This window comes from Pinus tabuliformis, chromosome 2_2 (assembly GCF_031772625.1).
Source record: "Pinus tabuliformis cultivar Carrire ecotype Pingquan chromosome 2_2, CPIR1, whole genome shotgun sequence".
In the NCBI taxonomy this organism is placed as follows: domain Eukaryota; kingdom Viridiplantae; phylum Streptophyta; class Pinopsida; order Pinales; family Pinaceae; genus Pinus; species Pinus tabuliformis.
In genome coordinates, this window is record NC_142300.1 from 152,198,249 (window position 1) to 152,342,427 (window position 144,179).

Consider the following 144,179-nt stretch of genomic DNA (forward strand, 5'->3'; position numbering starts at 1 on the left):
AGTTTTTTATATCCAGGAGGAAGTCGTAACGGTGAAACCGGACGATGATCCAAAACTCTTTTAGCTTCGTCTAAGAAGGGACAACGGTGGATGGCGTGATCGCCTTCGCACAGTTTACAAGGAGATCTAGCTCTCCCTTTTTGTCCTGGGACTTCAATTTCGCTAGTTGATGTTGTGCTTTCAACATGGCTATCAGAGGTTGACGCCACCGTATTGTGCAACTGGGGAGACCAGTCCCTTAGTATCCGAGGGATGCAGGGACAATCTCTGTGAAAGTGGTCTCCCTTGCAAATGACATATGGCGATTTAAGCCTGGTCAGTGCAGTGTGTGGATTTTTGTTAGATGACACTCGTTTGCCCCCAGTCGCTTTTGGCTCCTTCTTCTTCTTCTCTTTCTTCTTCTTTTCCTTCTTCTCCTTAGGAACTTGGTTTTTAGTTTTACCAGTTCCGTCAAGCGAAGAGGAAGGGAGAGAGGAAGAATTAGAGGAAGTAGAGGGTTGGTGGGTAACTCTGGACTGGTCTAACTGCTGATTCGACTGTTCAGGAATAGTGGTGTTCTTAACGACATTGGTTGAGAAGAGCTAGAACGGCAAACCAATTTTCAGTCCTGGAAGCGACAATGTGGCCATATGGGGCGCACCAACATCTCCCAAGAGGAGAAGGGACTAGGATTTCCACCAAGGGGAATTCCTTGGTTGGTAGGCTCCATTTTCTCAACCTAAAGATCAACGCAAGAAAAAGGGTATGAATATTCCGTTTAAAATAAATTTTAACGACGCTTGGACACAACTTGCTTTTTCAATTTTAAAGAGTCGAGAAAAAGCAAAAGATGACTCTAGTCTCCTTCGATTTTTAATGAGCCTGAAGTGACAAGTGCTCAGATGGACCTTTTCCGTTAAGGAGTCTGAAAAGGAACGAAAGGGACTGCTCTGGAGTTCTAGGTAGAGGGTGTGCCAAACCAATCGCAAAACCGCAGAATACTTTTTAAGGTACGGGCGGTCAATCTTCCCGAATGTTGTGTTCAGTGCATTGCGATCAGTAGGGTGGCCGACACGGCTTCCTATGGATAAAAGGTTTTATGCCTATAGGGGTCTCCCAATATATACTCGACGGTACGTGGGAGCACAATCCGTACTGGCACTTATCGTCTCTCAGGAGGAATCACCCAACCATCAGTGAGGCCGACAGTAACCAGGTTTTACGACCCCGGAACACGTCTCTAGCCTAGACCTCTATGTTGTGCGTTAAGTTACAAAGCGTTGTTAAGTTCATTCAATTTATTTTAGGTTGATCTTTCTTAGAAGTTTGCCTTTTTGGATCACCACGAGATGTAGATACAATTCCTAAATGCAGTCTAAAGATGATAAGCAAGCTTTTATCTCTTTTCAACAATGAAAATCCTAGCTACAAGGGGAAATGAAAGACACAATATTTTCTCAAAGAGCAAAGAGCACACTGTAAATGCACTTTTCCTAAATCAAACCATACAAACTATCAATATGCAAATGCACAAATGCATGTATTTGTTTTCACTTTCTTAATATTGATGCCTAAAAAGAAAGCTGTTGTACAAATTTGAATTCGATTTCAAGTGAAAACACAAACAAGTTTCTTTTTGAAATCAAAAAGATGATTACGACACTTTATGATTTTGAAGTAAACACTTGTTTCGACACTAGAAATTCACAAATTCAAACCAAAAGACAAAAGTAAAAGCGCAATCAACTGTCAACAGCAAACAAACTTACTCCTAAGATCAAAACGACACTTACGACAGTTCTAGATCTAAGGGCGACAGTATGACTAGTTTACTTTTGTAATGGGAAACTGCAAATGATGTAACAAATATACAAAAACAAATACAATTTCTTTTATACAACTGAGGCGGAATTAAGGCAGAGAAAAGGGGTTTTCAGATAGGTACACACACTGATAACAGGCTGCAAAAAACAGAGATAAAACTGAACACAAGGATGCAAAGAACCACAGCTGCACAGGGCAAAGGCTGATCAGCGCACTTGTTGCATAGAGAAACTGAATTGCAGCGCAGGTAGCCCTCTCGGGACCTGCGTTGAAATGCAGAGTCTCTTCACAGAGCCTGCGCTGAAGCAGAAACGAGAATTGTCTCTGGGTTCTGGGTCACGGTTTGCAGTTTGATCTGAGGTTTTTGGCCGGATAAAAGCTATCAATAATGTACAATTAGAAGGATGATTTAAAGGAGGACTAAGAGCTATCACAAAGGGTAGTTAGAGCATTTGTGGATCAGCTTGTTCAGATCATAAAAAGGCCCAGTGAGTGGACTAGAGTGGCAGATCTCTACTTTGCATTTGTAAATGGCAAATGCAGTTCGATTCGCCACTCCTAAGTTTATGAGAAGAACAACAATAGAAACACAAATAAACTAACTAGATACGATCCCCAGCGGAGTCGCCAATTTGTTGTTGGGAAAAGTATCTATTCAGAACGCCCCTATCCCACTCTAAGGTGTGATAGTGCCTTAGCAACAAACAAGGAAAACTACTTGAGTATTCTTCTTTACGAAATGTAAATGAGGAGAAAGGATGTAACTAACCTGTGTCTTTCGCTAGTTTGTTGATCCAATCGCTCCTCTCTTCAATAGCTCCCAGCTCCTTGCTCCCTTACCAGCCCAGCTTCATCGAATTCCTGCAAGATCACAAGAGAGAGAAACTACACGAAGATATAGATATACATTCATAAAAAGCTCAGGATCAGATTAAGCTAAACATGCAAATATAACAAAACATCATTGATACACAACATGTAGGAGAAACTCAAATAATTTTATTGATATGATAAGAAAGTCCAAGAGGAGATACAACCAAGTGAATCCCGATCCAGCATCTACCTCCCAGCAAAGGAATCCATTCCTCTCCTCCAACAAAGCATAAATCACCCAATGTACTAATCTCAATCTCAAACCAACAACAATTCTATGCAAAGTACAAAATTCCAGCCTCTGGATCTCTGGGATGAGGGATCCATATATAGATGTAAGTAGAGAGGATGAGTCAGCTTATGTTTTGACTTGTGGCTTCTCTCTGTCAGTTCTTGCTTCCACTTGGAGACTGAGAGCCTCTTACTCATCACTTGGTCGAATTCAGTGAGGCAAGTGTCATTGGAGAAGATTCTGGAAGCTTCCATGGTCTTTCCACCTCGTTGAATGACTCTGCCACTTGTCATTTCCCGCTCAACGCACCTAGGTAGTGCATTCAAGTGCGTTGCAACGCACCTAGCCAGTGTATTTGGGTGCTTTGCAACGCAGGCAGCTAGTGGAGCTTCTGAATTGATCCTGATTTGACTAGTTCTGAGTAGTTTCTGGTGGAGAACTTCTGGGAGAAGCTGTCATTGGTTGACCTTGTTCCTTTAGGAGCTGTAAAAACATCTTTAGGGACTTTGGATCCCTTGAATTATGGACATTTCATGCTCATAGCTGTAAGGCACAAAAATGTCTATAACACTGACCTTTGTGATTTTGGTAGGTTAGGGTAGTTAGGTTATACATGGTGACTTGTACAGATTGATTTTTAGGGTAGAAAGGTCAAACACGCGGGTGACTGTAGACAATTGCGCGGTCCGTAGAGGAGATCGAGAATTAGGCGTAGGCTACCCGCATGTTTATGGGATGTAGCCGCACAGGTTGTGTTACTGCGGGTAAAAAAACTGTGGAGTCTTTGGATTGATGACCCTGTGACTTTTAGGGTGACAAACATGCAACTAGCATGACTGTTAATGGGACAGTCGCGCGTTCTACGCATCTTCACATAGAACAAACACATGGTCATAGGGCTGAATTCCCCGTGACATAAGGGATAACAAATACATTGGATACGCATCTAGATGGTGCCATTATGAGATACACCACATGTATGTTAGAGAAACAAGCGCAGGAGCTTGTAAAAAGAGCTATATTTTGAGCATATAAGGCTAATGTTCTTTTTTGCATCATTTTTGGCAGGATGGGTATGTTGTGGAGAGAATGTGACTGGGAGCCTCTCCGCATCTCGATTGCTAGCAACGCTATTGTGAGCACCACTTTAGCTAGATGGGGGTTACTGAAGTTTGCTCAGAATCCCTTACTGAGGTCGTAGGATGAGTTCCTGCATTTTTTGATATGTTGCTGGTACCTAGATCGAGAGGTGTTTTGGATCTGGGGTAGGGAGTTTCCATTTACTATTGTCATCGACATTTTTTGTCACAAGATTGGTGCCTCGTGGAGAGGTATTATGGGTGGTGCTTCTGACTAGGCGAGTGGACATTCATGTGTGGGCGAGGGTTCATTGCAGGCCCAACACTGTTGATTAGGGGTGCATCTGGGTCAGAACCATCGTGGATTTAGCTGTGCAAGTTGATTTGGCGATTATCGTGCACCTCGTTGAGTCAGTCGCCCCTCACCAAGTGTCCTGGCTGCATATTTCCATGCTTGAGAGTATTCAGGTGGGCCATGTCTTCAACTAGGCTAGTTTTGTGTACAAATGGATGACATTCCAGCTCATGTGGGTGCGTCGGGGTTAGTCTCAGATTTTTTTACATGCGAGCATCTTGTGTAGAATCCTATATGAAAGGGTTGTGATGCTACATCCCATACTAGTAGTGCCACTAGGGCCTGCGAGAGACCCAATTATATGACAGTGGGCTCCAGTGATGCCTTGAGCAGGTGGGGACGAGGTGGGGTGCTATTGGAACCCTATGGTGGAGGGTTAGTTTAGGTCCAACCCTTAGATGATTCTAGAGTACCCCTACCATTGTGTACACTTCAGGGGTGATCCAGACATGGGACTTCCTCCTGGCGATGATTGGGGGCTGACACATATGTGGTTTGTGTTTTCTTCATTTGTGCTTACTTTCATGTATTTATGATGATACTAATACCATGTATGTTTCCTTTCAGATGTGGAGCCCCATGGATGACCGTTTGCCTACCTAGTGGGAAACAATCTACTAATATTCGACATAGTTGGTGCAATAGATGTGTCGCAATGACAGAGAGATGATAGGGTTAAAGAGGACCCTGAGAGACTAGCTTAGTGCTGACATATGGAGATAGTTGATCCCTCTTGAGAGGGAGTTAGTTCTTCCCCCCATATGAGATGGCAAGATTATAGGAGTTTGGATGTGAAAATGGTGCAACTAAGGTAGGTAGAGTATGCTTGGGGTCGAGTGGACACCCTACTGAGGAGGATGCCCGAGGAGGGTTGGGCGAGGTTGAGGGGGGAGATAGTCTTGGGTCTAGATAGAGCGTGACATCCATCTCTTCGTCGTCTTGTGATGAGAGTGGCAACTGCTAATCCAATCCTAGCACCAGATGAGGCTAAGGGACCTCAGGCAGGGGGCGCTCGGGGTGGTGGGCCTCAACCCTAGATGTTTTTTGGATGTATGTACCAGGGCAAGCACCCATTATGAGGATGATCCCTTGGTTGATGACTTTTTTTTTCTTGTGCCAATAGATGTATATATTTTTTGTACACACAAATATATATAGATGTGTGTGTGTGTGCGCGTCTATACATGTGATTTATTTATGCATTTATTTGATGGATATGATTTCTATGATTTGTGTGTCTCAATGATGGTATATATGTGATACATGCCAGCCTAGGATTTCATAATTATGTGGTTAGCTATATGTTTGGATCCCTTGATATATGTGAAAATGTAATATGATCAAAATCACGAACTAATCCTCGTGCATGCAAGTATTTCCAAAAAATGCAAGGGTCACGTACTTTGAAGGTTATTCTCAATTGTGAGACAACAAGTTGGGAATCAAGAAACACATGTAGGTGGTTGATACCTAGAGTGGAGGTATCATCCAAAAGGCCTATGATGGCATCGTGTTTGGCTTGATTATTGGTGGTTGTCCCGATACATATCCCATTATGGTGAAAGGGTGTCAGTCCAGGAGATTATATGGCCTAGGTTGTTGCGGCGAGGTTTTGCGACCTTCGAGAAGCACTATCGATGAACCCGTGATGATAGGCTTGTTGGTGATCCATCTGAGACATATAATGAGAGAGTGATTTTAGTGTACATCCATGATGAGGTGGTCATCATAAAAAATAATTCATGGTGCATACATGTTTAGGGATATAATTTTTTGAGGTAGATCCTATTAACGAGGTTTTTAGGTAAGTCCCATCCAACTCTGATAAGATGTATGCCCCCTTCACGAGACAATGATTAATAATGTATGGGCCCTTCCATAATGCATCAAACTTCTTTGGTCCTAAAGATTCTTTGGAAACATTGTAGCGAAGGATTAACTCCCCTTCGATGAATGATCAAGGGGTGACAGTGCGGTCGAAAGAGGCTTGGTCTATTTTTTGTGTGCTCCATTATGCTAGAGGGACTCTCGCCGACTTTTGTCAACGTGTTCGAGCTACACCAACCTTTGCTCTAAAGGTGTGGTGTTGGAGAGAAGTTTTATGGCCGAGTGTAAGATAGGGAATGGCACTCGATGGGGAGAACAAATTCAACCTCGTAGACTAAATGGAAGGGTGCGAATCTCGTGGATGCCTTGACCGTGGTGCGATACACCCATAAGGGTGAAAACACCATGTGGTGCCAATTGGTTTTATGGTTGTTCACCATACGCTGCAAGATTGTTTTGAGGACTTCGTTGACAACTTCTATGTAGCCATTGGATTGAGGGTATTATGGAGAAGCAAACTCGTGAGATAAACCAAGGTGTTGGGATAACTCCTGAAATATCCCGTTTTTGAAGTGTTATGATCTAAGACCAACACTTTGGGAGCAACGAACCATGTTATGATATGGTTAAAGAAAAAAAGTGTAGTAGTGTCATCGATGTTATTATATGTGGGCATGGCCTCTACCCATTTGGTGAAGTAGTCGACGAAGACTGCAATGTACTTATGGTTGCCTGAAGATGGAGGGTTGCAATTCAAGAAGTCTATTCCACATTTACAGAATGGACCTGCGACAATGACCGGGTGAAGGGGAGCTAGTGGAGCTTGTGCCTTATGAGCGTATTTTTTGCACCACTCACATCTCTAGACTACTTGAATGCAGTCGTAGAACAAGGTGGGCCAGAAATAACCGACACAAAGGATTTTTTGAGTGGTTGCCATCCCAGATAGATGGTCGCCACAAGCTCCAGTGTGGCAATCATTTTAGACCTACTAAGCATGTTCAAGAGTAAGGCATGTACGAAAGATGGTGTCGACACCTCGATGATAAAGGACATCCCCCATAAGGAGGTATCGAGGGGGTTGGTGGTGAATGCGCCTCCAATCATCACAAGTGAGATGAGGTTTGGAATTTTAGGTTCATAGAAAGAGGAGGACGTCACCATACCAGGGGTCCTCTATTGATACAAATAACAAGTGTTCGTCAGGGAAATCATCATTAACGAGGACCTGGGGTCTCTGTATGGAGATCATTGATAAACTCGATAAGGATAAGTGCCTTCCTTCTCTTAGAGGAAGCAAATTGTAGGTCAGATTATTGCAGAATAACTACCCATCGAGTGTATTTGTGGTTCATCATACGACGAGTGAGAAAATATCTCATGGGATTGATATTTTCTATTATGGTGGTGGTCCATAAGATGATGTAATGTTGAAGCTTTTGTACGGAGTGTATTAGGGTGAAGACGATATTTTTGGCTAAGTCATACTTAAATGGAGGCCCGAAGAGGTTTTTGCTGATGTAATAGGTTACATGCTCTCTATTATTATGTCCTTCTTGAACTAATACCCCAGCAATTGTGACGTCAGATGCTGATAGGTAAAGAGTGTAGTCCTTATTGTGGTCAAGGGGGATAATCAATGGAGCTTGAGATAATGCATCTTTTAGGGCTTCAAACAATTTTTGTGCCTACTCATCCCAGTGGAGGGAATGTCTTGATGAAGGAGGCGCAAGAAGCCATGCACACAAGTGGCGTAGTCGGGTACAAAGTGGCGTAAGAAGTTGGCCTTACCCTGCAAGATTTGTAACTTCTTTAAAGTTTTTGGAGGGGAAACTTCCTGGATGGCCTGGACCTTGAGAGGGTCGACTCTAATCCCTTGCTAGGAAACAATGAATTCCAGTAGTCTGCTTGCATTGGCGCATAAGACACATTTGAGAAAATTCAAGCATAGGTTGTATTATCAACATCTCTGAAATACTAGGCAGAGATCCTACAAATAATTTGTGTTCTTTTTGGATCGTACGGTAAGGTCATCCAAATAGGCGAGGATGAGATGAGCCATATCGTGGAAGATATAATTCATGGCCTGTTGGAAGGTGGCGCTAACATTTTTAAGAGCAAAGGGCATGACTCGGTAAGTGAATGTGCCCCAAGGGGTTGTGAATGTTGTTTTATATTGATCCGTATGGCGAATCTGAATCCGATTATACCCAGAGAACCCGTCCATGAAAGATAATGCTTAATGACTGACACATGCATCAATAACTTGGTTGATGAATGGTGTAGGGTAATTGTCCTTGGGACATGCTTTGTTCAGATATTGAAAATCAGTGCAAACGCAAATGGTGCCATATTTTTCCATGACAGGTATAGGGTTGGAAACCTAAGAAGTGTAAGAGATAGGATAGATGAAACCAACTTTGTTGAGTTTATCAATTTCCTGCTTGATCACTTCGGCTTTAGAAGGGTGGAGATGACATTTCTTTTTCCAAATAGGGTGAGAACCAGGCCATGTGTTAATATGGTGCTCCATGATCGTGGGACTAATTCCTGACATCTTAGAGTAAGTCCATGCGAAGATATCCCTATATTGTTGAAATAGGGCTTTTTATGAGGTTACCTCTTATGGGGAGCACGCTGCCCCCAACAAGATCTTGTCGACAATTCTAGGTTTGTTTGAAATATCAACCTTAATGGTAGGTGAGATATTTGACATTTTCCCTTCCTCGAACGCTTACAGTGTTGGGATGAGATTTTTAAACCAATCTACCTGTCCTAGTGGCAGGAAATCCTTTAAATCTATTGTACAAATATCATGGGTTAGACCATCAATAGCTACAAAGGATTTTTAAGGAAAGAAGAAAGAATAGTGATGCATGGCATCTCATAGACACTCAAGCTCTATCATGGCCTCAAGAATATCTTCGTCTGAGTGAAAAAAATTATCTATTGTTGAACTGGGTTGCGTGAGATCGTGAGGGAGGAGCTTGAGCTTAGATGTGATGGAAGATGAGCAAGAAAATGATTCAGTGGTTGATTCAGTGGAACCTAGAAAATTTGACAATGCACAGATGGGATGGGTCTATACTGTTGGTGATGGTACCACCATTGTCGCGGGTTTAGCAGTCTTGACGCCAAAAAATGATGATAAGACAACACGAATCAGGGTTCCTACAGAAGAGGAAATGAATCGTATGTGATGTTGCGTGTTGTTAGCATTAGGTGGTGGTATAATCTCCATAATGGTGGATTGATAGTGAGTGGGAGTAGGTTACCATGATAACGTTGGCATCTAAGGAGCCAATGTATCTTCCTCCATGTGAGGTTGGTGCTGAATCTTAAACTATCTAAATGTTTTCATCATAGGAGATATCTAAGAACTGTGAGAGTTATTGGTGCAAATACTGCACGTAGGGCTGGTGCTAACATGATAAATGGTGTGGATGTTAGAATTTCCCATAGCGTGAGACGATGACACATGGTTAGTGTCATGAGATGGGGCATTTTCCATCTCAGGATCTTAGTATTAGAATGAGGTGTTTACTCAATGTTAGTTTGTCTCAATGCTGCTCTTGCCACTCGAAAACATGGAAGGTATTGGAAATTTCACATATGATGTGCTTGGGAGTAGATGTGACAATAATGGTGTGTGTGTTTAGTGTGGTTCCTGTGAGTAGGTCGTGGAATATTGACCAACAAGCGAAATATGACTCTAATCTTGCCCAATTCCCAACATTGATCTACCATATGGTTGGGTCTATCGCATAGGGTGCACATGTGGGGTGATTTTGAAAATACTTCCTGAGGTCATTTTGTCTTCCTTCTAGATTTTGACCAATGGTGGTGGGAGGTAACATGTTGATGGGTGCCTCGCTATATCAGAGGAGATGTTTTTTCCTCGAAAACACATAGGATGGTCTTGGATCCGTCGTCCCCCACTAGTGAGGTGTTATTCGGGGATTGGGTATCTATTTTTACTAATGTTGAGTTCTCAACAATGAATAAGTGCATAAAATCCAATGTTTCATGGAATCGGGGAAGGTGTGGGAAACACTGCGTATGATGGTTTCATGCACAAATGTGGAAACTATGAAGTCTGCACTTGAGTCTATTTCTAGGGACAATGTGAAGGGAAGGGTAATACCTCTTAAATGCTTGTAAATCATGAAATAGGTTAATAAAATGGTCTGTTTCATCACGTAAAGTGCAAAAGGAGGCATGTTGAGGTGTCATTGATTTTGATTGCCTCCTCGTATGGTGCGAGGTTGGGTGACTATGGGATTGAGAGGAATATGAGCATGAAGCTTCTTCCCCAGAAACATAAAAGATGGTTTTGGATCCATCATCCACCATTGGTGTGGATGGTATTAATGGAGCCATGATATTAGCTTGAACGAGTGCATTTAATGCATCTCGATATTGAGGGATTTCTGGGCAATGATGAGTGTAATGCCCGTACTCCATGCATATAACGTATGCATGGTTGGTACACAATGCTTTATTATGTACTAGTGTGGTCTTTTCTCCAGTAGATGCAGGTGGGTTCACTGGCGTTTTCGGGGCATGAGAAAGAGCTTTTAACTCGTCTAACTAGAGGCACATATTGGTAGAGTGCCCGAATAATTCACACAAAGCAGAGGGTGGAGGTACCCTAGAGGAGGAAGAGTTTGAAGCTTCCACATTCTTGAATTTTTGCTTATTTCTTTTGTTGGCATCGACTGGTGTTGATGTAGGTATTTCTCGTTGTGGGGTGGTATCCTGAGGAGGGGCTACAAGAATGATGCCTATCGAGGTGATACCTAAGGTTTACTACATGGCCTGAGGGGCTATATACCAAACTGGTACTGCGAGGGCCATATTTGGCAACGTAAGTGTTTCCATGACTTGGTGCGAGGAAAAACTAGGTGGAGGGTATAAGAAAGGTGTTTGGGTGACAACATATGGTAAGAACGTAGGATCAACAATTGCAGTGATGTTGGTATTTGGAACTGGTTCTTGAACTTGAGTGGTGTTTGATGAACTCATCATGCATAGTGGGGCTCCTCTGGCTATAAGAGTGTCCTCCAATAATGGTGGGTCTCCAGGGTATGTACCGAGGAGCATTGATGGTTTAAATTGTCTAGATTCTAATTCAGTGTAGGTTGTGATCAACTCAGGGGAAGATCCAACGAAAGGTGGCACGCCATAAGGGGAAATTAATGTCGTATTCTCATAGTATGTGAGTTGGTCTACTATAACAATTTTCCTATCATGAGGGAACATCATTATCCTGAATAGGGAGATGCTACTACAATCATTGCATACATGTAACTTAAACCAATAAGGATATTGTAATCCAATTGTGTGTCCATGAATTCTATGTCAATGAGCATCGTTTTACCGACAAGTTGTACTGGAACATATCGGTATAGGCCTACCGGAACAGAAGGGCTCCCGTCGTATGCTCTAAGAGTGATGTCAAATGGTTAGAGTTCGGAAGATCCAAGTCTTTGCCAAACTGTTTTGGACATAATACATGTGGATGCTCCCTCATCGAATATGCAATGATGGATGGTGATATTCCAGAATAAGATTGAAATTTGAAAGTGATGGCTGATGGAAGATGTGGGGTAGATTTATCCAAGTCAAAAGTCATTAGACGAGAATCGATAAGGTCGATTTCTCTTAATGTGAAAAGTAAGGCTTTCCGCTGGGTTTGGCATGTTTGCAAGACTTCTAATGTTGACATAGCTGAAGGAGATTGAGCTGTTAGGATATTCCAACACATAGGAAATAGTTAAGTATAACTTGGTCTAGTATAGAGTTAGGTAAAATGTGTTTCTTTACTATGTACTTTTGTAACTTACAATCCGACGGTCACGATATGTAGCGATCCGACGATTCATTCTCTCCTTGGCATTACCAACACTTGATTTGTGGCTTAGCACCTGATTGGTCCATGATCTCTAGTTAAAAAGCATGGAGGATCATTTGTAAGGTGACCGTTCATGAGAGAAGCTTATGTAAATTTTCATTATTTTATTTATTAATTTCTTGAAGTGGTCGCATTGGCTCCGACCATGGACTGTTTCCCTCTTTGAGGGTTTTAACCACGTCAAGAATATTGGTGTATTGATATGTGGTCTGTTTGTGAGCGATGTCCTTTGGTGTTCTATTTGAGGAACTTACCCTATAAATTCCTATATGGTATCAGAGCCAAGTTGAGGGCTGCATTCATTGGCGATCCAAATCGAAAGCTGGTACAACTGCATTCGATTGTCATTTCCTAGATTTACTGTTTCTGACCGCTTTTGGGCGAAAGCTAACTTCAAGCCATAAGGTTTGGCTTTTTTTGCATGTCCATTGGGTTATGTGGTTTTTTTTTTGTAGGAAAAAAAAAGATTTTTCAAGTAAGCACGCACCCCAAAGCTTTGGTGAAAAAAAAACCATTTCCTCTTTTCCAAAAATTACTAACCTTTTAAACTAGCTTACTTGGTCCAAAGTTACTTTATGAGAATAGAGGTCTTGGGTTCAAGTCTTATTTTTGTTGAGTAACTTTTTCAAAAAGCACATGTAACTTATGTTTTACAGTTACTTTATGTAAAAGTGTTCTCACCCATTATAAAAAGTGAGTCACTTATAATTCTAAAGTCTCTTTATCTTTTATTTAAGTTACAATTGAGTGAGTAGCTCATAAAGTACCATTGTAAAATTGACTTTTACTTATTTATAAAAGTGGGTCACATAAAATCTTTTCTTAAGTGAGCTAATTAGATTAAGTTTGAAGGGGGGGGGGGGGGAGATTTTTTTTTAAATATAACATTATCATGCACTTCTGCAGATTCAAGCACTTCATCGGCATCTTCAACAACTTTTCTTCAAAAAGTCATAACTTCTTCATCCAGAAGCCGTTTTCAGAGCCAATTTTTTTAATTGGCCTAATTTTCGAGATATTTCCATTGGAATGCTTAGTTTCAACATCTACACCTTCAGTTTTTGTTAAAATGGAAATTCCATGCCAAGTTATTCTTGACAACACCAACTAATTCCCACGGTGGTCCTACATTGTGGATTTACTTAGAAGCAAAGGTCTTTATATAATAACCTCAGGTCAAGAAACTAAACCTAAAGATGAAGATAAAGCAACCAAATGGGAAAATAGACCAGATGAAGCACGTGGGTTGATAGGGATATCTATTTCTCCAGGCCTTAGATTCCATATCACAGAACTTGATACCCCTAATGAAGCAATGAAACAACTCACTAAAGTTTTTGGAATTAAAAATAAAATTAGAGCCCATCAACTCGAAAATGAGTTGCTTACTTTAGACCCCAATAATTTTTCTTCCATTGAAGATTTTTTGTCTAAGTTCAAGACCCTTATACTTCTCTTGGAAGGTGTTAAGGTTAAGAAAGAAGATGGTAGCCTTATCTATTCCATTCTTACTAAGTTTGGACCAACCTTCTCTATGTTTGTTTCCACCTTCCATTCTACTAGAGAAGCCTTTATTTCTCAAGGACAAGACTACAAGTCCCCCTCTTTTGATGCCTTATGTGATTCTTTAATAAGAGAACAAAAAAAACTCTTACATCTTGGTCTTCTTAATCTTGGAAACTCTTCTAAGAAAGCCTTATTCACCCAACAACAACCAAGTTCAAAGAATCCTAAGAAGCAGTATCCTAAAAAGAAGAGTCCTAAACCAAACAAAGGTCCTAAGCACTTTTAGTCTCAACAAAATGAAAAATCAATTCAACAAAATGATAAGGCAAATAAAAACAAAGGGAAGAAGACTGATAGACATTGCAACTTTTGTAATCGAGATGGCCACTTAAAATCCAAATGCTTTAAGACGATGGAAGCCTTGGAAGCAACAATGAAGGAGCATAACATCCATTTGGATCATTCTTCAACTTCAACTTCATCTTCAGGAATAACACTTTCTGCATATGGTTGTCAAGCATCTCGGTCTGGTTATGCACTAAATATATCTTCTTCTTCTCATTCTCATGAGTGGCTCATTGATTCTAGAGATTCTTATCACATGGAAAAAAACAAAGCCATGTTTTATCGTTTAAATGATTATAACACCAAAAATATATATGTTGGTCATGATCTCTTAGTGTTGTAGGCACTAGAACTATTCATCTAGACAATGGTCAATATAATGATGTATTATGTGTTCCAACCTTATCTTGCAACCTTCTATTTGTATATCGGATAACTCAATGAGATGAAGGTAAAATCGTTGAATTTTCACCTCACAATGTTGTAATTAAGGACCTAAGAGATCCTAGACAGATTTTAGCTACTGGCACCGCTGATGATTCTACAAGGTTGTATAAGTTTAACAACTTTGGGTCATTAACTATTCCCTTGGTATTTGTTGCTCATAATGATGAAGTGAGAAAAATTTGGCATGAGAGATTTGGTCACTTAAACTATCACTCCCTTCAAAATCTATGTAAAGAAAATATGGTGACAGGTCTTCCTATGGTATCTTGCAGAGATGGTGTCTGTTTCGGATGTGTACTAGGAAAACATCATCGGGATAGTTTTGAAAAACATGCCCCTTGGCACGCCTCGACCCCTTTACAACTTGTGCATAGTGATTTATGTGGTCCACTTCCAGTTGTTTCATTCTTTGGCTGCAAGTATTTCTTAACTTTCATTGATGATTTCTCCAGACGCACTTGGGTATACTTCTTAAAACTCAAGAGTGAAGTATTTAACATGTTCTTGTACTTTAAGGCCTTTGTTGAGAAACAATCTGGACATCAAATTCTTAAGATAAGATTTGATAATGGCGGAGAATATGTTAATAACAAATTCATCAAATTTTGCACTAAGCATGGAATTCAAATGCAACATACTATTCCATATACTCCACCACAAAATGGTGTAGCTGTAAGGAAGAATCACACCTTAAAAGAAATGGCTAATTGTATGCTTCAATATAAAGGACTTAGTCTTAAGATTTGGGCAGAAGCAATTAATTGTGCAAATTGCATATTAAATCACACTTCTACTAAGGTTTTAAAGAATATCACTCCAGAAGAAGCATGGAGCTCAATTAAACTAGATGTAACTCACTTTCGTGTTTTTGGAATTGAAGCATGGGCCCATATTCCAGATGAGAAACATAAAGCTTTAGAACTTAAGAGTGAAAAATGTATTTTTGTTTGATATTCTGAAGATGTTAAAGGATATAGACTTATTCCACTTAAGTCCAAAAATGTTATCATTAGGAGAGATGTAAAGTTTGCTAAAAATATATCGGCCTACAAGCCTAGTTCAGTGGATGTGCCACCTCTCTCCATCCCTTCTACTTTTGAAAATATTTCTTCTTGAGATGATGATAGCGAGGATGAAAATCCTCCCCCACCTTCTTAGGATCCTCCTTCAGCTCCTCAACTTCCAAAATGGGTATGTGCTACTCGGGATACAACAGGTGCTCTTGCAGGTGATCCTATAGATCAGCGACGTACACGTTCTCAGTTTGATAGAGCCTCTTCTTTACTGGCTCAAGATCCAACAAATTATGATCCTGATACCTTTGCAGAAGCTTCAGGCCATCCAGATTGGGACATAGCTATGAATGAAGAATATCATTCTTTATTGGCAAATGATACATGGGTGTTCCTTTTCCAAAGGGATGAAAACTTGTTAGATTCAAATGGGTTTACAGAACCAAGTATGGACCAGATGGAAAAGTTGATAAACATAAAGCTTGTATTGTTGCTAAGGGTTTTTCACAAGTTGAAGGCATTGACTATACTGAAACCTTCTCCCCTATTGCCAAAATGAACTCTATCCGCCTTGTTCTTTCCCTTGCTGCCTCTTTCAAATGGGAAGTCCATTAGATGGATGGTAAATCTACCTTCTTGCATGGGGACTGACATGAAGAAATCTATATGGAACAACCTCATGGATTTATACAAAAAGACTCTAGCCTTGTATGTCGGCTTAAGAAATCCATTTATGTTCTCAAGCAAGCGCCTCGGGCTTGGTATGCCAAAATAGATAACTTTCTTTTAGATACTGGACTTTCTAGGTGTCATTTGACAATACTGTCTACACCAAGAAAGTGGGTAAGTCTCTTATCATTCTTGTTCTTTATGTTGATTATCTTATCCTTACTGGTAGTGATCCCAACCTTATACACCATGTGAAGTCCAACCTTAAAAAGCAATTTGAAATGAAAAACTTAGGACACTTGCATTATTTTCTTGGTCTTCAAGTCTTGCAATCCAAAGAAGGTATTTCCCTTTCCCAGTCCAAGTATGCCTGTGATCTTCTACGCCACTTTCACATGGAACACTATAATCCAGCCCCTTCTCCATTTCAGTTTGGACCCAAAGTTTTAGTCACTTTACTTCCCCCGAAGTTGATGCTACCTTATACCGTCAGCTTGTAGGAAAAAAATTGTATCTAACCCATACCTGTCCTGACCCCTCCTTTGTTGTTGGCCTTATTGATCAGTTTATGCAAAACCCACATGAAATTCATCGGAAAGAAGCTAAAAGAATACTTCGTTATGTTCAAGGTACAATTCAGTTTGGGATTCATTACAGTGCATAAGCATCTCCTCTATTGGTTGGTTTCACTGTTTCCGATTGGGTTGGTGACCCTGATGATCAGAAGTCTACTACAGGTTATGCCTTCACTCTTAGTTCTGGACCTATTACATGGGCTTGCAAGAAACAAAATGCCATTTATCTTTCTTTAGTAGAAGCAGAGTATCGTGGCACCGTAGAAGCTAGTAAGGAAGCCTTGTGGCTTCGTCAGATCCCGTCAGAGTTTGGCTTTCAGCAACAACATCTGACTACACTTTGGTGTGATAATAAAAATGTCATTCAACTATGCAAAGATCCAGTCCAACATTAGCGCAACAAAGGCATTGAACTACACATGCACTTCATCGGAAAGCTCATTCATGACCATGTTCTTGAAGTGCAATATTGTTCAACAGATGATCAAGTTGAAGACATCTTTACAAAGGCTCTCACAGAGGCGAAGTTTACTAAACTTCGATTTATGGTTGGAGCTTAGGAAGTTGTCACTAAGGGGGGATAGGTTCTAATGCCTCCTTTCTTTTCCTATTGTGTCATATTTATACATCCTTTAATCCTATCCCAAGTTGTTCTTAAGGGGGGATGTTAGGATATTCTTACACATAGGAAATAGTTAAGTATGACTTGGTCTAGTGTAGAGTTAGGTAAAGTGTGTTTCTTTACTATGTAATTTTGTAAGTTATAATCTGACGGTCACGATATGTAGTGATCTGACAGTTCATTCTCTCCTCGGTATTACCGACACTTGATCCGTGGCTTAACACCTGATTGGTCCATGATCTATATTTAAAGAACATGGAGGGTCATTTGTAAGGTGACCGTTCATGAGAGAAGCTTATGTAAATTTTCATTCTTTTATTAATAAATTTCCTGAAGTGGTTGCGTTGGCTCAGGCCGTGGATTATTTCCCTCTTTGAGGTTTTAACCACGTCAAGAATACTGGTGTATTGATTTGTGGTCTATTTGTGAGCGGTGTCCTTTGGTGTTCTATCTGAGGAACTTACCCTGCAAATTCCTACATGAGCTAAGTCATCAACTATGCTGTAGTTGTGAGCAACCTTTCAGTTATGCCCACTTTATTGTAAAGGTCCTTTGACCATCTTTGGGATGGGTTATATGAGGTATCGATGGATTTTCAAAGGTGTTATAGGCACTGCAGTGGTCGAGGTGGAAGGGTTGGTTTCTAGTGGAGTTTCGTAATCTTGATTGCATGTTTGTAGGAGAACCTCTTCCCCTGCCATGTAAATATCGCGACTTGAGGTATTCTAGGAACTTCCTCCTGGAGGATTTAGATAATGTTGTGGGGAGGGTTCCTGCTCGATATTTACCACTCCTTTATGGGGGAAATGATTATGCATAACTATATCTTGTTGGTTTTTTCCCCCTTGCCCCCAAATGTCTTTCATCCTCTTAAACTCAGGGAGTTGAGGGAAATGATGGGTGTAATGACCATATTCCCTAAAAATGGCACAAGAATGATTAGTTCGTAGACTAGGGTTATTGTTTTGTCTTTGTTGGTTATTATTGGTCTGTCTCTGGTTTGGGTTGTAGTCGGGGTTTCCCCCAGCTGGTGCTCACGAGGGATGTTGTTGATTGTTGTGCCCCCGTCCAAGCTCTACCTGTGGCTTTTTCTTTCCTTTTTTCTTAGCAACATTGGGTGGATTAGCCCTGATTAGTTGTTCAAATGATTGTTGCTATTGAGGGAGAGAAGGTTGCACAAAATTAAGCCCTGCATTATTTTATGTTGGTGGAAAAGAGAAATGTTGGTTCCCCTATCTTTGGTTAACATATGTGCTTTGGGAAGTGGAAACTGATTCCCTAGTCTTAGGGGGATATGTATTTCCTTGTGTGGGAGGATATAGGCTACCCTGCGTGGGAGGGTATAAGCCAACCTGCATAGCAGGGTTTTACAAAGGGGTGGGTTGACTGGGATAATATACTATGTTTTGTGGTGGAGGTGCTGCAAGCGTGGCACCAAATGGTTGGCCACTATATGTATTTCTAGAGTACTGAAAGGTGTTTCCTAGTTGATTTTGGGTTATGGTCCCAATCAACCCATTTGTAGCACTGGATGTGCCTAGTAACTCAGGTTTGAAAGTTTGTAGGCAGGGTGCATCTGGAAGGACATGGTAGAGGTATCCAGATTGCATGTATATGTGCTCTAATATTGAGCTTTGGTGATGGACTCTTCCTCGTTTTGTGGGGAGGAATTTGCCACATATTTTGAGATTTTTGATGTGAGAGATCTTAAAAATAAGTCAAGGAGGAGTTTGGCCTCCATATGAGCTTTGCACAAACTACGACATTTTTGCCACTCATGGATGTGGTATGATATGTGCATAGCAGATGTTTGTTTGAAATGGGTTAGGATTTCCAGTCCTGAGTCTTGGCAGACTGAGAGTTGGAAGAATGTAAGGAATACTGTGGCTAGGGAACTAAAGTTTCCATGTGACCCAGAGGGTTGGTCTATGTACTATTTTGTTGCGGGCCCTATGAGGGTACGTTGAAATAGTCGCAGGCGAATAATATCTTCTATGATACTGTTGGATGAAAACCAAAGGTAAAAGGTCATAACAGGGGTTCCTGGATCTTCTCCCCGTTTCCCTTCAACTTTTGGAACATTTGAAGGTAACTTGGTTGGCATGGGTGGCCAATTATGGCCATGTGCAATAGGGTAATTGATTAGCTGGATTAAATCTGGGAGATTTAAGGAAGCTAAAAATGGGACTTGCAAGTTGTTCGCCATCGAAAAACTGTTTTGAACAACTATATGTAAAGGGGTTCCCTGATGAGGATGGTTACCTTGTTGAGAACTGCGTGGACTCCCAGGAGGGGAGTTATGTGGGCTCCCCTCAAGGGTAGTGTGAGGGGTCCCCTGAGGGGTAGTGTGTGGAGTCCCTTAAGGGGTATTGAAAGGAGTGCTTTGATGAGGATGGGTACCAAACAAAGTTGCACCGATAAAGGATGATCATATAACGGTGGTTGTGTGGTGTCTTCTACGCCTAAATAGGGAGAGACCTGGCACACCTCCCGATAATGGAAGGAGGTTTTGGAAACTTCTAGAGCGACGGGGAGTCGTGGGGTCCCTTATGATGTCGAGTAGAGTGCGTGTCACTTCGTGTGATGAGGGAAGGAAATAAGTATCAAAGTAAGTAAATCACACACATAAAACAAAGAGAAAAATAAAACAATCACTTTCCCTTTAACTCATGCTATGTGATTAATGAAACAAAAAATGGTTTTCGTTTGTTTTTGCGTATGATAAAAGATCCTATGAAGACCTATTCGTCCTTACCACTCTCAAAGTAACTCGACCTTGAAGAGATATCTTCTAATGGGTACTGGGGCAATGTCTAGACAAAACATGAAACACTTTCCAGCAGCCGAAGAATCAACCAAGGTAACAAATGAGGATTTAGTGTTACCCGCACCTCCACCTATAGGGAAAGGATGCCCTAATTTTGGACACTGAGATACCTTCATCCCATGGGAGAAGTCAATTCTTTATCTTGTTGGTAGTTAGTTATCAGTACTAAGAACTAGACGGGTCAGTTAGCCCCATAGTACCGCACACACTATATGTAAGCCGAACTCCCTCTGAATTGGGTCTCTGACATGCTCGGGTAGTCTTTTCCATGGGATGATGAAGGATTTTAAGCACCCTAAAAGTCAAATTCTTTGTTTCAAAGATGTAACATGACCATGATGGCTTATGGGATGCCTACCCCCGATGGTCCTAACCTGAACTATAAATTATTTTGTGGCCCCTGTGTGGAAATTTAGTTGGTTCAAGTTATGGTTGATTTTAGGAGTCTTTCTTCACTTAGGGTGTGAGAATGTAAGCCAAAACAACCAAAGTACAAAAAGCTTCGTAAACTAGATGTCCTCTTGTACAAAGCTTATACAAGCTTAGTGTGTGATGTGTAATGTGTGTGCAAGTGGCAGAGTGAACATACAAAGTGTCATAAGATGTGGATATTTGATGATCCTTTACAATACCCATTAATTAAACTATGTTTGTATTGTTCCTTGGATGAAAAAGAAATAATGTGTGGATAGCGGTCCACTTACTCTTTTCTTATTACACTATGTGTGCCTAAAGGGAGATGGAAAACTCAAGTGCTTTAAGAAAGATTTCATATGCAAGCCCAAGTTCGCCTAAAAGACGCAAGGGAAACAAATATTAATTACTTTCTATAGTAACAATTGTTCATAGTCCCAAAAACTAATGAAATAAAAATTCTTCGGTCAGTAACAAGATTTGTGGATAATGGGCCACCTACTCCTTTACTAATTAAGCTATGTGAGTTGTGAAAAATAACAAAATAAGTTGAAAAAGATATGTGGAATGTGGCCAATTACGTTTCTCCTAGTTAAGCTATATGAAAAATGCAAATAAGAAACATATATAATCTAGTTAATCTACTAATAGTGATTAGTAAAGCAACTAGGAAATCTAAACTAACTGGAAAAAGATGTAGAGGTGAAGGTAATTCACTAAAGGCTGTCAATCACCCAGGAAAAGAAAATTACAATGGGTTTTTGTGCTCTTTGTAAACTGCAAGGGTTTTCCTATGCACATACACTTGTGTGCATCTGTATGAAAAAAGTCACGCGGATGACAAAAAAGATTTAACAGTCAAGCTTTTCAGCCAAGAAAAGGTCCAAAAGACCTTGTGAAAATTCCAGAGAGATGATGAACGCACCAAGGAGTGATAATGTAGAGAGGAGGTCCTGCGAAAAAAACAGTTAGAGTAAAAAAAAGACCAGTGGAGTTGCCCAATCTGCAGTAGTGTTTTTGTAGCAATGGGGTACCAAAAGACACCTTGTTAGTAGTTGGTTGTTCCCTACAAATAAATCACATATAGAATTGGTTGTTGTTAGTGGAAAAACATGAGTAAATAAAGAATTGTAAATGGTTAAGGCAATGCATATACAACATAAGCTAAAAACTAAGAAACAAACACATAAATAATGCTTAATGAAGTAAACAAGTCAACAAAGTAATGGAAAAGGGCTCCCTTTATTGAATGTTGAAAGTATAGGATGAATACAATAGATAAATACTAAACACTTGGGGATAATTACTTGATAAATGGTGCTCACAATCCTTAACAAAGAGGTTACTTTCTTCACTCCCTTTGCAAGCATCTTTTTCTCTCTCAAAGAAGTATCAAGGCTCTCTTAATGGTGAAATCCTTTCCACACTATAATGCTGAATTGTTGAGAAACAATTTGGCCAACATAATAATGCTCTACTTCTTCTTCAACAATGGAATGCATGATTTCTTGTGAACAATTTCTCTAGCATAACATTTCCTTATCTTTGGTAATTCCAATGACCTGTTCATTAGAATTTTGAATCTCTCTTCCCTCTCTTGGTCCATTAATGAGAAAATGATTCATGAGTAGGACAAGAGGATCCCTTGGGGGGTGCATGTGTTTAAGGAAACTCGAATTTGACTGTCATTGAATGGAACATGTTAGGGAATCTCATCTTCCAAGTGTGTGAAGTGGTCCCGAATTGTTGAGTCAAACTTTTCTTTGACCGCATGGCTATTGAAGAAAAAGTCGTGCGATCGTCAATTTTAACCTTTGGATAGGCTGCACGGTTCAATTTTATACTTGATACCTTTGGAAAACTTTATTTTTTATCTTTTATGATGTCTTCAGCTGGAAAATATTCACCAGTACGCTTTGCTGGATGACTTTGGGTGCCATCTAGATTGTACAAATGTTTCTACAATTTTTCCGTGTTAACACAGCGCGGCTGAACTTGCCAGCGACCTCTGCATGGTGCGAGCCCTTCAATTACAAGGTGAAAAACTTCCTCCAAATTGCTATTGATGGTTCCATCTTCATTTTCTATCCTTTTTTCAGAAACCTTAACGGGCCTAGCTTAGAAGCTGAGCGAGGTGTTGGCTTTGGATATTTATCTGCAACTTTTTGATATTGAGAAACTAGCTCTATAGTGATTAGAGCTCTATAGGTGCTTTGCTTTGGTTTAGGGCTTATGAGACTTTAAAACATTAATTACAAGTCTGATTTTGTGAACAATCATCACAATTAGGAAAACATTTTACTCATATCTATGTCGATTCGCCGAATACATGCTTCTGTTAATCGCAAAGGAAAATCACTAACGATTTACTTTTACAGATAAACGTTCAATGTTAAAAAGTTTGGAAAAGCTTTGATACTCTTCACAATTGGGCTATAGAATCTATTATAAACTATTATGCTTTCATCTATGTAAATTCATTTAGGAACGCGTGGTGTTGATTTTTTTTTAAAGGAAAGACGTTGAATTTAAATTTTCATAGTCCAACAATTTTTTTCTCCTATTATTATAATTATTACAATTTCTGCTATCTACTAGTCTAACTGTCTTAAGTGTCTACTACATATGTTTAATATCCATATGATAATGTCAAAATACCACTTACTAATTTTCATTGTGCTATTCGTAGAAGCATTCACTAAGTGTTCATCATGCAATGTTTTTAGCATACACGTTACAAACACAGGTTAGAAGAGTTGGTTACAAATATAATTCTCGTCTGATTTGCAAAATATTGTTCTTGCAATTGGAGACCATGAGTGACTATCATTTAGAATGAAATTACAAACATGTAACATTAGTGATAATTATCTGGTAATGATGCACAAAGTTTAAACACTATATGAAGTGATAATACTAAAAAACATTTGCACAAAATACAATACTATTGCATAGTTTTTATTTTTGAATTACTTTTGTGCTATGGAATTAGAAACTCTTATTTTACTTATTTATGTATATTTGATCTAACTCATATTGTTATAGCAACAAAAATGAATACAAGCATAATAGATACGGTTAAAAACAATCATAACCCTTCTAAGAGGCACATTTTTGTTTTATTTATTGTACCTCGATTATATTTAAATTACACAACACAAATGTTGTTGTTGTTTTTTTTTTATGTGCTCCCATTATTGTTGGGCCATATTTTTTCATGTACTATAAATAAAAGAAAGTGTTTTTTTTTTTTTTAGGAAACATATGATACTTAGGTATTCAGATTCAAGACAACAATTACAAAGAAAAAAGTACTGTGAACATTTATATAAGACTTTCGTATTTGTTAAAACTAAAATCCATATAGTATTTTTGTACATTACTAATGAATTTGCTTTATCTTATTATTTTTTCATTAGACAATTATTACTTAGATTCAATTATAATGTTCTTTTAACCAATGGTTTTAATGTGATATTTGCGAACATAAAAAAGTTATCGAATTTGAATGATGTCATAGTATACATGGACAACAATGTGGACATAGCAATGAGCACTACCACAAAAACATTTATTGCAATAAATAGAACATAATCGACGAAAACTATCGAAGAAATAAATACAAATAGGTATTTTTGCGCAAAAGCAATTAATTCTATATCAAAATTTTCCTTTTTTGCTCCCTTTTTTTTGCCTATTTTATTTTTTCTATTCTTCAATTTCTTTTTTCTTAAAAAATAAAATTATTTCAATTCAATGGTTATAATTAGGCAAAAAGACGCCGAGTCGATGCCATTATTGATTGTAGATATCAATATTAATATAATTGGAAAAAAATTCATGCCATTCTCTTGGTCACATATCGAAATTTTTTGACAAAACAAATATGTCAAAAGAAATACTCCGTGTAGACTTAACAAATAAAAACGTAGAAATGACAATAGCATTGCTTGTGCCAACATTATTAATCGAACAACATGAGTCAAAGCTTATTGCAAATGTTGGTGTTTGTATTAAAGTTTTCAAAATTATTCCAAAGCATAAATACAATTGTGGTGAGTATGAGAGAACTATTTGTCTAAAAAGTTTTAGTAGTGTAGAAAACATTTGTCGTGTTTGTGCAGAGTACCGATTTTTTTCCAAACACAACAATTGCAAATTTGTCACATAATGACAATAACAATGTAAACTTTGAAATGGGAACTATAAACTCAAAACGGGAACTCTAGCAAAAAACCCTGTAAAAACATCAAAAACAGTGCTAAAAATGAAAAGTGTTGATGCTAGAATAACATTATTATTATTATTTTTTTGTGTAAATTTTCAACATGTTTTAAAAATAGTAGTGAAAACCAATTTTTTGTGCAAAAATTGTCGAAAACATACCATCAAAACAAAAAGTGTTGATGTTCGAATAACATCAAAAAAAAGAAAAGTGTTGATGTTCGAATAACACCATTTTTTTTTTTTTTTTTTTTTTGCCCTGTAAATTTTTTGTGCAAAAAACATCCTCAAAACGAAAAGTATTGACGATGGAATAACATTTTTTTTTAAAATATTTTTTTTTGCTTTTTTCCCTGTAAATTTTGTGCAATTTTTTTTTTTTTTTTTGTTCGAGGACAAATTTTCAACATTTCAAAATAATGGCGTAAAATTTTTTAGCATGACTACGAAAAACATTAAAATTTCAAAAGAATAATGAAAAAAAGAAAATAACAAAACATAAATTAAAATAGATATTAAAAACAAAACATAAGGAAAAAAATAAAAAAATTCAAATATATAAAAGAAGACAAAAAAGAAATCAAACATAAAAAAAAATTAACAAAAAAAAATCAATCATAAGCTGTTAAAAAAAAAGCAAAATTAACCTATAACATATAAGAATTAAAAAACTAAAAAAAATATATAAAAATTATAAACAAATAAATAGTAATAAAAACATGTTTGTTTGTTTGTTTGTTTTTTTTGTTCTTTTTTAAGCCATTACAAAAAAAGGAAAAAAAAAAATTATATATGGGTTTTTTTTTTTTAAAGAAACTATTAAATTAAGTAAGTAAAAATAAAAAAATAAAAAATTTAAAAAAACATTAACAAAAAACTAAAAAAAAATGGAAATTAAAAACAAGCTAGATTTAAAAAAAATTAGAAAACTAAAAAAAAAACTACTAAAATTAAAATTAAAAATATTTAAAAACAAATAAAAAAAACAAAAATATACTCAAATTAAAAAACAAAAAAAATCAAAATCCAATTAAAAAGTAAAAAATATATATGTATTTTCAAATTAAAAAAAAACAAAATACATTTAAATTTAAAACTATATATATATATATATATATATATATATATATTTATTTATTTATTTATTAAAAAAATATTTTAAATTTTTATTAAAAAAAACAATTTAAAAACCATTTTAAAAACCAATATTTTTTTATTTAAAATAAAATAAAAATTTTATTAACCATTTTTATTAAATAAACTTTTATTTTTTTTAAACAAATATTTTTTTTAATTTAAAAAAATTTGATTTACGCCCGACTGCTCGTGGTGACAGTCGCGCCACCACGGGCGGCGGGGCAATTCCCGGAACCGCCCTGCTACCACCCGGCAGCCCATGGTGGCGTAGCCCTAGGCAGAGGAGGCTGCATGCAGCCCCTCTGCCCACGGCTGCGCCACCACAAGCGGTCGGGTGTGAATCAGTTTTTTTTTTAAATCACACACACACACACATATAAAAATATATGGTTTAAGAAAAACTTAAAAGTTTAGTTTTTTTTTTTAATAAAAAACAGATATTTCTTTTTAACTTTAACCTTTATATATATATATATATATAATTTTCATATTTTTTTGGTTTTTTTGTTTATAATTTGAGTTATTTTTGTTTATAATTTTTTTTTTTTTTTGGAGCAGTAGAGCCAGGCAAAAGAGAATACTCAATACACAAAGGAGGACCAAACACAAGAAAACGAAATGTACAGGGAACTGTATAGACAAAACAGGGTAGAGGAGGAAGAACAAAGGCAGAAATCGAGGTGTTTATGGCTAAAGGCCGGAGACAAAAACACCTCCTTTTTCCACAACAACGTCAAGCTCAGACGCGCCGGCAACCAAATCGACAAAATCGTGGTAGAAGGGAAAGAGATCAACGAGCAAGAAGCAATAAAAGAGGCAGCACTCAGGCATTTCCAATCCTTATTAACAGCAGGCCCCCAGTCTTCGGATAGCACGGAATTCCTCAGACCAATTGAGAGCAAAATCTCAGTCATGCAAAACAGCGAATTGGACAAGGATGTTTCAGAGGAGGAAATCAGGATGGCAGCCTTCAGCATGCAACAGGACAAGGCCCCAGGCCCAGATGGTTTCACTGTCGCCTTCTTCAGAAATCACTGGGACACTATAAAAAAAGACTTTGTAAGGATGGTAAAAAATGTTTTCAAAAACTGCAAGATGGGGGAAAACACCAAATCCTCACACCTCGCCCTCATTCCCAAAGACATCAATCCCCTCTCCTTCGATCGGTTCAGGCCCATCTCCCTTTGCAATGTCTCTTACAAGATTGTCACTAAAATTCTAGCCAACAGGCTTAAAAAGCTCCTCCCCACCCTCATTTCTGAGAACCAAGGGGGATTTGTACCTCAAAGACAAATCACGGATAACGTCATTCTGATTCAGGAGGCAATACACAGCAGTATCAACAAGAAAGAACGAGGTATGATCATCAAATTAGACATGGCTAATGCATTTGACAGGGTGGACCATCATTTCCTGATAGAAGTTCTTAGTAAATTCGGGATCTCCAACAAATTTATAAGCATTATTAAGGAATGCATCTCTAACCCCTGGACTGCCCCCCTGATCAACGGCAGACCGAGCAGCTATTTCAGAAGCACTAGGGGACTGAGGCAAGGCTGCCCCCTCTCTCCATTTTTATACATCATAATGGTGGAGACCTTGAGCATCCATCTAGAGAGACTACACAAGCAAAAGGAGATCACCGGGATCAGTATAGAAAGAGGGATCAAAGAAATCAATCATTCACTTTTTGCGGATGACACCTTATTAATCGGGGGAGCCTCAAGTTTGATGGCAAAAAGATTCAAGAAAATTTTGGATGCCTTCCTAGCAGCCTCAGGGGGAAAGCTAAACAACAAAAAATGCAAGATATACACCTGGAACACCTCTCTCCAAATCATGCAAAGAATTTCCCTGATCTTGGACATTCCAGTGCAAAGGAATTGGAGCCACTTTTCTTATCTGGGCCTGCCACTAGCAAAAGAAACAGTCAAGTCCGAAATTTGGGTAAAGCACATAGAAAAAATGAGGGGACTCCTCCAAAGCTGGGGGTTATCTTGGCTAAATTTGGCTGGTAGAACTACCCTCATCAAGGCCATCCTCTCCGCTCTACCCATATACCAATATGCAGTAACCTTGGCCCCTGCCAGCACTCATAAGCACATGGAACTAATTAAGAGAAGCTTCCTATGGCAAGGAGGGAAGCAAGACTCAAAAAAGTTCAGCCTTGTTAGATGGGACCAAGTTATCCTACCTTTCGAAAACGGAGGCCTAGCCATCAAAATCCCGAGTCTCTCCAATAGAGCTATGGGATTCAAACTGATCTGGAGAATGTTAATATGAAAAGGCTCCTGGTGGGTGGAAGCTTTGAAAAGAAAGTATCTCAATGGCCCGAACTCTAATATCCTCACTGAAACAATCAACTTCAAAGATAAAATTTTTCAACTGGACACTCAAGATACTCACAGCTGAGAATCTCAGGAAAAAAGGGATAATTGGCCCCTCAATCTGCTGCCACTGTCGTGCTGAGGAAGAAAGCAACCATCATCTCTTCTGGACTGCCCCTTCGCTCAAAGTTGTTGGACTCAGCTCATCAGCCCTCTGAAAATTAGCGAGACCTTTGACCAACTTCCCAATCTACAAAAAAATTGGGAGAAATGCTATCCTTTCCCCAAGAAATCCAAGAGCTCCATCATCCGCCTGTGGAAATGCATCCCAGCAACCCTCTGCTGGCAAATTTGGCTGTCCTGAAACAACTTCATCTTCAACAACCAGAAGCCTAATCCAGCTCGCATTTTAGCAAAAACAATGGCGATTATATCCGAAGCAATAAGTGTCAACTCTGTCTCCCTTCCAGATCAAATCAGTTGGCACAAGGATGAGAAGGATTGGCTCAACAAATTCTGTCTCAAGTATGCCAAGCATAAACAAATTCACTCCACAGCAGACAAGAGAGGCAATAATTGGAAGCTCAGAGGCACCAAGGAAGAAATAAGACAATGGATCCTTGACCAAAAACAAACCACTCTATATTTTGACGGGGCCTCCAAAAACAACCCGGGGAAAGCCAGGGCAGGGGGAGTCATAAAGGATCAGCATGGAAAAGTTCTTCTAACCTACGAATGGGGCCTGGGGAAAATGTCAAACAACATGGCCAAGGCCTACAACCTCCTCCTAGGCACTACCATTCTGAAATAGATGAGAATCCAGAACTCAATCATCCTGGGAGACTCAGCAATCATTATTGCAGCTATAGCTTCAGGGGTAGACTTCAAAAAAGCAGCACTAAACAATCTAAAACCTAGAATAATGGACAACGTCAGGCAGTTGGGAGACATAACATTCAAACATGTTCTAAGGGAACACAACTCAGAAGCTGATTCACTTGCCACAAGGGCATCCAACAGGCCTACTGGACAAGCCAGAGAAAATGATCACATCTATGACAAATCGATCCCGTAGCAGGTTCCATCACTTCCCCAAAACTCTGAAATCCAGTCATCTCAGCAATCATAACATCCCTCCTGCTCGATATTCTAAGCCTGCCAAGCCGCCTCCAGCCAGCATTCTCTCTGACACCGTGCCCCCCACCACCTTGAGCAGCGCAAACGAAATCGCGTTTGACAAGAAGATCAGGTACGAGTCCATGAATTCTCAGCTCTCCCGTGACATCTCTGAGCAGAAGGTAGGCCTCCGTCGCTTCACAATCTTCATCGACTGCAAAAACAATTTCAAATCTGATCCTAAGTTCAGCCAAATCTCTGAGGATCTCCCGGCAGATCAGTTGGCTCAGCCTCTCACTCAGCATTATAAGCACCAGAGTCCTTCCCTCTCAGCGCATCTCAGATCTCCATTCCCTCATTTGCATAAGCGCAAAGGATCGCCTCCCCTCACCCAGCTTGGGGACAGTTCTAGAGAACGCATTTCGTTCAGCTCAACCGGAAGGCCGCTCTCAATCGTTCTCAGGGGTAATTTCTGCAATTGTATTGTTCTGTTATTTCTATCAGCTAACCGCTCTGTCTCCTTGTTTCAGCGCCATCCTCCTCCAACTCCCTTCAGTCCTTCCACAACCTCCTTCAACACTGGGTCTGCTCTCTTCCCAATCTGCGCCCCCTTCTCCCCTTCATCCCGCCCTATTTCCTTTTGCTCCCCTGCTCTTTCTTCTCGTCCATAGCCTCTAAAGCTCTCTACTCCCGAGTCTCAGAAATGGCAGAGCTCCCAGAAGATCGTGACACAACTGCAAACCCTCTGGAGCGCATCATTACAAACAGTGAATGCACCTTATGTAAAGCCCACTGCTTTATGATTGCAAGATTCGTTAAGCACTTTAATGAGCTCAAGGAGGAATTCCATGTGGACAGAAACTCCAAGAGGAAAAAACTGGAGAAGCAAAAAGCGGAGATTGAAAATCTCAAGGAGAAGTGCAACCACATGGAAGAAGCAATTGCTCATATCAGTTCAATAACACAGAGCATGCAAGCGGAGACCTCGACTAAAATCAGCGCCAAAAAGGAACCTCAGCTTGATGACTCTGTTAATCAGCAACAGTAATCTGTTTAATGTCTTGTAAATTTTGTTTATTAGCAGGCTTGTTTGTACGACAGTATAGCCGTTATCTTTTTCAAACTATTTCTACCAAGTCCATCAACAAGGATCAAGAGTCTGCGCACCCATTTTGGATCCTTCGCTCTCAACTTTTCCTACAATATGTAATAGGCTTTGCCTTTTGAAGTTTTTTATAATACATAAGTATCCGATCTCGTTAAAAATATATATATTTAATCTAGTTTTTTTTTTTTTTTTTTTTTTTTTTTTTTTTTAGTCTTTTTAAATTTTGCTTTTCTTTTCCAAATTTATTTATGGTTTATGAGATTTTTTTTTGGGTACATTTTTTTATGTTTTTTTTTTTGGTCTTTTATATATATATTTAAGTAATCAACATTAAAAAAAAGAAAAATAAAACAACTTGAAAATTCGTTAAGTAATCATGATTTCAAAAAAATTGGACTTAATAAATTTTAAAGTGTGAAAAATAAGTCCTCTAAAAAAAAGGTATGTTGCATCAACACATTTCAAAATCAGCATGAAAATAACTAACATTTAAAAACAAATTTTTATATTTGATACATAAGAAAATTTAAAGTGTTAAAAATATGCTCTGAAAAAAAAGAAGTGTATTTTGCATCATCACTTTTCAAAATCGGGCACTTTTTTGCTACCTCTATGAAATGGGTAATCGTATCGGTTATTTAAAGTGCCAAAAGCTATGTTCTAAAAAAATATGTGTGTTCTGCATCGCTCCTTTTCAAAATTGGGTCACTTTTTTGCTATCTGTAAGAAACAGGTAACAATATTAGCTCCCGTTTCAAAGTTTATGTTGTTCAATGCCTTTCCAGTAGGCACAATCGTAGCTATTGTAATTTCAACAACACAAACAACAACACAATATGTTTTGGAAATCAAAGACGATAATGGAAAATAGGACAAAGCTACAATAAGCTTTGTTTTATTTAAAAAAATTATTGTTACGAAGTTCATTGAAATAAAAAACAAGTTATGTATACGTAGGTCTGTATATTTCAATGTTCACGGAAACAATTATTCATCATCTATTGTATGGTTTTCATGTATTGTTCTGCAAATGTTGCATATGTAACATGGTCAAGTACATGATCAACTTGTTTCAGCATGTGTTACAATTTAAAGAGAATTGCAACAAAACATTTCTCTGGTTATATTGCTAAAAAATATAGTTAAAAAACAAGAAATTTTTTTCCATACATCACAATCAACATTCATTTTTGCAGTGAACATAGGAAAAAAAGGTTGATAGTCTAAGAAAGTTGCTTTCCTTGCCAAGTGGAATATGCACAATAAGCTATATCATATTGTTTAAATATAAATGGATAAATAATAAAAAATAAAAAAAAACATTTGATTTCGTGTTACTAAATATCTGTTTTCTATATTAATTTTACAACGTTTTCAAGGATATTTGAAAGCAGTTAGCGTATAAACGATGCCATTTGAAACTGTATGCGCAAAATGTAGTGCTCCAATCACAACTGCTACTATAAACAATACTATGCTTTATTGCACTGCTGGCAAGAAACACTTTGAATTTCTTTATTTTCATCGTCTAAATTGCATCATACATGCAAGTAACAAGACTATAAAACAATGTATTCTGAGGGGCGTCAAACTAGAAAGAGCATTACCTCCACTTCGAGAAATTTCCTACGACCAATATTGTACAAAAAAATCAGATGTTGAAACCTAGAGCAAATTTGAAATACATGGCACATTTACAATAGACCATCAAGACATAATTGTGGGTATACACTGACATGTTTATTTGTTTATGTTGGTAAGCGATTCAAAATCAACACAGTGTTCGTTCATTGCATTGCCAAACATCCTAATAACTCTTTTGTTTTATTGGATATTTGTGATCTGATTTCGCATTATGAATCGGTATACTATACCCTTGTAAAAACAAGATTAACAATCTACTCATCACAACAACAAGGCAATTTTTTCTACCAATGCAAATGTTACTATGACATTATACATAAACGTAATCCAATGAACTATTTTTTTGTTTTGTTTCGACTCTATGTTTTGTATTATGCTATGTCATTTTTTTTGTTTTTTGTTTTGCCCTCATTATTGTTTTTTTGCATTGCTTTCTTGATTTATCAAATTTGCAAGTTCTATAACTACTCAAGCTCGGTGACATTACTTTACAATAATGGTGTTCTTTGTTTACAAATTCAATATTTTTTTCCTATTTAAATAACTATTCCATACAAGATTTAAAAAAAGATCCAAATAACTCGTCATACAAAGCTCAAACGATTTTATAAACCGATATAACTTATAAAACATATTGCATTTATACATAGATCTGTAATCTAGAATAGTTCGATATGTTTCTTTGCGTTAACTCTATTGACAATATTACAATACATAGCCTTTAGCATATACCGAATTTCAAAATCTATTAAGAAAATAGTAAAAAACTGATAACACCTTCTCTATTAATTAACCATTGTTTCTGGAATTAACGATTGTATTAATTAACTCTTCTAATACCTTTCTTACGATATCTAGTTCATCTTTGAGATTCCTAAGAATTAGTTGAAGTTCTAATATTTTATATGCTAACATTAAAATATCTTCGCTAAGCATTAAGATATCTTGGTTGAGCATTAAAATATCTTCACTTCCTGGATGTTCATCTTCCTTTGCACGGTTTCCATTGTTTCTTTGAGCCATTTCTTTGCTGTTAGTAATAAATGCAAAAAACAATAGACAAATTATAAAGCAATACCTTAAAACACTTATCAATTTCTAAGCAAAATGAACACTGACAAATTGTTTTTATAGGCAACAAGCTTATATATAACGCGTTAAAGGAAACAAGTCATCTAAATCACAAATCGACATTTAAGTTCTGAAACAACATTTAATTACTATCGATTTCAATGATAACCGTTAACTAAAAATCTGTAGAAATCACAAGACGTAAAATTACTCTACTGCTCTACAGACATTAATTCACACTTTAGAACAACAATTTCAGACATGTAATAAGAAATAACACACATGCAACAAGTATTTTCCTTTGGGGAAATCAATCTACTAAAAACCCGGTGCCTGCTTGCATTATTCAAATGAATAGAAATGTATTACAAGTTAGTTTCTCAACTGAGCACAACCTGCAAGTGCATAACCAATCTCTCTGCTCACTAAAAGGATTTGACCCAGACTTAGTCAATTTTTGCTTCTGCTTGAGCTCCTATTTCCTTGTGTTGTTCCTTGAAAAATTAGGCCTCTATTATTTAGGAATTTCTAAAAAATGGATTGTGCAATTCCTTAGTCTGATCATTTGATTCCATGCAACAACTGTACACTCAAGACTAGTCTACAACTAATGTTATACTGCCTTGGAATCTCCACCAAGCCTTGGGAATTTGAATTCTCTACATGCACTAGCTATTTTGGGCTGATTGATCAGTTAACCAGATGATCACTGAGTTTGAATGAAGTCCCACTGCACAACTTGAACCTCCACTAGCTCCTTCTGTTAACACTCCGTAATTTCCCTAGGCCGAGCAGAGAAATATAGAGGTAACCAAAAACCACTTTTAGGCTAAAATCTAGCCCTTCCAGCCTTCAAGAGGGCTCTCTCACTTAGGTTGTTCAACTAATATGATATTAGGATAGGTATCGTGCTCAATAACGTCTGATTTCCAAAGGTTTACTGGTAAGAAAGGTGACAGGTCCATTGGGCATGGAGTCATGTCAAATTTATTATTTGTACAGAAATAAGATGAAGAGAGAAAGGGTTTTTCCACAGGGGAAAGGTAGGTAGTCGTGGTGATGGAATTAATTTTTTGTGGGAGGGTGAGTGTGAAAAAAATATGGAAACAACAAAAAGAGTTTCAAACTGTAGATAAATTTTGAATGTTGCTTTAAGAAGAAAACATAGACCACTTGGTAAAACTAAATCATAGCACCATTTAGATGAATTCTGAGTTAAACATCTCGTTCTTTCAAGCATTAAGACATACATTCAAGATATGAAAAAAGCATAAGACAAAATTAAAACATGAAAGAAGCACAACACCGTCAAGATTTGACACATGAATCCCTGCAAATCTACTTATGTCTTTCATTCACTCGCAAAAATTTCAGAAAGTATATCACATACACAAGTCTCTTTCTCTCAATTCTAACCAACATAACCCTCTTCTTATCTTTCTATATATATATAATATTCCATTCCCAGCTATCCAGGTCAAATTTTTTAAAAGGAAGCTAGTCAATAAGCTAGATAAATTGAACCATTGACCTACTTTGCATAAAAATAGGAACTAATTACCTAATGCAGTTTTCTGCTTAATACATCATGAAAATTAGAAATACTCATAACAAACCACTAACCATACCATCGTAAGGAGTAATTCCACCTAAAAACATGATTAAACAAGCTTTGGAACCAAAAAAAATTTCGAATTTACAAGGAAAAATAAAAAACGCAACATCTGCTGCAAAACTCCTAGTTTCGCAGCAACTTTCGCAGCATCTCAAGTTCTGTATATTTGTGGCCTTCCTCTGACAAAAAGGAGCAACTAGGTAGAACCAAAATATCCCTGTAATGGTAATGAACTCTTGAAACATCCTTTGAAATGGTTGCAGACCTCTTGATTACCTAATCCCCTTGGCTGGCAATGTAGCAGACTTTCGCAACAAATTGTCACTTTCGCAACAACTTCAAAATGATGAGCATATGATCAATTTTTCTGATATAAAGTACTAGAGGCAACATATAAGTGTTCTGACATCCTTATAACACCCCACAGGACAATCAAAACCTAAAAATTGCACCATGTCACCAACATAAAGAACTATATAAAATGTGCAACATGTCCTTGCTACGTTTTTGCAAACTCCACCAAAACTGACCTATTTTTGACTTGAGCAAAAGAGACAAAATTTGGAGTTTAGTGGCATGTATCTAATGAATATTTACCTTTGTGATTCTTGCTATTATATACAAATTTCCCCTCTTCCTCTTTCTTCTAGATTGCTTGGCCTCATTCAATTGTTGTTTTAATAATGTGAGTCTCCTTTTCAAGACCAAGTTCCGTGTATACAAATTTCTCACTTGCATATGTTGAGGGAAGGTCCACTTTAACTTATGTTCAACCTTGTCAAGGATAGGTTCAACAACTTGTAATTGATTAAATAAACTCATCTTATCCCTTTGATCTTTTTTTGCAAGCCAATCTACTTGTTGTTGAACTCCTTCAAGCCGTTCCAAAAGTCTTTCAAACTATTTCTTTTCATCAAAAACCACCTTCTATTCTAGATGAATAGTCTCCTTCATTTGCATTTCCATCTTGGCAACAAACCTAGTTCTAGGTATCCTTGAATTCTCAACTGCCACCTGAAAATATTCAGCATCTACGATATCTTTGATTTTGTCTTTAACATCATGTGTCGTTGCTCTCCTTGATGATTATCCTTCACTGGGATGGGAAACTTCTTGTGATACTTTTTTCAAGAGTTCTATATTTTCTCACTGCAAAAATGATGCCATTTGATGAGCCTTCTCCAATTGATCTTGCAAGTCCTTTGTTCTCTAATCCTTTTCATCAGCTTCCACTTCTTCATGTGCACTTTCTGATATCTCAGCAGCTTGAACAAGTGTAGGGTCTACAGGAAATATTTTGGTTGAAGCTCTTGTTCTTGGTCCCCTAGCCACTTGTTCTACCTCAGATGAGAAGTGAAGTTTCTTCGCACTTCTTTTGTCAACTAAATTTTTCTTAATCAAAGTTTTTTTTACCGAGCCAGTTACTGCAGATGAGGCCTCTTTGATTGCAACTGATGGGGTATCTCTCTTAGTCCTTTGGCTGTTAGAGGACTATGTCATCCATCCTAAAGAAAAAAACAAGTCCTGTAATGACTGCTCCCTCTTGTCAAGTTCCTTTATCACCAAAAATTTAATCAATGGAAAATGAAATAAACTAGGTTCAATCTGACTCCCCTTTGCTTGAACTTTGCCAGCCATTTTGATAAGACTCCTTAGTAAATATTAAGGAATATTAAAAGGTTTCCTGGTTGTAAAATGTATTAGAGGCCTAATATGATAATGATAAACTTTTCTAAACCTCCCTTCAAATGTAAAATACCTTTGAATCACCTCCAACAATTTACTATGGTGGTCCTGTAGATAACTTCTTGGAATATCATACCCATACCCCTCCTGGTATTGTGGCTTCAGAAAGTCTTTGAAATGATCCAAATCTAACTCCATACCCTTAAATGTTTTCACAAAACCTAAACACCCCAACCGCTCAAAAGCCACTCTGATGGCTGGGTCTGCATTAATAAATGTGACATCTTGTGGCTCAAATCGAACAATGGTACCTCCCTTGTGCTTCTTTTCCTCTGGAGTTGACATGATTTTGTTTTGCAACAGTAAGTACTCTAGGGTTTTAAAGCAACTTGTTTTGTGCAACAGTATAAGAGTAATGACAATAAAGACTCTTCAATTTTAAACCTATGATGATGATTAAGAAGGAAAATCTTCACAGGAGATTAATTACATAAATCCTCTTCAGAAAACCCTAAAACAACTTGCACACTTTTTATGTAGATGGAAGAAATTTATAGGGACAAGCACAACGCCAGAAAATCAATGCATAAAGAAATAGGTTTCCTAACACTTTTTAAGGACAAATACTTAAGGCGAGAAGCTTCAATTCAGTTTTAAACCAATTTCATATGTTGCATGTGGAGGGTACATAGAGAAAAAGGTGGACTTGGCAGGGACAAATGCAGAATATGGGGCACTGTGTGGAAGTGCAACAACTAGGAGAAATCGCAGCGAAATAGGCAGAAACACAATGATTTCAAAAACGCAACAAGGATGAATTTATCTATCTTGTAGTCTTTCTATGATTTTTGCTAGCTCATAAATGCAATTTGGGGATTCATTAAGGACTGAGGAACAAAGATAATCTTGGATTTACATTTGTGAAGGAGAGTTGACCACGAATTTGCAAGAAATGCGACGCTATGTGAAAACGCAATGCCCCTTCCTCCTTTGCGTAGCAAACCAACACACACACACCACAACTTCTGATGGAAATGAATAAGAACTGAGCAATGTTGAATGTAGGCAACAATGCAAATAGTCTTCCAAAGTGGCCTGAAGTGGAGTTGATGGCAGGAATATCGGTTTCAAATCATAATGATGAATGCATAACACCATATTTGGAAGCGCAGCGGTATGAAAAATGCATCAGACTATCCTTTTTACCATTGCATGCTTTCTGAGATCATGACCACTCATGAAATGACATCTAAACTGACTCAACAAAACCTCCAAATATGTGCCCAATCATTTCTCGTGATTGCTTTAATGTAATCTCGATCTCTAGATTTAGGTAACTAACTCATGATGACCAAATTTTGGTGACATGACCCCTCACTACTCTTCCATGGTGAACCAATGATTCCCTATGATTATACCTTTAATAATGACCCTTCATGACATTAGACATTTGGTCTTTTAGCAAAATAGATAGAATTTATATGATATTTAATCCAAATCTAGACCTCTTTAAACCATAATAGTCAGGTCATCATGACTGAAATTTACAAGTTGACCTTAGATAAATAGAAATAATGACATTACCAAGATTCCTATAACATAGGACCCTAACATAGGCTCCAACGAGGATGGAATCCTTCCTGTGAGGTGCCCAAAACACTGTATAATAGTAGCCTTATCCATTGGGAACTTTATTGACTTCTAAATTTGACTCAACTCCAGGCTTCAAATTCCGATGAAAACCACCCATACCTGCAACACTGAAAAAATTAAAATAGTATGTACAATGATGTGTTCAAACTAGTTTAAATCAAATAAAATAGTGCTTGATTAGCTTTCCATGAACATGCCCTCGAACTAGTAGTTGCCCTGTCAAGTGTTTTAGTAGATAAGCATTGTTTCCATGAAAAGTTACAATTTTATAAGACCCCTTCCATAGAGTTTCAATTTTTCCATGCTTTTCCTTCTCTTCATTTCTAGCATCCCATTTTAACACAAGGTCATCAATATGAAAATCATCAGCCTTTATCCTTTCATCATGAGTCCTCTTAATCTTGCCTTGGATCAACTGAGTGTTATTATAGACCTCCTCCCTAGTATGTTGCAAATGTATCATTTGATTAATACTCCTCTGCATATCATTTGGTTCTACCTTTGATTCCTGCAATAATTTCGTAACTGGAACCCCTAGGGAAGTGGGAAAAACAACATCAACTCCATAAGCCAATTGGAAAGGAGACATCCCTATTGTTTTTTGGTACTTACCGTATCAAACCATAATGCATTAATTAAATTCTTATGCCAAGTATTTTTGTTCTTCTGCAACAAATTCTTTGTGATATTCACTAATCTCTTATTAGAGGACTCAACCAAACCATTACCTTGAGGGTAATAGGCAATAAAGTGACCAAGTATTATGTTATATCTATTGCAGAAATCTATCAACGTCTTAACTTTAAATGCAACAACGTTATCAGTTATAATCTTATGAGGACAACCAAATCTAGAAAGAATGTTACCTACCAGGAATTGAATAATAATTGAATCTGTGGCTTGCTTGTTTAGAATCGCTTCCATCCACTTAGTGAAATAATCCGTAGCTAATAAGATCCATTTGTGTTGAGCTGATGAAGTTGGATGAATCTCCTTGATGAAGTCTAACTCTCACTGCTAAAAATTCACCTCCACTAAAATAGGTTTCAGGGGTAAAGGTAAAAGTTTCTTCTCCCCTTCAAACATCTAACGCTCATGACAACCAGAAACCCTTTTGTGAACATCAACGAACAATGTAGACCAGTAGAAACCAGTTCTCAAAATGTTATTAGCTGCGATTTTCTAGAAAATATGCTCTCCACAGTCACCTTTATGGAACTCCTCCATTACTTTGTTTTCTTCATCTTCCAACAAACAATTCAACAATATACCTCATGCATCTTTGCAATATAAAGATTGATCTAGAATGAAAAATTTAACAACTTTCAACTTAAGAAACCTTGCTTTTCTTTTTGTTAAACTAGGCGGAGCTTGTAGGTGCTGCAAAACAGAGATGATATCAATGTACCAAGGGGAAGAGAGGAGCCCTTTTGACACCTGTTGAAAAAATTCTTCATAGTTTTCCTTTGATTGGGAAGCAATGAAATTAATGTCCAATGCATGCAGATTTGACTCAGCCATCATTTTAGCTACTCCCTGGCCCTTTATTAGTTTAGTGGGCTTAATTTCAACATCATATTCCAAAATGTCTACTATCCACTTACCTCTCCTTCCTTCTTGTTGGACGGATAAATCGATCTTGCGGATAAGGCCAATCTCCCTAGTATCAAAAGATATCTAGCAACAAGCAGACAAGCAAATCTATCTTTCTATAAACATATTGCGATTCATTAATAAAAACTATAGAGGTGTTTAGACCTTACCTTAAGTCCAATGCTAGTTTGTAGCAGCCATTGTTCAATCGTCCGAAAGAGTTTACTTTTGAGAACCTGCAATCACAAACAAGAACACATCAAATAACACCTGCATAGCTAATATCATAAATCATGTCCATTATGGTGATCAAGGAATCCATAAAATAAACCATAAAACACAACTTATTGAGAAAAATAAACTTACCTGTATTAACTTTGAAGTAGAAGAACCTTACAACCTTTGGTGCCTTTATGTTGAACAAGCTCTTCCCAGGGTCCAAGATAGGAATCTCCTTTACTTTGACAAGCCTTACACTCTTCCAAATGAGATCAAAGAGGTATGTAATCTCTCGTCATAAAAGCTCAATTAGGAAGACTATGTTCCAGCAACATTTCACCTCAAAAATATTTAGCTTTCAACCTCCCAAGTAACCAACCCAATGCTTCATTTTATAGTGCAGAGGAAGGAGGTTATAGGTCCACCTATGAAGGGATAGAGTCCTCCTTCAAAGGGATAAGCTCCTCACATCAAGGGGTTAGCTCCTCACATCAAGGGGTATTCTCCTTAAGGTATGGGATGCATGAACCTTAAGGGAACGAAATTGCCACCTCAAGATTCCTTTTCAGAAGCTTCTAGAAATGACTCAAAGTGAGTTTTTAAGAATGTACTTGTGCCTTTTTGAATTTTACAGGGGTTCGCACCCAAAACATAGAGACAAAGCGGTCAGGTGCGTAGGGGAAATGAGCTTTAGGTGCGGGACCGCAGGTAATACTAAGAGAAAGTGCGGAACCAGAGTTTTAGAGACTTTTGAGGACTTTCTCTTATTTTCAAGGCTTGATATGAAGAATTGAGGCTTAAGACTTGAAAATGAGGAAAGTATGAGTGGTAATGGACTCACACAGATTGTATAATGTCAAGGTGACAATTTTTAGTGCAACAGATTACCCCCTAAAGTGCGAAGTCTGTAATAGATGAAGATGAAGTCTTTCATGTATGAAGAGTTAAGTACTTTATCATTCCAAGGATCATCCTGCGGACACCCCAGTCGGAACCTGTAAAAACATTCAATGCAAAATATATATATGTGACCATATCATCGCTGAGGTAGGCATTCCCATACTCAGATCAAAACTGAATAGAAAATTGACTAAAATATTATGATACATGGAATGATTTTGTAATACATCATGAGTATAGACATATGTAGACACAGTATGGGCGCAACCATCTGTTTATGAATAGTCCACTATATAATGAATAACAAAATTCCTCGCAGCTTGGATGGTAGAAACTAGATCCAGGGTCTTGATTTCTGCTTCCTGAACTAGTACGATTCTATCCATGTGAATGAATGTGTCGAAGTCGAACATGGTAGAAACCACTTGATTACCAGTCAATGATGTGAACTATTAACAAGTGTGAGAGAAACCACCGATAATGTCAATGGCTCTCAAAGTACTCAGTACAATCCATGAAATGTGAATAAATGAGCTGATGTTGAACATATCATGGAATCCTTTGATTGAAGGTCAATGATGCAACCTATCGTCGAAGGCGAGAAACCTGCCATTAGGGCATGCAGATTCCAAGGTACTAACAATTTCTAGATCATCTTTCTAGATAATGAGTTGAAGTTGATAGAAAGCGATATGTCATAGGCAAGCCCACAACATGAAATCATAGATCAAGTTTTGAAGAAATATATTTGGCAAGGACTAACTTAGGGATGGTTAAAATGGATGATAGATATTTTTCAGGTGAATGGTTTATTTGAACTGACCTCTTGAACACATAACGACATTGCAGATGGTTGGGTGACAATTGACCCAAAGCTAATATCCAGAAACCGGCTGAATACTTTCAATATGGTTTGATTAACTGTTAGGCAAAGGATTTCCCAACCCAGGTGAAAAAGTGTCGTGTTCAAGACTGGTTAACTGCTTTTCTAAAACAAAAAGTGTAACAAACAGGTTCATTTTTCTCTCTTTTCCCCCACCATTTCTGGCAAGTACCTCTTTATTTTTACAAGCTTGAAGAGGATAACATTTGCTTGTTTATAAGCTCATCCTTTGGATAAGTCCAACTTAGTTTAAAATTCGAACCCTAATAAGGAGTGGCTCGTTCCTGTTTAAATTGAACAGGTCCTTTACTGTTAAATTTTAACGAGTCCAGTATAGGAAAAAATCAATGTTTTTCAATTTTAGGGAGTTAGAAGAAAAACTTAAGAAAACTCCATGGGTGTCTTTTTTCGTAAATTTGTGTCCCTCAAGCCCGAAAAAGTATAAAATAATACTTGAGAGAATCACTTGACCATTACGATCAAGGAGTACTTTTCATAATTAGTGGCCTTGATCTAAAAAAGTAAAAGAGTGATCGAAGACACGTCGTTTCATAGCCAGTATCGAACTCGAAACGACAAAAGTCCGACAATCTTTTCTTGTTTATACGGTCAGAAAAGAGCTGAAAGTGGACCGCCTTTTTATTCTGTTTAACGAGTTAAAAGGGAAAAACTCGGCAATCTTTTCATATTTTACAAGTCAGAAAAGAGCTTAAAATAGACTCGTCCTAGAGGAACGAGTGGTATAAAGGGTAGCAACTGGTTCCGGTAATGGTGGAACCGCTCAAAACATGAAATGGTTAAGAGGCTGGCTAATAAAACCACTCATAAATGTAGTCCCTTAGGAAAGGAAAAACAACCAAGTGAAAGCATGTGATCAGCTAAAGAGATGGTGGCGATGGAATGAAAACAACCAAGGCTCATCTAACATAATTTAACGGATAAAGACAACAATCATGAGATGTAAATCGAGTATGGGTTCATTTTTACACAAGCTTGAACCATAGAGAACTCTGCTTGGATTTAGTTTCATGTTTTAACAAGCTTGAAACGAAAAACTATGCTTGTTATAAGTTCGCATGCCCCCGACATAATGACTCAAAAGGAGGTACATGCCCCCCAAGCTTCATTGCATTCAACGAGGTGGATGGAATGAAGGTTCACTTTCGAGATCTTGGAAAGAATCAACTTGGAAATGGAGTTGTTTCATTTTTTAACGAGGTTGACACAGGAAAAGAACTATCCTCAAAACCCTTGTTTCATTTGTTAAACGAGCTTGACACAAGACAAGGAACTATGCTCTAAAACCCTTGATTCATTTTTTAACGAGCTTGACACAAGACAAGGAACTATGGTCATTACTCCTTGTTTCATTTTTTAGTGAGCTTGACACAAGACCAGGAACTATGCTCCAGACATCCAGTTTCATTTTTTAACGAGGTTGAGACAGGAACAAACTATCCTCGAGATATCCGGTTTCATTTTTTAACGAGGTTGAGACAGGAAAAAACTATCCTCGCATACATCCGGTTTCATTTTTTAACGAGGTTGAGACAGGAACAAACTATCCTCGCAACATTCGGTTTCATTTTTTAACGAGGTTTAGACAGGAAGAAACTATCCTCGCGATAGGTCAGGAATCAGAAAATGACTGTAGAGCCCGATATGCAATTTCAAAGGGGCTCAAAGGCATCGCGCCATCAAATAAATCCACCTCACAATTGGAAGGTACGATCCAAGGATCATCAAAAGTAACAGTGTTCGATGAAATCATATGAATAGTTGCAATAGAAGGATATACGTTAGGAGGAGGGAAGGAAAAAGTTCATAGTAAACCAGAATCTTTAATCAAACCTACCCCAACATCCTTGTAAGGGATAGTCATTTTACCGACGTGCTGAATGCTATTAGTAGAGGCTAGGTCGGATGAGAAATAACTCAATTGGTCTATTGTAACGATCTTTCCGTTATGAGGAAACTTAATAAGCTGAAAGACCGATGAAACAATAGCAGTCATAGCATAAGACCAACTGCGACCGAGAATAAGGTTGTAATCGAGAGGGGCATCAACCACTTCCATATCTAGATTTACGGTTTTGCCTTCGACCCCTATAGGTAAATCTTCCAAAATACCAAAAGGATGGAACCCACGACCATCAAAAGCCTTTAGAATTGTCAGAGACTAATTGAGTGTGGGAGAACTAAGTGATTTCCAACACTGGATCGACATAATACACGTAGAAGCCCCTTCATCAATCACAGTTCGAAAGCAAGGTCAGTTTTTTACTAACACTGGAATCTGGAAAGCCATTTGATGAGGAAGGAGAGGTGTAGTATTCTGTAAATCGAAGATTATTAGGTTCGAATCTTGAATATCAACAGCTCTTATAACAGACAATAGTAATTTACGCTATTCTGGGCATGATTGCAGCACATCCAAAGCTGACATTGCTGAAGGGGCAATGGCCAGGTCTTCAACAATTTTATAATTCTGAGCAGCTCTCGCATATGGATTGAAAGCTGATTCCCAAAATATACCTTTAGCAGGTGGTTTGGTTACTATGTCTGGGTTGGGTTTCTCAATCTATAGTGGAGCAGACCCAGGAGGAGGTGTTGTTGATGTGTTTGAATTAGAAGATTTTGTTTTTTTAGCATCAACATTATTTTTAGTACCATAATCTTGCGATCGCGTCGCAATCCTGACATGAGACATCATCATAATGGGTTCTTCTAAGGTATTCAAGGAAAAAGCAACCACTTTACTATCTTGAGTAGGAGAAGGATCCTTCAAGACAACAGGCGTTTGAGAACCTTTAACGAATTTTGAAAACTCTGCTCGATATGGGCATTCTTTGGTAAAATGATCCTCATCGCAAATGAAACAAGGATAGCGAGGTTTTTCGTTTTTCGTCAATAGATTCATTTTTATTTGTTTTATATTTTGAATTTTGATTATTTTGGTTCTTCCCCTTCTGTTTACTACCGGATTTGGCAATAGATGAATCTATGACGTGGACGTCGACAGAAACTTCAGCGGAAGAATCTCCTTTCAGGGAATCAGGTAAAGCTATTGTAGGAGAAGAATTCTTCTTTCTTTTAATACTAACTAAACCAATCATACCATCAGCTGCATGAGACCCTGAAGGAGTTGTAGTTTTTAGAAGCTCAGGGATTTTTTCGTGTAAAGTACCTGACTGCGTAAACGAGCCTGAGCAATGACTTGCTCTTCAGTGACAACTCCTGCCTTAGCTACATCTTCAGTGATTTTAGGTAACAATGATTTAATGAACCATACCGCTAAAATTTGGTCTAGAATGAAAACTTTCACTAAACGCCTCCTACATCGCCATTCATGAAAATGATCAGAAATATATGTGGACGTGGATTATTTTAGTGAAGTTAACAGTTCCGTGCCATTGTCGTATCTGACGGGCAATTGAAAATGAGTTAAGAAAGAAGTGACTAACTGACTGAAATTATAAAAAGACCCTCGTGGTAACTCAATGTACCATTTGGCGGCAAGACCAATAAGAGTTCTTTGAAAAAGATACAATCAAATTGAATCATCAACGATTGAAATAGATGCACACCAGAGGTGATAAGTCATAACATGATTTGATGGATTCTCACCTGACTTACCCTCGAATTTCGGGATATCACTGGGCAACTTATTAGGCATTGGTGGCTAATACGAAAGATTGTAAATCGGATCGTTCATAAGACATGACAAATCAGGTAAATCCAAAGTTACAATAAATGGTAACTAACGGTTAGGTTCGCGAAACCTTGTGTAATGAGACTAGATCTAGGAGGAGGATATCCAGGATAACCTGGAATCGGATTTGCATTAGGAATGTTATAACCTCCCAGGAAACTAGGATTAATCGGACCAAACTGGGGTTGTTGAGGTTGTTGATAAATATAGCCAGGATATGGTTAATTCTGATAAACTGGGTTTTGTACAGTAGGACCGGATTGATGCTGTCCTTGGTACGGTTGACTCGCGGCAATTGTACTTGGACCAGCTGAAGTTTGAACTGTAAGTCCTCACTGGGGTACAGAGACTTGAGAATTTGCACTGATACAGGGATAGTAGAAACCGGAGCTGCAGATACTCCAGAAGCAGGTGTGGTAGGTTCAACAGAAAATGCAACGGTTGCAGCCACAGTTCGAGGCAGAGTCTGAGGTGAGCTAGGCCCAGGCTGCTGAACTAAACGAGGTGCAGAGGTTTGAACCATAGGTTGGACAGGTTGATGGGTTGGACCAGAAACCAAAGGTTGTCCAGGTTGATTAGATAACTGCACATTAGGTTGCAAATTCTGTTGAATTTGAGACGGATCCCACACCATATTCATTCCGGGACCCATAAAAGGTTGTATGTATGGAGGAACATAACCTGGTTGAATTTAGTGCTGATAATTAGGAGGTACATTACTAGTTCCTTGTAAAAATGACTGACCAGAAGGTGGTTGGAAACCTTGAGTTGGGTACTGGCCTTGAGGTTGATAACCCTGAGGCACGTACTGAATCTGGGATTGATAAGCATCCTGAGGAATATGGGGTTGACCTTAGGGTATGTACTGTCTTGAATGTTGAAAACCTTGAGGTAGCCCTCCAAGCGGAAACTGACTACCTTGGGGTTGCCTCCCAGGCGATAACTGAATACTTAAGGTTTCCCCCAAAGGTGGTAACTGACTACATTGCCCCCCAGGTGGTAACTAACTACCTTGCCCCCCAGGCAGTAACTGAATATGTTGAGGTTGAGGATTTGGAATACTATCTGACATCATAAAAATCTATTCTGTGTTCAATGTTTTAGTTCCATTCTTACCAGGTGATAACTGATATTCAGTCGGTCAAGGAGTTGCTCCTGAAAAAGTACCAGAAAGTGACTGGTACCCCAAAGGAACAGTAGGACCGCCATATAAAAATTTTTCCGGTGATTGGGAAAACATAGATGACTGTCTTGACATGATTGATCAAGGATAATAATATCTGGGTGTAGGATGAAAATAATCACACACAAACAAAGAAAATTCCAATAAAAGCACCTAAAGTCTCTAAAGAAAAAAACAACTGAAATCACACGCCTAAAAAATCTAAGAGTTCAAACCACACACAAACAGTAACTTCCCATACTAAAAACACTAGTTGGTGATGAAATCCAATGTCATAGAATTTTAATACAGAAAGGCAGTTGGAACAGTTACCATGACAACCTGCTTAATGAAACAGACTGGCACAAGTTTCTTCACATAACCATCTCGAGTGAAGAGAATCCCCTAGAGAGTCCAAGTGAGTCTAGTCGACGTCTGCTCCAGGTACAGTGAGACCCGTTCTTCACCATCACCTTAGGAAATAATATTAAGTTTATGGACACTAAGGTTACCAACAACAACAAATACAACTGGGGGAATAGTCTAAGATCCGATCTACGTGGAAGGGGAGAGTAACAAAGCTCAATCCCCTTGAAGGCTCCTCAACATGATCAATCCGAGGTTTACCAAAAAGTGACCCCAGGCTCCTCGACAATGGTTAATTCGAGGTTTACCATTTTTAATACACGCAAATCTTCTATCTTTCCCAATGAAACAGATTTGATTGTCTCAAAGGTTCGAACATGATCTCGTGATTGACTCCTTTAAGAGAAGCTTCCCAAAATGTATCAATTACAATTGGATTTATTTCCTACTACAAGATATAGCTACTTATTTTTTTTAACAATCTTGGAGAGTTAATTACTCCCTACTCCAAGATACTAACCTAAGCTATATTGGTGATAAGAGCCCTAGAAATAAAAAAGATTACTAGATCAATTTTAATTAAGCATTGCTTTTATAGGTTTTTCTTTAAGTCAATAGGTATGGAGATGAAACTTTTATGGTGCGAAGACTCGACTCCACAAACATTAAAAAGATGCACCTAAAATGATAAACAATTCATTTTTCTTTCAACGAAATTCTAGCTAAAAGAAAGAGTTCGAAAATGCAATTTTTTAAGAAACTAGTCTTTCTTTCAACATGGAAATGAAAAGAAAATATTTTTGTCTTTTTCAATAAGAACTCAAAATGAGACTACTAATTATGCTCACAATAAATCCCTTTCCCTTCAAGACTCAAAACTACAAGAAAAACAATGTTCTTTTCAAAAGAAATCTACAAGTTCTAGAAAACACTAAAAACTACAAAACTAATTTTGAGATCTAAAAAATTAATTGAATAAAAGCTTCAATTCTGTTTGAGGACGTTTTACTTAGTTGTTCAGTAAACTAATGATTAATTCGTTCAGAATAACAAATCTATCAAAAACATCCAAAATATGTTTTCTTTTGTAAAAATGAAATTCAAAACTTATACCCAAGTTCGTTCAAAGATGTGCAAAGAGAAAACTAAATCTATTTCTCACAAAGGAAAGATTTCACAATTCAATCAGATTCATCAAGAAGACAAAAAGAGACCAGGGTAATCTAAGGTTTCTCAAGCTTCTGATCCTTGAGTCACTATATAGACCAAGTGAAAACCACTCTAGGCATGCAAAACTTCTAGAAAATCATCTAAAACAAAAATACCAATGGAACTTACTTATAAGAGATTTTTGACAGAACACATGCAGATCTGGGTAGATACTAAAAGCCGTAAATAAAACCTAAACTTAACTGGAAGAAAACATATTAGTTTTTTCAAAAAAAATTACAGGGTCCGCAGGTTTCCAGAAGAAACAGGCGCGATATCACTCTGTGTACTAAAGGAAAATTGCGGAAATTTCCGCACTGTCTGTAAATAGAAAGTGCGGTCCCCTGAAAACTTCGGAAAAACAAAAAATAATACAGATCCTAAAACCTACCCAAGACAACATACATCAATAAAAAAAAAGTAACGCGAACAAGTTTCTCAAGTCAAAGACAAAGGAAAACCAAAAACCAAATTCAGTTCCCCAGTGGAGTCGCCAATTTGTTGGCCTGATAAATCGATCTTGCAGACAAGGCCGATCTCCCTAGTATCAAAAGATCTCTCTAAACATATTGCGATTCATTAATAAAAACTATAGAGGTGTTTAGACCCTACTTTAAGTCCAACGCTAGTTTGTAGCAGCCATTCTTCAACCGTCCGAAAGAGTTTCCTTTTGAGAACCTGCAATCACAAACAAGCACACATCAAATAACACTGCATAGCTGATATCATAAATCATGTTCATTATGGTGATTAAGGAATCCATAAAATAAACCATAAAACACAGCTTATTGAGAAAAATAAACTTATTTGTATTAACTTTGAAGTAGAAGAACCTTACAACCTTTGGTGCCTTGATGAAGATGAAGTCTTTCATGTATGAAGAGTGAAGTACTTTATCATTTCAAGGATCATCCTGCGGACACCCTTGTCGGAACCTGTAAAAAAATTCAATGAAAAATATATATATGTGAACATATCATCGCTGAGGTAGGCATTCCCATACTTAGATCGAAATTGACTAGAAAAGTGACTAAGCTGCTCTGATACAGGAATGATTTTGTAATACATCACGAGTATAGATATATGTAGACATAGTATGGGCACAACCATCTGTTTATGAATAGTCCACTGTATAATGAATAAAAAAATTCCTCGCAGCCTGAATGGTAGAAACTAGATCTAGGGTCTTGATTTCTGCTTCCCGAACTAGTACGCTTCTATCCATGTGAATGAATGTATCGATGTTGAACATGGTAGAAACCACTTGATTACCAGTCAATGATGTGAACTGTTAACGAGTGTGAGAGAAACCACCAGTAATGTCAATGGCTCTCAAAGTACTCATTACAATCCATGAAATGTAAATAAATGAGCTGATGTCGAACATGTCATGGAATCCTTTGATCAAAGGTCAATGATGTAACATATCGTCGAAGGCGAGAAACCTGCTGTTAGGGCATGCATATTCCAAGGTACTGACGATTTCTAGATCATCTTTGTAGATAATGAGCTGAAGTCGATAGAAGCGATCTGTCGTAGGCAAGCCCACAACACGAAATCATAGATCAAGTTTTGAAGAAATATATTTGGCAAGGACTAACTCAGGGATGGTCAAAATGGATGACATATATTTTGTAGATGAATGGTTTATTTGAACTGACCTCTTGAACACACAACGACACTGCAGATGGTTTGGTGACAATTGACCGAAAGTTAATACCCAGAAACCTGCTGAAGACTTTCAATATGGTTTGATTAACTGTTAGGCAAAGGATTTTCCAACCCAGGTGAAAAAGTGTCGTGTTCAAGAGTGGTTAACTGCTTTTCTAAAACAAAAAGTGTAACAAACAGGTTCATTTTTCTCTCTTTCCCCCACCATTTCTGGCAAGTACCTCTTTACTTTTGATAAGCTTGAGGAGGATAACATTTGCTTGTTTATAAGCTCATCCTTCAGATGAGTCTAACTTAGTTTAAAATTCGAACCCTAAGAACGAGTTGTTCGTTCTTGTTTAAAATTGAACAGGTCCTTTACTGTTAAATTTTAATGAGCCCAGTATAGGAAAAACTCAGTGTTTTTCAATTTTAGGGAGTCAGAAGAAAAACTTAAGAAAACTCCATGGGTGTCATTTTTCATAAATTTGTGTCCCTCGAGCCCGAAAAAGAATAAAATAATACTCGAGAGAACCGCTTGACCATTACAATCAAGGAGTACTTTTCATAATTAGTGGCCTCGATTTGAAAAAGCAAAAAAGTGATCAAATACACATCGTTTCATAACCAGTATCTAACTCGAAATGACAAAAGTCTGACGATCTTTTCGTTTTTATACGGTCAGAAAAGAGCTGAAAGTGGATCACCTTTTTATTCTGTTTAACGAGTTAAAAGGGAAAAACTCAGCAATCTTTTCATATTTTATGAGTCAGAAAAGAGCTTAAAGTAGACTCGTCCTAGAGGAACGAGTGGTATAAAGGGTAACAACTGGTTCCGGTAATGGTGGAACTACTCAAAACATGTAATGGTTAAGACTCATTAAAACAACCAAGGCTCATCTAACAGAATTTAGCGGATAAAGATGACAATCACGAGATGTAAATCGAGTATGGGTTCATTTTTACACAAGCTTGAACCGTAGAGAACTCTGCTTGGATTTAGTTTCATGTTTTAACAAGCTTGAAACGAAAAACTATGCTTGTTATAAGTTCGCATGCCCCCGGCATAATGACTCAAAAGGAGGTACATGCCCCCCAAGCTTCATTGCATTCAACGAGGTGGATGGAATGAAGGTCCACTTTCGAGATCTTGGAAAGACTCAAATTGGAAAGGGAGTTGTTTCATTTTTTAATGAGGTTGACACAGGAAAAGAACTATCCTCAAAACCCTTGTTTCATTTGTTAAACGAGCTTGACACAAGACAAGGAACTATGCTCTAAAACCCTTGATTCATTTTTTAACGAGCTTGACACAAGACAAGGAACTATGCTCATGACTCCTTGTTTCATTTTTTAACGAGCTTGACACAAGACCAGGAACTATGATCTAGACATCCAGTTTCATTTTTTAACGAGGTTGAGATAGGAACAAACTATCCTCGAGATATCCGGTTTCATTTTTTAACGAGGTTGATACAGGAAGAAACTATCTTCGCGATAGCTGGTTTCATTTTTTAACGAGGTTGAGACAGGAAAAAACTATCCTCGCATACATCCGGTTTCATTTTTTAACGATGTTGAGACAGGAACAAACTATCCTCACAACATCCCGTTTCATTTTTTAACGAGGTTGAGATAGGAAGAAACTATCCTCGCGATAGGTCAAGAATCAGAAAATGACTGTACAGCCTGATATGCAATTTCAAAGGGACTCAAAGGCATTGCACCATCAAATGAATCCACCTCAGAATCGGAGGGTACGATCCAAGGATCATCAAAATTAAAATTGTTCGATGAAATCATATGAATAGTTGCAATAGAAGGCGATACGTTAGGAGGAGGGAAGGAAAAAGTCCCTATTAAACCAAAATCTTTAATCAAACCTACCCCAACATCCTTGTAAGGGATAGTCGTTTTACCGATGTGCTGAATGCTATCAGTAGAGGTCGGGTTAGATGAGAAATAACTCAGCTGGTCTATCATAATGATATTTCCGTTATGAGGAAACTTAATAAGCCGAAAGACCGATGAAACAATAGCAGTCATAGCATAAGACCAACTACGATCGAGAAGAAGGTTGTAATCTAGAGGGGCATCAACCACTTCCACATCTACATTTACAGTTTTGCCTTCGACCCCTATAGGTAAATCTTTCAAAATACCAAAAGGATGGAACCCACGGCCATCAAAAGCCTTTAGAATTGTTGGAGACTGATTGAGTGTGGGAGAACCAAGCGATTTCCAACACTGGATCGACATAATACACATAGAAGCCCCTTCATCAACATAGACCGAAAGCAAGGTCTGTTTTTGACTAACACTGGAATCTGGAAAGCCATTTGATGAGGAAGGCGAGGTGTAGTATTCTATAAATCGAAGATTATTAGGTTCGAATCCTGAATATCAATAGCTCCTATTGCAGACAATAGTAATTTACGCTGTGCTGGGCATGATTGCAGCACATCCAAAGCCGACATTGTTTAAGGGGCAATGGCCAGGTCTTCAACAATGTTATAATTCTGAGAAGCTCTCACATATGGATTGAAAGCTGATTCCCGAAATATACCTTTAGCAGGCGGTTTGGTTACTAAGTATGGGGTGGGTTTCTCAATCTGTAGTGGAGCAGACCTAGGAGGAAGTGTCGTTGATGTGTTTGAATTAGAAGATTCTGCTTCTTTAGCATCAACAAGATTTTTAATACCATAATATTGCGATCGCGTCGCAATCCTGACATGAGACATCATGATAATGGGTTCTTCTGAGGCATTCAAGGAAGAAGCAACCACTTTACTATCTTGAGTAGGATAAGGATACTTCAAGACAACAGGCTTTTGAGAACCTTAACAAATTTTGAAAACTCTGCTCGATATGGGAATTCTTTGGTAAAATGGTCCTCGTCGCAAATGAAACAAGGATAGTGAGGTTTTCGTTTTTCGTCAATAGATTCATTTTTATTTGTATTATCTTTTAGATTTTGATTATTTTGGTTATTCCCCTTCTATTTACTACTGGATTTGGCCGTAGATGAATCTACGACGTGGACGTTGGCAGAAACTTCAGCGGAAGAATCTCCTTTCTGGGAATCAAGTAAAGTTATTGTAGGAGACAAATTCTTTGAAGATTTCTTCTTGTTTTTAATACTAACTGAACCAATCATACCATCAGCGGCATGCGACCCTGAAGGAGTTGTAGTTTTTGGAAGATTAGGGGTATTTTTTGTGTAAAGTACCTGACTGCCTATAAACGAGGTCAAGGTATTGAGCTTGAGCAATGACTTGCTCTTCAGTGACAACTCCTGCCTTAGCTACATCTTTAGTGATTTTAGGTAACAATGATTTGATGAACCATTCCGCTAAAATTTGATCTGAAATGAAAACTTTCACTAAACGCCTCCTATGTCGCCATTCATGAATATGATCAGAAATATGTGTGGACGTGGATTGTTTTAGTGAAGTTAACAGTTTCGTGCCATTGTCGTATCTGACATGAAACTAAAAATGAGTTAAGAAAGAAGTCGCTAACTGACTGAAATTATAAAAAGAACCCGTGGTAACTCAATGTACCATTTGGCGGCAAGACCAATAAGAGTTCTTTGAAAAAGACGCAATCGAATTGAATCATCAACGATTGAATTAGATGCACACCAGAGGTGATAAGTCATAACATGATTTGACGGATCCTCACCTCACTTACCCTCGAATTTTGGGATATCACTGGGCAACTTATTAGGCATTGGAGGCCAATACAGAAGATAGTAAACCGGATCGTTCGTAAGGCGCGATAAATAAGGTAAATCCAAAGTTGCAATAAATGGTAACTGATGGTTAGGTTCGCGAAAACCTTGTGTAATGAGACCAGCTCTAGGGGGAGGATATCCAAGATAACCTGGAATCAGATTTGCATTAGGAATGTTATAACCTCCCGGGAAACCAGGATTAACTGGACCAAACTGGGGTTGTTGAGGCTATTGATAAATATAGCAAGGATACGGTTGATTCTGATAAACTGGGTTTTGTACAGTAGGACAAGATTGATACTGTCCCTGGTATGGTTGAATCGTGGCAATTGTACTTGGACCAGCCAAAGTTTGAACTGTAGGTCCACATTGGGGTACAAAGACTTGAGGAGTTTGCATTGATACAGGGATAGTAGAAACTGGAGCTACAGATACTCCAGAAACAGGTGTGGTAGGTTGAATAGAAAATGCAGTGGTTGCAGCCGCAGTTCGAGGCAGAGTCTGAGGTGAGCTAGGCCCAGACTGCTGAACTAAACCAGGTGCAGAGGTTTGGGCCATAGGTTAGACAGGTTACTGGGTTGGACCAGAAACCAAAGTTTGTCCAGGTTGATTAGATAACTGCACATTAGGTTGCAAAGTATGTTGAGTTTGAGAGGGATCCCACACCATATTCATTCCGGGACCCATAAAAGGTTGTATGTATGGAGGACCATAACCTGGTTAAAGGTAGGGCTGATAATTAGGAGGTACATTTTCAGTTCCTTGTAAAAATGACTGACCAAAAGGTGGTTGGAAACCTTGAGTTGGGTACTGACTTGAGGTTGATAACCTGAGGCACATACTGAATCTGGGATTGATAAGCATCCTGAGGAATATAGGCTTGACCTTGGGGTATGTACTATCCTGAAGGTTGAAAACCTTGAGGTAGCCCTCCAAGCAGAAACTGACTACCTTGGGGTTTCTCCCCAGGCAATAACTGACTACCTTGAGGTTGCCCCCCAGGCGGTAACTGACTACCTTGCCCCCCAGGTGGTAACTGACTACCTTGCCCCCCCATGCGGTAACATGACTACCTTGAGGTTGAGTATTTGGAACACTACCTAACATCATAAAAATCTGTTCTATGTTCAACGTTTTAGTTCCATTATTACCAGGTGATAACTGATATTCAGTCGGTCGAGGAGTTGCTCCTGAAAAAGTCCAAGAAAGTGACTGGTACCCCAAAGGAACAATAGGACCGCCATATAAAAATGTTTCGGTGATTGGGAAAACATATATGACTGTCTTGACATGATTGATCAAGGATAATAATCTCTGGGTGTAGGATAAAAATAATCACACACAAACAAAGAAAATTCCAATAAAAGCACCTAAAGTCTCTAAAGAAACAAACAACTGAAATCACACGCCTAAAAAATATAAGAGTTCAAACCACACACAAACAATAGCTTCCCATACTGAAAACACTAGTTGGTGATGAAATCCAATGTCATAGAATTTTAATACAGAAAGGGGGGTTGGAACAGTTACCCTAAAAACCTGCTTAATGCAACAGACTGGCACAAGTTTCTTCACATAACCATCTCGAGTGAAGAGAACCCCCCAGAGAGTCCAAGTGGGTCTAGTCGACGTCTGCTTCAGGTACAGTGAGACCCGTCCTTCACCGTCACTTTAGGAAATAATCTTAAGTTTATGGACACTAAGGTTACCAACAACAACAAATACAACTGGGGGAATAGTCTACGATCCGATCTACGCGCAAAGGCAGAGTAACAAAGCTCAATCCGAGGTTTACCAACAAGTGACCCCAGGCTCCTCGACAATGGTTAATCCGAGGTTTACCATTTTTAATACGCGTAAATTTTCTATCTTTCCCAATGAAACAAACTTGATTGTCTCAAAGGTTCGGACATGATCTCGTGATTGACTCCTTTAAGAGAAGCTTCCCAGAATGTATCAATTACAATTTTATTTATTTCCTACCACAAGATATAGCTACTTGTTTGTTTTAACTATCTTGGAGAGTTAATTACTCCCTACTCCAAGATACTAGCCTAAGCTATATTGGTGATAAGAGCCCTAGAAATAAAAAAGATTACTAGATCAATTTTAATTAAGCGTTGCTTTTATAGGTTGTTCTTTAAGTCAATAGGTATGGAGATGAAACTTTGATGGTGTGAAGACTCGACTCCAAAAACACTAAAAAGATGCACCTAAAATGATAAACAATTCATTTTTCTTTCAATGAAATTCTAGCTAAAAGAGAGAGTTCAGAAATGCAATTTTTTAAGAAACTAGTCTTTCTTTCAACATGGAAATGAAAAGAAAATCCTTTTGTCTTTTTCAATAAGAGCTAAAAATGAGACTACTAATTATGGTCACAATAAATCCCTTTCCCTTCAAGACTCGAAACTACAAGAAAAACAATGTTCTTTTCAAAAGAAATCTACAAGTTCTAGAAAACACTCAAAACTACAAAACTAATTTTGAGATCTAAAAACTTAATTGAATAAACGCTTCAAATATTTTTGAGGACGTTTTACTTAGTTGTTTAGTAAACTAAGGATTAATTTGTTCAGAATAACAAATCAATCAAAAACATCCAAATATGTTTTCTTTTGTAAAAATGAAATTCAAAACTTATAACCAAGTTCGTTCAAAGATTTGCAAAGAGAAAACTAAATCTATTTCTCACAAAGGACAGATTTCACAATTCAGTCAGACTCATCAAGAAGAAAAAAAGAGACCAGGGTAAACTAAGGTTTCTCAAGCTTCTAATCTTTTAGTCACTATATAGACCAAGTGAAAACCACTCCAGGCATGCAAAACTTCTAGCAAATCATCTAAGACAAAAATACCAATGGAACTTACTTATAAGAGATTTTTGACAGAACACATGCAGATCTAGGTAGATACTAAAAGCTATAAATAAAAACTAAACTTAATTGGAAGAGAACATTTTAGGTTTTTCAAAAAAATTTACAGGGTCCGCAGGCTTCTAGAAGAAACGGGCGTGGTACCGCTCTGCGTACTAAAGGAAAATTGCGGAAATGCCCGCACTGTCTGTAAATAGAAAGTGTGGCCCCCTGAAAACTTTGGAAAAATAAAAAATAATCCAGATCCTAAAACCTACCCAAGCCAACATACATCAATAAAAAATCAGTAACGCGAACAAGTTTCTCAAGTCAAAGACAAAGGAAAATCAAAAACCAAATTCAGTTCCCTAGTGGAGTCGCCAATTTTTTGGCCGGATAAATCGATCTTGCGGACAAGGCCAATCTGCCTAGTATCAAAAGATATCTAGAAACAAGCAGACAAGCAAATCTATCTTTCTCTAAACATATTGCGATTTATTAATAAAAACTATAGAGGTATTTAGACCCTACCTTAAGTCCAACGCTAGTTTGTAGCAGCCATTCTTCAACCGTTCGAAAGAGTTTCCTTTTGAGAACATGCAATAAAAAACAAGCACACATCAAATAACACTTTCATAGCTAATATCATATATCATGTTCATTATGGTGATCAAGGAATCCATAAAATAAACCATAAAACACAGCTTATTGAGAAAAATAAACTTATTTGTATTAACTTTGAAGTAGAAGAACCTTACAACCTTTGGTGCCTTGATGTTGAACAAGTTCTTCCTCTGGTCCAAAACATGAATCTCATTTACTTTGACAAGCCTTACACTCTTCCAAATGAGATCAAAGAGGTATGTAATCTCTCCTCATAAAAGCTCAATTAGGAAGACTAAGTTCCAACAACATTTCACCTCAAAAATATTCAGCTTTCAACCTCCCAAGTAACGAGCCAAATGCTTCATTTTATAGTACAGAGGAAGGAGGTTACAGGTCCACCTATGAAGGGATAGAGTCCTCCTTCAAAAGGATAAGCTCCTTAATGTATGGGATGTATGAACCTTAAGGGAGTGAACTTGCCACCTCAAGATTCCTTTCCAGAAGCTTCTAGAAATGACTCAAAGTGAGTTTTTAAGAATATACTTGTGCCTTTTTGACTTTTACAGGGGTCCGCACCCAAAACACAGAGACAGAGTGTTCAGGTGCGTAGGGGAAATGAGCTTTAGGTGCGGGACCACAGGTAATACTAAGAGAAAGTGCGGAACCAGAGTTTTAGAGACTTTTGAGGAATTTCTCTTATTTTCAAGGCTTGATATGAAGAACTGAGGCTTAAGACTTGCAAAGGAGGAAAGTATGAGTGGTAATGGACTCACACAGATTGCAGAATGTCAAGGTGACAATTTTTAGTGCAACAGATTGCCCCCTAAAGTGCGAAGTCTGTAATAGATGAATATGAAGTCTTTCATGTATGAAGAGTGAAGTAATTTATCATTTCAAGGATCATCCTGTGGACACCCGAGTCAGAACCTGTAAAAACATTCAATGCATATATATATATATATATATATATATATATGTGAACATATCTTCACTGAGGTAGGCATTCCCATACTCAGATCAAAGATGATTAGAAAACTGGCTAAACTGTTTTGATATAGGAATGATTTTGTAATACATCACGAGTATAGACATATGTAGACACAGTATGAGCACAACCATCTATTTATGAATAGTCCATTGTATAATGAATTACAAAATTCCTCGTAGCCTAGATGGTAGAAACTAGATCCAGGGTCTTGATTTCTGCTTCCCGAACTAGTACGATTCTATCCATGTGAATGAATGTGTCGAAGTCGAACATGGTAGAAACCACTTGATTACCAGTCAGTAATGTGAACTGTTAACAAGTGTGAGAGAAACCACCAGTAATGTCAATGGATCTCAAAGTACTCAACAAAATCCATGAAATATGAATAAATGAGCTGATGTCGAACATGTCATGGAATCCTTTGATCGAAGGTCAATGATGCAACCTATCATCGAAGGTGAGAAACCTGCCATTAGGGCATGCAGATTCCAAGGTACTGATGATTTCTAGGTCATCTTTCTAGATAATAAGCTGAAGTCAATAGAAAGTGATCTGTCATAGGCAAATCCACAACACGAAATCATAGATAAAGTTTTGAAGAAATATATTTGGCAAGGACTAACTTAGGGATGGTCAAAATGGATGACAGATATTTTGCAGATGAATGGTTTATTTGAACTGACCTCTTGAACACATAATGACACTGCAGATGGTTTGGTGACAATTGACCCAAAGCTAATACCCAGAAACCGGCTGAAGGCTTTCAATATGGTTTGATTAACGGTTAGGCAAAGGATTTCCCAAGCCAGGTGAAAAAGTGTTGTGTTCAAGACTAGTTAACTGCTTTTCTAAAACACAAAGTGTAACAAACAGGTTCATTTTTCTCTCTTTTCCCCCACCATTTCTGGCAAGTACCTCTTTATTTTTGACAAGCTTGAGGAGGATAACATTTGCTTGTTTATAAGCTCATCCTTCGGATGAGTCCAACTTAGTTTAAAATTCGACCCTAAGAAGGAGTGGTTCGTTCCTGTTTAAAATTGAACAGGTCCTTTACTGTTAAATTTTAACGAGTTTAGTATAGGAAAAACTTGGTGTTTTTCAATTTTAGGGAGTCAGAAGAAAAACTTAAGAAAACTCCATGGGTTTCCTTTTTCATAAATTTGTGTCCCTCGAGCCCGAAAAAGTATAAAATAATACTCGAGAGAACCGCTTGACCATTAAGATCAAGGAGTACTTTTCATAATTAGTGGCCTCGATCTGAAAAAGTAAAAAAGTGATCGCAGACACGACGTTTCATAACCATTATCGAACTCGAAACAACAAAAGTCCGGCGATCTTTTCATGTTTATACGGTCATAAAAGAGATGAAAGTGGATCACCTTTTTATTCTGTTTAACGAGTTAAACGGGAAAAACTCGACAATCTTTTCATATTTTATGAGTCAGAAAAGAGCTTAAAGTAGACTCGTCCTATAGGAACGAGTGGTATAACGGGTAGCAACTGGTTCTGATAATGGTGGAACTGCTCAAAACATGTAATGGTTAAGAGGCTGGCTAATAAAACCACTCATAAATGCGGTTCCTCAGGAAAGGAAAAACAACCAAGTGAAAGCATGTGATCAGCCAAAGAGATGGTGGCGATGGAATGAAAACAACCAAGGCTCATCTAACAAAATTTAGTGGATAATGACGGCAATCACGAGATGCAAATCGGGTATGGGTTCATTTTTACACAAGCTTGAACCGTAGAGAACTCTGCTTGGATTCAGTTTCATGTTTTAAGAAGCTTGAAACGAAAAACTATGCTTGTTATAACTTCGCATGCCCCCGGCATAATGACTCAAAAGGAGGTACATGTCCCCCAATATTCATTGCATTCAACGAGGTGGATGGAATGAAGGTTCACTTTCGAGATCTTGGAAAGACTCGACTTGGAAAGGGAGTTGTTTCATTTTTTAATGAGGTTGACACAGGAAAAGAACTATCCTCAAAACCCTTGTTTCATTTGTTAAACGAGCTTGACACAAGACAAGGAACTATGCTCTAAAACCCTTGATTCATTTTTTAATGAGCTTGACACAAGACAAGGAACTATGCTCATGACTCCTTGTTTCATTTTTTAACAAGCTTGACACAAGATCGGGAACTATGCTCCAGACATCTGATTTCATTTTTTAACGAGGTTGAGACAGGAACAAACTATCCTCGAGATATCCAGTTTCATTTTTTAACGAGGTTGATACAGGAAGAAACTATCCTCGTGATATTTGGTTTCATTTTTTAACGAGGTTGAGACAGGAAAAAACTATCCTCGCATACATCTGGTTTCATTTTTTAACGAGGTTGAGACAGGAACAAACTATCCTCGCAACATCTGATTTCAATTTTTAACGAGGTTGAGACAGGAAGAAACTATCCTTGCGATAGGTCAGGAATCAGAAAATGACTGTACAACCTGATATGCAATTTCAAAGGGACTCAAAGGCATCATGCCATCAAATGAATCCACCTTAGAATCGAAAGGTACGATCCAAGGATCATCAAAAGTAACAGTTTTTGATGAAATCATATGAATAGTTGCAATAGAGGGCGATACGTTAGGAGGAGGGAAGGACAAAGTTCCTAGTAAACCAAAATCTTTAATCAAACCTAGCATAACATCCTTGTAAGGGATAATCATTTTACCAATGTGATGAATGCTATCAATAGAGGCCGGGTCGGATGAGAAATAACTCAACTGGTCTATCGTAACGATCTTTTTGTTATGAGGAAACTTAAAGCCGAAAGACCGATGAAACAACAGTAGTCATAGCATAAGACCAACTGCGACCCAGAAGAAGGTTGTAATATAGAGGGGCATCAACCACTTCCACATCTATATTTATGGTTTTTCCTTTGATCCCTATAGGTAAATCTTCCAAAATACAAAAAGGATGGAACCCACGACCATCAAAAGCCTTTTGAATTGTCAGAGACTGATTGAGTGTGGTAGAACCAAGCGATTTCCAACACTAGATCGACATAATACACGTAGAAGCCCCTTCATCTATCACAGTCCGAAAGCAAGGTCTGTTTTTGACTAACACTGGAATCTGGAAAGCAATTTGATGAGGAAGGCGAGGTGTAGTATTCTATAAATCGAAGATTATTAGGTTCGAATCCTGAATATCCACAGCTCTTATAACAGACAATAGTAATTTACGCTGTTCTGGGCATGATTGCAGCACATCCAAAGCTGACATTGCTGAAGGGGCAATGGCCAGGTCTTCAACAATGTTATAATTCTGAGCAGCTCTCGCATATGGATTGAAAGCTGATTCCCAAAATATACCTTTAGCAGGTGGTTTGCTTACTATGTCTGGGTTGGGTTTCTCAATCTATAGTGGAGCAGACCCAGGAGGAGGTGTTGTTGATGTGTTTGAATTAGAAGATTTTGTTTTTTTAGCATCAACATGATTTTTACTACCATAATCTTGCGATCGCGTCGCAATCCTGACATGAGACATCATCATAATGGGTTCTTCTGAGGTATTCGAGGAAAAAGCAACCACTTTACTATCTTGAGTAGGAGAAGGATCCTTCAAGACAACAGGCGTTTGAGAACCTTTAACGAATTTTGAAAACTCTGCTCGATATGGGCATTCTTTGGTAAAATGATCCTCGTCGCAAATGAAACAAGGATAGCGAGGTTTTCGTTTTTCGTCAATAGATTCATTTTTATTTGTTTTATCTTTTGAATTGGGATTGTTTTGGTTCTTACCCTTCTCTTTACTAATGGATTTGTCCGTAGATGAATCTACGACGTGGACATCAGCAGAAACTTCAGCGGAAGAATCTCCTTTCGGGGAATCAAGTAAAGTTATTGTAGGAGAAGAATTCTTTGAAGATTTATTATTGCTTTTAATACTAACTGAACCAATCATACCATCAACGGCATGAGACCCTGAAGGAGTTGTAGTTTTTGGAAGATCCTGGATTTTTTCGTGTAAAGTACCTGACTGCGTATAAACTAGGTCAAGGTACTAAGCCTGAGCAATGACTTTCTCTTCAGTGACAACTCTTGCCTTAGCTACATATTTAGTGATTTTAGGTAACAATGATTTAACAAACCATTCCGCTAAAATTTGATCTGGAATGAAAACCTTCACCAAACGCCTCCTACGTTACCATTCATGAATATGATCAGAAATATATGTGGACGTGGATTATTTTAGTGAAGTTAACAATTTTGTGCCATTGTCGTATCTGATAGGAAACTGAAAATGAGTTAAGAAAGAAGTGGCCAATTGACTGAAATTATAAAAAGAGCCTCGTGGTAACTCAATGTACCATTTGGCGGCAAGACCAATAAGAGTTCTTTGAAAAAGATGCAATCGAATTGAATCATCAACGATTTAATTAGATGCACACCAGAGGTGATAAGTCATAACATGATTTGACAGATCCTCACCTCACTTACCCTCGAATTTCAGGATATCACTGGGCAACTTATTAGGCATTGGCGGCCAATACGGAAGATAGTAAATCAGATCTTTCGTAAGGCGCGACAAATCAGGTAAATCCAAAGTTTCAATAAATGGTAATTGATGGTTAGGTTCGCGAAAACCTTGTGTAATGAGACCAGCTCCAGGAGGAGGATATCCAGGATAACCTGGAATTGGATTTGCATTAGGAATGTTATAACGTCCCGGGAAACTAGGTTTAACCAGACCAAACTGGGGTTGTTGAGGCTGTTGATAAATATAGCCAGGATACGGTTGATTCTAATAAACTGGGTTTTGTACAGTAGGACCAGATTGATATTATCCCTGGTACGGTTGACTCGTGGCAATTGTACTTGGACCAGCCGAAGTGTGAACTGTAGGTCCTGACTGGGGTACAGAGACTTGAGGAGTTTGCACTGATACAGGGATAGTAGAAACCAGAGCTACAAATACTCTAGAAACAGGTGTGGTAGGTTGAACAGAAAATGCAGCGGTTGCAGCCGTAGTTCGAGGCGGAGTCTGAGGTGAGCTAGGCCCAGGCTTCTGAACTAAACCAGGTGTAGAGGTTTGAACCGTAGGTTAGACAGGTTGCTGGGTTGGACCAGAAACCAAAGGTTGTCCAAGTTGATTAGATAACTGCACATTAGGTTGCAAAGTCTGTTGAGTTTGAGATGGATCCCACACCATATTCATTCCGGGACCCATAAAAGGTTGTACGTATGGAGGACCATAACCTGGTTGAACGTAGGGTTGATAATTAGGAGGTGTTAGCGCTTGAGATTTCACCCTAGGCTGAGGAAGGTAAACCTTCAAGGCAACATCAAACCATTTCACCTCGTAGCTAGCCCTACGGGGTATGAGAAGGCTCTCTCCGGTCAATCTCAGTAAAATATTCAATGGACAGAGATGACCAATACAGTGACACTGATATTAGGCTAGTAAACTGATTAAAAGGTTGATTTGGGGGTTTTTGGGGTTTTTTTGGTGGCAAATTGAGGATCTGCAATTTTAGGGTGCGGGGATTTGACACAGTTTCTGCAGGTGGGTCTTTGGGGCAAGGTAGGAGTTTGTGCTGATGCCTTTAGCTGAGATGGATGATCAAGGAAGAAAAAAGAGAAGCTAAAGAGGGCAAACAATGACTTTGAATCCTCTCTAGACAGTGGAAAACATAAACATTAAACAAATTTGAAAGCTGAGCATGGCAAGCATGAATTCAAACTTTATCACTTCATTTGTTTAATAAGCTGCAGTAAAGAAAGAGATGGAACACATAAACACACTTACAATTACAATAAGAGAACACACCATCAACACAAGAGTCCACAAGAATCCCAATGATGTCTGCAAAACCCTGGTCTTCCTTTTCCTCAAATTGCAGAGATACAAGTAAAATATACAATAGGAGCTTCTCCCTCAAGAGTCCAACCATGAAAATGAGCAAGAGAAGGCATAATATAGATGATCTAACTCCTTTCCCCACCTCTAGGGGTCGATCTCAGCTTCCTAGGAGCTGTTTCAACTAATTCTAAACTGAGCACTAGATAATAGGCAGTCAAAACAACTTGCCTCTAAAACTTAGGGAACCTATCCATGCATTAAATATTTACCATTTACATCAAAGAATCTTCTAGAAGTGATGAAGGAGAGTAAAAGCATCTAAATGCCATGAAAATTACACAAAAATCCATCACTTACATGCCTCAAAAGTCAACCAAGATGAAAACAGTGTTTTGCTGGCCGAACTGGTCAAAACAGGCAAATTTCCCTGACTGGTCGCGCACGTCACTCTGACTGGTCGCGCACATTCACAGCTCTGTTCGAGGGCCTTCCCGGTGTCCAAATCAGGTGCAAGATAGCTCGTTGGAAAGGTCTGCGAGTCTACTTTCCAACCCCACTAGAATTTCTGAATTTGGAGTTGATTTGACCCCTCAAAAGTCATTTCTCCCAAGACAGATTTCTGCAACTCAAAATAGGGGCAGAAAGTCAAAATTTGCATGTGTTTTGAGCTTTTGGAAACCCAAATCTCCATAAAATCTGAAACCCATCCATAGGCAAGTGTATTTTTGCATGAAAATTCCAAAAATGCAAAGTTTTCCCCGTTCTGAGTTGCCCCCATGTATGGTCGCGCGCGGGGTGAGACCAGTCAAATGGCCAAAACCTGTAAAATTCCCAAAAATGCCAAAAATGCTTCAAAACTCTCAAAATTTATTGGGTTTGCTGCTAGGAGGATGCTAATGAATATCATGGTCTTTGAGTGAAGCCTCAGCCAAGATATGGAGGGGATCGGGCCTCTTTCTCCTTTTTTGGGCCTCGGACAACCTCCTTTGGAACATCTTCATTTTCGCCTTGCAAACATGCATCCTCGCCCAATAGTGATTCTTCATGTTCCGTAGCAACCTCTTGTCCTCATTTGCCTTCTCTAACAGCCTCTGCAAGTGTGCATTCACACAGATAAGCATGGATTCCCTCTCCTTGGGCAGCAAGTCACCGGGCCTCCTACGGTTGATGACTCGGTCACTTCGAATCCTCCACAGCTCATCCAACTCTTTCTCATCCTCAAGTTGCTTGTTGCGCTGCTCAAGATAGTTTATTGTCCATCGGGCCATGTCGAGCTTCTGCTGTAACAAGCGGTTTTCCGCCTCTCTTTGTCGGATGATCTCATGCAAATCTGAAGTGGGGGAGCAAGCATCAAGATTAATGATGTTAACCTGTGTGTCACCGGCTCTCTCCTCCTCTGTCATGGGCTGTTTTCCCTCCCGTACTGCTGATGGAGAACGCGAGGCCCCTTCTACCTGGTGTGGAGATAACACTCGCTGACCTGTAGATGATGATGGCGAGACCCCTTCCACCTGCTGTGGAGAAAGTACTCGTCGAGCTGCTGCAAACAAGGTCCTGTGACCTCTCTGGTAGGTGACCTGAGTTGAGGAAGCAACCTGTCTCGGAACAATGATCTCGGGCTGGTGAGATGGACCTCCCTCCTCATAAATGACCTCTGGCTATGGGTGTGGCTGTGGTGGCACTGTAAAGAACTCATGAGAAATGAAGTCTGCCCATGGAATGCCTTGCTGACTCAACTGATGGGAAACAATGAGCTGGATGAGACCATGATGGCACAAACTCCTATACTGCTGAGCTGGGGACCGCCTCTGGAACACGAACACCATCCTCTGAATGTCCTGGAAGAAGAAAACCGGGATGTTCATCATCCTCACTCGGGTAAAGTGCATCAACAAGCGAATGTGATAAGAGAAGACCTGTGAAAATCTCCCCTCACATGTGAAGTAATGCATGATAAGCCGCATGATCGGAGCATACTCCCCCTGGAGGAATCTGAAAGGAAAGAACCCCGACAAGTGGCTCATGAATGCTGGCCTGACATATGGCTCAAAATAAACATAATCCAGCATTTTGCGCTTGGGCCACACCTCACCCACATTTGGTATCTCGGTAGCCTCTGAAATCACCTCCGGAGATAGCACAAAATTCACCCCTGCAAGAGTGACCTGCCCATCATGAAGGTGCAAAACAAATAAGCGGGCCAACTCCCTGTGGTGCTGAATCTGGGCAAGCCTCTCACAGAACTGAAAACATGACATATAACGGAAACAATTCACTGCCAAAGGGCAGGCCTGTAATTCTGCTAAAGATGTGGGCTCTTCTCTCTTATGATGACCACCTTTGCCACCCCTACGAGGCCTCTGCTGTACCTCAACCTCTGTGGAAGAAGACTGGTCATCACCTTGCTCATAGGTTTCAGTGGTTGACATGGTGCTTTTGAGCAAAGTGGAGAAAATAGACAAAGTTAACTGCTGCCCTTGCCTGCAAAAATGCTGAGTTGTATGCTGTTTTCAAGGGGGAAAAATCATGAAGGAAATGTTAGGGGAGGGACTTTTTTTTTTAAAATAGGGAATGGAAAATATGTAAAAACAGGGAATTTTCAAGGGACAATTCACAAACTGTCAAACATACAATCTCATCTTAATCACCGGGAAATCATTTGCAAAGAAATGTTTTTATTAGGGAAACATGGATGATAATAACCAAGGGAAATGATATACATGCTCAACAGGGGGTAAGGGACAGCATGTATAACAGGGGTATGGGGCAGCATAGATCACTAGCATCAACAACTTGCTCTTTGATTTTTGTCTTTTGACTGTACATTATAAGGCATACTCTGTTTTTCAAGGGATTCATGTACATTTGATGCTAAGGGAAACAAGGGATTCTTTTACATTTGTCATAGGGGAAGGAGGGCTTTATTTACATTTTTGTCAAAAGGGGAAAAGGGATTTCATTGACAACTTCAAAAGGGAAAAGAGTTGTATTGAAACAAGGATATTTAGGGGATAGAAGGGAAAAGGAAAAACAGGGTTTGGTTTTGGGAGACACAGCAACATTATTTTTGTAATGAATACTCAAAGCAATATGTCTTTTTGATAAATATACACAGCTGCATTGTCTTTGTTTTTGCTTTGAATATACACAGCCACCTTTTCTCTGTTTTTGTAATGGCTATACACAGCCATATTGCCTCTGTTTTTGTAAGGAACATGCACAACAATCTTTGCTCTGTTTTCTTTTTTTATTTTTTTATTTTTTATTTTTTATTTTATTTTACCATTATATTGCTCTTTTCTTTTTGCACATCATTTTATTCTTGCTATGTTTATTTGTTATCCTTGCTGTGTGAAGGACGTTAGGGTTTTGGGTAGATTAGATGGAGGGCATTAGGGTTTAGGGAATGTATGTGAGGGAGGGATAGGGTTTAGGTATTGGGGATGGGAAATTTAACATTCTTTGCAAATGACATAAGATAGAGACATATCATAACAATTGTGAATTTAATGGGAAACAATGGAGGGAATAAATGGGAGTTTAAAACCTTGAAAAAGAACACCAACCCTAGCATAATGCCTACATGAACAAGCAATAACTAAAATCCATTCCTCTTTACATTCTTGGTAGCAAATATATATAAGCATAAGCCCAACATCCTTGATTTCAAGCATCCAGCATGTTAGAAGACCCTACCTCGATCAATTTAGCAAGCAAGAGGGCGATTGAGCAAATTTGAAGTGGTTTTGTGGAAGACAGTTTGACTAGTCGCGCACGGGCTTTGACTGGTCGCGCACAGCCTGACTGGTCGCGCCCGTTAGGAATTAACACTGCGGAGGAGCTGCTGACTGGTCGCGCACTGCCCAACTGGTCGCGCACAGCTCCTGAGTGGTCGCGCACCTGAAAATGACCCAAATTCTTTGCAATTCGCCTCCTTTCGCCTTCTTCACCCTCTCACTCTTCTTTGCAAGCTCTTAGATGCACAATGAGGGTGTTTTAGAGGGAATTTGACTCTTTATAAGCCCAATTTGAAAAAAATTACTTACCAAACCCACTTTCTAATGTTTTGTTTTGACATTCTCTTTAACACTATTTTGAGTTTGCTTTGTCCTGAATTTGACTTTTTGGGTGCTTTAACTCCGTTCTTTTTGCAGGTTGACCATCTGATGGACTCTAGTGAGGAGACCAGGGTTATTGCCGGCATTTTGAAGAATTTTGAAAATTTCCTTATTTTTTGCAAAATTGACATGACCTTGGCTTTAAAAACATGGTTTTTAAAACCAAGGTATAAATGAGCTGTACCTGATGAAAATATCCATGAAACATATTTACATACCTCCTACCGGCTTGCTGGGGACCCATGGACCTCTGACTCATGATCTTGCAATGACATTTGACCGAAACCCTAGACCTAAGACTTTGGACTTCAAGACAAAACAAAACAAGCGTGACACAAGTTCATTAACTGATATGACCTGATCCAGCAAAGCCAAGAAGGGGAACAAGGACCAGCTCCTCCATCAGTTTTATGGCATGCCTAATGGAATGCAAAACTGACATCGATGAGACACCTACTTATGCATATGCAAAGAGTTTTTTGATCACTGATGGAGGGCATCATGACCGACACTAACAGGAGGTACATTTCCAATTACTTGTAAAAATGATTGACCAGAAGGTGGTTGGAAACCTTGAGTTGGGTACTGACCTTGAGGTTGATAACCTTGAGGCACGTACTGAATCTGGGATTGATAAGCATCCTGAGGAATACGGGGTTGACCTTGGGTATGTACAGTCCTGAAGGTTGAAAACCTTGAGGTAGCCCTCCAAGCGGAAATTGACTACCTTGGGGTTGCCCCCCAAGCAATAACTGACTACCTTGAGGTTGCCCCCCAAGCGGTAACTGACTACCTTGCCCCCCAAGTGGTAACTGACTACCTTGCCTCCCAGGCGGTCACTGACTACCTTGAGGTTGAGGATTTGGAATACTACCTGACATCATAAAAATATGTTCTGCATTCAATGTTTTAGTTCCATTATTACCGGGTGATAACTGATATTCAATCGGTCGAGGAGTTGCTCCTGAAAAAGTACCAGAAATTGACTGGTACCCCAAAGGAATAGTAGGATCGCCATATAAAAATGTTTACGGTGATTGGGGAAACATAGATGACTGTCTTGACATGATTGATCAAGGATAATAATCTCTGGGTGTAGGATGAAAATAATCACACACAAACAAAGAAAATTCCAATAAAAGCACCTAAAGTCTCTAAAGAAACAAACAACTGAAATAACACGCCTAAAAAATCGAAGAGTTCAAACCACACACAACCAGTATCTTCCCGTACTAAAAACACTAGTTGGTGATGAAATCCAACGTGGTTGAATTTTAATACAGAAAGGGCAATTGGAACAGTTACCCCGACAACCTGCTTAATGAAACAGACTGGCACAAGTTTCTTCACATAACCATCTCGAGTGAAGAGAACCCCCCAGAGAGTCCAAGTGAGTCTAGTCGATGTCTGCTCCAGGTACAGTGAGACCCGTCCTTCACCGTCACCTTAGGAAATAATCTTAAGTTTATGGACACTAAGGTTACTAACAACAACAAATACAACTAGGGGAACAGTCCACAATCCGATCTACGCGGAAGGGGAGAGTAACAAAACTCAATCCCCTTGAAGGCTCCTCGACATGATCAATCCGAGGTTTACCAACAAGTTACCCCAGGCTCCTCGACAATGGTTAATCTGAGGTTTACCGTTTTTAATACGTGCAAATCTTCTATCTTTCCCAATGAAACTGACTTGATTGTCTCAAAGGTTCGGAGATGATCTCGTGATTGAATCCTTTAAGAGAAGCTTCTCAGAATGTATCAATCACAATTGGATTTATTTCCTACCACAAGATATAGCTACTTGTTTGTTTTAACTATCTTGGAGATTTAATTATTCCCTACTCCAAGATACTAGCCTAAGCTATATTGGTGATAAGTGCCCTAGAAATAATAAAGATTACTAGATCAATTTTAATTAAGCGTTTCTTTTATAGGTTGTTCTTTAAGTCAATAGGTATGGAGATGAAACTTTGATGGTGTGAAGAATCGACTCCAAAAACACTAAAAAGATGCACCTAAAATGATAAACAATTCGTTTTTCTTTCAATGAAATTCTAGCTAAAAGAAAGTGTTCGAAAATGTAACTTTTTAAGAAACTAGTCTTTCTTTCAACATGGAAATGGAAAGAAAATCCTTTTGTATTTTTCAATAAGAACTCAAAATGAGACTACTAATTATGCTCACAATAAATCCCTTTCCCTTCAAGACTCAAAACTACAAGAAAAACAATGTTATTTTCAAAAGAAATCTACAAGTTCTAGAAAACACTCAAAACTACAAAACTAATTTTGAGATCTAAAAACTTAATTGAATAAAAGCTTCAATTCTTTTTGAGGACGTTTTACTTAGTTGTTCAGTAAACTAATGATTAATTCTTTCAGAATAAAAAATCAATCAAAAACATCCAAATATGTTTTCTTTTGTAAAAATGAAATTCAAAAGTTATAACCAAGTTCGTTCAAAGATTTGCAAAGAGAAAACTAAATCTATTTCTCACAAAGGACAGATTTCACAATTCAGTCAGACTCATTAAGAAGACAAAAAGAGACCAGGGTAATCTAAGGTTTCTCAAGCTTATGATCTTTGAGTCACTATATAGACCAAGTGAAAACCACTCCAGGCATGCAAAACTTCTAGAAAATCATCTAAAACAAAAATACCAATGGAACTTACTTATAAGAGATTTTTGACAAAACACATGCAAATCTAGGTAGATACTAAAAGCCGTAAATAAAATCTAAACTTAACTAGAAGAAAACATTTTAGGTTTTTCAAAAATTTTTACAGGGTCCGCAGGCTTCCAGAAGAAACAGGCGCGGTACCGCTCTGTGTACTAAAGGAAAATTGCAGAAATGCCCGCATTGTCTATAAATAGAAAGTGCGGTCCCCTAAAAACTTCTGTAAAACAAAAAATAATCCAGATCCTAAAACCTACCCAAGCCAACATACATCAATCAAAAAGCAATAACGTGAACAAGTTTCTGAAGTCAAAGACAAAGGAAAACCAAAAACCAAATTCAGTTCCCCAGTGGAGTCGCCAATTTGTTGGCCGGATAAATCGATCTTGCGGACAAGGCCGATCTCCCTAGTATCAAAAAATATCTAGCAACCAGACAAGAAAATCTATCTTTCTCTAAGCATATTGCGATTCATTAATAAAAACTATAGAGGTGTTTAGACCCTACCTTAAGTCCAACGCTAGTTTGTAGCAGCCATTCTTCAACCGTCCGAAAGAGTTTCCTTTTGAGAACTTGCAATCACGAAAAAGTACACATCAAATAACACCTGCATAGCTAATATCATAAATCATGTTCATTATGGTGATCAAGGAATCCATAAAATAAACCATAAAACATAGCTTATTGAGAAAAATAAACTTATTTGTATTAACTTTGAAGTAGAAGAACCTTACAACCTTTGGTGCCTTGATGTTGAACAAGCTCTTCCCAGGGTCCAAAACAGGAACCTCCTTTACTTTGACAGGCCTTACACTCTTCCAAATGAGATCAAAGAGGTATGTAATCTCTCCTCATAAAAGCTCAATTAGGAAGACTAAGTTCCAGTAGCATTTCACCTCAAAAATATTCAGCTTTCAACCTCCCAAGTAACGAGCCTAATGCTTCATTTTATAGTGCAGAGGAAGGAGGTTACAGGTCCACCTATGAAGGGATAGAGTCCTCCTTCAAAGGGATAAGCTCCTCACATCAAGGGGTTAGCTCCTTAAGGTATGGGATGCATGAACCTTAAGGGAGCGAACTTGCCACCTCAAGATTCCCTTCTAGAAGCTTCTAGAAATGACTCAAAGTGAGTTTTTAAGAATATACTTGCGTCTTTTTGAATTTTACAGGGGTTCGCACCCAAAACACAGAGACAGAGCGGTCAGGTGCGCAGGGGAAATGAGCTTTAGGTGCGGGACCGCAGGTAATACTAAGAGAAAGTGCGGAACCAGAGTTTTAAAGACTTTTGAGGAATTTTTCTTATTTTCAAGGCTTGATATGAAGAACTGAGGCTTAAGACTTGCAAAGGAGGAAAGTATGAGTGGTAATGGACTCACAAAAATTTCAGAATTTCAAGGTGACAATTTTTAGTGCAACACTTCTGGGCCAATTTAAGTGAGAATCTCCTTCACTATAACATTAGGAACAAAGGCAATTATGTTAGAATGCAATATGTAAACCCTGAAATCCTTCAAATCCTTCACCAACGAAAAATATTGCTTCTCCATTATGTTATATTTCATAGCAACTTCACTTAAACCCCTACTAAAAAATGCTATAGGGTTCTTACGATTGTCCTGATTTTTCTGCATCAATACTGCTGCAATAGTGTGCTCCGAGGCAAAGGAGAAAATGATGAAATATTTTGTGTAGTCAGGATTAGCAAAAATAGGAGCATGAGTTAAGGCTAACTTTACCTCATTGAATGACCCATTTTCTTCACCAGTTCATTTGATTTCATTGTCTTTTCTCAACATATTTGTGATGGCCCTTATGATTTCAACAATATTTTGAATGAATCGCCTCATAAAAATTATCCTTCCAAGAAAAGACTACACCTCCTTTTTATTACTTGGGGTATCAATCTTATGAATTGCCTCAATTCTGCTTGGGTCAATTCTGATGTCATATTTTGAAATTATGTGTCCAAGTAACTTACCTTCTTCCATTCTAAAAAGGGACTTCTTTGGGTTTAAAGAGAAACATACTTCCTACACTTATTAAAAAAAATCTTCAAATGTTGTAAGTGATATTCATCAAATTTAGAATACACCATAATGTCATCAAGATAAATAACAATAAACGTGTCTTTCTCATAAGAAAAGGCGATGTCCATAACCCTCTGGAAGGTTCCCCTTGCATTCATCAGTCCAAAAGTCATCTTTACATACATAAATTTCTCCCACGACATAGTGAATGTTGTTTTTTTTTTATCATCCAGATGTACCAAAACCTGATTGTATCCAAAAAAGCCATCAAGTAATGAAATCCTCATGGAACCAATTACTGTTGCAATATGTGATCCATCTTTGGCAAGGGGTCATTGTCTTTGAGAGAAACTTTATTAAGGTTTCTGAAGTCAACACACAAATCTTATCTCTCTGTTATTTTTCCTCACTGGAACTAAATTTGTCAGCCACTTGGAAAACCTTAAAGGGATAATAATCTTTGCGTCAAAAAGTTTTCTTACCTCCTTCTCAATTAGGGGCAACAAAACAAGGTTAATTCTCCATAGCTTCTACTTAAATGGTTTTTGAACTTCCTTGATAGGAATGGTGTGTTGGATGATGCTCTTATCATAGGCCTTCAAGTCTTCATACCCCCATGCAAAGACATCAGAATACACTTGCATGAGATCAATATATTTCTGCTTCTCCTAAGGACCTAAAGATTTAGAGAGTTTCACATTTTTAGGTATATCTTCAGTTCTTGTGTTACAATCTTCCACCTTGGTGTCAGTAGGTAGTATTTTAGGCTTATGATCCAGATCATTATAATCAAACAGTTCCTCCAGTGGAACTAAGCTTCTCGGGATCACATTATCTTTCAGTATTAAAACTTCATGGTCTGCTTCATGCTTGTGAATATTCTCCCTGGTTTGATTTATGTAAGCTTCCTCTTCATCATTATCAAAATTATTTCCTTCATCAATGTAAGTATTTGAAAATTCTCCTTTCATTTGCAAAAAATTATCCAATTGTTTATCATTATATAAAACTTGCCATTACCTTATATTGTCTGGGATAGCTGGTATGTGTTTAACCTCAATTTCATGCTTCTTGTTTGGATGAATGGGAATCTTAAATGTACTTTCTGAGGTGGCCAATGCTTCAATATTTGCATTATGATCTCTAGGAATCATGGACAAACTGTATTATGGAAAAAATTGTAGAAACTTTAAAACAACATTTCTATATGCCCTCATTCTAGGGTGCTTTGTTGAATACTCACCTTTAATTTGCTTAATGATCAATTATGAGTCCCCATGGATTGAAATCCTTTTGGATCCCAACCTTTTCAATAGTTGTAGCCCCAAAATCAATGCCTCGTATTCAACAACATTATTTGTGTATTTGAAAGCAAGTTTATAAGAATAGGTATTTGACTTGCCTACTTTCGGGCACATAATCCATACACCAGCTCCAACCCCTTTCTTACTAACTACTCCATCAAAATCCATGTTCCACATTCCTTATTCATCATCATCGAGTTCTAATTTTTCTTTCATAATTTTACCTACAACCTCTTCTGATTTTCTATCCTTGTTTTGAGCATCTTCCTCCAAACACATATCATTGTAAAGTATGAATGTACATAATAAACAAGATAATTATTTGGTTTGTCTTGAATGCTTACCATGTACTTCACGATATTTTCTCTATACAACTCCCTTGGTTGTTCGAACACCAGGATAGTAGCATATGACGTGTCCATCTACAGAGAACCCTTCAATTTTGTACCAGAATATCTTGATAACATCATACCATATTTTGGGGGAATGTTAGCTACAATTACATCCATGACTATGGTTTTAGCTAGAATTTGAGTAAGAGTAACACACAAGTCTTTAATCAAAACAAAGAATTTTACTTTACTAGAATCAAAAGAGAAAATATCTTTGTACGACCTTGTAATATCTAAACCCAACTTTTCTATGACAACCTTTGACATTAAATTATGTGAAGCACCTAAATCTAACATAACATTGTGAAGGATCAAATTATGTATATTCAGGTTTACATAGAACCATGGAACATTTCCATCTTGAGAACCTTCTTCGACTTTAAGACCAAACAAAAGCTCTGGGTGATCATCATTCAAGTTCACAGTATCTGAAACATCTCCAACTTTTAATGCTTTGATAATTTGACTTTTGTATACTCCATTATTAATTAGTTTAGTAAGTGGGATAGAAATTTTGCATTTTGATATCTCATTTTCCAAACTAAAGAATGGTTAACCCTTTTCTACTTCTTTGGTGGCTGCATCTTTCTTCTCAAGGATCTCCTTTGGAGGATCAAATTTCCTATAACTTGTAGAAGGTGCATTAGCTTGGGATTTCTTTGGAGGATCAAATTTCCTATAACTTGTAGAAGGTGCATTAGCTTGGGATTTCTTTGGAGGATTAACTGACACCTTTCTATTTCTCAAATTATATTGTTTTTTTACATCCAAAACTACATTTTGATACCCCTTCTTATACCCCTTTGATTCTAGAGACATGACATCTTTCCATGGTTGTGAGAACAAATCTTTCTCTTCATTTGTTAAAAATATGGTGTCCTTTGTTTCACCAAAATAATGAATGTGATCTTGATCTTCCATTGTTATTTCCTCCCCTTCTGCACAATTCTCTTGAAAAGGTGGTCTGATTTGCTGCTGATCAGCTAGATTCCTCTGCTCTCGTTGTTTGATTTGAATTTGCTGCCTTTTGAAATTATGATTTCTGATTTGGGGAGCTCCCTGTGGTTCTCTTGCAACAAATCTGTTTGTTAGAGTCATTATCTCCATCATCTTCACCAAAGTGTCCAACTTAGTCTCTGATGATGTAGAAGGCTCCTCCTTTATAGTCACCCTCTTTCCAATCTTCAACTTGGATTTCTTGGCCAACAAGTTAGCCTCTACACTGACAACATTCTTTTGCATCTCTTCTAAGGTAGTTGGGTTTCTTTCCCTTAATTGGTAAGCCATATTAGCATCGAATCTATCCGGATAACGAAGTAGGGCCAAATCTAGTGGAGGCTTTATTTCTACCATGATAGAATTATAAACATTATTGAATTTGATTGAGAAATATTGGATTGATTCTCCCGGAGATCTCCTCAAATTTTCATATTCTGCTAGTATTTGAAGAGGGTTCTTTTTGACTTCCCATCTAGAAAGGAAAAGTTGTTGAAACTACTGAAGATTAGCAATATTTCCTACTGCTAGTCCCCTGTACAATTTTCTGACTTCTCTAGAAAGGCTTTGGGTAAAGAGCCTCATGTTAATATCATCATGATCAACTTCTTCAAGATCAACAAAGTCATTCATTTTGTCTATGCGTTGTTGTGTTGTAGTGGGTCTAGTGCCATCAAATAGAGGTAGGAATTGCCCATAATTATGTGGCATATCATTTAGTGGTGCCTGTAAGATAAATGGAGAATAACGAGATGCCATGATTATGGTTTGAGATGTTGTTGTACTTGATAATGAAGGTGAAAAATATGGTGGAACTGTGATCTGTTGGGTTGAAACTGTGATCTGCTGGGTTTTTGTGATGGAAGGAGTAAGGACAATAGATACAAGTGGAGAAGAACAATATGGAGGATTCAAAGGTAAGGTAGACAGAGGAGAAGAATATGAGGGACAACCTGCTAAAATACAAGTGACTTCTCAGCAGGTTCATGCAGTTCATTGACAAAATGCTCATGTTTACAAAATTCTTACAAAATGTCTCTATGATATTTTGAAATGAAAACTTTCTGAGATGGAATGTATGGTTTTATAATATATTTGTCAATGACTGTCTCAGACACAAAAAAATCATATTTGGATCTGAAAAGACTTTGTTCAGATGGCAGATCAAATTCAATGTTTTCAATTGTTACAATACTTTCAAGAAGGGTGTGCGATCTCTCTAGAGGGATATTACTTGCTTCAACATCTTCAAACCTCTCCTTTCTAAGCAATTTCCCAAGATCACTGACAAATTCAGGGGGATTAAGATCTGGATATTTCTAGAATCCATATCTCCAAGCAAACTGATTATAGCTAGGCCAAAACACATCTTCTAAGTGAAAATTTCAGCCTAATGATTCCTAACTCATTGTCACTCACATGAACTAGGATTAAGATTCTCATACAAAGGTTTTACCAGGGAAAATTTAGCCTTCGTTCCTTGGTAACGACACCAGAATGTTAGCACTATGTAATTTCCCTAAGTTGAGGAGATAAATTTAGAGGTAACCACAAACCACTTTTAGGCTATAATCTAACACTTCTATCCTTGGAGAGGGCTCTCTAACTTAGGTTGTTCAAATAATATGATATTAGGCTAGGTATAGTTCTTAATAAGGAATGATTTTCAAAGGTTTGCTGGTAAGAAAGGTGACAAATCCATTGGGTATGGAGTCATGTCAAATTTATTATTTGTACAATGACAGGATGAAGAGAGAATGGGTTTTTCCATAGGGGCAAGGTAGGCAGTCTTGGTGTTGGAATTAATTTGTTGTAGGAGGGTGAGTGTGAGAAAAGATGGAAACAACACAAAGAGTATCAAACTGCAGATAAATTCTGAATGTTGCTTTATGAAGAAAACATAGATCACTTGGTAAGACTAAACGAGATCACCATTTAGATGAATTATGAGTCCAACATCTAGTTCTTCCAAGCATGAAGACATACATTCAAGAGATGTAAAAAACATAAGACAAACTTACAACATGAAAGAAGAACAACACCATCAATATCTGACGTAGGAATCCCTGCAAATCACCTTTTGTCTTTCATTCACAGGCAAAAATTTCAGAAAAGATATCACATACATAAGTCTCTTTCTCTCCAATCTGACGAACATAACCCTCTTCTTAGATTTATACATATTAGATATATAAAAAATATTCCATTCCCAACTAGCCAGGTCAAAGTTTTAAAAAGGAATCTAGTCAATCAACTAGATGCATTGAACTGTTCACCTACTTTTCATAAAAATACGAACTAATTACCTAATGTAGTTTTCTTCTTAATACATCATTAAAATTAGAAATAATCATAAAAAACCACTAAAAATACCATCCTAAGTGTTATCGAGAAATCTAGTGTCTATGCAGAGCTGCTAGTCCCACTAAGGCTGGTAGCTACCTTAGAAACAAACAAACTAAAACCACTTTCGTTTTCCTTTATGAGAAATAGATAAGAGGGGAATAAAGGAGACCAACCTCTGTCTTGCGCTTGGTTCCTTGCTTGATTCCTCTCCCTTCTGATAGATCTTTGCCACTCGCTTCCTTGTCTACCCAGCTTCAAAGAGCACCTGTAGAATCAAAGCAGCATAACACTATCCAAGAACATAGATCTATTATCATAAGCAATATAGGACCAGATATATATTAACCACACAAATGCATATATCATCAATCATACAAGAATGTGGAGGAAAACTTGAATAGCTTTATTAATAATCAAGAATAGCAAAGAGGATTACAACCAATTGTTCTAACCCAGCATCATCCTCTCAGCAAGAAAGCCCTTCTTCACCTCATGAAAAGCTTAGATCACCCAACACTATGATATTACACCAAGAAGCCAACAACACTTCCTTACAAGATACAAAATTCCAGCCTCTGGATCTTTGGGATGAGGGATCCATATATAGATGTTTGCAAGGGGGGTAGTTAGCTTTTGAGATTTGATTAGTGTCCTCCCTCTGATTGTTCTTGAATCCACTTGGAGATTCATGATCTCTTACTCATCCCTGGGTGAATGCAGAGAGGCAAGTGTCACAGGAGAAGTTTCTGGAAGATTCCATGATCCTCCACCTTGCATATTGACCCTGCCATTTGTCCACTCTCGCCCATCGCACCCCATAGAAGGGCTTTTAAAGATGCATCACACCTCCCGTGTGTATTTAGGTGGGATGCAACACACTTTGACCATGGAGCAGGTGAGATGGCCTAGTTTTGACCAGTTCTGAGCAGTTTTTCATGGAGAACTTCTGGGAGAAGATGTAATCAGTTGACCTTGTTCTTTTAGAGGTTGGAACAACACTTTTAGGGACTTAAGAGCCCTTGGTTTATGGACATTTATGATTGGGGTTGCAGTGGCCAAAAATGTCTATAACAGTTGCCCCCTAAAGCATGAGGTTGTTAATCTGTTGATGTCGGGTGAAATGATTTATCATGAGGATCTGAAGTTCTTTCAAGCTGGAAGGCGACCTGTAATAAGATACAATACAATACATTATCTTCATAATATTTCATGATCTAGCTGAGGCGGGAATTCCCATGCTCAGCTTTATAAATTCATTTTCATGTACATAAGACAGACAATCGTCTGAGTGTAGACTGATGATTCTGGTAGAGCCATCATCCCTTAGGTTGGATGATTATCTGTGCAGTAATGATGTACATTTGATGTCTTTATTTTCCTGAATATATATTGCAACCCGGATGGATGAAACTAGATCCGGGGTCTTCAATCTTGTTCGATCTTCACTCAAAGTACAAGTCGATCCATGGGAGAGATGTTCTGGAGTCGAACATGGAAAGACATTGCCTGATTACTAGCAAATGATGTAAGATGTTAACAGACGCAAGAGGAATCACCGATAATGATGATGACCCTCAAGGTACTTCAGTATAATTCACGTGGTGTGAATAAGGGACTTGGCATTGAACACGACACAAAATCTTTCGGTCGAAGGCCATTGATGTAAATCTATTGCCGGAAGTGAGAAACTTGCCATTGAGGCATGCAAGCTTCAAAGTACTGAAAGGGTTGTTCCTAGATCGACCTCTTGGATAATGAGCTGATGTCGAAAAGAAGCGATCTGTCACAGGAGGGCCTTAGTGAATCCCCCATCAATGACATGGAATGGAGCAAATGATTTTAATGGAGGTGAAAACGATCTAGTGATATAAGGCTCAGGGTGGCGGTCATGAAAGAATGGAGCTAAATGTATTGCAGTGGGTGAGACACAGGTGAATTCTCTGAGCGACTTCTCTTGAACATATCGGCAACACTGACATGATGGATTGGTAGCGTTAACCCCAAATATGGATGGTGTGATGGACCCATGGTGCTATGACCAGTGAACGGAACAACCCAACCCGAATCGGATGCGGAGTGAAAGTGTCATGTTCAAGAGCGACTTGCTACCAATAAAGTTTCTTGAAGTTTTCTTCCCAATTTTTCCCCAGTCATTGCTGACCAGTACCTCTTTATTTTTGTCAAGCTTGAGGAGGATGACATATGCTTGTTCTATAATTTGCTCTTCGGGCAAACCCATCGCTATGTTTTAACGAGACTAGCGATAGTGAAACTCGTTCTCGTCTGTATGGACAAGTTTGTCGCTATTCGGTTTTGACGAGTTTAACGACAAGGATAACTCGATCCTTTCAATTTTAGAGAGTCTAAAAAAGGGACGTAAAGAAAAATCCAATAATCCTTTTTCGTCATATAATCCCTTGAGTCTGAAAAAGTATAAAACAATACAAAAGGAATGAATTTTCGGTACTTTTAACGAGCCGAACAAAACAAGCGCTCGATCTTTTTGTGTAATAATCCCTCAAGTCCAAAAAGATTAAAATCTAAAGGAGGGATAGCACTTCCGGTCACTTTAACAAGCTGGAGAGGCCAATCGCTCGGCAATCTTTTCATATTTTACGAGTCCGTTGAAAAGAGCTTAAAGGAGACTCGTTCTTTGAGGAACGAGTGATAAATTCAGGTAGCAGCTAATTCCAGGCAAGGTTTGGAATTTTCCAATCATAGCAGTGTCACAAGGATGGCTAACAGGATCACTCTTCGCAACTGTTCCTCAAAAAGGGTAAACAATCAAATGGGGGTGAATGATCAGTCAGTACAAAGTGGAGGTGATGATGAGAACACAACCAAGGCTTCAACGGGTGATTGTAATACATTCACGATGGTTATTTACCGGAAATTGGTTCATTTTTAATGAGCTTAAACTCTGGGGGAACATTTGCTCATTGCTTATGTTTATTTTTTAACGAGCTTGAATTCCGCGTTAAAACTGCTCGAAATAATGGTCATTGATTATTTTGGTTTTACCATTGAAAACTTTGTTCCTTCAAAGGTTGTACTGCCTGCTCAATTGATTCATCAAACTAGTTAGAAACGAACAATACATGTTTGAAAAATGAGTTAAAACACTAATATTTTACTTGAATTATGTGAAAAGTAATTTAAAAGTGCTTTTTACCTCTCATTTTACCATTTCATTTGAACTTTGGTTTTTTGGAGCTTTGGAGGTTCTTTCCTCCTTTATTTTCACTAGCTGATTCCGGGAGATTCTTTGGATGATTCTCGACGCTGTCTGGACCAGGTAGGAGCTAAACCTGAGCTCTTTTGTTTCATCCTTTCCTTTTTGAATTTTGAGCATGTTTTACAGTTTTTCTGAGCCTTTGGGGTTTTAAAAACTCGCCCTGGCTCCATCGCACCTCTTCTACATCGAAAGGTGCGATGCATGCTGGCTTGGCCATTGGCCAGTCAGCATGCATCCCACCTAGAACACTGCTGGGGGTGCGGTGGGCGTAAAGAGGGCAATTTATGCACAGTTTTTCATGAATTTTTTTCCCTGTTTTCACCAAATCAGGATCTTGACTCTTCTCTTGTTTGTTTCAGAGATTCATTGGAGAAAAATGTCTGTTACATGGTGAGAACGTGAGCATGAAGAAGAGGAAATGCTTGCTTTACATGATCCGGTTACGGTAAATGCACTGCGGAACTATGGCTTGTTCAAGTTTTTCCGCATCTCTTGCATGAGGCAACAAATCAACTTGTTGCAAAATTTTCTCGATGCATGGGATCCTAACTGTTATAGACATTTTTGTGCCTTACAACTCCAAGCATGAAATGTCCATAAACCAAGGGCTCCTAAGTCCCTAAAAGTGTTGTTCTAACTCCTAAAGGAACAAGGTCAACAGATTACAGCTTCTCCCAGAAGTTCTCCATGAAAAACCACTCAAAATTGGTCAAAACTGGATCAGTGCACTTGCTCCATGGCCAGGGTGCGCTGCAGCGCACCTTGTACACACGGGAAGTGCGTTGCAGTGCACCTAAATACACTATGAGGGTGTGATGGACGAGAAAAGACAAGTGGCGGAGACAGTTTGCGAGGTGGATGATCATGGAATCTTCCAGAAACTTCTCCTGGGACACTTGCCTCTCAAAATCGCCCAAGGATGAGTAAGAGATCAATGAGATCTCCAAGTGGCATCAAGAACTATCAGAGAGAAGACACTAATCAAAAACCCAGAGCTGACTCACACCTCTGCAAATATCTATATATATATCTCTCATCCCAGAGATCCAGAGGTTAGAGGCTGGAATTTTGTACATTGCAGAGAATTGTTGTTGGTTTTGAGATAGATATCAGAGTATTGGGTGATTTATGCTTTGTTGGAGGTGAAGAGGGGATTCCTTTGCTGGGAGGTTGATGCTGGATCAGGAATCATCGGTTGTAACTCCTCCTGGACCTTCTTGTTATATCAATAAAACTATTTGAGTTTCTCCTACATGCTTGTGTATCATTGATGTTTGTTATATTTGCATGTTTAGCTTAAATCTGATCCTAAGCTATTTATGAATATAAATCCATGTCTTTGTGTAGTTTTCTTCTTCTGTGATCTTACAGGAACTTGGTGAAGCTGGGCAAGTAAGGGAGCAGGTAGCTGGAAGCTGTCAAAGAGGAGAGAGATTGGATCAAAAGGACTAACGCAAGACACAGGTTGGTTCATCCTATTCCTCTTCGTTTATAGTTCATAAAGAAGAATACGAAAGTAGTTTTCTTTGTTTGTTTCTAAGGTCACTGTCACACCTTAGTGGGATAGGGTCGTTCTGAGTAGACACTTTTCCCGTTAACACTACCACCCAGGTGTTCCAGATTAGGGGCAAGTCCGTCCCCTTGACTGTCGTGGACATCTATTTTTTGACCGGCTTATCGAGGCGGGGTGCCCCTATCTCATTATCAGGTTCGGCCCATGGGGGTGAATCTGTGAGAGATTACGTTCGCAGGTATTGCAGAGAGGGATCTCAGCCGAGTAAGGACGGCAATATCATTATCCGAGATGTCACTGACAGGTCCCTGAGGACCATTCTGTTTACTTTTGCTAGACTGGCTGGTTGTGCGGCTCTTCACGTGGCCAACAGGTCTTATATGCAGTACGCCTTGGAATGCCTTGAACCAAAGGTGTTCAACTGGTGTGACGTAGTACTCTCTGTGATGAAAGAACAATTGAATAAGGTGAAAAATGGAAGATTGAAGAACTTTGGATATGGTTCTATCTTGACAGCTTTTGCCTTGGAAAAGATCTCGCTGATGCAGTCGCAGTATGTTTCACTTGGTTTACCTCCACCGACTGAGCCACAGATGCAGAGATGGGTCGACCTTATGGCCAGACATGCTGGTCAGTCCCAGGTTTCCTTTTCTGATACCTTTTTCGAGTGGTTCAACCGTCAGGAGATGGTTTTTTCCGAGTATCCATATGTTGGTATGAATTTTCGGGGTGATCCGGATTTGGTACTGCCTGCCGGCGAGTAGTAGGGTGTCATCGGTAAATTCTCTGACCATATCTCCATTTATTGTTTCTTTTATAATGTTCTTGTGCTTTATTCTATAAGGACTAATCAAAACTCATGTGCTCATGCAAATGTTGGACCAGTTCGTCCAGTAGTACGCCTGAGAGTGTCAACTGCCGCCCCAGTAGGAGAGGGTGTGGGAAGGGCTATCCTTCGTGACCTTGATGTGGTCGAGACTCTTTTAGCATTGCAGGATCAGGTCGAAGGCATCACTCTTGGTATTCCGGATGTGAGGACCGACGAGCTGCCCCTGAGGTTGCAGTGACATACTACCGGCATACCAAGTCGGTGGACTAGGCTTTTACGCATGATTGTACAGGCATTGACTTGTTATCACCAGCATCATTAGACTAGGGTGCCCCCTAGCGTTTTGAGTTTTAGGTCATTTGACCAATTTTGCCTTGGTTACAGAACATTATGTGTAAACCATAAACAATTATATATATATATATATATATATTTGATTTTCAGAGTTTTATTTTGGTTAAGTTACATGATCCTGATGCAAATACTGATGAAATGCTTCTTTTTATAAATGTTGCAAATGTCTATCTAACACATAATTTGCCAATGAGTCCATTAATGTGTTTAAGTTTCTGGAAATATGCTGATATTGAATAAAATCAAATTGTCTTTCCAAAATCTTGACCCTTAGGAACATGCGATAGATAGCTGGATTTCGGACGGAGTAGATACCAGTGAGTTGTAGTATGACGAGCTGTGAGTCTAGCCTGACGACAAGTCGACTTATGCCATGTGTGATGGAATCAGAGAGAAGTTCTATCAATGTGCTATATTCAGCGATGTTATTTGTTGACACATACCCCTCTAAAACTTACTATCTCGCCGCTTGGATCAAAAATGGCCCAGGCCGCAGAAGATAGGTTCTGCGAACTATGACTCGCTCCATCGGCATATCCAACAAAATATCCCAATAGGTTCAACATCTGTGACAAATGTAAAAAGTGGATTACTTGACCAAAACAATTACTCTTAGCGAAAACAAAAATGTAACAAAAGCATATGGGTTACCACACTGAATTATGTGTAGTAATGCTTAAGGTACAACCTGTTACGGGGTTGTGCTAGTGAAATCCCGTCATAATCCATTAACTCGTAGGCTCCTTTTGCTAATACATGCTTAACAATATAGGGGACCATCCACAAAGACTTGAACTTACCTGCTCCCAATTTATTAGATTCCTGGTCATAAAGTAAGACCAAGTCACCTTCTGAGAAGACACGGGGTTTGACATTTTCGTCGAACTGCACCTTGACTCGTTTCTTATGGGCTTCGTTAGCCAAAGCGGCATCACGACGGGTTTCATCCAATTGGATTATTTCCAAGAAACGAGCCTCCTCTTCTGAAGTTCAGGGGAGAAGGTCGACTGCGAGTTTGAGGGACGAGATTTCACACTGAACTGGTAAGATTGCTTCTAGTCCATACGCTAGTTGAAAAGTTGTAAACCCGGTTGCATTTCTTACCGATGTTCGGTATGCCCACAAGGCTGAGTATAGGATCAGGTGCCAACTCCTTTTGTGGACTCCAATCATCCTTTGCCGCATCCGCTTCAGGACTTTGTTGATTGCTTCAACTTGTCCATTGGCCTGCCGGTAATATGGAGTAGAGCTACTGTGGGACAACCCTAATTTGGCAGCCAATTCGACCATCATGTGATTGCGAAAATGCGATCCATGATCTGTGACTATAGCCTATGGAACGCTGAATCTGGCGACTACATGATTGAAAAAAGAAAAGGGCAGATGTTTCACCAGTGTTATCTAATGTAGGCATCACCTCGGCCCATTTGGTAAAATAGTCTACTGCAACTATGATATACCCATGCCCCCCAGTCAAGGTGGGGTCACATGTCATGAAATCAATGCCCCATTTGGCGAATGGCCCAACAACAACTATTGGTTGCAGAGGTGCGGGTGGTTTTCTAGTTTTTCTATCGAAAATTTGACATGCATGGCAACTTCTGACTGCGGTTATGCGATCTTTGAACATTGTTGGCCAGAAGTATCCTGCTCATAAATTTTTTTGCTCCGTAGCGTAACCAGATTGATGCCCCCCACACGCGCCTGAATGGCAATCATTCAGGGCTTTTTCGGCTTCCTCATGGGTGAGGCACCTCCTTAGAACTGTATCGACACCACGACGGTAAAGTGTATCACCGACGGTCATGTAGTCTTTTGACTGGTATCGAATACGTTTTTGTTCCGAGTGAGAGGTATTAGACCTATATTTTTGGGTTTGGAGATAGATGATTATATCTCCATACCACGGATTTCTTGAAGATATCAGAAACAAAGATTCATCCACGATGGTTTCTTTGATTGTTTCATCGTTGGACGACGATGGGAGATCGCATAGTAATTTCGCGAAAACCAGGGACTTCTTTGATTTGGATTTTACGAATTCCAGATCAAACTCTTTGAGAATTGCTACCCATTTTGAATATTTTCCCCCTAGCAACTGTCGCGACAATATATAAGTCATGGGGTTGCAATATGACAAAATGGTAGTTTTTCGAAAGAGGACATAGTGTCGAAATCTCTGTATCGCTTGAACAGCTGCGAGAGCCAGATTTTCAACATAGGAATACTTGCTTTCTGTATCATTTAAGTTCCTACTCAAATAATACATAGGATGTTCAATTTCGTTGTCTTCTTGAACTAAAACCATTGCGATGGTTGTATCCGCTGCAGCTAGATACAGGTTAAAGTCTTTTTGATAATCAGGAGCGTACATTAATGATGCTTTCATTAGGGATTGTTTTAAAGCATCAAAGGAAGCTTGCGCGACCTGATCCCAGACGAAGGGCACTTCCTTTTTCAATAGACGTGTATAACCTTTAGAAAGTTCGACATAATTTGGAATGAACCTCCTCAAAGAGTTTGCTTTCCCTTGGAGTTTCTGAATCTGAAGCAAATTTGAAGGTGGAGGCAAATTTATGATTGCCTGAACCTTATAGGGGTTGAGGCTTCTCCCATCCTTCGAGACTACAAAGCCAAGTAAACGACCAGAACTGACACAGAACACACATTTGTGTGGATTGAGTTGTATCTTGTAGTGTCGGCAACGTAGAAATATCGCTCTCAAATGCTGCGGATGATCGGTCTGCTTTTGCGAATGAGCCGGAAGGTCATCGAGATATGGTTGAACGATGTTTTTGATGTCATGGAAGGCATAATTCATTGCCCTCTTAAAAGTTGCCCCTGCATTCTTTAAACCAAAGGGTAATTTGCGATATGCAAATGTGCCCCACAGACAAATAAATGTAGTCTTTGACTGGTCCCGTGGGCGGATATTTATTTGATTATATCCGGAGAATCCATCCATAAATGAAAATATTTCACATCTAGCGTATTCATCAATTATCTGGTCAATAAATGGTGTAGGGTAGTTGTCTTTCGGACAAGCTTGATTTACATCCCTATAATCGACGCACACTCTAATTGTTCCTTGTTTTTTCATTACAGGAACAATGTTTGATACCCAATCGGTTAGAGGAACCGGGTAAATAAAACCAGCATGGAGAATTTTCTCAACTTCTGCCTTGATGGCAGCGGCTTTCTTGGGGTGCACCTGCCATATTCGTTGTCGTACTGGTTTGACATCTGGATACATCTTGATTTCGTGTTCAACTATACTCGAGTCAATGCCTGGAATTTCATCATATGACCAAGCAAAGACATCTCTGAATTCGCGAAAAAGAGCGTTATATATTTCCAGTTCTGAAGGAGAACAACATTTGCCAACATAAATATTCTCTACAACATCCGTTTTTGTCGAGATATTTATGGCTATAGTCTCTTCAATATTGGACAAGTTTCGCTCAGAATCCACCGTGTTTACAGTATTTGATAGGAAATCAAAAACTGAAGGATGGTGAAGGTCATCAGGAGTATCTTCTTGACAATCCGGAAGATGGGAACGATGGTGGTGATCTTCCCATGGTGCCCCTTCAATTATCATTGACTGAACAATTCCTTTGTCGGTGTGATGCACTTGCGACCAAGGATCTAAAGGGGTGTCATATTCCTTAGACCTATCTATCCAAACGCTTGATGAGCATTGATTTGGGTTTGCCTCCCATGCCAAAAACATTGATTGCTACAATATTTCTATTTGGCTTGGAGGCAATAACTGCAGATGATCCATGCTAACATCGTTTTTTGAGATCTTTTGAATAGAAGATATCATATTGCAGGCTCCTACCATTGCCACTTCCGCCAGATTGATTAGAGGTGGTAGGGCAAAAGTCCCCATTAATATAGGGTCTTTTAGTAGGTCTACTCCGATATTTTGAAGCGAATGGGGGCTTCCATGGATCATCGGAATGATTCCCGTAACTTGGGAACTATTGGGGAGAAATGTTTGTTGGTCGACGATTGTAATTCCTCCTTGAAAAGGAAATGCAATCTTCCTAAAGTAGGTTGACACAACCGCAACCATAGCATATATCCATGGTCTTCCCAGTAGGATGTTGTAATCGAGGTTTTCGTCGATTACTTCGACATCTACTTCTATTGCTTTCCCCCCTATTTCAACTTGCAAGTTACTTAGAATACCATATGGGGTATATGTTCGTCCATCAAATGCTTTTAATGTCGTCGAAGATCATGACAAGGTTGGAGATCCTAAAGTTTTTCAGCAACTCATCGACATAATACATGTATATGCCCCCTCATCAATAATTGTTCTATGAACAGTTTTGTTGAGGGCTTTCACCTGAATGAGCAAAGCTAGTTGAGCTGGTAACTGAGGATCATATCCTTTGTGATTAAAGGACACAAGGTTAGAATCCTTTGGGTCTATCCCACCTATACCTGATAATAAAGCATGCTTTTGGGATGGGTAATTTTGTAGTACTTCAAGTGTCGACATAGCGGATGGCGATTGGGCCAGATCTTCCACTATATTATAATGTTGTGCTGCTCTGGCACGAGGATTAAATGTCGACTTGTGTACTACTCCCTTTGGCAGTTTTATTGTTAGCTCTGGAATGATGGGTGGCGCAACTTCTTTCGAAGTTGTTGTCGAACTACTAGGTCGATCCTTATCCTTGTTGTTCGACAACTGTGGATTCTCGTAATCTTTATTCCTTGTCGATATCAAAGCATCATTTTGCTATTTTGAAACCGACAACATCAACACTTGGGACGGGGAAGCATTTTCGCTAGCAACCAGATTTTTTCCTGGATTTGGAAACGGATCAGTCAATATCGCCGAGGTTTTTCAATTCTTGAAAAATTTTCTAAGCTCAGTTTTATATGGACAATCTCTTGTCCAATGATCCTCATCACATATTAGACATGGAAGACTTGGTTTCTTATCTACAGAAGGGTTTGCAGAAAAATTTTCAGGTGATGATTCCTCCTGTTTCTTCTTCTTCCCTTTGTTTTTCTTCTTGCCTCCTGGTTGCTTGGTTTCTTTGCCTTTATCAGTCGAGACGACATTTACTTCCGAGGCGAGAAGTTCCTCTTTTTCATTTTGACTGGAAATCTTACGGGCCTTTTTAGATGTAGCCTTTGTCGATTTCGTGTCTGTCGTACCAATCATGCCATCACCGACATGAGAGTCATTGTTTGATTTAGGAGGAGGAGGGACGGAAAATTCCGGTCTGGGAGCATCAAGGATTTTATCGTAGAGCGTGCCAGACTGAGTATAAATCAAGTCTAAATATTGCGCACAAGCAATAACTTTCTCTTCAGTGACGACTCCTCCTTTTGCCACATCTTCTGTAATGGAAGGTAATAATGACTTAATAAACCATTCAGCTAAAAGCTGATCAGGAACATACGTTTTTACCATTCTACGACGACGTCGCCACTCATGAATATGATCGGATATGTGAGTGGCCGTTGTTTGCTTGAAATTGGTAAGAAGTTCTATTCCCGTTTCGTACCTTATCGGTAACTGAAAATGGGTTAAAAAGGTTGTGGCTAGGGCACTGAAGTTGTCAAATGAAGCTCTGGGTAACTCGATATACCACTTTGCTACCGAACCAGTTAACGTCCTCTGAAAAAGGTGAAGCCTAATCGAATCATCGTTTAGGGTGTTTGATGAACACCACAGATGAAATGTCATCACATGATTCGACGGGTCTTCACCTGGATTTCCATTAAATTTAGGAATATCTGACGAAAGTTTATGCGGAATTGCTGGCCACCAAGGGGCGTAAGCAATTGGATCGTTCGTTAGCCGATTTAGATCTGGTAACTCTAAAGTTGCCACGAAGGGTAACTATTGATTCAGGTTTGGCGAAGCATACCCAGGATAGGATGGAATGGCCTGAGCAGTTGGTCTTTGCATACCAGCATAATGCATTTGATGCTGGTAACTTTGGTAAGGTTGATGGGCATAACCATTGTAGAATGGTTGATTTTGACCGTTTTGAATATACGGCTGCCCATTATTTGCAAATATTTGTTGCTCAGATCCTTGGTATACTTGTTGGAATTGCGGTTGTTGGTATTGCACCAGCCATGGTTGCGAAGCCATGTGCTGTTGTCCAATACTGACCGTTTGACCAAGATGAGGGGTAATTGTACCTGTTTGGGCCTGTGTCATTCCACTAGTTGGCAATTGTGGTTGAGTCGTAGGGACAAGAGGCTGTTGCATTACAACCTGAGAAAACTGGGGTTGGCATACAACGGGCAACACTTGTACTTGCGACACCATCACAATAGCCGACGTAGTTGGTATATTTGACATAGGTAAACATTGTTGCATCGAATATACAACTCTTAGTTGTTGACGCAGTGTTGGCACCCAACCGCTAGATGTAATTCCAACATAACCTGAATTTTATTGTGAACTCTCGTATGGTTGTCCTCCCGGAGGAGACAATGAAAGGGTATATTTCCCCCCATATGGTGGTAATCCAGTACTCAAAGGAATTGTTTGTCCTTGAGGACCCGACTGCCCAAATTGACACCCTGAAGGATCAATTTGCTGAGACTCAACATAAGAGTTCCCGAATACTATTCCGGATGAACAAACAGGAACGGACCATACTGTCGAAATAGCCCCTGAATGGGCCCCTTCTAGCGATGGAGAGCTAGTTGGGACAGATGGTATGCCGACGAACATTGTCAGAATGACAACAGGAAGTTCTGCCATTGCTGTGTCGGATGACACAGTCCTAGATGTCGACGGTTGTTCAGACATTTCTAGTCTATCCAAAAGATTGCCTAGTGATTCTACAGGAGCTTTCGATGACGGTAGACTAATTTCTGATGAAGAAGGATATAGAGTGATCCTGACTCCAAATCGCGATGGAGTACTAGATGGAGGATCCTCCACAATCTCTTCTATAGCAATCAGACCAGGTGGAAGAGGTAGACCGTCAGGTCCGTAAAATATTTCTGGTGCCGAAGAAGGTATAGAATCTGCAGCGACAGATGTTTGGGGAATAACACCTTCCGAATCAGCTGTAGATGGAGCTGGTTCAGTAATACAAGTGTTTACCTTCACACTAGGATCAGTTCTACTATCCTTTGGTGGCTGAAGAACTTCTTCTGTAAAGGAAAGGATACCAGAAATGTTTGGAGTAACCGGAGTCTCCGAAGGTGTTGGAACACTTGTTCTAACTTTACCAGGGGATTTGGAACCAGTTAAACGAGTTTGCTTTGTCCGTAACAGTTTCGATTCTGGAGACAAAGACAGTTGACTCGTAAGCCTCCGCGAACGACGGGGTTTCAATTGACTTTCTTCCACGATTGCAGATTACTCGATTAACTAAAAATAAAGGGGAAATATGTTTCCGAATTAAATGAATTTTAGATGCTTTGACACAACTTTCTTTTTCAATTTTTAAGAGTTGAGAAAAAACAAAAGACGACTCTAGTCGCCTTCGATTTTTAATGAGCTGGAAGTGACAAGTGCTCAGATGGACCTTTTCCTTTAAGGATTCTGAAAAGGAACGAAAGAGACTGCTCTGGAAATCTAGACAGAGGGATTACCAAACCAATCGCAAAACTGCAGAATGCTTTTTACGGTACGACAGTCAATCTTCCCGAATGCTGTGTTCAGTGCATTGCTATCGATAGGGCGGCAGACACGGCTTCCTATGGATAAAGGATAAATACTATTGTGGTCTCCCAATATATACTCGACGGTACGTGGGAGCACAAGTCCGTACTGGCACTTATCGTCTCAAAGTGGAGGAATCACCCAACCATCAATGAAAACAACAGTTGCCAGGCTTTACGACGCTGGAATACGTCTCTAGCCTAGACTTCTAAATGTTGTGCATTCGGTTCCAAAGCGTTTTTAGATTCATTAAATTTATTTTACAGTTGATCTTGCTTAATAAGTTTACCTTTCAGGTTCACACGTGATGTAGATGTACAATTCCTAACATGCAATCTAAGATGATAAACAATCATTTAATCTTCTTTTTGCAATGAAAATCCTAGCTACTAAGGAAAGAGAGATGATATTCTTTCAACATAGAGTAGAGAGCACACGCTATATGCATTGTCCTAAATCAAACCAACAAACAATCTAAATGCAAATGCACATGCATGTATTTGTTTTCAGCCTTCTTAATGTGTGAATGATAAAAAGAAAGCTAAGCGCAAATCTGAATTATTTTTCAAAGCGACATTACTAACAAGTTTCTTTTCAAGAAAAAATGAAGACAATGATGAAACTTTGTGATTTGGAATTGAAAACTTGCTTTCGACACTTGAAAAAATACTAATTCAAATCAAATGCAAGAGTAACAGTGTAATCGACTATCAAGAACAATCAGATTCTCTTCTATGACTGAAAACGACACTTGCGACACTTTCAAATCAAGAAATGACAGTTAAATTACGCTACTTCTTTGTAAAAGAGAACTGAAAATGGCTCAAAATACATAAAAACATTTACAGTTCTTTGCACAAGGGAGGCAGAATAATGGCAAGGAAGGGGGTTTCAACAGAGGTGTACTGACTACAGGCAGCAAAACTCCTGAATAGAGCTAAAAAGAGTGAACACAGAAACCAAAATCTGAGAGCAGAAGAGGCCTTGTCTGATTAGCGCACCTATAACACAGGGAAAAAGAGATGCAGCACACCTACTACACTCGGGAAGTGCGATGCATCCAGAATCCAAAGAAGAGATAGTGCGATGGTCTAGGGACGAGACTTCAACTAGGTTCCGGGTCACAATTTGCAGCTCAATTCAGGGATTTAGGTCGAGCGAGTGGTAATCAATAAATCAATCACAGGGGTAGATCTAAAGAGGTTACTAGAGCCACCACAAGGGCAATTAGAGAGCTTGTAAATTGATTGTTTAATTCATAAAAAAACCTGGAGATAGACTGAAGCAACATTGATCTACTTTGCACTTGCATAGAAAATGCAGTTCGAAGGCTAGCTGGCTTGAATTCAGGCTTCATCTATAAGTTTATAAAGCAAACAAATGTAGACAAACAAACAATCTATTCGCTCCCCAGCGGAGTCACCATTTTGTTATCGGGAAATCTAGTGTCTATGCAGAGCTGCTAGTCCCACTAAGGCTGGTAGCTACCTTAGAAACAAACAAACTAAAACCAATTTCATTTTCCTTTATGAGAAATAGATAAGAGGGGAATAAAGGAGACCAACCTCTGTCTTGCGCTTGGTTCCTTGCTTGATTCCTCTCCCTTCTGATAGATCTTTGCCACTCGCTTCCTTGTCTACCCAGCTTCAAAGAGCACCTGTAGAATCAAAGTAGCATAACACTATCTAGGAACATAGATCTATTATCATAAGCAATATAGTACCAGATATATATTGACCACACAAATGCATATATCATCAATCATACAAGAATGTGGAGGAAAACTTGAATAGCTTTATTAATAATCAAGAATAGAAAAGAGGATTACAACCAATTGTTCTGACCCATCATCATCCTCTCAGCAAGAAAGCCCTTCTTCACCTCATGAAAAGCTTAGATCACCCAACACTATGATATTACACCAAGAAACCAACAACACTTCCTTACAAGATACAAAATTCCAGCCTCTGGATCTCTGGGATGAGGGATCCATATATAGATGTTTGCAAGGGGTGTGAGTCAGCTTTTGAGATTTGATTAGTGTCCTCTCTATGATGGTTCTTGAATCCACTTGGAGATTCATGATCTCTTACTCATCCCTGGGCGAATGTAGAGAGGCAAGTGTCACAGGAGAAGTTTTTGGAAGATTCCATGATCCTCCACCTTGCAGATTGACCTTGCCATTTGTCTACTCTCGCCCATTGCACCCCATAGAAAGGCTTTTCAAGATGCATCGCACCTCCCGTGTGTATTTAGGTGGGATGCAACACACTTTGACCATGGAGCAGGTGAGATGGTCTTGTTTTGACCAGTTCTGAGCAGTTTTTCATGGAGAACTTCTGGGAGAAGATGTAATCAGTTGACCTTGTTCTTTTAGAGATTGGAACAAAACTTTTAGGGACTTAAGAGCCCTTAATTTATGGACATTTATGATTGGGGTTGCAATGCCCAAAAATGTCTATAACACTAAGGAGTAATTTCACCTAACAACATGATTAAAAAACCTCTGGAACACAAAAAAACAATCAAATTTACAAGGAAAAATCAAGACCGTGTAAAAAAAGCAACATCTGCTGCAACACTCCCAGTTTCGTAGCATCTCAAGTTTTGTATATTTGTGGCCTTCCTACGAAAAAAAGGAGCAACTAGGTAGTCTCAAAACACCGTTGTGATGGTAATGAACTCTTGAAACATCCTTTGAAATGGTTGTAGACCTCCTGATCTCCTGATCTCCTTCGCTGACAATGTAGCAAACTTTCACAACAAACTGTCACTTTCACAACAACTTCAAAATTAAAAGTGTTGATGACTTTTTGTCATATAAAGTATTGGAAGCAACATATAAGTGTTGTGACATACTTATAACACCTCACAGGACAATCAAAACCTCAAAATTTCACAATCTCATCAGCATAAAGGACTATATAAAATGCGCAACATGTCCTTGTTGCGTTTTTGCAAACTCCACCAAAAATGACCTATTTTTGATTTCTTGAGGAAAAGAGACAAAATTTGGAGCTTAGTGGCATCCACCTGTTGAAGATGTACCTTTGTGCTGCTTCTACTAGTATATCCAATTTTCCCCTCTTCTTTCTTCTAGATTTCTTAGCCTTAATCAGCTATTGTTTTACTAATCTGAGTCTCCTTTTCAAGACCAAATTCTATGTATACAAAGTTCTCACTTGCCTATGCAGAGGCAAGGTCCACTTTAACTTATGTTTAGCCTTGTCAATGATAGGTTCAACAACTTGTTGTTGAGTAAAAAAACTTAGGTTATCCCTTTTATCTTTTTCTGCAAGCTAATCTACTTACTGCTGAACTCCTTCAAGCTGTTCCACCAGTCTTTCAAACTCTTTCTATTCATCAAAAATAACCTTCTGTTCTGGCTAAATAGTCTCCTTCATTTTCATTTTCATTAGAAACAAACCTATTTCTAGGTCTCCTTGACTGCTCAAATTTCACCTGCACATCTTCGACATATATGATTTGTTTACTTTTGTCTTTAACAACATGTGCCGATGCTCTCCTTGATTGTTCTCCTTCACTGGGTTGGGAAACTTCTTGTGATACTTTCTGCTTGAGTTCTCTATTTTCTCACTGTAAATATGCTACCATTAGATGAGCCTTGTCTAATTGATCTTGCAAGTCCTTGATTCTATGATCCATTTCATTAGCTTCCACTTCTTCATGTGCACTTTTCGATATCTCAGAAGCTTGAACATGTGTAGGCTCTACAGGCAATCTTTTGGCTGAAGCTCTTGTTCTCAGTCCCCTAGCCACTTGTTCTACCTTAGGTGAGAAGTGAAGTTTCTTGGCACTTATTTTGTCAACTAATTTGATCTCAATCAAAGGGTTTTTGACCGAGCCAACGGCTACAAATAAGGCCTCTTTGATTGCAACTGATGGGGTATCTCTGTTAGTCCGTTGGCTGTCAGAGGACTCTGTCATCCATCCTGAATAAAACAAGAAGTATTGGCATGAATTCTCCCTCTTTTCAATTTATTTTATCACCAGTAATCTAACCAATGAAAAATGAAATAAAATAGGCTCAATCTGACTCCCCTTTGCTTGAACTCTATCATCCATTTTGCTAAGACTCTTAAGTAAATAATAAGGAAGATTCAAATTTTTCCTGCTTGTAAAATGCATTAAAGTCCTAATATGATATTGGTAAACTTTGTTCAACCTCCCTTCACATGTAAAAAACCTTTGAATCACCTCCAACATTTTACTATGGTGGTCTTGTAGATAGCTCCTTGGAACAGGAGACCCATACCCCTCTTGGTATTGTGGTTTCAGAAAGTCTTTGAAATGAGCCAAATCTAACTCCATACCCTTAAACCATTTCTCACCATGTAAAGGGATCTCAGTGGCATCAACTATTGATTACGATATGACTGGAAGAGTAAGTGTTCCAAACTTAGCTCGCAATCCATCAAAGCTCTTGGCAAACTCCTTAGTCAATTGTAGATTGTACCCTTGAATCTTTTCAGAAAACCCAAAACACTCCACCTGCTCAAAAGCCACTCTGATGGTTGGGTATGAATTAAGAAACATGACATCTTGTGGATCAAACTGAACAATGACACCTCCCTTGTGCTTGTTTTCCTCTAGAGTTGACATGATTTTGTTTTGCAAAAATGAATAGTCTAGGGTTTTAAATCAACTTGTTTTGTGTAACAATGTAAGAGTAATGACAAGAAATAATCTTCAATTTTAAACCTATGATCATGATTAAGAAGGAAACTATTCACAGGAGATTAATTACACAAATCCTCTTCAAAAAACCCTAAAACAACTTGCACATGTTTGATTCAGATAGCAAAAATTTAAAGGGACATGCACAACGCCATAAACGAAGCACATGAAGAAATACATTTTCTAACACTTTTTAAGCACAAATGCTTAAGGAGAGAATCTTCAATTCAATTTTAAACGTATGGAATACTTTTCATGTGGATGATACATAAGGAAAAGTGTGGACTTGGCAACGACAAATGAAAAATATGGGGCACTGTGTGGAAGCGCAACAACTAGGAGAAAGCACAGTGAAATATGCAGAAACACAACAATTCCAAAGATGCTGCGAGGATTCCTTTATCTATCTTTCAGGCTTTCTATGGTTTTTGTTAGCTCATACATGCAAACTGGGGATTCATTTAGGACTGAGGAAGAAATATAAGCTTGGATTTTCACCTGTGAAGGAGAGTTGACCACCAATTTGCGACAAATGCAACATTGAGTGGAAATGCAGTGCCCCTACCTCCTTTTCGCAACAAACCAACACAAGCACACCACAACTTCTGATGGAAATAAAGAAGAACTGAGCAATGTTGAATTTAGGTAGCTGGGAAAATAATCTTCCAAAGTGGCCTGAAGTGGAGTTGATGGTAGAAATCCCAATTTCAAATCATAATGATGAATACAAAACACCATATTTGGAAGCGCAACGCATGGCAAAACACATCAAATTTTCCTTTTTACCGTTGTATGCTTGCTGAGGTCACGACCACTCATGGAACGACATCTAAACTGACTCAACAAAACCTCCAAATTTGTGCCCAATCCTTTCTCATGATTTCTTTGATGTAATCTCGATCTCTAGATTTAGGTAACTAACTCATGATGACCAAAGTTTGATGACATGACCACTCACTACTCTTCCATGGTGACCCAATGACTCCCTATGATTATCCCTTTAATAATGATCCTTCATGACATTAGACATTTGAAGTTTTAGAAAAATAGACAAACTTTACATGACATTTAATCCAAATTTAGACCTATTTAAACCATAATAGTTAGGTTATCATGACTGATATTTACAAGTTGACCTTAGATAAATAGAAAGACTAGCATGACCAAGATTCCTATAACATAGGAACCTAACACCTTTAACAATTAGAACTAGTTTAACTGAAAGCAACCTTAGATAACTGACCTTGATACAAATTAGCAATCACACATGCTTAACTGAACTCTAACTCCTCCAACTTGAATTTACTAAGTAAACTGGGTGACACAAGCCATGTCACACAAGTTAACATCATCCAAGTTGTCTGTTGATGTGGAAATTCAATTTTTCTCAATTTAATCAAGGCAAAATCAAATTGAGAATTTCTTGTTGCATTTTTCAACATAACCATTATCAATGTGGATGGTACTAATTTGCCTGAACTTTAATAAGAAAAGTCCATTGTAAAATCCATTACTTTAAATCATATACGTTTTACGTAAATTCCAATTTGACATAGTTGAATTGACACGATTACGTTCCATGATTAATCTGCCTTACATGCTTTAGAAATCAATGTCGACATACTATTTTATTAAAATCATAAATCACATTCTATTTCATTAACTAGAGTTATTTTCCACCAAATTAACGCGTATCTAGCACATTTACTATGTATACTTGTCATGCTACTGGCCATCTTTTACTTTGCAAAAGTAATTTGAGAACCCATAGATGTCAATTTGCCACTTGAATGCCTTTTTGGCTTTATCACATTATGCAAATATTGAATGAACTCTATTCACTAGAATAAGTAATGTGTCTTTTTTATGTCTCACTGCCACTTGCAACTACTGAGACAAAATCTACAGTAATCACGTAATAATATCTGTTATACACAATAATGTTATACTGCACAGATAATGATTATAATATGTGATAATATACAAAATATTAGTAATAACTTCATATACGTTCACTGTTTACTAAAATAACTATTCACTCTGGTAGGTTCTCCACATATAGTGTGTACAGAAAAAAGTTGTGCAAACCAAGCAGTATGGAAAATGCATACCTCTCTACACAATAGAGTTACATGTCCAGGTATAATGCACATGGGAGAAGTTGTGCAATCATAGTTATGTAGAGCAAGCAGTGTGGAACAATCAGTGTGGATGAAATACATATATCTTCGCACAAATACAAAAAGATATTTAGAAATACGAATATCACCAATAATATTGTATACATCAATTGCTTACTAAAATAATAGCAATAAAATCCTTTAGTGGACGAAATGCGGACCTCTTTGCACAACAGAGTTACGTGTTTATACACAATTCATATGGAAGAAGCTATGCAATTATCATTGTGTGAACTAAACAATGTGACTGAAATACAAACCTCTCTGCACAAATACAAAAATGGTTACTGATTGTGTGAAAGAAGTTGTGCGGAGAAAGATATCGAGCACAATACAACTCATCCATACTTCCACACATATGCCTAATTATTTAGAATTGAAATATTATCAATAATTGTGTTGAGCTATTTATATTATTTTTTAATCGGAAAATGAATACGTCATTACTAAGAAATAACTATGCAAAAAAATCAATTGTTTTTATTTTATTTTATTATTGGAAAAAAAATACATCATTACCGAGAAAATGACTAATAAATTTTGTGCGAGAAGGGCTGGGTCTTATTCAAAAATGAGCTTGTAGCAGGGTGATGAAATGGTTAGTTAGTTGTTCCATTACTCCTTGATGACTGCAATCTAATAACATCTTGCAATAGATATGCATGACAACTTCTCATGGTGTAAATGTCCAGTGCATGCTAGGAAACTAATGTTGTGCAAAAATTGCATCTAACAAATATGCAGACATATAAAACCTTGCTTGCTCACCCTTGGGAGGACTCTGTTCCTGTGCTACATGGGCTCTCAACTTTTGAGCCAAAATATCTGACCAGTTGAATGAATTCCCCTTGTTCACAACATGGTTCAATAAGACTGCCCACCCTTCAGGAAAGGTCTTCATGCTTTGCTGACCATGGATCCTGCAAGCTAAGATAACCAAGAGCTAGTAGGCCTTCCTTATATACTTTGTCGTATATGAATGGGTTTGTGTCTGTCGAAACTTCGATGGCTCTGTCACCTAGCCTTTGACAATACCTCTTGTGTTCACATAGTTATTTGTGGCATAGAAAAATGAGTCCATGAGCTTCACTCGCTCGGGCAAGTGATACATGTGCTGATAATCTTCTGTGAGAAAGGTAGCAAGATTCTGTCCACTAGCACTACACAATGTCATGGTTTTCACATCAATGTGTGAAACAATCCAACTGATGACATCTGCAGATGGGAGGGATGGATATCTGCATGCAACCTTGTGTAGTCCTAACAACCAGATACTGAGATAAACCTTCCGGTCTTCTAGATCTGCCTCAAGGCTCTTTGCTGGAAAATATTCATTAACTTGTTGCCATGTTAGTGTTGACCCCTTTTCTATAAACATTTAAGTGTTTGCATACACTGGCAAGTCTACTAGTTTTTTCTCAACTACTTCCCTAGTACTTGTTGAGAAATGGCAACAAGAAATTCTAGTTTAATTTGTCGTTGAATTAAACTAAGAATTAAAATTGAATTCTATTCTCATAAAAACTTGTAAATAGTTAATTAAGTTTAATTAACTTAATTATATTAGGAATTTCGAGTTGGAAGTCTTTCTATAGTCATGTATATGTTCTCCCTAAGTTTTAGGGGTCTAGTATGAGTTTAAATTGAGTTGGAAATTAGATCACTCAGTTTACTAAGTTAGTTTTAGTTAAATTAGTTCCAAACTGTTTGTGGAACTAATAGAGAGTTAATAGTTAGTTGGTGCACTAGTTCATCCACAAGTGTCACTATAGTTAACTAAATATTCCCTCATCAGAAACTCATGCATGTCGATTATGAGAAAGACCCAGTTGAGACTAGAGTGCAGGGACAATCTATTATCAATTGTATTATTTATTGGAGTGTAAATATCATGTCTGCATAAGAGATTGGTCCTATGTTTGGATTGCACAATGTTGGAAGCATGAATTCCCTTTAAATACATGCTATTCATCCTAGGAATTATGCAAGAGATTAGGGGCTTGGAGAGTTGTAGAATTGGCTAAGTGTTGGCCAAGAGCTTGCTTGTGAGCTGAGAGAGTTGAGAATACTTGTGCGGAATTGTTCTAGTGAGAAAAAGCTTTGTATCTTCACTCATATTTCTGCTATATGCAATATAGATAGTAGGGTTTTGAGCAGTGGCTTTCCTTAGATACATCTTCTGTTATGTGCCATTGATTTGTATTGTTCTTGTTCATATTGTTTTCATCGATATATTGGCTTGCGCTGGTTGATAGTAGAAGTAGATTCTCGTCTTGTGCTTTAGTAAATTGCATGAGCTTGTGAATCTACAGGAAATTCTACATGGTATCAGAGCTGAAGATAGTATACTAGAGGAGATTTTGAAGTTTTTAGTTTTGCATTACAGGTGAAATTCAGATTTGCAATACATACTTCAGGATCGACAGATGACGTTCTACGGTTTGCGGCTCGAGTATGCCTTGGAAGGCAACTCAAATTTTAAAGCCTGGAGGAATATAATAGAGGTTGTGCTAGAGGATAATGGCTTGAAGGAATTCATTGATAATGAAATTCCTAAGCCAACAACATTAGATGCACAAAATTTGGCTGAATGGAAGAAGTGTGTGGTGAAGGCGAGGCAGATAATCCTTGAGGGAGTTTGAGACCACGTTGTCTTGAGTCTCCATGACAAGGAAACTCCATATGCTATGTGGAAATCATTGACATACTTGTATCAAAACAACAATGACCAAAGGAAATTGGCACTGAAGGACAAACTTCGAAAAATCAAAATGGAGAAAGGCGAGACAATTCCAAAATACTTGACCAAGTTCACTCAGTGTCGTCATGAACTTGGAAGTGTTGGGATCATGATTGTTGAGGATGATATGGCAAGTATTGCTCTTCTAGAAGCTGCCAGATTGGGAATGACTATGGTCAGTGTTGATGCAGGAGGAGATCAGGAGGAACACCAGGGATGGATCTTCATAAAACACTGATGATGAAGAGAATTGTGCCTTAGGGATTAAGGCAAAGAAGGGGAAAGGGAAAGCTTCCCATTCCAAATTAGATTCTTATCATGGAGGTAAGAAGAAAGATACAATGGAAGTTAAGTGGTTTCATTGTCATGAGCTCCACCATTTTTCTTCAAATTGCCCACTCAAGAAGTCCTTAGGAGGAGTGGCACGTGAGGGTTTGGCCTCTCAATTCGAATTGGAATTTTCCTTCATTGCATGCATGGTGTCATCAATGATGGGAAGTGTATGGCACTTAGACAGTGGAGTTTCATTCCACATGATTGGCGACAAAGATTTATTCAGTGACCTGGAGGAGAAAGATCTCCAGATGCATATCGAGATGGGTGATGACAGGAAGTATAGTGTTACTGGATTGGGCACGATTACTTTTCAGAGGGAGCATGGGGCTCCACTCACATTGAAGAATGTTATGTATGTGCCCAGGTTGAAGAAGAACTTGGTATTCAGTGCCATGCTTGAGGAAATAGGCTATGATGTGATCTTCTCGAAAGGAAAGTTGTTCCTTCGACACATAGCCACGGGTCAAGTAAAGAAGATAGGGATTCAGATGAAGAATATCTATAAGCTGGAGGTAGAGTAGTGTGCTGCTTTGAGCACAAAAGTAGAAAGGGTGCAGAGCCGAGACATTGGCGAGTTGTGGCATAGGTGATTGGGCCACTTGCATCATGCGGATTTGAAGATATTGCAGGAGATCTCTACCGGTCTTCCAAAAGATACGCTTGAGCAAGTTGATACATGATAGGGGTGTACTTTGGGAAAATACAACAAGTCTTCCTTTCATGACAGAGAGGATCAGGCAAGGGCTATTCTACAGCGAGTCCATTCAGATATGTGTGGACCATTCTCGACAACATCCATGACCAAACATAGGTATTATGTTATATTTGTTGATGACTTTTCTAAAAATTGTTGGATATTTTTCATGCAAAAAAAAGGATCAAACTTTCACAAAGTTTTGTGATTTTAAAGCATTGGTGGAGAAAGAGTTGGGAAAGAAGGTTAAAGATCTATGTATTGATAACGATGGTGAGTATGTCCCAAATGAGTTTATGAAATTCTGTGCAGCGAAAGGGATTAAACGAGAGTTGATGACACCCCATAACCCTCAACAGAATGGGGTGTTTGAGAGGAAGAACAAAAGCATAATAGGGGCAACAAGGGCGATGTTACATGATTAGGGCCTACCACTACACTTATGGGCCGAGGTATGCAACATAACAGTTTATGTTCAGAACCGTAGCCTACATCAGATACTTGAGATGAAGGCACCAAAGGAGGCTTATTATGGTAAGAGGCCAGATGTTGGTCACTTCATGATTTTTGGGCCATCGGTATATTACCATGTGACCAAATATGCATGGAAGAAGATTGAGCTGACAACAAAGTTGGGGATATTTTTGGGGTACACTGATACACCTCACAACTATCGGGTGTACTTGCCAACTAAAAGGATGACAGTGGTTTGCAAGGATATAGATTCGATGAGGGGAAGGCCATGCAAGTTTCCCTTGAGAGGGAGCTTGAGCTACATGTATATGAGGAGCTTTTAGCTCCTAAGGTTGAGGAGCCCCAAATTGATGTGGAGCAGCCACATGCAAAGGATCTGGGAGTGGAGACTTCCACTTAGGTAGAGTCTTGATCCAGGTGGATATTGGTGGCCACCTGCCAAGTCCACTTGGACCCCCACCATTGTTTCTTTCATCTTTTCAGTTTCTTTAATTGTAGAACAATTTACTATTTTTAGTATTTTTTCTGGTCCTGAACTTTTGGAGCCATTTTTAGGCCCTAAACGACATTTTTTGGGAAAACTAAGAGCAACATGGGTCCATGGACCGATGTTGCTCTTCCCAAAGTTTTAGTTCTTGGATAGATCTTTCTAACGAGATATTGTGCGCGTCAAATGGAGATCGTACGCCAAAGTTACGACCCCGAGAAATTTATGTACCAATTTACCCAAACAGGGCCCACAGTTTGGCGTTTCATCTTCTAGGGTTAGTTTTTTGGATGTTTAGGGTTTTCCATTGTTCTCAACAATAAATAGGCCTTCAAGCCTCATTGTAAGATAGTTTAGAGGCATGTAGCCACCACATCTCTTCTCAGAGATAAGCTACCATTACCCTAGCTGGTTTATTTCCATTTCTGTTTGTAAGCATATTTCAGTATTTTACATTAACGAAATGAAGTATTATTTCCGCTACATCTTTGTGTTTATGGTTATCTCTGTAATTTGTTGCGTTCCTATTTAAATCCGGATCAGTGTATCAGAGCGGTCTGCTTTTTCATTGTTTTTCTTTGCATGTCCCCAACGAGGTCAAGAGATAAGGAGTTAGGGCTTGAACTAGTCAAACCTTTGCATGACCAGCCTCACAAATTCTGATGGCCTCCCATGGCGGATGAAAAGAAACATGAGGGGGTAGGAGATCCTATCAAAATAATGCTCAAAGAAGCCCTCGAGCGATAAAAGAATGTGATGATGGAATTCTTTGCCCAGATCCTTTAGTGGCTACCCAGGGGTGACGCATCAGCTTCCAGCAGCTACTCTAGAAACACCACACCATTTAAGGTAAAAGTTAATTTTGAAATCCCCATATTCGAGTGTCAGATAGATGCAAATGCCATCGATAAATGGTTAAATCTGCTAGAGGGTTATTTTTCTGTTCATGATTTTTCTAGTCGGGAAAAGATTATTTCCGCTCTTCTCAAAGCGGCCCCCCATGTCAAGGACTGGTGGGAAACCTACTACGAGCAAAAGGATGAAAGCACAAGCACACTATTTTCAGATGCACCCACTTGGAATTCATTTCGGGATGCCATCAAGGAGTAGTACTACCTTGTCAGAAGCTATGAGGATCAATACATAAAGTGGACCATGCTACGGCAGGGAAGGGACCAAGACATGCCAGAGTTTACCAATATTTTCCATACCTTTCGCACAAAGTTTGGTATCAAGGACTCAGAGAAACATTTGGTACTCAAATATCGTGCCTGCCTGCACAAGTACATCCAGGAAGAAATAGAATTCTTGAACATCTCCTCGCTCGGCACGACATACCATTATGCCGTCAAGGTCGAGCAAAATTTTAAACAGAAGAAGCGAGACTTTGGATCTGCGAATCCAAAGCAAGGGAAAGGTGCCCCCAAACCGCAGAACAAAGGACAAAGCCAAGGCGGGGTGGCCCAAGACAACCCGCCAAAGCTGCAAGCAAAGAATAACACCGTGAAGCTGAAAAAGGACACGGGAAAGTGGTGTGAGTTCCATAAGAGCTCCACTCACAACACAAGTGAGTGTCGGGCCAAGCAGTCACTGGTGGATGAGCTAAAGGTTTCAGAATCAAATGCATGTTCCGACTTTGAGTCAGAAATCCACAAGGGGAATGACAAAGGGAAGCAGATTATTGATGCAGAGCCCAATGCCATAGTTGCCACCACGAAGATCCAGAAGGAGGAACCCGAAGATCCAGAGGAGGAGGAGCGTCTCTTCCACTCCCAGATGTGGGTAAAGGGATCCCCGCTACAGTCATTGTCGACAACGAGAGCCAAAAGAACCTCATTTTGGTAGAGGTAGTGAAGCGGCTGGGCTTATCGACCACAACACATCCACAACCATACACCATCGGGTGGCTTCACCAAGGATGAGATCTTTGCGTGAGCCAACAGTGTCGCCTTCCATAAAGCATCAAGCCCTTCATAGATGAGGTATTGTGTGACATTGTTCAACTTGAATTTTGTGATTTATTATTACGTTTGTTAGTTTCAGTCTTCCCAGCCTTCCTCCAGTGATCAAATATGCTCTTACAAAGTGGTCTCAGAGTTTCCAAGTCAAATTTTGTCATTTCAAAGAGTTTTCAAGCAAAATTTGGTCACTAGGCATTAGGTCTAGGGTTTGCCTTAACTCCTTCTAGTTGTCAAAATGTTGGTCCATGTCACCATTCAGCTGAGTCTATCATCATTCATAGGGTTTTCATTGTCATGTCAGTGTCTAATGAGTCATTTTACATCTTGTTCATGCTTCAGTTGTGCCTTGGCAAGGTCATTTCCCTCTCCTAGGGTTTTGAAAGCCAATTTCTCTTGGACGGTCAAATCATCAGCAAAACTTGTTTCCTGATGTTCATACACCTTCCCCTATCCTTAAAGTACCTTATCAAACACTTCCCATCCCTTAGATCCGCCAAATTCCTCATTTTTGCACAAACCCTAGTTTCTAGCTACAACCTGGCAATTTTCTAGGTTGGGCCTGTGTTTTACCCTTTTGGACCCCTTCCCCTCACTCAATCTCTAAGATTCCACTTTCCCCTGCTTCCTAACATCCCTCCCTACTTCCAAAAATTTCCCCAAGAATTTAGAAGCCCCCTATCCCCTTCAATTCGCTCCATTTCGACAAAATTCCTTGTTTCACACATCGGGACAAGTCGCACTCAAATGATGTTCCAGAGAAATAAAAGATGCATTTTGGAAAACTGAGAGAGGTTTTTTTCCACAACATGCCAAAGAAGAAAAACCTCCTTCACTTTTTTCACAGGTGTCATGGTTTTAAAGAAATGTCAAAATTACAATCGCCGGATCCAAGGTAGTTGGCCTAGGCACAAAAACAGAGAAAGAAGCCAAATCCCCTCCATATCTTGGCTGAGGCTTCACTCAAGGATCATGGCACTCATTAGCCTAGCCACAGCTCAAATCCCAAAAAATTCTGAAAGTTTTGGGTAATTTTGGCATTTTTTGGAAATTTACAGGTTTTGGCTCCTCAACGGGTCTCACTCCCGGTGAGACCCTTTGTCATGGCAGCTCCTTTTTGCAAAAACTCAGATTTCTAGATTTTTTATGCAAAGTTACATATGCCTATGGATGGACTTGAGTTTTTATGGGGTTTTGGGCCTCCAGAAGGTCAAAATACATGAAAAATTTGACTTTCTGCCACTTTTTTGAACTACAGAAAGCTGTCTTGGGAGAATTGATTTTTGACAAGGCAAATGAACTCCAAACTGAAAAATTCTAGTTGGGTTGGAAAGTAGACTCAAATACCTTTCAAACGAGCTATCCTGCACCTGATTCTGACACCGGAAAGTGCCTCAAAAATCGCTCCAAAGGTGCATGACCCGTTGAGCAGATTTTGCCAGATTGACTTGTACAGCCCAGAAAACGCAGATTTGACTCAGTTTGACTTTTTGGGGTTGAAGATGATTATCTTTGATGTAATTATTGTAACTCTAAGACACTTTTACTCTTGTTTAACACTTCTAGAAGATTCATTCATGTCAAGGGTAAATATTTAATGAATGGATTGGTTTCCTAGCTTATAGAGGCAAGTTGTTTTGACTGCCTAGATTTTAGTGCTCAGTTTAGAATTAGTTGAAACAGCTCCTAGAAGGATGAGCTCGACCCCTAGAGGCAAGGGAAGAGCTTGGCTTGCCTATATTATGTATTTTCTTAATCATTTTCAGGGGTTGGAAGGTTGGCCTCTTGAGGGAGAAGCTATCATTGTATATTTTCACTGTATCTCTGCAATTTTTGGCTAAGGAAGACCAGGGTTTTGCAGTCATCTTTTGGATTCTTGTGGACTCATGTGTTGATGGTGTGTTTCTCAATGTTCTTGTAAGCTTTGTTATGTGATTCATTTCCTTTCTTTACTGCTGCACATTAAACAAATGAAGTGTTAAAGTATGAATTCATGCTAGCCATGCTCTGCTTTTAAATTTGTTTAATTTCCATGTTTTCTACTGTCTAAAGGGAATTCAAAGTCATTGTTTGCTCTCTTTAGCTCCTCATCTTTCATTCCTGGTCATCCATCTCAAGTTAAGGCATCAATACTGTTTCCTACCTCGCCCCAAGGAACCCCCTGCAGAAACTGTGTCCAATCCCCGCACCCAAAATTGCAATTCCTCAATTTGCCACCAAAAACCCTAAAAACCCCAAATCAACCTTTTTAATCAGTTTACTAGCCTAATATCAGTGTTACCTTGTTGGTCATCTCATCCCATTGAAGATCTACTGAGATTGACCGGAGAGAGCCTTCTCCTGCCCCGTAGGGCTAGCTACGAGGCTGAATGGTTTGATGTAGCCTTGAGGTTTACCTTTCTCAGCCTGAGGTGAAATTTCAAGCGCTAACATACTGGAGACCATACTAGGGAGAACAAAATTGTTTGTGGGTTGATGTGTTTGTTTTATGAGCTACAGACGGAGCCTGAAGTTATGCTAGGTAGCCTTCGAAACGCTTTTGCTTTGCATAAGCGGAAGTAGATAAATGCTGCTTCAGTCAATCTCCGGTCTAGCTTGTAAACGCGACATCTAACTTGTTAATTACCCCAGTACATGTACCAAGTTCATATCTGATTGTTGATAGTGGACAACGATCAGACACTTGAAAGGCTGAAATCATTCACTGGCGACTCCTTCACTAAAAACTTTAGAGATCAATACTTCAAGGTGACTTCACTGCAAAGAGATCAGTAGCTTTGAGATTTCTCAAGATGGATCAGATTGCAAGAAGATATGCTCCCTTGAGCCGAGATCACATTCCAGGTTTTCCGAATAAGATGCCCAAGGTAGATTGGTCAAGGAATCTGCCCACATTTAACGCTGATGGTAAGAAGGATGCTGCTTTACATCTGGTTAGATTTCATATGCATATTCGCAAGTTAAAGATCAATTTTCCTGAGGACTGTTTGATGAAAATGTTTATGGCTACTTTGGAAGATGGAGCCCGATCCTGGTATGAAAGTTTGCCATCTGCTTCAATTTATTGTTTAAGGGATTTTCATACCGTGTTCTTTGAAAAGTATAAAGAATCTTATCCATCATTGAATTTAGTTCAAGACTGTTGCAAGCATGCCTATAGTTTTATTGAAAGCCTTGAGAAGTTTTATGAAGATGATAATTTCATGGATGAAGAGATCATGGAAGCCCTGTATGAAAAGCCGTTTCAGCAGCACATAGAAATCTTAGAGGATACTTGTCAAGATCAGCAGGTTGAAGATGGCCATATGGCTGTAATTGATGAAAGAGAAGAGCTTGTTTCAGATCTGCCTACAGAAGAAGACCATGTGCAAGATAGCCAAGATTCAATTTTAGAATGTAATGTAGTCAACTCAGCTATTTCAGAATTCAGATCATGGTGACCAAGAATACCTTGTGCTAAATCCTGAAAAGGAGAGTTCTGTTGTTGAGATCATGGACAAAGTTCTTGATCCAAATGTCCTTATGCCATCAGAACAGAGCCTGCATGAGGAGGTAATTCAGCCAGCTCATGAACATCAAGATGAGATCTTTGTTCAAGTAAGTGAAAACTCTTCTTTCAATCATAATTTGGATAGTTTGATTGCCATGTCATATGAAGATGATCAACAATGTTTCCAAGTTTCAGAAGATCAAGACTGTCATTCAGATTTTTCATGTTTTGAAATTTTATTTCAAGAAGACAAGACTTGTTTGAGCAAAGGGAAACAAAAAGTCTTATCTCCTTTGTCTGAAGAGGAGATAGATCAGCTTTTGAAAGGTAATGCTACAATCCAAGCTAAAGCAAATCGGCAGTGTGCACATGGTCACGAAAGTGTTGGTGAAACTTCTTCCTCTTTTGAAAATGATGACAGTCTTGTAATTAGTTTTATAGATCAGCAAACAGATAATATTTTCTTTCATGAAGATAATGAGGCTGTCATGTTTGATGATCTTGAGGATTGTTTTCTGTTTAAAAATGACCTAGACCATGAAATTGAGGAATATAAGCTTGAGAGAGACAATATGTCAAAATTTCTCACGGTCAAGGAATTTACAGCCAACACTCATATGGCAGAAGCTTATACTTCTCTGTGCCTTCCTATCAATCAACAACCCACTGTTCTTTCAGATCAGAATGAAGCGAGTACTTATATTTTTGCAGCTGGATCTCCAAACAAGGTAGTGCTTCAGGATTATCAAGATCCCTTTGGCATTCTTCTGCAAGCATTAGAAAAGATAAATGTTGCCTGGTTCATTATCATAAGCTTTGGTTTCAGTGGTTATTTTGAGTTGCCTATAGGTTCATCGTTTCGCCTGCTCGAGATAAGCGAGAGCAGAAATTTGGTATGTAGCCATCTGCTGGATTGGTTACATTGGAAAGCTCATTATACATGATTGTACATATTTCATTAGTATGCAGGTGGTTGTCATCATGATTCCAAATCTTGATGGATTGCTGCCATTTTTCCAAAAGCTTTGTAAAGTTTTGTTTTAAGTTGGTCATGAGTCATTTGTGTTTGGTCTATTGAGTGAGTTTTTTCAAGTTATTTCAGTTTGCCATCGAGTCGGTTTGAGTCAAGCTTCAGTTAAGTTTCAGTCAGTTTTCAGTCAAGTTTTCATTCAATAAATGTGTCAAAGTTTTGTGTCAAAGGTGTAAATAATGACTCCATCGCCCAATGGTTGCAAGCACTGGTCTGCTCTCCCAGATATCTAAGGTTCTTGGCACCTCCAAGGAGCTACCATCCCCATTGGAGCCAATGTTAGTGTCAGTCTTCCCAGCCTTCCTCCAGTGATCAAATATGCTCTTACAAAGTGGTCTCAGAGTTTCCAAGTCAAATTTTGTTATTTCAAAAGAGTTTTCAAGCAAAATTTGGTCACTAGGCATTAGGTCTAGGGTTTGCCTTAACTCCTTCTAGTTGTCAAAATGTTGGTCCATGTCACCATTCAGCTGAGTCTATCATCATTCATAGGGTTTTCATTGTCATGTCAGTGTCTAATGAGTCATTTTACATCTTGTTCATGCTTCAGTTGTGCCTTGGCAAGGTCATTTCCCTCTCCTAGGGTTTTGAAAGCCAATTTCTCTTGGACAGTCAAATCATCGGCAAAACTTGTTTCCTGATGTTCATACACCTTCCCCTATCCTTAAAGTACCTTATAAAACACTTCCCATCCCTTAGATCCGCCAAATTCCTCATTTTTGCACAAACCCTAGTTTCTAGCTACAACCTGGCAATTTTCTAGGTTGGGCCTGTGTTTTGCCCTTTTGGACCCCTTCCCCTCACTCAATCTCTGAGATTCCACTTTCCCCTACTTCCTAACATCCCTCCCTACTTCCAAAAATTTCCTCAAGAATTTAGAAGCCCCCTATCCCCTTCAATTCGCTCCATTTCGACAAAATTCCTTGTTTCACACATTGGGACAAGTCGCACTAAAATGATGTTCCAGAGCAATAAAAGATGCATTTTGGAAAACTGAGAGAGGTTTTTGTCCACAACATGCCAAGAAGAAAAACCTCCTTCACTTTTTGCACAGGTGTCATGGTTTTAAAGAAATGTCAAAATTACAATCGCTGGATCCAAGGCGGTTGGCCTAGGCACAAAAACAGAGAAAGAAGCCAAATCCCCTCCATATCTTGGCTGAGGATTCACTCAAGGATCATGGCACTCATTAGCCTAGCCACAGCTCAAATCCCAAAAAATTCTGAAAGTTTTGGGTAATTTTGGCATTTTTTGGAAATTTACAGGTTTTGGCTCCTTAACGGGTCTCACCCCCGGTGAGACCCTTTGTCATGGCGGCTCCTTTTTGCAAAAACTTAGCATTTCTAGATTTTTTATGCAAAGTTACATATGCCTATGGATGGACTTGAGTTTTTATGGGGTTTTGGGCCTCCAGAAGGTCAAAATACATGAAAAATTTGACTTTCTGCCACTTTTTTGAACTGCAGAAAGCTGTCTTGGGAGAATTAATTTTTTACAAGGCAAATGAACTCCAAATTGAAAAATTCTTGTTGGGTTGGAAAGTAGACTCAAATACCTTTCAAACGAGCTATCCTGCACCTGATTCTGACACCAGGAAGTGCCTCAAACATCGCTCCAAAGGTGCGCGACCCGTTGAGCAGGGGGGCGCGACCCGTTGAGCAGATTTTGCCAGATTGACTTGTACAACCCAGAAAACGCAGATTCGACTCAGTTTGACTTTTTGGTGTTGAAGAAGATTATCTTTGATTTAATTATTGTAACTATAAGACACTTTTACTCTTGTTTAACACTTCTAGAAGATTCATTCATGTCAAGGGTAAATATTTAATGAATGGATTGGTTTCCTAGCTTATAGAGGCAAGTTGTTTTGACTGCCTAGATTTTAGTGCTCAGTTTAGAATTAGTTGAAACAGCTCCTAGAAGGATGAGCTCGACCCCTAGAGGCAAGGGAAGAGCTTGGCTTGCCTATATTATGTATTTTCTTAATCATTTTCAGGGGTTGGAAGGTTGGACTCTTGAGGGAGAAGCTATCATTGTATATTTTCACTGTATCTCTGTAATTTTTGGCTAAGGAAGACCAGGGTTTTGCAATCATCTTTTGGATTCTTGTGGACTCATGTGTTGATGGTGTGTTTCTCAATGTTCTTGTAAGCTTTGTTATGTGATTCATTTCCTTTCTTTACTACTGCACATTAAACAAATGAAGTGTTAAAGTATGAATTCATGCTAGCCATGCTCTGCTTTTAAATTTGTTTAATTTCCATGTTTTCTACTGTCTAAAGGGAATTCAAAGTCATTGTTTGCTCTCTTTAGCTCCTCATATTTCATTCCTGATCATCCATCTCAAGTTAAGGCATCAATACTGTTTCCTACCTCGCCCCAAGGAACCCCCTGCAGAAACTGTGTCCAATCCCCGCACCCAAAATTGCAATTCCTCAATTTGCCACCAAAAACCCTAAAAACCCAAAATCAACCTTTTTAATCAGTTTAATAGCCTAATATCAGTGTTACCTTGTTGGTCATCTCATTCCATTGAATATCTACCGAGATTGACCAGAGAGAGCCTTCTCCTGCCCCGTAGGGCTAGCTACGAGGCTGAATGGTTTGATGTAGCCTTGAGGTTTACCTTTCTCAGCCTGAGGTGAAATTTCAAGCGCTAACAACGTCAACCATACTTGTGGAAGAAAAATGCTATGTATGAATCAAGGCCCCGTGTTGTTATTGTTACTTTGGGGAATAAGTTGTATAGGATACCATAGGTAGCATCGCTACTGCCATCTCTTTTGTTACTACAAAAAATTGCAGTAAGGTCATTTCCAAAACCGGGAAATTTGTTTTACTGATGATATACCCTGAAGGAAAGAAGAAGACAGTGGCCATGACCTCAGACAGGGCCCCTCCGCATGAAAACTACAGATGGAAAAGGTCATGAAGGAGTACGAGGACATCTTCACCTCCCCCGCAGGGGTTCCTCTGCACTGTCAGGTCAAGCACTCCATCAATCTGACCCTAGGTGCGCCGCTACCCAATGGGCCAATCTATCGGTGCTCTGTTATGGAGAATGATGAAATCAAGAGGGAGATTCAGGAGCTGCTATAGAAAGGTCACATTCAGCCGAGTTCATCGCCCTGTGGGATCCTGATCGTGTTGGTACTGAAGAAGGATGGGACTTGGAGACTCTGTATTGACTATTGAGTGGTGAGAAATATCACTGTCCATAATAGGTACCCGATCCCACAGATCGATGACCTCTTGGACCAATTGAAGGGGGAAAAATATTTTAGCAAGATCGATTTGAAATTAGGATATCATCAGGTACCAATCGAACCCTTCGATTGTGGAAGACTGTCTTCAAAGCCAAGGAGGGCCTTTTTGAATGGTTGGTTATGCCTTTTAGATTGACGAATGCTCCTGCAACCTTCATGAGGCTAATAGATGACATCTTGCAGCCATTCACCAACTCATTTGTAGTGTTATACTTGGATGACATCCTGATCTTTAGCCAGAGTTGGGAAGAACACCTCCACCACATCTGACAGGTTCTCCAAACACTGCGACAACACAAGTTATGTGCCAATTTAGAGAAATGCACTTTTGGCATGACCCAGGTTCAGTATATGGGATACATTATTGATGAACATGGGGTGCATGTGGATCCAACCAAGATCCAAGTCATTCGGGATTGGTCATCTCCAACCACTCTAAAAGAGCTCGATAGCTTTCTAGGTCTTGCCAACTTCTACCGCAAGTTCGTGTTGGGATTTTCTTATATCACTTGGCCCTTGAGTCAAGTCACCAAGGGAGGAGTGAAAACAAAATTCTTTTGGTTTGAATCTCAATAGAAGGCATTCACAAAGTTGAAAGATTGCCTCTGCTCAGCACCAATGCTCACATTACCAGACTTGCAACAACCATTTGAGGTCGAGACAGATGCCTCTAACCATGCTATTGGAATAGTCCTTACCCAACATAGGATCCAGTGGCATATCACAGTGAGACACTTTTAGACATAGTCTGGAAGTATCCCACTTATGACAAAGAGATGTATTCCATTGTGCAGGCCTGCCGACAATGGAAGCATTACATTTTGGGGAAGGAAACGATCATCCACACAAACAACCGACCCCTGCAGTTCATACATACCCAAGGGAAATTTCAGAATGATCGCTATCAAAAGTGGTCCACATACCTGCAATAGTTCCATTTGAATATCAAGTATAAGAAGGGCAACACCAATAATGTTGCAGATTGCCTCAGTCGACCACTGATCATGGCATTAACCACCATGCTCAACTCTTGTGGGAACGAGACTTTTGATTGGCCACTTCTCTACAAAAGTGACCCAGAATTTAGCCACACATACCAGACACTCTTGAAGGATCAACATGTTCCAGATTTTCACCTCCAAGATGCCCTGTTATGCCACTTGGGTCAGCTTTGTGTTCCTTCAAGCGAGCGTGCCAAGATGATTTGGGAAGCACACTATAGTCGAGATGCTGGGCATTTCGAGGTCGAGAAAATGGTGGCAGTACTACAGAAGTATTTCTATTGGCCGAATCTTCGACAGGATGTCGGGAAGTACATTAGATCAAGCTTTGCCTATGCCATTGCCAAACCGACCATTAAGAAGCAACGCCTCTATACCCTGCTGCCTACCCCAAGTCGACCTTGGGAATCGATCTCCATGGATTACATGTCAGGCCTTCCTTCCACTAAGCAAGGAAATGGCTGTGTTTTTATGGTCATCAACAGGTTCTCGAATATGGCCATTATGGTGGCCTGCAAGAAGAATATCACAGCACAAGCCACTGCTAAACTCTTCTTTGAACGAGTGTGGGTGCACTTTGGGATCTCACAGTCTATCATCTCAGATCGGGACAACAGGTTCCTTAGTATGTTTTGGTCCAGTCTCTGGTTGATGCTGGACACCAAACTCACTAAGTCCACATCCTTCCATCCTCAAACTGATGGCCAAACAGAGGTTGTCAATAGGATGATCGTACAAATTTTGCGCATGTACAACTCAAAGCATCCACGCACATGGGACGAGAGCCTCCCCTATGTTCAGCACAGCTACAACCGGGCTCTCCACAGCTCGACTGGTCACAGACCTTTTCAGGTGGGATTGGGATTCCAGCCACTATGTCCCATTGATTTGGCCATGCCATTTGCAGCTACTCATGCAGATTCAGCTCATGTCCAGTCTGAAACTAGATAAGGCAAACAACTTCATTGAGCACATCCAACATATTCTCTAGTAGGTCCATGACATTCTGGAGAAATCAAATGCTAATTACAAACAATGACATGATCAACATCGTGTGCCACACAAGTTTCAGGTGGGCAACAAAGTCTGGTTGCATTTACAAAAGGAACGCCTTACCTGAGCCTATTAGAAACTCAGACCACTCTGATATGGTCCTTACACCATTACCAAGGCTGTGGGAGACAATTCATTTGAGCTCAGCATTCCCCCATTCCTTGGCCTGCACCCAATATTCAATGTGGACCGCCTTCGGCCATACTTTCCACCATTACTAGACACATCCGACATTGCAGAACAACTCACACCCACAGAGTTAAATCCAGATTGCGTGGAACAAGCTGCAACTGATCGGATCATGGACACACAGATCAAGCACACTCGCTAACAGAATATCCAACTGTATCGAGTTGTCAAAGCATGCCAACTCCTTCACCAGGGCAAGTGGCTCACGAGGGACCAAGTTCAGCAGAAGTTTCCTCATCTCATGGATAAACTCAACGCAGTGAGAACCATTGCTTTCTAAGGGGGGAGGAATGATCCAGGTGGATATTGGTCGCCACCCGCCAAGTCCACTTGGACCCCCACCATTGTTTCTTTCAACTTTTCAGTTTTATTAATTGTAGCACAATTTACTATTTTTAGCAGTTTTTCGGGTCCTGAACTTTCGAAGCCGTTTTGAGGCCCTAAACAACGTTTTTTGGGAAAATTGAGAGGAACATGGGTCCATGGACCGATGTTGCTCTTCCCAAAGTTTTAGTTCTCGGATAGACCTTTCTAACGAGATATTGTGTGTGTCAAATGAAGATCATATGCCAAAGTTACGACTCTGGGAAGTTGATGTACCAATTTACCCAAACGGGGCCCACAGTTTGGTGTTTCATCTTCTAGGGTTTGGTTTTTGTATGTTTAGGGTTTTCGAATGTTCTCAACAATAAATAGGCCTTCGAGCCTCATTGTAAGACATTTCAGAGGCATGTAGCCGCCACATCTCTTCTCAGAGATAAGCTACCATCGCCTTAGCTAGTTTATTTCCATTTCTATTTGTAAGCATATTTCAGTATTTTACATTAATGAAATGAAGTATTATTTCCGCTGCATCTTTGTGTTTATGGTTATCTCTGTAATTTGTTGTGTTCCTGTTTAAATCCGGATCAAGTCTTACAGAGAGGGCATAAAGCACACCAGAGAGGCTGACAGATTGTTGGATGATGCACAAGAGAATATGGGAGCACCCACTTCTTAGCGCAGGTAGAGGAGGTCACCTGAGAGGTACACTAGATACATGGCTCTTATGGGTGAATGTGTTGTGATAGAGCCATCTTCCTTTAAGGAAGCAATGCAACAGTTGGTTTGGCTTGATGCCATGGTGGAGGAGTATGACTCCATAGTTCATAACAATGTTTGGGATGTGGTCCCGAGACAGGAGGACAAGTCAGTGGTGAGCCCTCATTGGCTTTACAAGGTAAAGCAAGCTGCAGATGATAGTGTGGATAAGCATAAGGCTAGATTTGTGGCTCGTGGAATTTCACAGGTAGAGAGGATTGACTATGATGAGACCTTTTCTCCTGTTGCAAGGTACTTGTCGATCAGATCTATATTGGCACTATCAACACATATGGGTTGGAAGACACATCAAATGTATGTGAAGACAACCTTCCTTAATGGCATGATTGAGGAAGAGGTGTACTTAGAGTAGCATGAAGGTTTTGATACCTTCGATCATGAGTCGCATGTGTGTTGACTCAAGAGAGCATTGTATGGGTTGAAGCAAACACCCCGTGATTGGTACACCAGGATAGATAGCTACTTCACCAGGTTGGGCTTCATGAAGAGTGAAGCAGATGTGAATGTAACACATAGTGTGGAAGGTAAACTATTGATCATTGTACTTTATGTTGATGATCTCATACTGACAAGTGATGATAACCTGATCAAATCTTGCAAGGAGGACCTTGCAATAGAGTTTGAGATGAAGGACATGGGGCTCATGCATGACTTTCTTGGCATGGAGGTATGGCAGGGAGATGGGGAGTTGTTTGTGTCTCAGGGCAAGTATGCCAACGAGATACTCAGGAGATTCTACATGGAGAGCAACAAACCCATGGAGACTCCTCTAGCAGGTAACTAGAGGAAGGATGATGCTACTTCAAGGGAAGTACTGGAAGCTACTATTTACAGGCAACTTTTGGGTTCACTCATGTACTTGGTGAACACATGACCGGATATGTGCTATGCAGTTAACCAACTTAGTCAAGTAATGGTTAGGCCTGCCAAGCTGTATTGGAAGGTGACAAAGCATGTGTAGATATACCTCAGGGGCACTTCTTAGTATGGATTATGGTACATATGGACAAAGGGAGTGAAGATTCAAGGCTTCACCGATGCATATTAGGCAGGGAGTTCATCCAAAAGGAAGAGAACATCAGGGGGATCTTCAGTATTGGGTCAGTGACAGTTTCTTGGTACAATAGGAAAAAAAGATCGGTTGCACTCAGTTCGACAGAGGTAGAGTACATGGTTGCGAATCAAGCAGCACATGAGGCCATCTAGATGAGGAAGATATTGGTTCATTTGTTTGGTCAGTAGATGGATCCAACTGTCATTTATTGCGATAATCAGAGTTGTATCAAACTATCTGAAAATCTAGTTTTTCATGACCGGTCCAAGCATATTGATATACGATATCATCATCTCAGAGATTGTGTATTGAGGTGGATTATGTTGTTAGAGTACATTCCCACGGAGGAGCAAGATGCTCACATTTTAACAAAGGCATTGTCAAGATGTAAATTCAAGTTTCATAGATACAGGATCGGGGTAGCTAATAATCCATTTCTTGTTGAGAGGGAGTGTTGAGAAATGGAAACAATAAATTTTAGTTTAATTTGTCCTTGAATTAAACTGAGAATTAAAATCGAATTCTATTCTCATAGCAACCTGTAAATAGTTAATTAAGTTTAATTAACTTAATTAGCTTAGGAATTTCAAGTTGGAAATATTTATGTAGTCATGTATATGTTCTCCCTAAGTTTTAGGGGTGTAGTATGAGTTTAAATTGAGTTGTAAATTAGATCACTCAGTTTATTGAGTTAAGTTCAGTTAAATTAGTTCCAAACTATTTGTGGAACTAATAGAGAGTTAACAGTCAGTTGGTGTACTAGTACATCCACAAGTGTCACTCTAGTTAACTAAAGATTCCCTCATCATAAACTCATGCATTTCGATTATGAGAAAGACCTAGTTGAGACTAGAGTGCAGGAGGAATGTACTATCATTTGTATTATTTACTAGAGTGTAAATATTATGCATGCATCAGATATTGATCCTATGTTTGGATTGCGCAGTTTTGGAAGGATGAATTCCATTTAAATACAGGCTATTCATCCTAGGAATTACATAAGAGATTAGTTGTTTGGAGAGCTGCAGAATTTGCCAAGTGTTGGCCAAGAGCTTGCTTGTGAGCTGAGAGAGTTGAGCATACTTGTACGAAATTGTTCTAGTGAGAACAAGCTTTGTTCTTCACTCAAATTTCTGATATATGCAATACAAATAACGATTTTTTGAGTAGTGGCTTTCCCTATATACATATTGTGTTATGTGCCATTGATTTATCTTCTTCTTGTTCATATTGTTTTCATCGATCTATTGGCTTCTTCTAGTTGAAGTAGAAGTAGATTATTGTCTCGTGCTTTAGTAAATTACACGAGCTTGTGAATCTACAGGAAATTATACAATATTTCTTTTAGTGGTCTCTTTTGAAGAAACTCTCTTTAGTGCCATGGTAATAATGACTGTTGGAGAGAATTTCTTCACAAGTGTGGTACATGTGGGACAAAAAGGATACTCATGGTAAGAAAACATTAGCTTTTGCAAATCTACCTTCAAAGCATGATCAAGTAGTAAACCAAGAAATTGATGAGAGGGATTGTGCAGTTTTCATCAATAAGAAAGGGAGAATGGCTTTGAAACTGTGCATTGTGCAATCCTAATAGTCAAGGGTGTAGCCTGAGGCTTGAGAATATGCAATGTGCAGTCCCAATAATCAAGGATGTAGCCTGAGGCTTAAGACTAAGCAGTTCATCCTGGGCAGAGACTAGGAGAGACTGCGCATTACGTAATCTCACTGGCCAAGGTGACAGGATGAGACCTGGAACTTCAAAATGCCCAGTTGGGCCAGCTTGTACAACACATTATGCCGTTCCATAGGCCAAGCTATTGGCTTGAGCTATGGATTGCGTATTGCCAAGCTGGGCAAGGCAAAATCTGACCAAGGAAAGTGCAGATCTACCTGGTGGAAGTGTGAAAAACATGCAGAACTAAGTGATGATGTCAGATTGGGTGAAAATCTGACTAAGTATGAACGAATCAATGTATATCAAGTGCAAAAACTGAACGAACAAAACGAAAATCAAGTATGTGAGGAGAGTCGCCGTAACTACGAACATCCGTGTAAAAATAAGAAAATCGATGTGACACTTGTGAAATGAAAAAAACACTTCTATAGGCCAAAATAAGTTGAAATTCCAGCAACCATGAAGACAAATAACCAAAACAACACTCACACAAGTGAAACGACAAAAAGCAATAGGAAAAGCAACAAAAGACGATACAAGCGAAACTCACCTGGAAAAGCGACGACAACTGCACCAAAGGTTCCTTGATCTCCTCGGGAATGATAGAGCTCCAATATCGAATGTGAAACGAGCTCTTGAGGCATCAATTAAATATAATTGAGTGAATTAGGGTTTATGATGTGTATTCCTAAAATCAAGGAAAAAATGACACTTGGCAAAGTTTCTAAAAATAATCAATGTGCCTCCTTCGGGATACTAATAATGGATCCCTATATTTTAGGGATGATTTTATTTATTTATTTATTTTTATTTATTTATTTATTTATTTTTTTTTTTATTTTTTTTATTTTTTATTTTTATTTTTTTTTATTTATTTATTTTTATTTTATTTATTTTATTTTATTTTATTTATTTTTTTTTTTTTTTCAGGGAAAATTGCCATGCACACTGCTGGGAAAGAATGCGCAATTCTGGTGAACTGGGAAACTTTCCAGCTTAGTGCACTGCATAGTTTCTAAGATTAATGAGGAATTGCACTATTTCTGGGCTTAGTATTGGGCTGCCTTACATGACTGTGCATTTTATGAGCTCAAGGATGACTGCCAGTTTGAACTGTGCAATTATGATCATCAAGGCTACTTGTCATCAAGTATTATGCAGTTTTTGGAGGCAAGCCCAAAATTGACGTGTGAACAAGTCGGGAGTTTAGCTTGTGACTTAAAAATATCAGGTAAGTGTAAAAACAAGCAAACAAAAGCACAAATGAGAAAGATAAATCTTTATTGAATCACAAGTACTTGACAACAATCCAAGATAAGCTCCTGTAGATAGGAAGGAAGCCTCCAAAACAAAGCATACACAAAATTTTGGAGGGTGGCTGTATCTGCTCCAACACCTTCTTTCATTGAAACTTCCATTCCTTCCAAAGACACCACCACGAAGCCAAAAATTTCTCTTATAATTATATTATGTAGTCAACTAAGAATCTATAGATCCTATGTTTGAATTGATTAGCGTGGAAAACATGGGATAACTTAATGTGAGAGACACTCTCAACCTAGTGCACAAAAAAAACCTTAGATATCAATGGATTATATATTATGTGATGCATAGTAGAGAACCAAGGGAGTTGGTGTGGCCATTAGGATTGGTAAAATATACACGTGTACTATAAGTTACTAACGTAATAGAGGCTATGTAGTGGCACAATAAACATTATAATAATGAGCACCACCTCAATTTTATCAATCAAGTATGTAAGAAACTACCTTTCTTAAATGTCGTTGCTTTTGATTCAATGTTATTTTCTCCAAATGCAAGGAGATTCCATGGTCCTAGACAAATTGAAGTCTTTATTAAATAACATAAGGGAAGGGAGAGGATTTTAAATAAAATATGAAAGAATCATGTAAAGGACCCTAGGTATACTATCTATACATATGAATTAGACATCCTAGCTCATGCCTACAAGGATTTAGCATGGATTCTATGTAAGAAATAAGGACACGAGAAAATAATGAACTTCCATACAAGTTTATATTTATTTTTCATGAATTCACCTAGAAGGAAAATCCACAACCTTTGATTGGGGTGGAATAATTTCAAACACTTTTTGACAACTAATTGAGGTTTTTACATAAGACATGACATTTCCTTGCCACTCTCTATCTCTTGGAAGTCTTGTGCTTCTATAATTATTATCTAAGTTTTCATGAAAATAGATAGGGAAACCAAAAATAGCACCCACTTCAATTACATATCATTCCCTTAGCAATGAAAATAAATATAATGATTTTTACAAGGTCTTGGACATGTTAGCATTCATTGTTAGAACTTATATCATCAGATGCACTCTCACTTACTTCACTAATAAGGAAATAAGTTTCCTTGAGGGAAAGTCTTATTACTCTTTTGGTGATCATCATTGTTGGATTAGAGTATATGTCTCTATTGCATCCATGCCTCTTGGAATACCATGTACTAGACATAATCAACCTCACTTAATTATTTATACAATTATATCCCATTTTTCAACAGGGCACACACAAATTCTGCAAGTACTTTCTTAAAATTATTTTAGCTTTGGGAGACATGTTAATCTAGATGGATATTGGTGGCCACCCATTGTTTCTTTCATCTTTTCAGTTTCCTTAATTGTAGCATAGTTTACTATTTTTAGCAGTTTTTCGGGTCTTGAACTTCTAGAGCTGTTTTGAGGCCCTAAACAACGTTTTTTTTGGGAAAACTAGGTGTAACATGCGTCCATGGACCAATGTTTCTCTTCACAAAGTTGTACTCCTCGGATAGATATTTCTAACGAGGTATTGTGCGCGTCAAACAGAGATCATATGCCAAAGTTACGACCCCAGGAAGTTGATGTACCAATTTACCCAAAACGGGGCCCATAGTTTGGTACTTCATATCCTAGGGTTAGGTTTTTGGATGTTTAGGGTTTTCCGTTGTTTCTCAACAATAAATATGCCTTCAAGCCTCATTGTAGGACAATTCAGAGGCATGTAGCCGCCACATCTCTTCTCAGAGATAAGCTACCATCAACCTAGCTAGTTTATTTCCATTCTTGTTTGTAAGCATATTTAAGTTTTTTACAGTAATGAAATGAAGTATTGTTTTTGATGCATCTTTGTATGTATGGTTATATTTGTAATTTTTGTGTTCCTGCTTAAATTTGGATTAGTGGTATCAGACTAGTATGATCTTTCTCTGTCTCTTTGCATGTCCCCAACGAGGTTGGGATATAAGGAGTTAGGGCTTGAACTGGTCGAACCTTTGCAAGACCAACCTCGCAAATCCCGACAACCTCCCATTGCGGATGAAAAGAAAGATGAGGGGGTAGGATATCCTATCAAAATCTTACTTGAAGAGGCCCTTGAGTGACAAAGGAACATGATGATGGACAACTTTGCACAAATCCTTCAGCGGCTACCCAGGGGCGACACATCTACTTCCAACAGATACTCTGGAAGTGCCACACCCTTTAAGGTACAAGTTAACTTTGACATTCCCATATTTGAGGGTCAGATAAATGCAAACGCCATAGATAAATGGTTAAATCTGCTAGAAGGGTATTTTTCTGTTCATGAATTTTTTGGTCGGGAAAAGATTACTTTTGCTCTTCTCAAAGCCGCCCCCCACGTCAAGGACTGGTGGGAAACCCACTGGGATCAAAAGGATGAAAGTAAAGCCTCACTATTTTCAGCCACACCCACTTGGAATTCTGGGCTTCCATCAAGGAGCAGTACTACCCTATCGGAAGCTATGAGGATCAATACATAAAGTGGACCACGCTGTGGCAGGGAAGGGACTAGGACATGCCAGAGTTTACCAATATTTTCCACACCCTTTGCATAAAGTTGGGAATCAAGGATTTAGAGCAGCATTTGGTACTCAAATACTATGGCTGCTTTCACAGGTACATCCAAGAAGAAATAGAATTATCGAACATCTCCTTGCTCGGTATGGCATACCGATATGTCATCAAGATCAAGCAAAAGTTTAAACAAAATAAGTGAGACTTTGGATCTGCGAATCCAAAGCAAGGGAAAGCTACCCCCAAACTGTAGAACAAAGGACAAACACAAGGCGGTGCGGACCAAGACAACCCTCCAAAGCTGCACGCAAAGAACAACGTCGTGAAGCCAAAAAATGATACGGGAAAGTGGTGTGAGTTCCATAAGAGCTCCACTCACAACACAAGTGAGTGTCGGGCCAAGTAGTCATTGGTGGCCGAGCTAAAGGTTTCAGAATCAGATGCATGTTCCAACTCTGAGTCAGAACCCAACAAGGGGAAGATAAAGGGAAACATATTATCGATGCAGAGCCCAATGCCACCATTGCCACCATGAAGATCTAGAAGGAGGAACTCGAATATCTAGAGGAGGAGGAGGAGCGCCTCTTCCACTCCCAAATGTGGGTAAAGGGCTCCCCGCTACAGTTCATTGTCGACAATGGGAGCCAAAAGAACCTCATTTTGGAAGAGGTCATGAAGCGACTGGGATTACCGACCACAACACATCCACAACCGTACACCATCGGGTGGCTTCACCAAGGACGGATCTTCGTGTGAGATAGCAGTGTCACCTTCCATACAACATCAAGCCCTTCATGAGGTATTGTCTGACGTTGCTCCCCTTGATGTTTTTGATGTATTATTAGGTCAACCATACTCGTGGAAGTGACATGCTGTGTATGAATCAAGGCCCCGTGTTGTTATTGTTACTTTGGGAAATAAGTTGTATAGGATACCGGAGGTAGCACCGCCTACCGCCATCTCTTTTGTTACTACAAAACAATGCAGTAAGCTCATTTCCAAAACTGCGAAATTTGTTTTCCTGATGATACACCCTCAAGGATAGAAGAAGACGGTGGCCACGACCTCCAGAGAGGGTCCCCTCGCATGCCAACTATAGACGGACAAGGTCATGGAGGAGTATGAGGACATCTTCACCTCCCCCGTAGGGGTTCCTCTGCACTGGCAGGTCAAGAACTCCATCAATCTGACCCTAGGTGCACTATTGCCCAATGGACCAATCTATCGGTGCTCCATTTTGGAGAATGATGAAATCAAGAGGCATATTTAGGAGCTGCTACAGAAAGGTCACATCCATCCGAGTTCATCGCCCCGTGGGAGCTCGATTGTGTGGTACAAAAGAAGGATGGGACTTGGAGACTCTGTATTGACTATCGGGCATTGAACAAAATCACTGTTCGTAATAGGTACCCAATCCCATAGATTTATGACCTCCTGGACCAACTGAAGGGGGGAAATATTTTAGCAACACAAACACTTTGCAACACAAGTTATGTGCCAATTTGGAGAAATGCACTTTTGGCATGACCCAAGTTCAGTATCTGGGATACATTATTGATTGATGGGGGGTGCATGTGGATCTAGCCAAGATCCAAGTCATTCGAGATTGGCCATCTCCAACCACTCTGACATAGCTTCGCAACTTTTTGGGTCTTGCCAACTTCTACTGCAGGTTTGTGTTGGGATTTTCTCATATCACTTGGCCCTTGATTCAAGTCACCAAGGGAGAAGCGAAAGCAAAATTATTTTGGTCTGAATGTCAAAAGAAGGCATTCATAGAGTTGAAAGATCACCTCTGCTCGGCACCAATGCTCGCATTACCAGACTTGCAATAACCATTTGAGGCTGAGACAGATGCCTCTGACTATGCTATTGGGGCAGTCCTTACTCAACAGGGGCATCCAGTGGCATATCACAGTGAGACACTTTTAGACATAGTCTGGAAGAATCCCACTTACGACAAAGAGATGTATTCCATTGTGCAAGCCTGCCAAAAATGGAAGTATTACATTTTGGGGATGGAAATGGTGATCCACATAGACCACTGGCGCAGTTCATACAGACCCAAGGGAAATTGGAGAATGATCGCCATCAGAAGTGGTCCTCATACCTGCAATAGTTCCATTTGAATATCAAGTATAAGAAGGGCAACACCAATAATGTTGTAGATTTCCTCAGTCGACCATCGATCATGGCATTAACCACCATGCTCAACTCTTGTGGGAACGAGACTTTTGATTGGCCACTTCTCTACAAAAGTGACCCAGAATTTAGCCACACATACCAGACACTCTTGAAGGATCAACATGTTCCAGATTTTCACCTCCAAGATGCCCTGTTATGCCACTTGGGTCAGCTTTGTGTTCCTTCAAGCGAGCGTGCCAAGATGATTTGGGAAGCACACTACAGTCGGGCTGCTAGGTATTTCGGGGTCAAGAAAACGGTGGCAGTACTGCAGAAGTATTTCTATTGGCCGAATCTTCGGTAGGATGTTGGGAAGTACATCAAATCATGCACTGCTTGCGTCGTTGCCAAAACGACCATCAAGAAGCACATTCTAGTGTGGGGCATTTTTATGAGGAAGCTATAACTATAAATGATTATCATATATTTATTGTGGATAATATCATGATATAGAGTATATATTCCAACATTATGCATGGCATCTTGTGGACTATTGGAACCAATGTGAGAGAAGAAATGATGAGGAACATCAATGATCGGGGAGAGGCCACGAAAAAGATGGTAAAATCCATATTTCATATCCCAATGTTGAATATTTTCATGATGGTGAAAATGATGATGAAGAAGAAAAATAAGGAAGTGAAAAAATACTTTGAATTTAAATAAGAAGAGTGAAGAAATAAAAGGGAAATTTCTGATGTTAACCACATGATTGTAACTCCTAAATATATCACTATGAAATAGACTTGTATAAGAGAAGGGGAAAAACATGCATGATATACCTTTTGAATCACCTAAAAATGAAGGTGATGCTGGAGAGTGCTAAACCATCATCTTTCCTAAGTGAGATATCCAAACCTTGGAAAAAATCATGCAGTGCGCAAGTTAGCACTACACTTTGCAATAAATTTATATGTATTTTTCAATAATAAAATGTTGTTACATTAAATCATCAATTTGGGGTCATCGTCTTGTGAGGTGCATACATAGTATGCGCAAGTTATTGTATCATTCACAACTTCCAAATGAAAATATTCTGCTATTAAAGTCTGTCAATTATCTTGAAGAAATCAAAAATTTGATTTTAAATGAAATAAAATACTAACTACGCTATGGAAGCAATACATAACTATATTCTACACCTAAATTATTATATACTAAAATTGAAATTGTCAAAATCATAGGATACGATATTCATTTAATTTGAAAGATTAAAGTGTTCTTGTAATAGTACACTAAGAAATTTGTTGAATGATAATTAATGAAGAACACTTCCTGTAGATTACAAAATTAAATGAATCCACTAAATGTATAACATATAAAGAGAACTTCTCACTACTTGAAATGAGAGTACTATAATATGTAAAATAACTCAACAAAAAAGTAAGCAAAAATAAACTATCAAATACTACAACATATATCATAGGTAAGGTTATGTTGATGGCCATAATTGACCTTATCAACATTTAGGAGACCACTCAGATAGACTCCTAAATTAGACTTTTCCATTTAGGCTAGTGGTTTTGACTTAATTTAAATGGGACCTGTTAGCCTTATGGGCAAGCGGTCCAAAAAATGATCAAAGTATGCCCCAAAAGTCTTTAAAATCCTCTCGAGGATCGTTCAAAGTCGAAATGGTCGTGGGAGGAAAGCCCTTGGAAGGGCAGAAATACACTATCGGGAGGCTCAAAACACTTTAATAACATGGAAAAACCATTATCGCAGGCTTAAACTAGGCATCACACAACAACCCTTAGTATAGTTAGTAAGCTTCTTTGCTTCCTGTAGCTAGCCATTCATATGTTCATGTACGCAATCTGCTGGTATTGTCAGTATTCTCCATCTATCCATTAAATCTACAAACTATTGGGCATTTTTGGTCTAAAGCCTTGTGTTGTTAAGGGTGTTCATGCATGTCTTGAGCAAGAATAGAGCTGAAATGGTTATCTAACTTGATCCAAACCATCTTTTATTCCAATAGTTCAGAGAACAATATTGAATATTACATGTTACTAGGCATCTCCGATTTACAACCTAGGAGAGTTTCCTGGAGCACTAACATAATTGGCGCCGTTGCCGGGGAGAGGAAACTGAAGCTCAGCTTCCCTGGGAAATGACATAGATCCAACTTTGATGATAGATAAAGTCTGGGCACTTTTTTGGTTGTATCCATCTATCTGGTGACTCTACTAGAGGCTGAACCTCTTGGCGACTCCACTTCATAGTTTTGGCTCAGTTTGTGAGGCAAACTCAGAGAAATCCTAAAAAGCTACAAGTTGACCCAGCGCCTGATCTTGAAAAGATCATCAAAGAAAGAAATTTATTGTAGAAAGGAGCATCAGGTTCAAGGAAACCTAAACAATCTCCTATATCTCATCAAGAAAGGCTTGTAACAGAACAAATACAGGTTGAGTGTATAGCATCTAACACTAGTAGTGAAGAAAAAATTTCAGAGATTCATAAAGCTCCTTGTTCTTTAGGTTCTCCTTTTTCTTTAAGCCCAAAGGAAACCTCACCTCCTATCCATCACACTCCTTTAGTCCTGTCAGTCACTCCTCAGTCCTCTATCATTTAGACTGCTAGTACTCTTTTAGCCACCACAGCGATGGCTGGTCCACAAGCACCTACCAAAATGGAAAGAATCATAGCTGCTAGGTATGGACCCCTAATACTGCCCACTCCTTTGAATGCCATGCCTACTGGAGAATATAAAAAATATAGGCCTAAGTTCATTGGGACTGAAGGTGTTACTGCCGAAGAACATCTTGAGTCATTTTATAGCTATGCTGATAATCTGGACATTAGTGAAGATGATGTGTGGATGAGAGTCTTTGTCCAAAGCTTAGATGGAGAGGCTAGAAAATGGTTCAAAGAACTAACCCCAAGATCTATAGAAGACATTGAAGCTTTAGATGATGCATTCCTAAAGCATTGGGGGGATAAGAAGGATCTCCTCTACTACCACACTGAGTTTGGCAACTTAAAGAGAGAAAATGGTGAGTCGCTGTCTGATTTTAATAAGAGGTTTAACCGTATGTACAACAAGATACTAGCTGAAGTAAAACCCACTACTACCTCTGCTAAACTCACCTATGCCAGTGCTTTTGATTCTGATTTCTGCCTACTGTTGAGAGAGAGGCGATGCGCTACTTTGGTTGACATGCAGGATGCAGCCTTGGAAGTGGAATCCAACATCATGGCTGCAGAGAAACTCAAGGGAAATGTTGATAGAAGAAGATAGAGGGGCGAGCCTTCATCATCCTCTGATCCTAAGATAGATAAAATGACCAAAATGATCGAGTCATTAGCCTCTGAAATCTCTAAATTGAAGGTTGAGCAGCAACTGGGGAAAGGAAGAATGCCTAATACCTTTGCCCCAAGAAATCCAAATCCAAATCCATATAGAAGAACGAATGAGCAGTTGCAGATTTTGCAAAGAAACAAAAATGCAAATGAAGACCAAAGGGTGAAGGCTCCTTTTCAAAATACAGTCATGGAAGAAGAGCAGTTTGAAGAAGATGATGAGATCCATTGTCTAGAAGACAAAGGAAATGCTTCCTTTTTGACCTCAGTGTAGAAATTTTGAATAATTTAACACATATTCAATGGAGATTATCCTGATCATGTACTATTGCGGAAAACATACACAATACATAAGCTCCTCTACGTTGATCAACAATATAGCAGCATCAATAACAATAAAACATCAAGAGCATTCACACATTAACACAGTATGTATCCCGGGGAAAGCATCTCGCTAAAAACCCCAACTATCTGTATATTAATGATTGAGTCATGTAACATTACACAGCATAATACTTCTCACAAGTATCTCCACCACTGTTACACACAATACAACTCAGATCTGATCTCCAAATCTCTTCCACTGCTTGCCTGCCTCCACTGCTCAATACCTGCTCAAGAACTAATGAGAATAGCTTCCCAAACTCGTTTTTCACCTGCAAAATAGTCACTCACTCTTTGTGGACGTGAGCAAAGGCTAAAATGTGGGCCAAATACGTGAGCAAACTCATTGGCATACTCAATCCTTTGATTGTACAGCTCAGATCTGATCTCCAAATCTCTTCCACTGCTTGCCTGCCTCCACTGCTCAATACCTCAAGAACTGATGAGAATAGCTTCCCAAACTCGTTTTTCACCTGCAAAATAGTCACTCACTCTTTGTGGACGTGAGCAAAGGCTAAAATGTGGGCCAAATACGTGAGCAAACTCATTGGCATACTCAATCCTTTGATTGTGCAAGATCTGATGCACAACTATAGTCACAACTGATAGCAATCTGATTCTCTACCACCTGTCCCTGTTGAACTGAACATGCACTGACATGCAACTGAGTTAACTGATGTATTCATTAGTTGTATTATGAGTTAATAACTTGTGAATTAATTAATAACTAATTCACTCAACTCATCTCTAGTCTATTTTCCAGTTAGACTAAATACAACCAGTTTAACAAAGCTAAACTGAACACAACTCCATCAACTCCACAATCAACTCCACCAAACTCAACTGATTGAGTTCTAACTGAAGTCATGCATGCAAAAACTCAACTGACTCATAAGAAAAGCGTATTTCCTTCTGACAGCTACATGTGCCACTTATGTAGCTCAAACTGAAGTGCTCCAAGAGAATAAGATTAAGTTTATAGTCCAAATATTATTGTGAGATAATAATATTTGACTTTTCTATTTTTGACAGCCAGTCTAAAAATAGACTTTGATCACTCACACTGTGATCACTCACACTTTCATCAAAAATAGAAGTCCATCTATTTTTCCCAACTTGATCAATCATCCATAAACATAGACATGATCCATATGTCTAAAAATAGACATAGTCTAAAAATAGACTTGCGCCAAAAATAGCCTGCGGGCCCACTTAGTGAAGGCGACTCTTTTCACTAAGCGACTCTTTTCTATAGTTATCTAGCTCGCTCCGATACCATGTAGAAATTTTGAATAATTTAACACATATTCAATGGAGATTATCCTGATCATGTACTATTGCGGAAAACATACACAATACATAAGCTCCTCTACGTTGATCAACAATACAGGAGCTTATGTATTGTGTATGTTTTCTGCAATAGTACATGATCAGGATAATCTCCATTGAATTTGTGTTAAATTATTCAAAATTTCTACATGGTATCAGAGCGAGCTAGATAACTGTAGAAAAATTTCTACATGGTATCGGAGCTGTTGATCATCAGATCTACTATTCAGGAAGTGTTTACATTCTATTTCTCTAGGCAGAGCCTGTAATCGGGCCAGGTAGCCTCTGGATTCATCCTTCCTTTGGAAGGTGAAATATCCGGTAAAAGCCCATACAGTCAATTTCTGTACGAGAAATATTGTGTTCTCACGAATATTAGATCCGAGGCGGTTGAGTTGGAGCTAGTGGAATTCGAATTTGCAGCAGTGTTGTTGAAAATGTCTTTCAACGGATTGCGAATGTTATTCTAAAGCAAGAGCGACCTGGCGCTCAAGGATAAACTTAGTAACAATAAAGGTGAGAATGGATCTTCATCAAAGGTATCTGATGAAGAGAATTGTGCTTTGGCTACCAAAGCAAAGAATGGGAAGAACAAGAAAGCTTCTCATTCCGGTGCGAAAGGCAAGAAGCAGGACATGTCCAAGGTGAAGTGTTTTCACTGTCACCAGCACGGACACTATGCCACAAATTGTCCGCAGAAGAAGAAGAACAAGCAAGCTGCTGGATCTGCAGGGGGAGATGCCTTAGCTTCTCAGTTTGAGCTTGATTTTTCATTGATCGCATGCTTGGTTTCAAGTGTGATGGGATCAGTGTGGTTCTTGGACAGTGGTGCGTCTTTTCACATGACGGGAGATAGAGATTTGTTCTCTGATCTGGAGGACAAGATCTAGTGCACATCGAGATGGGCGATGATGGTAGATACAGTGCGACCGGTATCGGTACCATTTCCTTTGAGAGGGAGTCTGGTAAACCCTTTGTATTGAAGGAAGTCATGCATGTTCCAGGATTGAAGAAGAATCTCATCTCAGTGGCGATGTTAGAAGATAAGGGGTATGATGTTGTTTTCAGCGAGGGAAAGGCCTTCCTGCGCAGCAAGACAACTGGTGAGACCCGGAAGATAGGGGTTCGAGTGAGGAACCTTTATCAGTTGCATGTAGATGGATGCGCAACAATGGCAGGCAAGGCAGAAGGATTGGTGAGCCGGGATGATGGCGAGTTGTGGCACAGGATATTGGGTCACCTTCACCATGGAGCCTTGAAGATACTGTAGCAGATCACTACAGGGCTTCCTAAAGGCACACTTGCGTAGTCAGATCAGTGTAAGGGGTGTACTTTGGGGAAGTTTGTGAAAGTCACCTTTCACGAGAAGGATAGTCGCGCCACGACGATCCTTGAGAGAATTCACACAGACGTGTGTGGACCTTTCTCAGTTGCTTTGACAGCAAAACACAGGTATTATGTGATTTTTGTTGATGATTTCTCTCGTAAGTGTTGGATCTTCTTCATGCAGAAGAAGAGCGAGACATATTCAAAGTTCTGTGAATTCAAAGCACTGGTTGAGAAGGAGTCGGGGAAGAAGGTGAAGGCTCTTAGGAGCGATAATGGTGGTGAATACATCTCGGACGAGTTCAAGGATTTCTGCAAGGCAGAAGGGATTCGTAGAGAGCTCATAGCTCCCCATAACCCATAGCAGAACGAGGTAGCTGAGCGGAAGAACAGAACGATTGTGGGTGCTGCACGGGCAATGTTGCATGATCAGGGCCTACCCCTTCACTTGTGGGCAGAAGCATGCAATACAGCAGTTTATGTGCAGAACCGTTGTCCTCATAGGATACTTAGCATGAGTACACCCGAGGAGGCTTATTCTGGTAAGAAGCCTGATCTTTCTCATTTGAGGATTTTTGGTGCTAACGTTTACATGCATGTGACGAAGGATGCTAGAAAGAAGTTGGAGCCGACTGCAGAGGTTGGGATATTTGTGGGGTACACTGATACGCCCCACAACTATCGTGTGTATTTGCTAGACAGTGGTAAAACTGTTGTGCGACGGGATATAAAATTTCAGGAGGAGAAAGCCATGAAGTGTTCGCTTGAGAGGGAGCTACACTTGCATGCAGATGAGGAGCTATTGGTTCCTAAGGATGAGCTTCAGGACGTGGATCAGCCACAGGACGAGGTTCATGGAGTGGAAGAGACCACTCATGCAGCGCCAACCATCAGAGGGCGAAAGCGCTTGACAGAAGCTGAGCGACTGGCTCAAGATGCAGAGAAAGTTGTAGGACCACCTACAGCCCAACGCAGGCAGAGACAATCACCTGATCGATACACTGGATACATGGCTCTTATGAGCAAGTGTGTTGTGACTGAGCCATCCTCTTTCGAGGAAGCTGTGGAGGTTCCCGCATGGGTAGACGCCATGGTGGAAGAGTATGATTCTATTGTCAGAAACAGTGCATGGGAGATTGTTCCTAGACCGGAAGGGAAATCAGTGGTAGGTTCGAGATGGATCTACAAAGTTAAGCAGGTAGCTGACGGGAGTGTGGAGAAGTACAAGGCAAGATTTGTTGCCCAAGGCTTTTCACAGATTGAGGGGATCGATTATGAGGAGACCTTTTCACCTGTCGCAAGGTATTCTTCCATACGGACGATTCTTGCTCTCTCAGCGCAGATGGGATGGCACATTCATCAGATGGATGTGAAGACTGCGTTCCTCAACGGAGTCATTGAGGAGGAGGTGTACATTGAGCAACCCGAAGGCTTTGAAGTCTTCAACAGCGAGTCGCATGTGTGCAGGCTCAAGAGAGCGCTGTATGGGTTGAAGCAAGCACCACGTGCTTGGTACACATGGATAGACAACTATTTCACAGGACTTGGATTCTCCAAGAGCGAGGCGGATCCGAACCTATACCAGATTGTGGTGGAGGGTAAGTTGCTTATCATTGTACTGTATGTTGATGATTTGATTCTAACGGGTGATGAGCTGTTGATACTGTCATGCAAGAAGGATCTTGCTACAGAGTTTGAGATGAAGGATTTGGGCCTCCTTCACTATTTCCTAGGATTGGAAATATGGCAGCGCAGTGGTGGACTGTTTGTTTCTCATGGCAAGTATGCTCGGGAGATACTGGAGAAGTTCAACATGCATGGCTGCAAGCCTGTTGATACTCCTCTTCCTGGAGGTTGGAGGAAGGAGGATGCCACTTCGGGAGAAGAAGTGGATGCCACTGTTTATCGATAGTTGGTGGGGTCGCTGATGTATTTGGTCAATACACGACCTGATATATGCTATGCAGTTAACCAGCTTTCTCAAGCTATGGTTAAGCCTACCAAGCTCTTCTGGAAGGCGGGCAAGCATGTATTGCGCTACTTGAGAGGCACATCGGGATATGGTTTGTGGTACAGACAGGAGGATGAGGTGAAGCTATGTGGCTTCACGGATGCAGATTGGGCAGGGAGCCCAACGGACAGAAAGAGCACATCAGGAGGGGTCTTCAGTATTGGATCGACAGTAGTTTCTTGGTATAGCAGGAAGCAGAGATCTGTGTGGATGAGGATGATCCTAGTCGGGTTTTTCGGGTCCAAGCACATCAGGTACCATCATATCAGAGATTGTGTGTAGCGAAGGATCATGTTACTTTCGTACATTCCAACAGAGGATCAGGATGCTGATATTCTGACGAAGGCTCTCACCAGGAGCAAATTCGAGTACCACCGAGGCAGGATAGGGGTTGCTGATAATCCATATCTTGTCGAGAGGGAGTGTTGAGATTGCAACAAGATGATGGAGCTTAGTGAAAAGAGTCGCCTTCACTAAGTGGGCCCGCAGGCTATTTTTGGCGCAAGTCTATTTTTAGACATATGGATCATGTCTATGTTTGTGGATGATTGATCGAGTTGGGAAAAATAGATGGACTTCTATTTTTGATGAAAGTGTGAGTGATCACAGTGTGAGTGATCAAAGTCTATTTTTAGACTGGCTGTCAAAAATAGAAAAGTCAAATATTATTATCTCACAATAATATTTGGACTATAAACTTAATCTTATTCTCTTGGAGCACTTCAGTTTGAGCTACAGAAGTGGCACATGCAGCTGTCAGAAGGAAATACGCTTTTCTTATGAGTCAGTTGAGTTGTTGCATGCATGACTTCAGTTAGAACTCAATCAGTTGAGTTTGGTGGAGTTGATTGTGGAGTTGATGGAGTTGTGTTCAGTTTAGCTTTGTTAAACTGGTTGTATTTAGTCTAACTGGAAAATAGACTAGAGATGAGTTGAGTGAATTAGTTATTAATTAATTCACAAGTTATTAACTCATAATACAACTAATGAATACATCAGTTAACTCAGTTGCATGTCAGTGCATGTTCAGTTCAACAGGGACAGGTGGTAGAGAATCAGATTGCTATCAGTTGTGACTATAGTTGTGCATCAGATCTTGCACAATCAAAGGATTGAGTATGCCAATGAGTTTGCTCATGTATTTGGCCCACATTTTAGCCTTTGCTCACGTCCACAAAGAGTGAGTGACTATTTTGCAGGTGAAAAACGAGTTTGGGAAGCTATTCTCATCAGTTCTTGAGCAGGTATTGAGCAGTGGAGGCAGGCAAGCAGTGGAAGAGATTTGGAGATCAGATCTGAGCTGTATTGTGTGTAACAGAGGTGGAGATACTTGTGAGAAGTATTATGCTGTGTAATGTTACATGACTCAATCATTAATATACAGATAGTTGGGGTTTTTAGCGAGATGCTTTCCCCGGGATACATACTGTGTTAATGTGTGAATGCTCTTGATGTTTTATTGTTATTGATGCTGCTATATTGTTGATCAACGTAGAGGAGCTTATGTATTGTGTATGTTTTCCGCACTAGTACATGATCAGGATAATCTCCATTGAATATGTGTTAAATTATTCAAAATTTCTACACTCAACGACATATGAAAAGTCATTATATAATGACCAGATCAGCCAGGAATGGGATGGTGAAGCTATTCTATAAGCTGTAAATCAGCAACGATATAATTTAAGGTCAAAGATAAATAATGCTAAGGAAACTCCTATTCAAAGAGCTACTGTCCCTACAATACCACAAGCTAATAAGCAGAAACAATTGGCAGTTGATCCCATAATCCTCAAAGCTCCAGCTCATGAGGTAAGAGGCCTCGACAGGTCCCCTTCTTCTTTCAGTTTTCAATCAGAAATTCAGAAGCTAAGAATACCTATGCCTCTGATTTAACTAGTGAAGAATAAGTCCTTCAAAAGATCTATCCTTGAGGTCCTTGAACCTAAAGCCATCCAAGCCTTTACTGACTATGTAAATCTGCAAGATGATAAGCCAGCTATTAACTTCAGCCCAATGGTTGAAAACTGTGAAGACAAATCCCCTTCATTCTATGTCTCTCTGAGTATTCATGATAAAATCCTTCACAACTGCATTTTGGACACTAAAGCCAGCCATAATCTAATTTCCAAGGCCGTCATGGATGAGTTGAGTCTTGACATCACTAAGCCTTATCATGACCTGTTTTCTTTTGACCCTAGAAAAGTGAAATGTCTAGGATTAATCAAGGACCTAGCCATCACTTTGTCTCAGCTACCTATGAAAAGCATGATGATGGATATTGTGGTGGCAGATGTACCCTCCAAGTTTGGTATGTTACTTTCCAGAGGTTGGATCAAGAGGTTAGGTGGATCATTACAAAATGACCTGTCTAATGCTACTATTCCAGTTTTCGGAGGAGAGAGCAAGAGATTATACAGAGAAGCTCAACTGGCTTATACAATCAGCGATGAAAAGAATCCCACCAATCATCCAATATATGCTATTGACATTGATTTTGGAGCTTGTATTCTTCATATTGAAGAATCACAGTTGGCCTCCACACAACTCAAGAAACCAGTTGGCTAGATTGCAGAGGAAGAAAACCCTCATATTTGGGATATGTTTTTTGATGGGGCTTTCTCTAAAGAAGCTACAGGGGCAGGTGTATTCCTTGTGTCTCCAACACAGGAATACATTCATTTGTCTTTCAAATTAACCTTTCTGGTCACAAACAACATCGTAGAGTACGAAGCTTTGATTCTGGGCTTAAACGTTGCTAAAGAAATGGGTATCAAAGGCCTGAAAGTATTTGGAGACACAAACCTCATTATTTAGCAGGTAAATAAAACTTTCCAAGCGAAGCATCCAAGGCTGAAGGCATACAGAGATGAGGTATGGAGGCTCAAGGACTCTTTTAGCAGTTTTAGCATTTCCTATATTCCAAGAATGAGGAACCAGCTTGCCGATTCCCTTGCTGTCTCTGCCAGCATGTTTATTCCTCTGTTGCCTCCTAAATTGACATATGAAGTTCAGGTAAAATACAGATCGTCTTTGCCTGACAATGTCAAATATTGGAGGGTTTTTGAAGACGATGAGGAAATTAACAGGTTTTTGCAAGTCGTTGAGGAATTTTCTGAAACGCACATCGATCAGGAAAATGAAGCCATGGGAGAATGTGGCCAACCCAAGTTAAAAAATGAGATCAGCCGAGGAAGCATCATCCAGCTGCCTAGTAACCATATACCAAAGGGATTAGTGCCTCTAGAGAAGCTGTTCGACCAAAACGATGTGCCATATAAGCCTGCCGAAGCAGAAAATGAGTCTGCTATTCGTAAACACAATATAGGGAGCCCAACCCATCCGAAAAACATAATTTTTTCCACTCAATTATCCTCTACCTAGAATTCCGAGTATTGCACCCTCATGAAGCAATTCGCTAATATTTTTGCCTAGGAATACAGTGATCTCAAAACCTATGATACGAACATCATTCAGCATAAGATCCCACTGGAAAAGAACACCACCCCTTTTAAGCAGAAATTAAGACCTATCAACTCTCTCTTATTGCCTTTGATTGAGAAAGAGATCAAGAAGCTATTGGATGCCAAAATTATAGTGCCCCTAAGGTATTCAAAATGGATAGCTAACCTTGTGGTAGTAAGAAAGAAAAATGGAGAAATCAAGCTTTGTGTTGACTTCAGAAATATGAACAAGTGCTCTAAAAAATATAACTATCCCCTGCCCAAGATGGAACACTTGCTGAAAAGAGTTTCAGGGGCTAGAGTCATGTCTTTCCTAGATGGATTTGCAGGCTACAATCAGATTGATTTACATCCTGAAGATCAGGAAAAGACTGCCTTCACTACTCCTTGGGGCACTTTCATGTACTCCAAGATGCCTTTCGGACTGATGAATGTTGGGGCTACCTTTCAGAGGGCCATGGACATATCCTTCGTGGGAGAGAAGGAAAAGTTTGTCCTTATTTATCTTGATGACATAAAAGTCTTCTCCAGTAGCCACAAATATCATTTACAACATTTGAAGAAAGTCTTTCTGAAGTGCAGACAGTTTGGAATTTCAGTCAACCCAAAGAAGTCACTGTTTGCTCTAGAAGAAGGCAAACTTCTGGGACATATTGTTTCTGCTAAAGGTGTGAAGATTGATCCAACCAGGGTTCAAGCCATTCAAACATTTTCCATCTCAAGGTCAAAAAGGGACATTCAATCCTTCCTGGGTAAGATTAACTTCGTAAGGAGGTTCATTCCAAACTTTGCAGAGCTTGTAAAGCACATCACTTCCATGCTGAAGAAAGGAGCAGAAATAAAATGGAAAGATGCTTCAAGAAGCTCTTTTGAGGCCATCAAGCAAGCTATCATGGAAGCTCCCACTCTAATCAACCTAGATTACACTAAGGAGTTTTGTGTCTTCTCTTTTTCCTCTTATGATACATTGACAGTAGTTTTGTTGCAGAAAAATGATGGAGGCATAGAGCACCCCATGGCCTTTTTTAGCAAAACTCTAAGGGATGCTGAACTAAGGTATGACCTTATTGAGAAGCAAGCTTATGATCTCATAAAGTCTTTGAAAGCATTCAGGATTTATATTTTTCATTCCAAAGTAATTGCATATGTGCCCTTAGCCTCAGTGAAAGCTTTCTTAACTCAGCTAGATATTGATGGAAAGAGGGCAAAATGGATTGAAAAATTCTTAGAATTCGACATAGAGGTGAAGCCCACTAAGCTTGCCAAAGTCCAGGGCTTGGCTAAGCTCATGGCCAAAGAAAATTATAGCTTGTTAGACATAAATTGCATGGGTCTAAACCAGATGATGAGAAAACAAAGGGAGCATCAGAAAAGCAAAAGCAGGATCAGTCTTTGGCTGAAAATCTAGTCACATGTGAATGGTATTACAACATAGTTCATTTTTTGCAAAAACTAGAAGTCCCACTAGGGCTTAGCTTAAGTCAAGCTCATGCCATTAAAATCAGATCAGCCAAGTTATACATTAATAAAAATCTGCTTTATTGGAAAGACCCATCAGGAATCCTCTTGAGGTGTCTAGATAAAGAACAATCTCTGGATGACATACACCAGTTTCATTCTAGCATCTGTGGAGGGCATCAATATTGGAAAACCACAGCTCACAAAATCTTGAGGGCTGGATATTATTGGCCTACTCTGTTCTCTGATGTGTTTTCTTTTGTAAGAGCTTGTGACAAATGTTAGAGATTTGTATGAAAACAATAGATAAAATATCTGCCCTTAAAGCCAATACATATCAATGGTCCCTTCTAGCAGTGGGGCTTGGACTTTATAGGTGAGATCAACCCACATTCCAGTGGCCAACACAAATGGATCTTAGTAGCCACTGATTATTTTACCACGTGGATTGAGGCTATACCCACTAAGAATTCCAATCATCAAGTTGTCATAAGGTTCTTGAATAAGAATATTTTCACTAGATTTGGTTGCCCAACCAAACTAGTCACTGATAATGCAGCAGCGTTCAAGGCAAAAGAATTGATGGACATGACTGAATCCATGGGCATTCAAGTGGTTCATTCTACCTCGTATTATCCTATGGAGACCTGGGACCTGTGAATTTCTTAACTAGGTTTGTTGCTTAGTCCAGAGATAAAGACAACGAAGCAAAAACTACCATCACGCTCATTCTTTCGACTCAAGTTCTGGTCTTTGAAAGGAGATCCCAACAACCACACCACATTTCTGCTGCCACCACATTCACCGTGGAGTAGATACGATGGAATTATACCTTAGAATTCGGATACTGCAACAGGACTTATCGCACAGGAATTATACACGCAGGAATTCTCATTCACGCAGGAATTATGCTATGTGGCTGTGGGAAGTATGACTATGGGAGTCGAGAAGCGTATGGAGTTTGAGGTCGATGTGTAGAAGAGTTTGGATACTGCAACAGATTCTACAATAATAAGAAGCAACATCCAAGCCAATATTGAAGCTAGAGGTTTAACAGAAAGGCATTATCCATTTCTCTGGAAAGGTGAAAGGGAAAGGCATCATCGCGGGCATGCCCAAGCTCTTCCACTTCCATAGAAGCTCGTAACGCTAAGAGCTAGCATATGTTATATTCCTTTGAAATGCAATTAAAAACGTTCAACGCATATTCAACATACCATAGTCTCAAAATAGTTGCATACTGCCATTAATTCGATGAATAAAAAACGTTCAACGCATATTCTGCATACCATAGTCTCAAAACAGTTGCACACTGCGATTAATTCAATGAATTAAAAACGTTCAACGCATATTCTGCATACCACAGTCTCAAAATAGTTGCACGCTACCATTAACAATCAAAGCAGCTTATGGACTATGTCAGAGGAGCGTGAGAGGTTACAAAAAATTGGAAGAAGAATGCAGGACAAACTGACAAATTTCTGAAGAAATAACAGAAGGGAGTTACAATGGCATACTGCAATTCCCAAAATGGAGCTGGCTCGTATACCATGTTAGGCCAGGAAATAAATCCACAAAGCAAAAACTGATTCGTATTCTTTATTCCATAAGGTAGGTCTGTTATATACATGAGGGAGAGACTGTTCAGTTCATCTCCTAATGACTGTTCATATTTCTCATTTATTTATTTACATATATTTACCCAATCACTAGGATTAGGTGTCAACAAGTTTGAAACATGATTTTTGGGGTTATAGTTGGTTCTAGCTTTTGATGTAGTGTTCTGGGTTCAAATCTATGTACTGGTTACAATGATCTGTTTGTTCTAGTTGATTGGTTGAATTTGATTAAGTTTGAATGAATGGTTGATTTAGTTGTGTCAGAGGTTTAGTGATTGTTTGATTCAGTATGTCAGAGGTTTCACTGATTGATTGATTTAGTTATGGTTGATTCAGAAATTGATGATTGGGTGTCAGTTATATTAGAGATTGATGATTAAGCTTAAGTGATTGGTTGATGCAGATGTATTTGATGGATGTATTGTGGTGGTGAGTGTTTTTGAGCTTCAATGATACTGATGGGTCCAGTGTGAAAATTTGATGAAGCATGGCCTATATATAGTGTTGTTGTGTACCAGGAGTATCCAGTATGAAAATTTATGAAACATGGTCCTTGGAGGATACTGAGGGTTGGAGCCTTTAGTGCAGAATTTGAAGATTCCCTCCAGTAGTGGCTGGTGATTTGACCAGGGGGTTGGAGCTCCCATCTAGTAGTAGCTGGAGAACGAGTGAAGGTTGTAGCCTTCTGTAGGTCAGAGCCTATGTATGAGTAAACATATCGGCTAGTACAAGAACTAGGGGGTTGTATCTCCCTTCCAGTAGAAGATGGAGAACAAGAGAAGGTTGTAGCCTTTTGCAGGTGGGTCCCTGCGTATTGGAATGAGTCTGCACCAGTACAATATTGTAAAAATATTTTCTTATTATTAAAAGAAGAAAAAGATGACAACAGCAGGTGGTTTTCACCCACATTCAGTTTCCACCTTAAATCTTGGTGTTCATGTGTGTTTCTTATGTGTGATGGTTTATTATGTTATTATTGCACATGGTTACTATTTAATGTTTAATAAAGTACTGATGCACTGATTAAAGATCAACACATGATGAATTAATTGAATCATAATTTCACTAGATATACGCTGGTTGCCTTAAGAATAGTTGCGTGCACACACGAGTTCCCTTCACTAAAGTAGCGTATATAAATCTGATTATGAAAATGAAAAGGTTATTGGTTTGTAAATATTGATTCACACCCCTCTCAGTACTATTTACAACAGAGTGAAGATCTATTGAAGAAAAGGGGATCAATCAAATGTCATTAAGGAAAAGTATTATATAAGAAGAGAATCCTAGTACCTAAAGGAAATACAATAATTTCAATGAAGGGAGAAATTGAGCTAGAAGGAGCCTCCTGTTGGGTTGTGTTATATTCTTTCCACGACCATGGACCCTATATTAGGTTGGGCAAACCTACCTATGGTTTTGTGCATGATTTTCGCACGTGGTATTGGACGCGATGGTTTTTTGGTCCATGGTATTGGATGCTTCGGCATGTATAAATATGTATTGTAACATTGAAAGGAACATAATGAAAAATCAAGCTGGTAGTCCCGGTTTTGGGATCCAGGGAAAAATCTCTGTGCATATGTGTTTTATGGGTTATGCTCTCGCATTGTTTATTTTCTTTGTTTAAGAATTCGTATGCAGGTAATTTCTGTACAGGGTTAAAACCTACATTTGGTATCAGAGATGTTTTGGCTTCAAGGGGACGCCTTTGTTGCTGAGGGGTTTCGCTCGGGCCTGTGGTAGACCCTGTTCAGTGGGAGATCTGCGAGATCGATTCTGGTGGTGAAAGAAGATGGCGAGCAGTGGAAAGATCGAGATTGAGAAGTTCAATGGTCAGAGTTTTGAGTTGTGGAAACTCAAGATGGAGGATCTGTTGGTCGATAAAGATCAATGGATCGCGGTAGATCCGGGTACTAAACCATCGGGAGTGACCGATGAAGAATGGAAGAAATTGGATCGGAAGGCAAAGAGCACAATACGATTGTGTGTCTCAGATTCAGTATTGCTGAATGTATCAGGGGAAGCTACGGCAAAGGCTTTGTGGGTCAAGTTAGGGACTTTGTACCAATCTAAGTCTCTGGTGAATAAACTGTTCCTGCGGAAAAAAACTGTATAACCTGAGGATGAAAGATGGAGACTCGGTGACAGAGCATCTGAATGCGTTTAATACTGTGGTAAGTCAATTATTATCTGTTGATATTAAAATTTCAGATGAAGATAAGTGCATCAGTCTATTGTGTTCTCTACCAGATTCGTGGGATAGTCTGGTTATTGCAATAGGTAGCAATGCAACTGCTTTGCAGTTTGATGAAATAGTCTCAGCCTTGCTGATGGAGGAGATGAGACGAAAGAATATGGACAACCAGAATGGTGATGCCTTGTCTGTACGAGGACGGTCCCAGAACAGAAACAAAAATAAGTCATCGAGTGGGAGATCTAAATCTAGAGGGAGATCTAAATCTCCAGGAAAACCTACAAAGGTGGTGTGCTGGAAATGCGGAAAGGAAGGGCACTTCAGAAGGGATTGTAAATCTAAAGCTCCTGATAAAGGAAAGGGATCTGATGATGCTCCTTCTGCAGAGGCGAAAACCACCTTAGATGAAGGTGGGGATGTGTACTTGGCTTCTTCAAGTACACATGTAGATCATGAGGCATGGTTGATTGACTCAGGTGCATCCTTTCACTTCACTCCCCATAGAGAGTGGTTCTGCGAGTATGAGAAATACGATGGTGGTGATGATAGGAAGGCTAGAATCATTGGTCGGGGAAAAGTAAAGTTGAGGTTGCAAGGTGGAAGGGTTAGAACACTTCCAGGTGTTCTACATATTCCTGCATTGGCCAGAAATCTAATTTCTGTAAGCAAGTTGGATGATGCAGGTGTAAAGACGGTGTTCGAGAAAGATATCTGCAAGATGGTTCGAGGAGCACTGATATTGATGCGGGGAGTTCGGACTGGAACTCTGTACAAACTGCAAGGTAGCACTGTTGTTGATGGGTGCAATAGTTCTATGGTTCCTGAAAATGGAGTAGAAAATCTAGTGGTCTCTGGAGAGAAGACCATGTTGTGGCATCAAAGGCTTGGACATATTGGAGAGAAGGGCCTTCGAATACTTCATAGTAAAGGTAAGGTAGAAGGTATGAATGATAGCTCTCTGGATTTTGATTTCTGTGAAAATTGTGTGTATGGGAAGCAGAATCGAGTGAGTTTCCCCTCTGGTGGTAAGAGGACGAAACAGATATTAGAGCTTGTGCATAGTGATGTGTTTGGACCTGTGAAGGTTCCATCACTGGGTAAGTCTGTGTACTATGTATCATTCATAGATGACTTCTCAAGGAATACATGGATATATTTCCTTAAGAAGAAATCTGAAGTCTTTGACAAGTTTAAAGAATTTAAGGCTCTGGTGGAAAATCAGACAGAGAAGAAGATAAAGGTGCTGAGGACAGATAATGGTGGAGAATTTTGCAGCAAGGAATTTGAAGAATTTTGTAAGAAGTGTGGTATAGCACGGTAGAAGACTACTCCATATACACCTCAGCAAAATGGAGTCGCAGAAAGAATGAACAAGATGTTGATGGAAAGGGCAAGAAGCATGCTCAGTGGTGCCGGGTTAGGACAGGAATTCTGGGCAGAGGCGGTGGATACTGCACGTTACCTGATCAACAGATCACCCTCATCAGCGTTGGAGGATAAGACTCCACAAGAAGTATGGACTGGTAAGAAACCCTCTCTTTCACATCTGAGGGTATTTGGATGTGATGCATATGTACATGTTCCAAAGGAGAAACGAACCAAGTTGGATAGTAAATCTGAAAAGTGCATCTTTATTGGGTATAAGGATGGTTTAAAGGGTTATAAGCTTTGGAACCCAGTCACACGGAAGGTTGTGTACAGCCGAGATGTGGTGTTCAGAGAGGTAAAAGATGTTATTCAATCTGAAGTCCAACCAAAGGAACTTGAGAAGATAGAGTTTGAGCCAAAGGAGGAAGAATCAGACTCTGCAGCAGAGGAGGAATCAGAAGACGAAGAGCCACAAACTCCGGCTGTGAGAAGATCAGGTCGAGAAAGAAGGCAACCAGAAAGTTATAGTCCATCTGCTTTCAGTTCAAATTTTGCTTTGTCTGTTACTGATGATGATCCCAGAACTGTGAAGGAAGCAGTGGATTCAGAGGATGGAAAACTCTGGAAAGAGGCCATGGTTGATGAAATGGCATCTTTGCACAAAAATGAGGCTTGGGATCTGGTAGAGTTGCCGGCTGGAAGGAAACCCATTGGCAGCAAATGGGTGTTCAAGAAGAAGACTAATGCAGAAGGAAAGTTGGAGAAATACAAAGCTCGGTTGGTAGCAAAAGGTTATTCCCAGGTGCCGGGAATTGATTTTGGTGATATTTTTTCTCCTGTTGCCAAGGTAGCTTCTATTAGATTACTTTTATCTGTTGCTGCTGCTTTTGATTTTGAGGTAGAACAGATGGATGTGAAGACATCATTTCTTCACGGGGATTTGGAAGAGGAAATCTACATGAGGCAACCTGAAGGCTTTGCGGTGAAGGGTAAGAAAGAACTGGTATGCAAGTTAAAGAAGTCTCTGTATGGGTTAAAACAGTCAC